This window comes from Ursus arctos, unplaced genomic scaffold (genome assembly GCF_023065955.2).
Source record: "Ursus arctos isolate Adak ecotype North America unplaced genomic scaffold, UrsArc2.0 scaffold_20, whole genome shotgun sequence".
Taxonomy (NCBI): Eukaryota; Metazoa; Chordata; class Mammalia; order Carnivora; family Ursidae; genus Ursus; species Ursus arctos.
The window spans coordinates 12,412,246-12,556,424 of record NW_026622875.1 but is presented as its reverse complement, the minus strand read 5'-3'; the positions used below and the strand labels follow the sequence as shown (position 1 = coordinate 12,556,424).

General features: G+C 36.1%; 1 long non-coding RNA gene across 2 annotated transcripts; it reads right to left on the bottom strand.

The window, feature by feature from the left end:
- Nucleotides 1–53,094: 53,094 nt before the first annotated feature.
- LOC113254074 (uncharacterized) lies at nt 53,095–142,019 on the bottom strand. Of its 2 annotated transcripts, none has more exons than XR_006409331.2 (3): nt 141,526–142,019; nt 133,869–133,950; nt 53,095–54,628 (listed from the first exon to the last, which is right to left on the bottom strand). It is a non-coding gene; the product is annotated as an uncharacterized LOC113254074 (long non-coding RNA). The 2 variants fall into 2 exon arrangements; XR_003315638.4 differs by lacking the exon at nt 53,095–54,628 and adding an exon at nt 114,056–116,216.
- Nucleotides 142,020–144,179: the final 2,160 nt, after the last annotated feature.

Sequence of the window (144,179 nt, the reverse complement as noted above, 5' to 3'; positions counted from 1 at the left end):
ACGCTTAACCGCTGTGCCACCCAGGCGCCCCAAAATGTTTGGCTTCTTATGCTTATTCATGTATTTGGGAGCTAGATGGCTTTCCTCCTGCCCTGGTTCCACGGAATTTAAAACATATCACCTGTCCTAGAGTTTTGATTTTCCTGCCATCTATCAGCAAACAATTACACCATTTTAAATCTTGAAGGAATCTTCAAGTTCCCTCTCACTCATTTTGTAGATGGAAAACTAATATCTTGGAAGAGCACATAATTTCACTCTGTGGCTAGAATCAAGAATTTTTCACATTAAAATCATAGTCGTAAAATCGCAAAACTCATAGTCATTTGTTTAGTAATTAAGGGTTCAAGAAAAATCATTGTGAGTACTGTCACAAGGATGACTGTTCAGGCGATAGGTAGGCAGAAATTGTTAGCCACCCCATTAGCCATCTGGTTGTCCTCAGGTCCCACCAATGATCAACCACATTCCCAGAGCTTGAGATATACCTTGTTTCCTGATGAAAGAGAAGCTTTGAGACTTACCATTGAGCAAATTGTGGGGAAGGGTTATGCTCATCTACCTGTACTGGAAATTCTACCCAAGTGCTTTCCAGTGAAAATATAATCTAAGTAAGGAATAGGATTTTAAATCTTCTCCTAGCTTTTGTAAAGTAAAAAGAAATAGGTGAAAGCACAATTTTTAAATGTTTTATTTAACCCAACACACCCAAAACATTATTGTTTCAACATGCAATCATAAAAATTATTATTGAAATATTTTACATTATTTTTTCCTTATTGTCTTCTAAACCTAGTGTGTGTTTTCTACTCACAGCTCATCTCGATTCAGGCTAGCAGCTAGTGTATTGGGCAGTTTGACACTATCCCCCTTTCACTTACCTGCACAGCCTCCAAAGAAAAGATATGATTAAAGTAATTATGAACAATTTAGCAGATCAAGAACAGTTTTAACATGATAAATACAAATAAGTTGATGGTCAGTTTTTAGGTCACTAGAGTACAATGGTTAAGTGTGCCTGAGTTCCAAAGCCAGACTGCTTAGGTTCAAAACCTCGCTTTGCACTCAATCATGTATCATCAGGCACACTGGTTAACCTCTTTGTGCTTTGGTTTCCTCATCTGTAAAATAGCAGAAATAGAATATTACCAACCTTATAGGGTAGTTGGAGGATTAAGTAAGTCAAGATGCCTAGCACACAAAAGAGTGCTGGGAGATGTATTGACAGTTGTTATTGTTGTTACTGATTATTGTTATTATTATTACTTCCCAAGAACAATGATTTTTAAAATGTGTTCCTTTGACTATCAACATCAGCATCACCTGCAAAGTTGTTACAAATGCAGAACTACTGACAAAGAATCTTCATTTTAATAAGATTGCCCGATGGTGGGGCACCTGGGTGGCTCAGTCCTTAAGCGGCTGCCTTCGGCTCAGGAAGTGATCCTGGCATTCCGGGATCTAGGCCCACATCAGGCTTCTCCGCTGGGAGCCTGCTTCTTCCTCTCCCACTCCCCCTGCTTGTGTTTCCTCTCTCGCTGGCTCTCTCTCTCTGTCAAATAAATAAATAAAAAATCTTAAAAAAAAAAAAGATTCCCGGATGGTTTCAAGGCACATTAAAATATGGGAAGCAATGTCCTAGAGATTAAGCAGAGGAATTATAAAAATGACAAATATGACACCTAGGAATTACAATTTATGCTATAATTTGCAAGGAGAAAAACCAGTATCTTAGGGTTCTCCAGAGGAACAGAATTGATAAGAGATATAGATTATTGATAGATAGATAGATAGATAGATAGATAATAGATAGATGATAGAATATATATATTTAGATATAGAGAGAGTGACAGAGAGAATATATCTCTATATCTATATTATATCTATGTATATATAGAGAGATTAATTATAAGGTATTGGCTTATGCAGTTGTAGAGGCTAAGAAGTCTCACAGTCTGCCTTTGCAATCTGAAGACCTTGGTAAGCCAGTGCTGCAATTTGAAAGGCTTAAAGCTGGATAGTGTAACCTCCAGTCCAGGTCTGAAGGCCTGAGAACCAGGAGTTCCATGGGCAGAAGACTGCCCCAGTTCAAACAGTCATTCAGAGAGAGACAGATACAGACAGACTCACAGAGACAGAAGACCATATCCTCCGTTCTTCCAACTTTTTGTTCTATTCAGACCCTCCCACATTGGGGAGGTCAATTCATTTTACTCAGTCTACCAATTCAAATGCTAATCTTTTCCTAAAACACCCTCACAGACACATCCAGAAATAATTAACCAATTATCTGGGTATCCCTTCATCTGGTCCAGTTGACACATAAATTAACTGTCATATTCAGAAAAATTAAAAGCAAGTAGGGAGGGGCGCCTGGGTGGCACAGCGGTTGAGCGTCTGCCTTCGGCTCAGGGCGTGATCCCGGCGTTATGGGATCGAGCCCCACATCAGGCTCCTCTGCTATGAGCCTGCTTCTTCCTCTCCCACTCCCCCTGCTTGGGTTCCCTCTCTAGCTGGCTGTCTCTCTCTCTGTCAAATAAATAAATAAAATCTTAAAAAAAAAAAAAGGCAAGTAGGGAGCTGTAAAAATAATCAAAATAACAAAAGATTTAGCATAGAGATGAAGTAAAAACCCAACGAATTCTAACTATGACCTTCAACTTTAATTAACTTTAATTTTGATGATTCATCACCACCACTAAGACTAGTTCACTGTGGCAGAAGAAATAAGAGAAACGAAAGGCAGAAAGAGAGGTCTCATGTTAGTCTTTCTATTTCTCAGAGCCCCCACTGGTTAACAGCTCATATTTGCAGAACAATCAGAGCCTCTTAAAGGCCCAGTGAAGATGTTAAAGCAGGTGATTTTCCCTCATTTGATAAACTGAGACCAGAGAAATCATGACTTTTTACATTACAGAGAATTAAATGGGAGAGCTAAAATTAGCATGACTAAAATGTTCTCACTCGAATCTTCATATCACATAAGTGCCTGTAGGATAATAATATTACTAACTGTAATAATAATAATAGCAGCTAACATTGCTAGGTTCCAGTTACTTCAGGATATGGCATGTGTTACTCACTTAATTATCATAACAACCCTATCAGGCAGGTATTACCTTATAAATGAAGAAAATGATGCACAGATAGGGTAAGTTATTTGCCCAACTTCCCAAAGCTAAGTCGCTGAGTCCAGCTCAAATTCAGGCAGTCTGGCTCCTGAAACTATTTTTAACTACTGTGCCATACTGCCTACTTGACTTACTAGTTGGAGGACTACAGAGACCTAGCTGTCCAACAAGGAGCTGAATAATAAATTTCCAAACAGTCCCTAACTCTATAAAATATGTTAGTCAGGATTTCTTTTAACCCAAAAATATTTTTAACACCTACCTCTTTCAGAAAATATCTACCAGGTAAAGCAATATTTGGTAAATTGGCTGTTGAAGTTATGTAGAAAAATGAATTTATGTTGAGATCAACAAAGTTAGTTTTTTTTTTAATATTTATTTCTTTATTTTAGAGGGGGAGGAGGAGCAGAGGGAGAGGGACAAGCAGACTTCTCACTGAGCATGGAGCTTGATGCAGGGCTCGATCCCAGGACCCCAAGATCATGACCTGAGCTGAAATCAAGAGTTAGAGGCTCAACTGACTGAGCTACCCAGGAGCCCCAAGAAAGTGAATCTTTTAAAAAATATTAGAGGATTGACTGAAAAATTTGAAGTCTATCTCCATAACTAGTGATAGTATTTTGTTGGGTCCTCATTTCCATGAATTAGATGTAGTGGGGATGGGTAGTGAGAAAAATTAACTTAGCTAACTAGTGGGTTTTCAGACTGTTCTGATATATTCAGCTCAGTAAGTTCAAGTCCAAATAGATTATCAAAATCTAAACTCCGTTTTGTGTACTTAATTATATTACTTTTTGTTCTCCGTCCCCACACTTTTGCTGGTGATAAGGCAGAGGTGATAAGGAAGAAATTTATGTTATGTCCAACACATCCCTGTTATTAGCAGGAGTTTACAGCCCTCTTTTGATGACCACAGCTGACCTTGGATGCCACAATGTGGCTAATGCCCAAATCCTAGTCCTTTTATGAGCCCTATGTATTTGCTCGTTTTTGAGAGGCTCCACTGATTCTTTTCCTGAGGTGTCTGATACTACAAGTTTCTTCCTCTCCCTCATTCCCCAGTTGATGGTCAGCCCCGTAGACTCTTACTGTCAGGTTATTCTCACTGTTTCTATGGACAGTCATTTTGTGGTACCTACAAGATGGCTAAAGCTCCAGCTGCCTTGGGCACTCTCTACCCAAAGGATCTCATAGATCCATGCCAGTTCCATCCATGGCCCTATAGATTGACTTCAGGAGGTTTGCTACCTCTTCTCTCTCCTACTTCTCTGTAACCTGTAACATTAACACTATAAAGTCCAACTCTAGGCTAAGCAGCTTTCAGATAACAAAATCATTCATCCAGATACAGCAGTAGAACAAATCCTTACCATAATTGTATAGAAAACAGAGAATCAATACATCCATTGCCCATACTCTATGAGTGAAGGACAAAAGAAGAGATAGTTATGTGTTCTGGAGCTCTGCTCACCTCCAAATTTTTTCTCTCTCTGTCTTTCTGGTATCTCTCCCTTTTAGTATAGTTGCCATAGAAGCACTGCTGTATTTTAGCAAAATTTTATCCTCGAGTCTAAAGTCTTTTGTTCTTAGCCTTGAACTATTTTCAGAGAAAACCTACAATAGAATCATGAACCCCAAGGGATCAGGACAAGGTTTTAATAATGTTCACTTTCTCCCATTATCATAGCAAATACCTGAATCATAAAGAAGTAAAAATCTAGAAATTTAAATATAAATTAAGGGAAATGATTTTTAGTCTTCAATAATATACACTGGAATAATAGTTGTAAATACCGATAAATGAAGACCGACACTATGCCAAGGGCAAAATGCTTTATTCTGCTGATTAAGAATACCAGTTATAATATTTGAGAAATAAAACTAATACTTATTCTAATCTATCTAACCTAACCTAATGTAACCTAATCTCCTGTTTCACAAAGATCTGGAAAGAGAAAATAGAAGAAGTTATAAAGCCAAGCACCTACTACCAACAACTTTAGAGATTATTATTGTTATCCCCATTTGATAGATGAGGACTCTGAGGCTTAGAAGTAATATTCTTGCTCAAAGTTGTATGAAAAGTAGAATCTTTTGAATTGTGACAGTAATTAAAAATATCTTGATATTGGCTTGTATTAAAGATATTCATGGCATTCATATGAACTCAGTTTCATGTAGAAAATATATGAACTTTTCAGTACAGTTACCATAGTTAGGTGGCTATTGTTTAAAAGTAGCGATAGACCAGCTGCTCATGTATATCCAAGGTCATATGCTGTCAAAGGTCAATACCAACAAAGATGAATTCTAAATAAAAATGGGAGGAAGCCAAATTGGATAAGTTTCACAAAAGAAACCAAGCAGATTTCCTTGGTGCCAAGATATTTGGCAACCTTTTCAGGCAGGACTCCTTCTCACTCCCATTTCTCCTTCATCCAACAACATGTAGCCTTCTAAATGCCTGAGCAAATGTCTGAGCATTAAATTGTAAATTTTAAGTCAGCTCATGAAATCTGAGCAGAGATTATATTGACATAATAGAACGGCATTCAGGCCTTTTAAGGTCTGACTGTACACTAAGTCTCTCAGAATTAGTCTCCCAGAATTAGTCTTGGCCAGTCTTGGAAGCAGAGACAAAAGAGAAGGGTAAGAGCAGAGAAGGATGGAAAAGAGGGAAGGAAACGGGAAGAGGAGAGAGAAGTTGTTGGCTTTGCCTATCCAATCATGGTCCAAGGGAGAAAATATATTCTAAGCCAACTGAACTGTAGTCCTCTGACAGCAATATCTCTTGTGAAGACTGATTCCTTAGTCAGAAAAAAAAAAGTTAATAATCTGTCATTTGTAATTAGCTCAAGTGGAGAGAAGAAGCAAGTAAGACAATATCTTGTCCTGAAATTATCCTATGTACATTATAGATATAGTTCTGATTAAATTCATTATATTCTGATTTATTATATACCTCAGACTCTAGCCAGAGTGGATAATCAGTTCTTCTGACCATGCTAAATCTGGAACAGTGATAAGAACCTTTATCACAATCAGTATCAGAGCTGAAATTAGGACCATTTCTTTTTTCTTTTCAAACTCATGCTGCTCATACACCAGTAGTCCTTTTTTTTTTTTTTAATTCAAGGACCCCTTTGAAAATCTGATGAAAACCAGAAGTGCACATATGCCTATGCATGAAAAAAATGGCTATTATTTCAAGAGTTTAAATCTGTAGTTTATCCAGACTCTCACTTAGGAACTCTCATCCTCAAGAGACTTGCCATCTGATTCAGTAAAAGGTAATCACAAGTCATCTACAGAATAATTACAGAATGCTATATTGCTTATACACATGTATATGTACAGAGAGAGAGAGAGAGAGATGGAAATTCCACTCTCAGGAAGAAACTGGAAGTCCCTTTTATTTAGATAGGCATGGTGATGGTTTTGTGTATGCAAGTTTGGAGATGGTAACCGGACTTGAGGGAAATTGCCCTGCCTGTAAAGGAAAAAGAAATGTAAGTTGGTAGAGGAGATACCTAAAAGGAAGAATCTTGGGGCTATTGGCCTCTGTGAAGAAAGAACAGAAAAACAGAATCCTGGGAGTTAGGGGGCAGAGAGGAAGGTCTGGAATAGAGAGAGGTCCTTGGCAGGATGAACTAAGTTAGACTGCGGCAGCACACAACCCTCACTGATCAGTGCCTTAGTTATCTTAACATGATGAAAGTTTCTTTTTTCCACATACCATTCCAGGGGTCTGAGCAGCTACTCAAGTCGGTTGCCTTTTAAGTGGACACTTGGCAATCTAGGCCATGTCCATCTTTTTGTCTGTCCTCAAAACCAAAGGCTTTCTCATGATTGTTATAGCTGGAGAAGAGAGAGAGTGGAAGGTCTCATATCTGCAATAAACACATCCCACTTCTATCATAACCCCTTGACTAAAACTAGTCACATAGTCTCAGTTAACATAAGGGGGTTGGGAAGTAGGAATTTCCATATATTCAGAATAAGATGTTAGTAAGTTCCAAAAATGTCTACTACAAGGCATGTCTAATAGAGGGGTCCTAATCTGTTTGCTGGGGGTGTCCATTATTAAATTTCTCATTTATCTCCCCTATGAAATCCTAATGAAATACATAAATCTTCTCATTCTTTACAGGGACTCAAAGAGGTGCTCCATATCAGTGGAGCACAAGCTAGGTACAGGGAGCCCCATTCTGTAGGTATAGTTAGAGTACAGTCAGCAGAAGACTGCATCTGATGACAGAGTACTATGAGACAGGCAACTTCCATGGTAGGAAAGAACTGCCTGGCTTCTAATCCAAGCTACCTTCTAAAATTCCGAGGACGTTAAGTGACCATGTGTAAAATGAGTAAGCTGGGTTTGATAACTCTAGTGTTAAATTGTAGAGCACTGGTAATAGATGCAAAAGCAATTAAAGAAGAGAGAAATCAATTTAAGGAGTAGAATTATTTTTGGCAGGTAACCTCATTTTTTACCCTATCTGACCAACCTATTACCACCTCTGATGATCACTTCTATTAATGAGATTTTATTAGGTAAGATAGATCAAAAAATCTAATTTTGTTCCTTAAATTATAATACTCAGCATAAAAAATACTCTTTAGTCAAATCAGGTGGGATACAATATTACTTTAAGTACATCTTATTTTCATTTTTATTTAAAGAAAATATATAGTACTACTGGTAAAATTTTACACAATGTATTCATCTCAACATTGGTAGAAGCATATAGCATAACTGCATGTATAAAGGGGATCATATATCAGGGTTTGTCTGGGACAGTCACAACAAAATTATGAATAGCCCCCAATTTCGTTCTCCACAGTGTCCCAGTTTGGATAGTGAATTATATGTCACCCGATATATATATAATATGGTTTTCGGTAACTGATTTTTGTGTACACTCAACACCAGGGCCTTACTTGCTGCTATTATAATCAGACCCCAAATTAACTTAAATCAAACACTGGGGGGACTTAGAACTCATGCAAATACCAATTTAGTTTTTATCTCTTTATTGTTCACTCCTGATAGAAGGTTTTCCATGTTCACACCACCAACTAAAGCAATCAAAATGAGTAATTGTTTTCTCCTGATTCATTTACAAAGGGAAATCCTCCATTTGAGGTGAACAATCACTTCTGATTTCTCTGGGGTAAGCAGAAGCCAGTAATAACAAGCATTATCCTGTTACATTTTGACATTGGTCTGAGTGAAGTACCTGATAGAGCACAGAAACATTAACATAATCTGTAGATTTTCAGTCTTCTGTCATGGAAGAGCTCAGACTACCCCTGAGAATAACTCTCTTCTAATTCAAAGTTAATAAAAAAAAATGATTACACTACCCTCAGCTTGAGGCCTAATATGGATCTCCCAATGACCTTCTTTATAATTGCTATAAAAAGAGTAAGTTTAACTGTTTTAGAACTAAGAGTGATTGCCTTCATTTTTGTTTAAAAATTCAATACATTTTTCATACTTCTTTAGTGTTGACTATTTTTTTTCCTACAGTGCTAATTACCTTGCGTTCCTCTAATTCACTGTGTTCCTTAAGGATCAAAACTTAGGTGAAATAAGACCACCAAATGTTGGTAATAACAATGCAAAAATGACCCCCAACTATTGCCAAGAGTAAAAAATGTATCACCTGTATATCTTGCTCTACAAAGTCTTACAGATTACCCTGAAGGACTCTACATGTAGAGAGATAATATTAATGTTCCGTCACAGAGCCTTGTTGCTGTGTTTCATAGGTATGTAGTTGGTTATGTTAGCATGAACCTGATATAATGGTCAGAAAAGGCAATGATGTTTTAAGTATACCCTTGAATCAACACTAATTTAATTCAACAAAAATTTAAGCAGGAAACTATTAGCCACTTCATAAACTCACAATATTTCAATAACAAAATTGCCCTATTTGGTTTATTTTAATATTCACATATTGGGGTTTTTTTCTTTTTTTAAATTTAAATTTTATTATTGGTTTTAAATGTAGAGTTTAATAATTCATCAGTTGCGTATACAACCAGTGCTCATCACATCACATGCCCTCCCTAAGGACCATCACCCAATTACCCCGTCCTCCATTTCCCCTCCAACAACCCTCAGTTTGTTTCCTATAGTTAAGAGTCTCTCATGGTTTATCTCCCTCTCTGATGACTTACTATTCAGTTTTCCCTCCCTTCCCCTATGATCCTCTGTGTTATTTCTTATAATATATATATATATTGTTGATAATTTTTTGTAGAATACAGAAAAGCTTCATTCATAGAACCTTGATTTAGAGTTTGATATAATTCTGTTAATATTGAGTTTTGTTCCACTTATAAACTAAAAGTTTCTAAGCTAGTTGTCACTGAATGCAGGAGAAGATACAGTGATTCAGGAGGGAAGCCACAGGTATAAAAGAACTTGGGCTTCCTCATTTACTGCCTCCCAGAGTCAATAGATACAAAAAGAAATGGACCTGAGACCTTTGTAACTAATGTAGGCAATTGGTGGTAGGTGTATTATTTTGAAACAATTCCAGATAACACATTATTTTATCTATAAACATTTCAGTTTATATTGCTAACATAATTAAGGATTCTTTAAAATCTAACCACAATTTTATAATTATACCATAAAATGACAATTTATTAACTCAATCAAAATTCTGAATTGACTCCTTAACATTTTAACTCGTAGTTTAATTTTTTGAGATCCAAATAAGGATCATACAATGCAATAAGTTAACATCATATAAATCTATTTTAAACTCTCTTTTAATCTCCTCTCTCTCTCTTTTTTCTCTCCTTGCAAATTATTTGTTGATAAAAAGCAAGTTATCCACATTCTATAGAGTATCCTACACTCCAGATTTTGTTGATTATATTTGATGATGTCATTTAACGTGCTCATCAAACCTTAACCTTTAACATTCATCAACTCTTTGGTTAATATTAGGTGCAATTTATATAGGAAAAGTAGATAACTGTTTGTTTTTGTTTTTTTATTTATTATCATGCTTTGGAAACTGGGAATTGATCCTGGAATTCCTTATTCTTAGTTCAAGGTCCTTTCCAATACATCTGCAGGTATCTATTAACTTGTACTTATTTTCTTATTTATTGTTTGGATTTCATACAGAGTGACTCTGGAAAGTATCTGGAAGAATATAACTGAAGGGACAGGATAGAACTGTAGGGTGAGCTAACACAAAATAGTTCTTCACATTGGAATGTAATGAGTTAACATTACATGAAGAACTCTTAGTGACTACCTCAATAATTTTTCAACATCATACAATATAACACTGAGGCTACACCCAATAGCAATTTGGATAACACCCCTGAAAATGGTGTGTTGTTCACAGTAATATTAGCTGTTTAACTTTGGTGCAATTTTTTCCAGACATTATTTCATAAAATATGAGCTCTTCAGTTAACGAGTTTGTGTTTTGTTCTGACAATTTCTAAAATATGGCTGCAGAAAAAGAGAGCTGAGTCTCTCAGGCTTAAGAATTTAGAAATATCGTTGTTTAAGTGTGAAAAATCTCTGATTAAAATCTATAAATTATAGTAGATGCTGATTGGGTGATTTAAAGGCAGATCTTGTTTATGCCCTAGCTACATACTTAGGAGTAAGGTAAAACTTGTCTTTGCTGTTAACTGTTTTTATTTTGTTTGCTTATTTTTAATTTTGTCAGTATATCAGCCCTGTAGAAGTTTGAAAAAGAGCTTGGAATTTATACAATTATTTTAATACTCATTACAGAATGTGAGTAACCACAGTGATAATTAGAACTTTAAAAATACATTTTAGAAAGCCCTTACTTGTCCTTAGCTATGCTAATCAATGAAACTAAACTAATCATACTAATCCTTTTCTGTTGCTGTTAAATTTGAAGAAATTGCTGGAACTTGAACCAAATAACCTGAGCTTTGGCCTTGATATTTACTAACTAAAGTAAACTAACTGAGAAGGGCACTTAAATTCATGATATTGTTGGGAGACAATTCTCATGGGTCTCCTGAGTTTCTCCATGTCTTGTGAGCACTGAAGCCCTTTGTTGAGCTTTGAAACGATTATCTTTTCAAGGATGTTTGTGTTGTGAATAGCCTTGGAAGTTAGAGGTAGAATCTTGTCCCAGAGCGGAGAGCAGGTTTGTTTACTCTCCAGTATAATAAATATGTTTTCCTCTGGGTAGAAATTGGGCAGGTTGCTTTGCAACCCATTATAAAATAGTAAGATTCTTTAAGCGTGGGGCTTCTCAACTGTGACACAAAACTTGACCCCTATGGGACAAGTAGTTTGATGTAAATGTGAAGTTGATTCTTTCTGTGTTGTGAGTAATGAATTGTTTTTTTCTGACCCCAGGAGTCTGTGACTTCTCCCAGTTTCCATAATACTGTGGCAGGTTAACTTACTAACTTGCAAGCAGAGTAAAGTCTTCACAATTTTTAACAGTTACTATAATTTGCTTATCTTTAGAATTAAGGGATTGGTCTGTGAATTGGTTTAAATTTAATTTTTAGTTCTGATTTGATGTAGAGTAGAAAAAGTCTTGTTTCATGCCTTCAAGGGATTATAATCTTCTGAGGCTGAAAATGTAAGGAAGTGTGGTAAGGCTCTATACCTGCAACCCTAGTGAAATTCAGCCATTCTCACCCTATCTGTGACCTGGTTGGAGAGCTGAATGAAATGGAAGGTGATAGTAAAGAGCAACTGTATGAAGGCATATGTTTGCCTTCATTGTTTGGGAGAAATGAAGAAACTAGAGATTACCATCTGCATAACTGTGCAGACCAGAAAATGAAGATAAGTCCCATGGAATGAATGAAATCTGATCCCAGTGGAGAAAGGAGCTACAAGAGTTATTGTCACGAAAACCATTGAGATATGGGAACAAAGCAGAACTATTCATGTCTTCAGTGACAAAGCATAAAATAGGATGACAGAGATGAGGGACACCTGGGTGACACAGTCTGCTTTTGTCTCAGGCCATGATCCCAGGGTACTGGGATTGAGCCCTGTGTTGGGCTCTTTGCTCATCGGGGAGCCTGCTTCTCCCTCTCCCTTTGCCTGCAGCTCCTCCTCCTTGTGCTCTCTCTCTCTCTCTCTCACTCTCTGTCAAATAAATAAATAAAATCTTAAAAAAGAAAAAAAAGAAAGGATGACAGAGATGAGAATTCTTCCCACTTTTACACCGTACATCCCTCTCCTTGGCACTACGAAGGCTCTGTCTGGTATATTTCAGCATTATCAAGAACAGCTTCATCAGAGCAGCAGCAGAGACCATGGTCCTCAGAAGATAGATTTTCCCAGTGGACACTACAGCACCCAGAGTCAGCCTGGTGGGAAACAGTGGATGTTACTTGTAGAACCAGTTTTTAGTGCCCACAGCCACTAGTCATTTCCAGAAGCAGCCCTGGGTACCACTAAAAATGTTTGACAGGCAGCTCCCAAGGTACTGAATTACTGCTTGAGCAGGTTGGGATGAAACCTGAAACAATTTTCATCGTTATCTTTCATGTGACCCCATTTATACTCATGGCTAGTGAAGCATGAGGAAATTCAAATTATACAATAAATACAGGAAAATATGATGACTGTAGTAACAGAGCTTAGTGTTATGGAAACGTGGAACAAAATATTTGAGCTAGACCTTGAGGGATAATTAGGCTTTTACTAAATTGCCAATAAAATAAAGAGAATCCTTTACACAGAAAACTATCACAAAGGCATAAACACTGGATTATGTATTTTAACCTCAGTTTTAAAATTTTGTTTCACAAGAGCCAAATTATCAACATTTTCAAGATTGAAATTTAAGTACCCAACTAACAATCAGAGGTAATATATTCAAAAGATACATTATAATTGCACAAACCTGAACTTGTCACATCAAAAAATTATCTACAACAATAGGGGTTCATGCTTTGCAAATTCAAATTCCATTAATAATTCTTTAGTTATATCCTTGGCACTGACTGTCTGTATAGTGCATATACATGTGTACATGCATTCCGTGCAAGTTTGCCAATAAACATAACCTGTTTTTCCCAAAAAAATATTATATGTCATCATATAATACTTTATTTTTCAATTAGTGTTTAAACAATAACTGACTTAATAAGTAGAATGTAATATATACATAACTCTTTAAGAATATAATTTCTCACCTATAATATATTCACCTCTATTTTCACCTTCTAATCATCAACCAAGTTCAGTTAGGACAGTTTGAAGGAATTCATATTTGAGGTTCCTTATATTTAGGCAGACATTTGAAAGTAATGAGAAATATCTCTAAACAGTTTATGTATCGTATTTGATAGGGAATGTAGTATGGATGAAAATGCTTTTGTGGGTCTCTGTGGTTTGGTGTCCTAAAATTTTTTGTCTCATAGGAATTAAAAAAAATCAAAGTACATTATACCCTAGATAAGTTGTCAAGTTTGAAAAGTTCCTAAAGGGTTTCCTTTTGATTCCCCATATCTTCTTTGATCTTTTATATGGTAGTTTACAGTCTCTTTTATTTGTTTACTCTAAATGTCACAGCATTATCTAGAAAGGAATATAATAAATTATACCTTAAACTACATTGTTGAAAACTATCCTATATAATATATTAAATCATCCTGTTCCATTGAAATGAAGAATTCTTTTTTAAAGAGATGTGACTTTAAAGCTAGCTGATATAAAATATCCAGCAGCATAAATATTTCTTTTGGGTAGAACTAGTGATCCCTTATACCCAGTGTTCCATCTTTGACATTGACACCTCTAGTTGTTTTGCAACCAACTGCTTCGTTGTTCTCCATGATGTCATAATTCAAGGTGAGATATGTTGGAAGATGATGACAGTATTTCCCATATCACATGCTCTTCTTCCTATGTGGCTCTGACACTCTTTCCACTAATAGGTAAGATCTATGTTTACTTCCCTTAATCTAGACAGGCTGTGAAAACAGTGAAAGCAATGCTATGTGACTTCTGAGGCTCGATTTTTAAAAGACCATATACCTTTTACTTGTTGGGGGGGGGGGGATCCTCACTTTTAGAATACAGTTATCATACTGTGAAGAAGCCTAGGCAGCCACACTGAGATGTCAGCTGACAGCCAACATCCACATACCAATCATGTAACTAAATGAGCCTTTCTAATCTACCACTCTTAAGTCATTTCCCCCACCCCTCAAGACTTCCTAGCTGAGAACTCAGACATGGAGCAAAGTCAAGTCATCCTTACTGAACCTTTTTAAAATTCCTGACCCACAGAACCCATGAGCATAATAAAATTTTTGTTTCATGCCACTAAAGTCAGGATTGTTTATTATGCAGCTATAGTAACTGGAACAATATGTTTTCCCTAAAATCCTAATTTTCCTTTAATAACTCATGACCAATCAATCTGCATTATTGTGAATTAACATATTCGATGTTTGATTTTTTGGCTTATGTGGCCATATTCTAAAAGCTATTTTCTCTGATTTGACCTAACTTCTTTTTCATGGCCATGATCAGATTTTGCAATAAACCTTAAGTAAGAATATTCTGAGCCAAGAGAACTGCACGTGTAAAAAACACTGAGGTAGAAACAAGTCTGAAGGGTTTGAGGAACCAAAAACTGGCCAATGAGGCTGGGGTGCAGTGAGAGAGAAGAGTGATACAGGTGTGTCAAACCTGTCATCGTATAGAGCAGAACAGGCCATGATGAGGAGTTTGGATTTCATTCTAAGAACCAGAAAGGTTTTACACAGGAGAGTCATGCACTTTGATTCTCATTTTTTAAAATCACTGTAACATAGAGAATGACCAGTAGACTTGAGAAGGAGCAGCAGGAAAGATACTGCAAGATAACAGGCAAAGATAGGGGGCTTGAGTAAGTGTAGTAGCAGCAGAGCTGGAGCAAAGGAAATATATTTGGGGCATATTTTGGAGATAGGAATTACAGGAATGTGACATATTTCATGATTGGGTTTGAGATAAGGAAATGAATTAAGAATTATTCCTAGATATGCAGCTAGAATAAATGAATGGATTGGAAGGGAAGTTATCAAATTGGGGAAAGGTTATGGCAGAGGAAAAGATTTGAGGCAGGTATAATCAAGAGTCAAGTTTGAGATAATTTTGGCAATTTTGCTTTTAAATTCTAATGACAACAACCAAGCAATGGGTTGATCTGATCAAAGTCTAATCCATGCAAGAAAGAAAAGAAAGAAAGAAAGAAAGAAAGAGAGAGAGAGAGAGAGAGAGAGAAAGAAAGAAAGAAAGAAAGAAAGAAAGAAAGAAAGAAAGAAAGAAAGAAAGAAAAGAAAAGAAAAGAAAGAAAAAGAAAAAGAGAAAAGAAGAAAGACTTTTTATATAATAATCTTTTAGGACCAGCCACAATTTTCCAGATAGGCTATATTTCCTGTTCAAGCTTCTTTCTGTAAAATTTGATGAATACACCAAATTAATTCAAAGTGGTATTGTTATCGTAGTACTTTTATCTGTTGCATGTCTCTATTCTCATGAGCTGGACTTCCGTTCTCTACCACACAGTGATAGAATGAAGAATAAGATGTATAAAATGTTAAATAATCTTAGAAAAAATATAAATAAGAATGTGTTGAGGCTGATTAACTACCAAAAGCCTTTGGCAGATTTGGAACACTCTTGGGAAAGAGTACTTGAAGTTGCTAAGGTCAGAAGTCCTGGCCAGTTAATAAAATTATAGACAGTAAGGAGCAACTTTTCAAAATTTGTGACTAGAATATGGGTAATTCATAAACAGGAGGCTCCTCTCTAAAGAATTTTAGTCTTGGCATCCTTTTATTGGAAAATCTAGATACTTAGGGGTGTGCCCTTCAAAATATCAAAATCTTCTATTTGTGGAAAGTTTAGTAGCACTATTTAGAAATAATTACCCTTAAGTGGAGAAAAAAAGAGAGATATAGTTCTCATTGATGTTACAAAAGTAAACAAAGCAAACAAAAGCTAATGATACTGATGGGATTCAACTGAGTGTTACTTTCTCTTTCTACAAACACAGTTGCTACACTTGGTCCGAGAGGAAGATGTTCAAAGCTACTCTTTCCTTATATGGTTAAATTGCCATGTAAGAGAAAGAATTCACTCTTAGCTACAGATATGTAAACAACACCTCAGACAGACTGTCCTATGTCATATTGTAGATTAGAACTGGCCCATGTGGCTGGCTTAAACATCCACAGTGGTTATAGTGTTGATTGCCTTTAAACAAACTAGAAGTTTCAACTCAGACTCTATGTGTTTTGTATGTGTGTATGTATGTTCTCACATACATGTGCATGCACAGGCATACAAAACATATGCTTTATAGATGTTAGACTGTTGAGGAATTAAAGCATGTTTCTGTAATTCCATCTCTTTCAGCACTTTAGATTATATTACTCAACTATAAATTGTAGTCAGAAACTATATCTATCTTAGCATTTAGCTTAATTTAGTACCTAGCATATACTAAGAACCAAATATTTGTCAAATTAAATGCAATTTCTTCTTCCACCTACTGCCTCTTTCTATCCCATTCCTTCACACATCTGGCAAGAGCAGTCTTCTCTCATTTATTATTTATCTGTTTTTAGGCAACATCCTTCTCATTCTATTGAACCTGTCTACATCTAACAAAAGAGAACAATGATCAATTTTTTTTTGCCTAATTCAATAACTTCTTCTTGACCCTTATCCTGTTTGGCCTCTTCATAACATTTAGCAGAGTTATCCACACCTCATATTTGAAATTCCTTTTTCTTTTGAAATTCCTTTGGCTTTTTTCAACCTACTTCATATTTTTCCTCTTTCTATCTGCAAAATTTCTCCCTCCTTATATTTACCATTAAATTTGGTAGTTATGAAGATTTGTCCTTAGGCCTATTCTCTTTTCACCCTACTTACTCTTTCTGGACATTTTCATCCATTCCTTGGGCCTCAGCTCCCAAATCTATGTGGATGGTGTCTAAATCCATAAGCAAGTATTAATGTTGTTTTCTGAATATTTTTCTTTGTATATTAAAGACCTCCAACCAAACATAATATAAGACTACTTTATCTTAAAGAACGAAACAACAACAACAGAAATGGACTCTGTCTAGCTTTAGGCAAAATGAAAGGAAGAAAGAGGGGCTTATTGGAGTGATTACTGGAGAACTTCAAGGAGCCTAAGGGATGGAAGGTATGGCTACCACAAGAGGCTAAAGTCCTGAGAGGAACTCAGGAAATTTCTTTCTCTATCTCTCACCTGTACCTCTCTCTGAGCATCTGTTTATGCCTTCTCTCACACTGGCAACCAACTTTTTGTATTCTTTAGCCAACATGTTGGGATGTGATAAATAATGGTCACCAAGTTTACATATCCTCAGTTTCAGACATCCAGAAAGAGACCTACTTTGCTTTCTCTGTTCCAGTTTAATAATCCGAGTCATATACTCTTAGTGGCCCGTCCTAGGAAGATTTAACCCCAACCAGTCCATTCTAGCCACAGGAAAATGTCCATTGTACAAATGATGTCTGCTTTAAAACCATGTGAAGTAAGAAGAGACATGTCTCAAAAACAGGAGATGAGTGGAGATAAGATTTGCTTGGGTAGAATAAATAATAGGTTTTTAATACAAATGCCCCCTTGGTATGTGAAACTCATGGGCCAAACTCATTATTATCCACCAACTCAGCCATATCTCCTGAAAGAAAGGGGAAGGGAGAGATCACCAGATCTCAAGGTGGAAATTGCTGAATTGTCTTTGACTTTGTCCTAAATACCTATATTCCAGCATTTTCTAGTCAATCAGTTTTAACTGTGAACTATCTCATGGCTGCATATTTTCCAGGCCCATTGCTACCACCCTCTCACAGCCTCTCATCTCTTGCCTCCTGTCTGGGATCTGTGGCTTCTACCAAGCTACACCACATCACATCTTTATTTAAAAACCATTGCAACCTATAGAAAAAATAAAAACAGCCCAGTCTTATATCTGGCCCCTCCTCATTCGCATAATCCCATCACAATCTATAGACAACCTTATTCAATCTCATAAATTGTATTTATTTACTCACTCTCCCGGACTTTTGTATACATCAATTATAACCCGGAAATTGCCTTATACTCTTGTTTATTTAGCAAAATATTTCTCATCCTTCTGTATTTACCTTAAGACCCAGTTCAAATACCATCATCTCTGAGAAGCCTGTCTTGACACTTCGTATCACCAAAGAAATTAATCTTACCTACCTGACCTTAACTCAGTATAATACTTTTAGCACCTCATAGTGTTCCTAGAGTTTTTTATTTGTTTTATGTATTAGCATTTTGACAATTTAGTGCATTTTATATTTTCCCCTATCCTTTAGAACCTCACATAGGATCTGGTACAGAGAAAGAATATATGAATATTCATGACTGAAAAATAAATATATTTTATTGTTGACTATAGATTTTAAATGGACTCCTTTTGGTATGTAAATTTTTAAATTATGAGAAATCTATTTTAAATTGGATGTCTTATACAAATTACTCAACTTAAAAAGTATTACTGTGTTTTCCTTATGCGATCTATGGCGCTGTGGAAACAGTACTGCCACCAAGCAGTTTACTCTATAGGGCTGAGAATGACATATAAACAGATAATAATACTACAGGCCAGATTATAAATGCTAGAAGTACAAGAAAGTGCCCCTACAGAAAAAAAAAAAAAGAAAGGAAAGATGAATTTTGTTTGCAAACTAGTGTCACAAATGAAAGCATATAAAGCAGAGGGGGACATAGTCTCAAATGACACCCAATGTGGTCAACAAAATGAACCCTGTGTTTTTTCAAAAATTCTTCATAAATGTAGTACATAGTGTACGAATTCTGTCCTCTAACTACTAAATTATTTTTGTTAATTTACAACCATAGTCATGATTTATAATGCCTATAAAAAACCAGCCTAAGATAAACATTCTCAAATACACAAACACTCACACATACACGACTGCCAAAGGTGGTAATTTCATTGGCTGAGGTTTCAGCTCTACATTTGAGTTAAAGGAGAAGATTAACATGTGTTAAAGTAAGGGTTTGCTAAAGCTTAACTATGGGTGTCAGATTGCCTATATAAAGCAGTAGGTCAAATACCAAGCCAAAAGTGTTTGTTCTTCCCTTAGGCTTCCAACCCCCGGCATCATGTATTTAGGATCAAGCTAAAAGGCAATCCTTTGGAGAATAGAGAATAATGTTGGCAAGCAAGTCATTCCCAATTAAGCAAACTAAATCTTAAGAACAAAACTACAATAAATGGTCAGAGAATGTGAGAGAACAAAACCCAAAGTGGATGATGTCTTGTTTTCCTCATTTCATTGCTTTCTTCCCCGTCCTTCTCATTAAGAATTGCTCTATGGGAGCAATTAAATGCTCTATGGAATCTGATAAAGTGCACAGAGGATTTGGGCTTGTTCTAAGAGCATTTGCCTTGCAGCCTTCTTGGGTTTGGTAACAGCTGTTTGAATGAGTAGTCTCTGTGATTCTAAGGAAAGACTAGTGTTTAATACAGATATCAATTCATGTAGTAAACATTACTTCAGGCAATGGAAAGAATGACATCTTGACATTTGTTCCACCAAGAGCAGGTTAGTTGGCTAGACTTTGGGAAAAATTTTAAATCTTACATTAAAAAAGAAAAAAAGTACATCTTTTCAGGCTGCCAAAATTGGCTAACAAGATAAATAATAGCATTAGATTGTTTTTGCCATCAAACATTCGATACATGATACTTCAGTTTCTTATTCAAACTCCCCATTGTTGGGCTCTGTTGTTTTCATTTGTATTATTTTGAAATTGCTGTTTTAGTTCATATGTAATGAGAGACCAATAATATGTAGATACATTCCTAACTGCTTTCATTCTCGGTTTTTCATAAAATCTATTTCTTATTCATCTAGTAGGGTAAAAAGTTCCGGAGAATGAGAAGACCTTTTCATCCATGACCAGTAAAAGATGAAAATACATTTTATATGAGTAATCTCTCTATTGATCATGATTCTATCAAGGATCATCCCAGAAGAATGATTGTTATTTGTGCAGTACACACCAGTATGGCATAGTGGTCAGCATCTGATATCGGCATCTGATAGTCAGTACCCTGATGAATAGTTATAATAATCTGGATGGATATGGATATAGATGTAGATATAGATATATACATATAGATACATGACATTTATTCTTTTTTAATAAACATATTCAAAATTGACTGCAGGAAAAATTAGAAGTAATATTCATATTACTATGTGCACTAATAGCTTTCGGTTTTTGTGCCCACTCTGCTACCCCTGCTTTCAATGACATTACCCAAACTATCATTCTGAAATCATATGCTCTTCCCCTATCATTTGTCAGAAGTAGACTTCACATGTCATTTATTTACCTAATCTGTTAAAAATCTCAGTATATTTTATCATATTTCACAGCATTTTTTAAAAATTACATATTTTCCACCTTTAAGGATGTAAGTGCCAGCAAGCTGTAGGGAAGTGGTATGTTGGTCATTTATTCAATAAACATATGTTGAACCTCTGCTTTGAGCCAGAAGAAACTAGAAGTGTGATAGCATGTTGAAAGAAACAGGTTGGGGCAGTGGGGTTATGACAGAATCTTGGGTTAGTGAGTCAACTCTTTTACTCTACTAGGGTCACTAATTGGCCCAATTTGGGAACAAGGAAAGGTTGACTATAATCCTGCAATCATGATTTTCAAGTTTAACACATTTTCCCACATCTCCTTAAGTCTGATAATAGTCTGTTGTGTCATTTCTCAGTGCAAAACTTTTTCTGATGTTGACTCTTACTGAGGTACACACCATTCTGCAACTCGTTAATAAAAGGCACCTTGAATATGAATTCTCACACACAAAAAATCAATGTCACCTCTAATTCACAGATTAAGTCACTCAAAACCCAGAGACTTGATAATCTTCCCAGAGTTTCACATCTATTAGCAGCAGAACTGATTTTGTTTTGGTTTGGTTTTATTTTAGTCATCCAGTGCTCATCACGATAAGTGCACTCCTTAATCCCTATCACTTATTTCACCCATGTACCCACCCTCCTCCCCTGTGGTAACCATCAGTTTGTTCTCTATCATTAAGAGTCTATTTCTCTCTGTCTCTCTCTGCTTATTTGTTTTGTTCCTTAAATTCTGCACATGAATGAAATTATATGGTATTTGTCTGTCTTTGACTGATTTATTTCACTTAACATTATACTCTCTAGTTCCATCCATGTGGTTGCAAATGGCAAGATTTCATTCTTTTTTATGGCTGAATAATATTCCATTGTATCTATATAGCATATTTTCTTTATCTATTCATCTATTGAGGGACACTTGGACTGCATTCATATCTTGGCTCTTGTAAATAATGCTGCTATGAGTATAGGGGTGCATGTGTCCCTTTGAACTAGTGTTTTTATATTCTTTGGGTAAATACCCAGTAGTGCAATTACTGGTGTTCTACTTCTAATTTTTTGAAGAATATCCATAGTGTTTTCCAGAGTGGTTGCATTCCCAAAAACAGTGCACAAAGTTTCCTTTTTCTCCACATCCTCACCAACACCTGTTGTTTCATGTGTTGTTGATTTTAACCATTCTCACAGGTGTGAGGCAATATCTCATTGTACTTTTGATTTGCATTTCCCTGATGATAATTGGTGATGAGCATCTTTTCATGTGTCTGTTGGCCATCTGTATGTCTTCTTTGGAGAAATGTCTGTTCATGTCTTCTGCCCATTTTTTAATTGGGTTATTTGTTTTTAGGGTGTTGTATAAATTCTTTATATATTTTGGATACTAACCCTTTATCACATATGTTATTTGCAAATATCTTCTCCCATTCCATAGGTTGCTTTTTAGTTTTGCTGATTGTTTCCTTCATTGCACAGAAGCTTTTTATTTCGATGTAGTCTCAATAGTTTATTTTTGCTTTTGCTTCCCATATCTAGAACAATGTTCCTATAGCTGATGTCAGAGAATTTACTTCATGTGTTCTGTTCTAGGATTTTGATGTTTCCTGTCTCACATTTAGGTCTTTAATCCATTTTGGATGTATTTTTGTGTATGGTGTAAGAAAGTGGTCCAGTGTCATTCTTTTCCATGTTGCTGTGCAGTTTTCCCAACATGTGTTGAATAGATTGTCTTTTTCCCCATAGGACATTATTTCCTACTTTGTCAAAGATTAACTGATCATGTAATTGTGGTGTGTTTATGAGTTTTCTTTCGGTTCCATTGATCTATGTGTCTATTTTTGTGCCAATACCATGCTGCTTTGATTATTACAGCTTTGTAATATATCTTGAGGTTTAGAATTGTGATACTTCCAGCTTTGCTTTTCTTTTTCAAGATTGCTTTGGCTATTTGGGGTCTTTTGTTGTTCCATACAAATTCTAAGATTGTTTATTCTAGTTGTGTGAAAAATGCTTTCGGTATTTTGATAGGGATTGCATTAAATGTATAGATTGGTTTGGGTAATGTAAACATTTTAACAATATTTGTTCTTCTAATCCATGAGCATGGAATGGCTTTCCATTTCTTTGTCCTTGTCTTCAATTTCTTTCATTAATGTTTTATAGTTTTCAGAGTACATGTCTTTCACCTCTTTGATTAGGTTTATTGCTAGGTATCTTATTGTTTTAGGTGCAATTGTAAACATTACTGTTCTGTTAACTTCTCTTTCTGCTGCTTTGTTATTGGTATATGGAAATGCAATGATGTCTATAGATTGATATTGTGTCCTGTGACCTTACTGAATTTATCAGTTCTAGCAATTTTTTGGTGGAGTCTTTCAGATTTTCTACAGAGTATCATGTCATCTGCAAATAGTGAAAGTTTCACTTCTTCCTTCCCAATCTGGATGACTTTTTTTTTTCTTTTTGTTGTCTGATTATATTGGCCAGGACTTCCAGTGGTATGTTGAATAAAATTGGTGAGAGTGGACATCCTTGTCTTGTTCCTGATCTTCAGGGAAAGGTTCTCAGCTTTTCCCCATTGAGGATGATATTAGCTGTGGTGTTTTCATATATGGCCTTTATTAACTGAGATATATTCCCTCTAAACCTACTTTGTGCAGGGTGTTTATCATGAGTGGATGTTGTCAAATGCTTTTTCTACATCGATTGAAAAGATCATATGGTTCTTATCCTTTATCTTATTGATGTGATGTATTACATTGATTGATTTGTGAATATTGAACCACTCTTGTGACCTAGGAATGAATCATACAGGATCATACAGAATGAATGGTTTTCTTAATGTATTTTTGGATTCCGTTTGCTAGTATTTTGTCAAGGATTTTTGCATCTATGTTCATCAGCAATATTGACCTGTAGTTCCCTTTTTTAGTGGTGTCTTTATCTGATTTTGGTATCAGGGTAATGCTGTCCTCATAAAATAAAATGGAAGTTTTCCTTATTCTATTTTTGGAATAATTTGAGAATAGGTATTATATTAACTCTTTTTAAATGTTTGGTAGAATTTGCCTGTGAAGCCATCTGGTTCTGGACTTTTGTTTGTTGAGTGTTTTTTGATTACTGATTCAATTTCCTTACTGGTATTCAGTCTGTTCAAATTTTCTATTTCTTCCTGATTCAGTTTTGGTAGATTATATGTTTCTAGGGATTTATAAATTTCTTCTAGGTTGTCCAATTTTTTGGCATATAGTTTTGCATAGTATTCTCTTAAAATTATTTGCCTTTCTGTGGCATTGGTTGTTACTCCTCTCTCATCTGGGATTTGATTTGGGTCCTTTCTATTTTTTTCTTTATAGGTCTGGCTAGAGGTTTATTAATTTCATTGATTTTTTTTTTTTAAGAAATCACTTCCTGCTTTCATTGTTATGTCCTATTGGTTTTTAGTTTCTGTATCATTTATTTCTTCTCAATCTTAATTATTTCCTTCTTTCCTTTCGCCAGTTTGAGGTTTCATTTGTTGTTCTTTTTCTAGCCCCTTTAGGCATAAGGTTAGGTTGTTTACTTGAGATTTTTTTTGCTTCTTGATAAGCCTGTATTGCTATAAATTTCCCTCTTAGAACCGCTTTTGCTGCATCCCAAAGGTTGTGAATCATTGCATTTTCATTTTCATTTGTTTCCATGTACTTTTTTATTTCTTTTATTTTCTGGTTGATCTATTCATTGTTTTGTAGCATGCTATTTAACCTCCATGTACTCGTGCTCTGTCCAGACCTTTTTCTTGTGGTTAACTTCTAGTCTCATAGCATTGCAGTGACTTCAATCTTTGAATTTGTTGAGGCTTGTTTCGTGTCCTAATATGTGATCTATTCTGGAAAATATTCCATATGTACTTGAAAAAAATATGTGTTCTGCTGTTTTAGGATGGAATGTTCTGAATATATGTATTAAATCCTTCCCGTCCAGTGTATCATCCAAAGATATTGTTTCCTTGTTATTTTCTGTTTAGATGATCTGTCTGTTGATGTAAACGGGGTGTTAAAGCCCCCAAATATTATCGTATTACTATTGATTACTTACTCTATGTTTGTTATTAACTGTTTTATGTATTTGGGTGCTCCCATGTTGGGTGCATACATATTTACAATTGTTATATTTTCTTGTTGGATTGTCCCCTTTGTTATTATGTGTGTCTTCCTTTGTCTCTTGTTACAGTCTTTGTCTTACAATCTATTTTGTCTAAGTATTGCTAGTCTGCTTTCTTTTGACATCCATATGCATGATACATGTTTCTCCACCCCCTCATTTTCACTTTCACCCTAGATAGTCTCTAGGTCTAAAATGAGTCTCTTGGTTTTGTTTTTTATCCATTCTGTCACCCTGTATCTTTTGATTGGAGCATTTAGTCCATTTAAATTCAAAGTAATTATTGATATGTATTTTTAAAAAGATTTTATTTACTTATTTGTCAGAGAGAAGAAGAGAGAGAGAGCAAGCACAAGCAGGGGGACCAGCAGGAAGAGAAGACAAAGAGAGAAACAGACTCCTCACTGAGCAGGGAGCCCTATGCAGAACTTGATCCCAGGACTCTGGGATCATGACCTGAGCCAAAGGCAGACACTTAACTGACTGAGCCACCTAGGCATCCCTATTGATACATATTTATTGCCATTAATTATTTTGTGGTTGTTTCTGAAAATTTTCTCTGATCCTTTCTTGTCTTTCTCTCTCTCATGGTTTACTGATTTTCTTTAGTGATATATTTAGATTTCTTTCTCTTTATTCTTTACATATTTATTAGTGCTTTTTGATTTGTGGTTATCTTTAGGTTTGTATATAATGTCTTTTGCGTGTAAGACCCTATATTAAGTTGGTGGTCGTTTATGTTTGAATCCATTCTTTATTCTTTTCCTTCCCATGTTTTAGTTATATGGTGTCATATTTTACATCCTTTTATTTTGTGAGTTCCTTGACTGGTTTTTATATAAATATTCATTTTTACTGCTTTTGTATTATTTTTATACTGTCATTTTGGTTTTCATTTTCACTCAAAGAGTCCCCTTTAATATTTCTTGCAGAATTGGATTGGTGGTCCTGAAATGCTTTACTTTTTGTCTGGGAAACTCTTTATCTCTCCTTCTATTCCAAATTATATCCTTGCTGGATAGAGTATTTCTGGCTGCAGGTTTTTTCCATTCGGCACTTTAAATATATCATGCCCTTCCTTTCTGGCTTGGAAAGTTTCTGCTGAAAAATCTGCTGATAGCCTTTTGGGGGCAGGGAAGAGAGGGGGGTTCCTTTTTGTGTAAGTGTCTTCTTTTGTCTTGCTGCTTTAAAATTTTTTTTCTTTACCATTATAGTTTGCCATTTTAATTACAATACCTCTTAGTGTGGATCTGTTTTTGCTGATTTTTTCGGGGGTTCTCTGTGCCTCCTGAATCTAGATATCTATTTCCTTCCCCAGATTAGGGAAGTTTTCAGTTATTATTTCATCAAGTAAGTTCTCTGCCCCTTTTTCTCTCTCTTCTTCTTCTGGGACACCTATAATACAAATGTTATTATGTTTGATGGAGTTACTGAGTTCCCTAAGTCTATTCTTATTTTGCATAATTCTTTTTTTCTCTCTTTTGTTTGGCTTGATTACTTTCCATTACTTCATCTTCTAGGTTATTAATTCATTCCTCTGGTTCCTCCAGCCTGCTGTTCATTCCATTCAGCTGTTTTTCATTTTGTTTATTGTGTCCTTTATCTCTGCTATGTTATTCCTTATCTTTGTGTTAATAGTCTCACTGATGTCCTCCACTTTTTTTCTCAAGTCTAGTAAATATCCTTATGATCATTGCTTTAAATTCTCCATCAGGCATGTTACTCGTATCTGTTTCACTTAGGTCTCCAGCCATGGCCTTGCCCTATTCATTCATTTGGGACAAATTCCTCTGTCTTCTCATTTTGTCTAAGTCTCTGTGCCTATTTCTGTGTATTAGGAAAGTCAGCAGTCTCTCCTATTTTTGAGGGTAATGGTTTTATGAAGAAGAGTTCCTATAGTGCTCTGCAGTATAGTGTCCCCTCTTCCCCAGGTCCTGGTGCTTCTGGGAGTGTCTCCAATGTGTGCAGTGTGTGCTCTGCTATTGTGTCCTACCCGCGTTATCCTTCAGGCCAGTTGTCTGCAGAGGCTTTCCTAGCCTGTTGAGGGCAGTGTTTGGTACCTGGCCTGAATGTGGTGCATTTTAACTAGATAATGCTCTGGTGTAGTTGTGAAATGGGACCTGTCTCCTCTGCCATCTGAACCAAGGCCCCATAAAACTCCCAGGTCGGGAGACACAGTGTTGGCAAGAGTTTGAGCCAGTCTTCTGGGGAAGGGGGACTGCTGCACTGGGACTAAGGCAAATGTGACTCATTTTTGAGTGGTTTCCCAAGCACATGGGAGGACCAGGGCTTGGTGGAAAAGTTAGGTAGTGAGTATTTGTGCCCACTAGTTCCCACAGGTCCTCTGTGCTTATCCTGAGGGACAGGGGAGGGAAATGGTGCCTGCCAGTTCCTTTCTTCCCAGAGGGGCCTCATCACGAATGCTGCTTCTCTGGGACATGGTCTGAGATGAGCAACTAACCTCCCAATGTGTGCCTCAGGTGCTCTTCAGATCATTGTTTCTATGCTGTATGTCCACGGGCTGTTTGCCCTGCCTTTTCTCCAAAAGCAGCCCCAGTGCCCTCTGAGCTCCCCCAGAGCCAAGCACACTTACCTTTATTTTTATTTTTGAGATTTTATGTATTTGACAGAGAGAGACACAGTGAGAGAGGGAACACAAGCAGAGGAGTGGGAGAGGGAGAAGCAAGTTTCCTGCTGAGCAAGGAGCCTGATGTGGGGCTTAATCCCAGGACCCTGGGATCATGACCTGAGCTGAAGGCAGATGCTTAACAACTGAGTCACCCAGGCACCCCTAACCACACTTACCTTTAAAACTCCAGGCTTTATACCCCACTGGTTGCAAGAACTCATTAAATTCAGGCCCTCTTGCTTTCCAAGCCAATCGCTATGCTGATTCATTTTCTCCATGTTCTCCCTTATTTGCTAGTCTGTCTCTGCCCCTTCTCCATGACCATGGCTCTCTTCCCACCACAGCAGCCACAATTCATTTCTCTCTCAAACCACGTCTCTGCACTTTCTACCTTCTTTGATGTGGACTCTTCTCTACCTTTGTTGTGGAGTTTGTTCCGCCAGTCTTCAAGTCAATTTCTAGGGTATTTAGGATGATTTGGTTGTTATTTAGTTATATTTATAGGACAAGATGAGCCTAGAGTCCTTCTACCCCACTACCTTTTTCCCCTCGCCTAGAACTAATATTCTTATCCTAAATCTATCAGAGTCAGAATTAATATTCAAAGGATCATTTTTGGTCTATTAACTTCATATTAATTAAGCTATTACTAACTGATTAAGCCAATACTGATATCCTTTTCATTATCAACATAAATTTCATTAAATTGTTTAAATGGCCCCATTCCCGAGATTGCATGGCCACTATGCTAATTTTAAAGGGAATGTTTTTTCCTAAGTGTACTTCATGCTCATAATACTTCTTATTTGGATATGAGCAAATATGCATATTTCTGTATCATGGGGTTCAGAGAAGTCAAGACAGAATGAAAACTTGCTAATTAAAAATTTTATGTCCTATTCCCAAAAAATATTGAACTTAATCATCTATCTATATTTTTAAAAAGTAAGAAGCAACATGACTGATCATTATGTAATTTTTTTTTAGAATTTATTTATTTATTTGACAGAGAGAGACAGCCAGCGAGAGAGGGAACACAAGCAGGGGGAGTGGCAGAGGAAGAAGTAGGCTCCCAGTGGAGCAGGGAGCCTGATGCAGGGCTTGATCCCAGGACTCTGGGATCGTGACCTGAGCCGAAGGCTGATGCTTAACAACTGAGCCACCCAGGTGCCCCTCAAATATGTAATTTTATTCCAGAGCTAGGATATTAAAACTCAGAGGCTATTTTAAAATGAACACTGGTTCTAATTACTTTCCAGATTACTTGAATGTATCTTGATATTATCTACATTTGTTTTATTAATGGTTTACCATCCTTTTGCCAGAAAATGCAGCATTTTGTTATTAGAATAGCAAACAGAAGAGGAACTGGTTTCAACAACCATTATTGTTTAAAACATTATGATTACCCACATTCTATTTGTTCTCATATATAAACATACTAGAATGGACAGCTAATGACCTCAAAGGAACAAATAATTCAAAACTGCACCTAATAATTTATTGGTGTATATGGTGTAACAGCAAGGAAATTGCATCTAGTGATTGCTTTAAAATATTTAGCGTCTGGATTGTAGAGGATTAACATTAAAGGAAAGAGGGCTCATGAGCATATAATATTGTAGGATTCTGGGGGTTTTCTTAGTTGACTTAATTTTTTTAGAGCAGTTTTTAGGTTTACAGCAAAATTGAGCAGAAGGTACAGAGATTTCCCATATACCTTCTGCCTCCCCACATGTATAACTGCCCCCACCCATCAACATCTCCCACAGGGTGGTACATTTGTTACAATTGACAAACCCACACTGATGCATCATAATCATCCAAAGTCTACATAGTTTTGCCCTTTCCAGAATGTCATACAGATGAAATCATACAGTATGTAACTTTTTCAGATTTATTTCTTTCACTTAGTAATTTGTATTTCAGTTTCATTCATGCTTTTTAATGACTTAATAGTGTATCTCAGTTTAACACTGAATAATATTGTCTGTATGAACCATAGTTTATTTATCCATTCACCTACTGAAGGGTATCTTGGTGCTTCCAAGTTTTGGCAATTATGAATAAAGCTGCTGTAAACATCTGTGTGCAGGTTTTTTCTGAACATAAGTTTTCAGCTCCTTTGGGAAAAAGCCAAGGAGAATGATTGCTGGATAGGACTCTGGTTTTTAATGGGTGGGATTAAGATGGCTAGTAGGAGAATCATAGTTGTAGGGAGACTTTATTCCTCATCGTTTCTATAAAATTTCTAAAAATTATATATTTTCTCTCAACACCTAAGTTATCTGCCTGAAAGTCAAAGTACCATTTGCAGCTGATTCTATCTGCCAGAGGTTTAGCACTTGCCCTTTTTCTGTAAAGCCCTGCACATGCAGTGTTTTTCTTATTCCCACTAGTCAGTACTTCTCATATGACATTCCTTGATAACTACCTGTTAAAGGCTACAGCCTGGGCTTCTTCCCTTTCCACATCAGCTAAGTATGTGTACAATGAGACCAAAATAATTTTGGGAAAATGTGTTTTTATAGTCATGAAAGCAGTAACATTTATTCTCCAATACTATTATCACCATTTTAAACAACTAAAGGAATTATTTTAATTTGTGTTTTAAAGATAGACCAATAAAACTTTTCTCTCACCAAAAAAATTAATTTCTATACCCATTTAATGTATCATGCATAGTGAATAAAATATTCAATTGTTTGCAACTGTACAATTTGTAGATGATTCAGCATATTTGATCAAATGATTAATGGGGAATAAAAATGTAAGGTTTAAGAATCAATTCTCTAGGATATTAGATGATTATATTTTTTCTTGTCTCTTACTTCAAGATATAATTTTTATCTGAATTGGAGCATATAAAATAAAAAGAGATGAAATGAAAAGAAAGTTTTTATGCAGTGAAGGCCTTTTCAAAAAAAAAAAAAACCTTCTTGGGAACTATGGTAATAAATTTCTACAGTAATCCATTGGAATTCTACAGGTTGATGTAGTTATGAAACTTTGGTATTCATAGTGAATTCATGCAAATGGCTCAATAGAATTTCAGGGCAGCTAAACTTATTCCCTTATTAATTCATTAGCCCATTATTTTAATGTATTTTATTGTGTTAGGTACAGGGATAGCAAAGCCCTGCCCTCATTAAGATATGTCAGTTTGGACTGTTATCCAGACTATTGCAACAAACCCCTAACTGGATTCTTTGCTTCTGCTCTTTCTTACTCTAATTTGTTTTTCAAATTGAAGCCAAACTGATTTTTCTAAAATATGATTATCATGCTACTCAATCTCTTAACCAGTAAATGGCATCCTGTTGAACTCAGGATAGAAGGTAAAATCTTTAACCTGGCCTTTTGGGTTCTTTATGATCTTACCCTTGTTCCCTCCAGCCTTACCACCAGGCAGTCTCCCTCTCTGCTCACAGTACCATAGCTCCTGGCCTTTTAGATTCTCATGGGCACCAAGCTCTTTCTTTTAGCCTTTGTTTTTGCTAAACATGCTCAGCTCCACATTCTTGGCTCGGCCAACTCCTGCTCAACTTTAGCTCTTAGCTAAAAGATACTTCATCAAAGTGACATTCCCTGAATTAGATCCTCCTACTAGACTCATCAAAAAGAGTCTCCTTCTGTAATTGATATATGTATCTCTGCAGATATTTAATAGAAGTATCTCTCAAGAGACCATAACTCTATGAGTGTACAAATAATAGCTATCATATCTACATATTGCATACAGCATTTAGCATAATACCTGGCATATAAAGACAACTACTGAAAAATTATTAATGTTTGATCAAATGAGTATGTGAATGCTCTAATTGTGCATGGATACATGCAAGCTCCTCCTTCAAACAAATTAAAATTAATTCACCAATCTTTTATCTGCATGTCCAGTTTCTAAATTGAGATATGTGAATATAACTAAAAGAAGGGACTTTTTAGAAAGATTATCATAAAAATCTTACAAGCTACACTAGAGAGGGTGGGTAAAAGAGCAAAAGGGAAAAAAAGCAAAGGAATTATTAGAAAAAAAGTTAAAGTGAGGGCAAGTGGAGTACTAATTTTATTTTAACAGCTGTGCTTATAAATCTTTGCATTTTTAATGGTATTTTTTTAATACCCTGGATTTTTCTAGGAAATAGACTATCTTTCCTTCTAAAACATTACACAGAAAAGACCCCATATTGTATATTCCAAGCTTCTAGGTCCAAAGCTGTGCCTTGGCTCAGTAATTAGATGCCCAAATTCACCCTTCAGACAATATCAGTATAGAATCCAAGAAACTTTTGCCCACATGAATTCATTTAATACTTGATCCTTAATCCATTTTACTTCTTCATTAAAAGCAGAGTTTTCTTTCCTACAGAGCTTTTAAGGATCAAGACACTTTCTTCTCATGTTCCATGTCACAGAAAGTTGCACTAAAAAGATTAAATTAAAAAACCAAATTATGTGGGTGTACTAAGTGTGATGTTTTTTCTAACCCTGATCTGAATTAAAAGCCCTTTAGATTTGAAGTAAATATAAAAATATGCATTCTAATTGTACAGAAAAATTTTAACTGATGATAAAATCAGTTTGAATTATTATTGTTAACATATACAATTTTACTTTTCAGATGAATGAATAAAAACTACTTTGGTTTCTCATTTATAATTATGTTAAAGTTCAGCTAGTTTTGGTACTGTGATGCCAAATCAAAGCCAAAACCATATTTTTATGAATAATGTACTTAAAGATTACCAAAATGATATTTTAATAGGAACACAATGAACATATCATAGGGAGTTAATACACATGTGTCTATTCAGTCATTATAATTCACAAAGGCTATGAATTAATACTACTCTTTATTTTTTCCTTAAAAATCTGCTTAAATGTGTATGTTTTTCATTATAACAGATGAAACCACATCATTCTTATCTCCTAAAATGTCATTCACTGCACAATAGAGGTGAAATACCAAAAAGAAAAAAAGAAAAGTAGATGAATATTGTACAATGTTTTTAAAACTATAGATATACATCTAATAAGAAAGTAATAGGGAATGGTGTTCAAGATATGATATGCAGAAAAAGTAAAAAAACTCTGACATAACAATTAAAAAGCCTTATTATTTAACTTTGAAAGAATGTTGAAGTTTTTTTTTTTTTTAAGATTTTATTTATTCATTTGACAGAGGTAGAGACAGCCAGCGAGAGAGGGAACACAAGCAGGGGGAGTGGGAGAGGAAGAAGCAGGCTCCTAGCAGAGGAGCCCGATGTGGGGCTCGATCCCAGGACTCTGGGATCATGCCCTGAGCTGAAGGCAGACGCTTAATGACTGAGCCATCCAGGCGCCCCGGTATAAATCACTTTTTAAAGATGGCCTAGCAACTTATGAGATCTGTTTATTTTGGGGGGTCCCTAATCTTCTTGACCCTTGTTTGTAATATCATTACTTGGTTATTACCTGACTTCCAAAGACCACATGAAAAGCATGTTGGCCGAGGAAAGTTAAGTTTATGGTACCTGCTACAGCAAGAGAGAATTTTACCTTGACAGAGTCTTAAAAGTATCTAAGAGGGGAACATCAAAGGAAATATAAGGTTTTGGGCCTCAGCTGGATCATTATAATTTGTATATTGAAAAGTAAGGAAAGAGCTGTAATCAGGCAAAGTTTATGATATAATGACTTTGGGTTTGTGGGCCCAGCAAAGTGAAGGTGAGAGAAGATTCTTTAAGTGAGTCTTGATGAGCAAGGTCTGAGTCTGATTAGTATACCATTTTAGTTGTTTCATACTCTTGTCTATCAGGAATAAGTTTTTCCTGAGGCAGTAGCTAAATATTTTTTGTTTATTCTTTGTATTGGTTTAAATATAACTAGGAAAGTATGCTCAATCATAGAATTTTTCAGATGTGTACAGAAAATGTTTAGTTCCAGCATTGTTCGCAAATTCGATTCTACAGATTCAATTCATAGAAAGGAAGTCTCGTAGAGTTACAAGAAGGAGCTCTACATCACCAGCAATTAAGTGTCGTTGAAAGAAAAAACAGAAACATGAGGTGATATGGGATATGTCTGATTGGCGCCAGACTAACAAAAGTCTCAGGATTCCTGGGATTTATAAATGACTTTAGAAATAGCATATCATGGCCAAAAACTATACCCTAAGCCTGAGAAACTTAACCTTTACCTTAACTTAGAGTTTATCCTTCTTACAAAAAGAGTATTTGATTGAGTCTGTTGTCTCCATTGCTTACATAAAGGGCATCTATTAGGCAGAATCCTTGCCAAGCCTTTCAGAAATAGTCGCTCTACTCTCTCTCCTACTCAGCTCACATGTAAGCATGAAAATAGTGATAAAAAAAGGAAAAAGAGATTAAGAAATAAAATAGTCCATCTAAAGCGTATGAAATTAGCTTATTAAATTATGAAAGCTAAATTACAAGTCTGTGTTTTCTGAAATAAAATAAAAACCACAAACTTTTCTTCGAAGTGGAAGGAGAAGGGCTCCTGGTGGCTCAGTCGGTTAAGCATCCGACTCTTGGTTTTGGCTCAGGTCATGATCTCAAGGTTGTGAAATCCAATCCCTCGTTGGGCTCTGTGCTCAGTGGGGAATCTGCTTGAGATCTTTCCCCCTCCCTCTCCTTCCCCTCACTCCTCCCTCTGCTCGCATGCTCTCTTTCTCAAATAAATAAATAAATAAATAAATAAATAAATAAATAAATATTTTTAAAAATGGAAGCAGAAAGCTGTTACCATTAATTCTATTATGTTAACTGCCACCTTTGACATTTTAGTCACACTGCCTATGGCACATGCCTCTCTTTCTGATCCAGGTAGCTGTAGTCAGGGGAGTCATGTTAATTTCAGCTAGGGTGACAAAGTTGACATCTGAACACCTAACAAAGAACCAGTTAGGACTACATTCTATAGAAAGTTTCTAAGACTTCAGGACTCAGTCTGCTTACTATACAAAGTTTTCAAAGGAATCTATGTATCTACTCTAGATAATAAAAAAAACTGCCATTCTGGAAATTTGCTGTGAGATGTCCAGTAGGACACTGTCTGCAAGTTCTGAATGAAGAGATACATAATTTGTGTAAGAGTCAGATGCTAAATTCTACTCAAAATTCTGCAGATTAATAATACTGAACTGTTACCCCACATTTATAACGTTAAACAATATTAATCAACATTCATTGCTAATGTTATTTAAAATGATTTAAAGGCATAATTTTAAGTGCAATTCAGTATTTATCTGAAACCATTTTTACCTTTTCCTTAATCATCTCACTCTGAATCAAAAGACATATTATGAAAACATACCTGGTATTTTGTCCATTGACCTAGCACAGGGTTTCACAATAGCAGTACTGCTGACATTTGGGCAGGGTAATTATCTGTTATGGGGGCTGTCCTGTGCATTATGGGATGTTTAGCAATGCAGTAGATGCAGTTGCAACTGCTCCCTCATACCACAACAGTTGTGACAACCAAAAATTGGTCTAGATTGCCAAATATACTGGGGTAGTTGGGTGGGGAAAACACTCCCAGTTGAGAATCACTGCAGTAGCAGAACATTAAAGCTTCTCAGTTTGCATCAGTTGCTATCTCAATCCTAGGAAGCCCATTGATTATCATTGATGATGACTAAGCTAATCATTCTTAGTTTACATTTACAACCTCTTTCATACTCAAATACACATGGAAGGAAAAAAAACAGGGCATTGAGATGCCTCCAGGACTATGCTTGTACTTGTTTTCTTCAATTAGAAGGTGTTGTTTTCCTACCAGAGGATTTGGATCAATACCCACTTCCTCCCCTTCAAATCACTTATGGGATCTACATTATAGTTCCATGTCAGTTCCCAATAGCAAGATCCTACTAACCAAGTCCTATCTGTATAAAATGCTGTTTTCAGTGACAAATTTCAGCAGGTTCATAAACTGTCTTTATGCAAAACAAACCATTTTGAATACAATAAAAGCATTATTTTTGAGCTGAAATTTATCTCAGTTTCGTGAAAGGCTGTTATTGGAAAATCATGACTGCAGCTTACTCTAGACTGAACTGTGAGTCAGGAAGAGTCACGAATTTCCCATTTCCCATTCTCTGAGTACTTCCCTCACTCCCATGGGAGTGATTTATGCAGTGGCAGAGTCAGTCTGATTTTCCTCCTGCTTCACTTTCAAATTGCAGTGTGAATAACATTATCAGATCTTTATTGGTGGTTCATGAAAATTATACTTAGTTTCTTATTTCAGGAAAATCTTCCACTGAAATGTTAGGTTTTTAAACAAATCCTGGTATGATTCATATTTTCAGCTTGTTTAGTAGTATGTGCATACATGGGGAGGGACGGGGGAACTGGAGAGGAAACAAAAAGGTGACAGCCAAAGACATAGCCCTTTAATGGTCTAGATGCCTCTGTGCCCACTACCAAAAAACAAAATCTGCAGAGTAACTCCTTTGAGATATATTTCACATAATTAAGTGCAGTGTGATGTAATGAAGAGTAATCATGGTAGGCCAGCGAGAAACTCAGCGTCACCCCTTTTTAAGACATCTAGTGTTTTCTTTATTCATAAGGAAGGGTAAATAAATTCCATTAACCTATTCAATAAGAATTTATCGATCACCTAACTGCCAAATGTTACATTTTGTGCTTAGAACACAAAGGTAAATGTGAAAGACTTCTATGTTGTCTACATTAATATTAATATATTAATATTCAAAAAGAATTCATCTGATAAGCAAAATGGTATGCAAATAAAGCTTGGACCACAAAATATAAGTCAAAACATGAGAGTTTAGCAATTAGTGACAATATTCTCTGTATATAAATTGTATAGCATTATACAAATTTATATGCTCTGTTTCTATACATAAAACTTGCCAAACAAACATCAAAGACAACCTGAATAAATGGTGAATAAGTAGGCTTAATATTATAGGCCCAGTTTATTCAATTAAAATAAATAAAATAGAAATCCCTGAGGAACAAGAAAGGGACATTTTAATGCTTTGGTTATATCCAGTGCAACATTAATTCAAGGATATTTTAGAAATATTTATTAAATCTAAAGTGATCATATCCTTGGCATAACATTTCACATTCAGATATTTATCCTCCAGAAATAAGTGCCAAAGTATGATAACATATATTCACTTCTGTATCGTTTTGATAGGTAAAAACTCAAATTTCTATCAGTAGAGAAAAACTATGATAGACCCATTTAGTGGAGTAGCACGAAGCCATTATACATAATAAGATAGACTTAAACTTAGTATCATGAAAAAAATGTTCAAAATATGTTGCTAAATGAGAAAAGTCAAATTTCAGAGCACTCTGTATTGTCTGACATCTTTCTATAAAAATAGAACAGTAACGATATTAGTAATATATATAGAAAAAAGCTGAAGGATTGTATGGTCAGAAACTAATGGAAGGATTATGGGGGACTTCTATTCATTTTATTCATTTCCTTAACATTTGAATTTTAACATTTGCTTACTTTTATAATTAGGAAAAAATAAGGCAATATGAAATTTTATGTCAATAATATTGTCTTCATGAGAATTTGACATTAAAAATATGGGTCAATTTTCTTCTTTTTTTAAAAATTAATTTATTTATTTGAGGGAGAGAGTGTGTGTGATGGCGGCAGGGTGTGTGTGTGGTGAGCGTCAGAAAGATGGGGAGAGATCCTTAAACAGACTCCCCACTGAGGGTAGAGTCTGACTCCAGGCTGCATCCCAAGACCTGAGATCATGATCCCAGCTGAAATCAAGAGTCAGACGCTTAACCAACTGAGCCACCCAGGTGCTCCTCTTCTGTTTTCATACCAGTTAGAACTTATAAGCTGAGTAGCACTAACATTGTTAAACATTGCTATCCCAAGTTGTTCCGTAAATAGTTTTTAATTAGTCTTTCTTTGGAGGAAACATCAGCTGCCGTATGGTGAATTTGTCTAAACAAAAATGATTTAAGGGGCACCTGGGTGGCTCAGTAGGTCACACACATGACTCTTGGTTTCTGCTTAGGTCATGACCTCAGAGTCATGGGCTGGAACCCTGTGCCAAGCTCTGGAGTCTGCTTCAGATTCTTTCTCCCTCTGCCTCTGCCCCTCCACCTACTAGTGCATGTTCACTGTCTCTCTCTCTCTCTCTCTCTCTTTCTCCCTCCCTCTTTCTCTGAAATAAATAAATCTTTTTAAAAAATGATTTAAGAACTCATCATAAGATTTACACTCATAGAGTATTTGACTTCTTTCCCTCCAAATTTACCAGGAGTTTTTCAGGTTCATTTTTAAATAACTGTTCCTATGTATAGCTGCATTGTGAATCACTCTGATGAATTATTGGAAATTTTTCCTTGGCTTCTTTTGTGTGGGTTCCCCCCCACCACCACTGAATTTTGATCTCTCTGAATTAATTAGGTTGGAAAAAGAAATGTAAGTTTAGTTGGGTAGTTGCTGTATCAATTACAGGATGTGTGAAGTATAATCACTTCACCTCTAAATGTGCTGAAACCAAGAGAACTGTATATACAGGCCAAACAACTGGTTCTGAAATCTTAAAAAAATCATTATATGTCTCTCAAATGTCAGCCAAGTAATATTTCCATATAGAATACATGGTAACATCAACATTTCCTTAGCCTTTATTGCAAGTGCCTTGTTTACTTCATATTAATACATGACACAGTCCTCAGGAAACTTTTGGCTAAAGTTGACTAAGGTCAACAAGCTTTCATTACAGAAAGGTACATGTAAAATTTCCTTATGAATGTAATAACCCTGTTACATTGTACTCTAGTCTAAAGACATGCAGAGGAAAAAAATGCATGAAAGGTACTTTTTGACAAAATAGAGTAAATCTGAATTATGAAAGGTAAATTGAACAAATTCAGTAGTACTTTGTGATGCTCTTACAAGCTCATTACATTATTGCCTTTAGTGTCAGTAATGTTACCTTGCCATTCTTTAGTCAATTAGGTATAGGAGAGTAGAACTTAAATATTACAGAATAAATAATAGAATATAGTATAGGCCATTAGTCATTGGAATGAAATATTTATGCACTTGTATATGTAAGGAACATCACCAATTGTACCTTTATGGTGACCCAGAGCCAAATCCAAATATATGTGCCAAAGCTATTATGTCTATTGCTAGAGTTTTAAAAAAGGCAAAGTTGAATTCTAGTACAATTCTGCTTTTTGACTAAAACAATCATACTTAAATTCTTAAATGCATTATTCTTAACATTCCATTAGCCTATGCAGTTGTCTCTTTTCAGTCCTTACATTATAGCCCAAGGGTCCCATTGGAAATCGTTGGTAGAATAAACTTAGCTTTACCAAGCCCGGTATTTGACCACATAAAACAACCAAGCCTGTAGCTGGAATTTAAAAATTATTTTTCAAAGTATGTGTTAGCTATGCAGAAGAAAAATTAAAAAAAAAACACTCCATTAGAAAGTATAGTATGCACAAAGATTTAGAATGAAGAGAAAAAAATTCAGAATGGATTGAACATAGAATTCCATGTCTTTAATTGATTACCCTATCATATCTCCATAGGGCAAAAATAAGATTACGAATTTATATTTTCATTTTTTATTTCTTGAAATCATAAAGCTCTTAGTATTATTTTCGAGTTGAGCTATTATTACAGCTCTTTTTAGGAAGTCGGTAACAAAATAACATGTTGATAATTATTAGAAAAGAAGAGAGAAAGAAAGAAAGAGAGAGAGAGAAAGGAAGGAAGGAAGGAAGGAAGAAATGCATTGCTGTATGTGCAAGTCTTTTTTCAATTAGTTTATGAGTTTATGTTTCCATTGATGAGTGTTATATAGTTCTAATATGAAACAGGGTTTAGTAATAATTATAACTTAAAATTATTGAAAAGATACAGATGTTAAAAACCCAAGTTCACATAAATAAGTAAATGGGAACTATTATAGCATTGACACACAATTGAACTAATTCATTTTGAGTTATATGGCGGAAAATACTGTCATTAATATTTATTTTTAATGTTAAGATGAATGCCAAGTAGATCCTGCTTCAATTTAATTAAGAACAATGAATAAAATACTATCTGATTTATGAAAAGATTAGTTACCTTGTTATTAAATGCCTATTTTCCCAACACCACCATCAGTCTTCCAACAGCCATTTTGTTTGGCATGGAGGAGGTTACACCTTTGGCCAAAGCCCTTTACTAAGGTCACTGTTAGAGGAGACATAGAATTTGTTTTTTGCTATTTGGGAAAGGGCAGTTATTAAAAGGAAGGCAAAACTGAGAACAAGCATATGCCAGACATATTCATTTTAGGCATAAACACTTTTTAAAATCCCAGACATTCTATAAATGATCAATTTTAGGAAGCTGAGAATTGGAAAGTAATTAGTTTAAAACCATCCACCTCCAAATATCATTAGGAAAGTCTTCATGCATTCTCCCTGAAAGCCTAAGGGTATTCTGGTTTGAAGGATATAGTCATTTTAATGTTCTGGCTCTAGGTCAAGATTTCATTTACAGTTCCCTTCTTCTAGAGCGTCCAACAGCTTGTCACCTGCTCCAGTTTCCTACCACACAGCCACAGCACCCATTCTCTTTACCATTCATGTTTCTCTTCCTTCTTTATTGGTGACACCTGAAGATCTTGCCTTCTTCCCTTTGTGTTCAACTACACATTTATAAAAAATTTGGTGATAGTTTGCTAGCATTCCAGATTGGGACAATTCTTAAGTTAATTTAGTGTGCCATTCTATCTGAATAAAAAGTTTGTTCAATCTAGAACCCAAATTATTCAGAAATCTGAATTGGTGCTTTCTGGTGCAGTCTAGCTGGAATGGAGAAAGTCATCTTGACTGTGTAGTGTGCACACTGCAATTTTTTTTCTTTAAAGTGTATTTACATATCAAAAATATAGAAAAATTTCATGATGCTATACATGCCTCCATAATATTTAGAAACTATAAGAATATCAAAGCGGGGGTGGGGAGGATGGAGGTAAATGGAGGTAAAAACACCCTAAGACACCCCTTGATACCTCCACTCACTATTACATGCCAAGAAATAAAGCTAACACTTTAATAGCTACAACAACAATTACACAGTGAACCTGTCTGTTATCTTGAGAGGCATTTAGTAAACACCATGTGATATGGATGAATTATAAATATTATGAGTTGATGGAAAAGAACATATGCAAGGTAATTGACTGATGAGTAAAAGTTTGCTCAGTACTAAATAATAGTAATGAAGTTTTTGAATTTACATAGCTTTCCAAGGTGTATCCTTTGAATGCAAGACAAAATCCTTTTTAAAATTTTGTTTATTATATACCACTTATCAAAAAACTGAGTGTATGGGGTTGCTTAATAATGTATACAGATAGCTATTTTCAAATTACCAATAAGGTATATAAAGAATACATTCAAATAAATAAATACACAAATTGGAAAAACAAAACAAAATAAAACATGGCAAACTTTTTTTTGTATAGTGTATCTTTTTCCATCCTTTTTTTCTATGTTCAGTTAGCCAACATGTAGTACATCATTAGTTTTTGATTCATTAGTTGTATTTAACACCCATTGCTCATCATGTTAAACTTTTTAACTGGAGGGAAACAAAACGTCATTAAAATTGTTCAGAATCGGGGCACCTGGGTGGCTCAGATGGTTAAGCGTCTGCCCTTGGCTCAGGTCATGATCTCTGGGTCCTGGGATCAACCCCTGCGTCAGGCTCCCTGCTCAGCGGGGAATCTCTTCTCCCTTCCCCCTCTGCCTCTCCCTGTGATGCTCTCTCTCTCTCTCAAATGATAAATAAAATCTTTTAAAAAATTGTTCAGAGTCAGAAAATCGAATCCTGCTAATCTCGCCAAGGTTTGGGACAGCATTGGGAGATGGCAGAGATAGAGGCAAGCCTGCGGGCTGCCCTTTGTAGTTACCTTTATACCACAGGGGTTCTGAGATTATCCTACTCTGTATTTGATCTGGAATGCTGGAATGCTCAAGGATAATGAAAGGATTACCTAAAACTATGTCAATGTGCAGTGAGCAGGTTTTTCAGTGCTCCCTGAAGCACTATATGATATTGTTCTAGTTTACCTAAGAAAAAGCTGTATCCCCTATTTTCAAAGATCTTTTTATGTTGAATGGTGTGGTTTTATTTATTTATTTTATTTATGGTTTTTGGTCACAAGCACTAAGATTTCAGGGATTTGTTATTACCCTTTTTAGCTTGACAGTAATTCTTCATGAAACAAACCTTCCTTATTGAACAAACTTCTTGACAATTCTTTGTGATATGCCCAGCCAGAGATCATGTACCCCCTTTTGGATCATGATCTAGACCCTCTGGATCTCAGAATTCCATGTCCAGTAGTGCTGAGTTTTCTTCCAAGCTCTATTCTCTCGAGGGCAGACTGAACCATTGTGTGTATATCCCTAGACCCAAGGAGGGAGAGTTGGATGGTGAGTCCACATGCATGCACAGTACAAGACAAAGTGGAATGGTATTTGAGGTATGATACAAAGAAAAGGGGAACAGACCACATGCTGGCTCTCTCTCTCCATGCCATGTTCTGGTATGGGACCCCCCCCAAAAAAAAAAAAATCCAAATTTCTTGAATTTAACCTGGCCTTCCAGGTCATTACGAAGATACATTTGTTAAAGTAGAAGGAAGGTACATATTTTAACAGTTTATTAGGTTGAATTGTCACCTTTAAATATTTAGATATGTAGCATTAGAGCCTGCTGTTGCTGGTTTTTTGTTAGTGTTTTTTTCTTTGCCCTGGGCCCTACATTAGATGAAGCTAGGTCACAAAACATCCCTCATAGCCACAGCAGCCGGGGCCTCACAAGATAATTGAATTTTCAGGAGATTCATATGCATATACAAATAACCAAGTACAAAGCAGAGTTTTCCATGTGGAGATTTACAGTGCAAAGGCAGTCTAAGGTGGGAAAATGTCTTAGCATGCTTACCTTCTACCCCCCAAAGCAGAATTTAAGACTAAAGCTTTTGTGACCCTGAATTATTTCAGAAAATGACCTCAAAAAGTAAAGAACTGAAAAAAAAAAAAAAAAAAGAAAGGAAAAGAAACAGAAGTGAAGTGAAAGTCAATCTAAAGCTGTATTGCTGAGCTGGTTTTCTGTGGGCTCAGTTCTGCTCAGTCCTGCAAACTACTGTGTAAAATGTGTCTCAGAACATCCAGGGAACATTACAGAGTATAAATTCACTGGCTCACAGCTGGCCAGTATTCCTATGTGCGTTAACTCCTTTGCTCTTTTAGATTTGTACACGTGTTGGTAGGGCTGAACAGTCTCCGCAGCCTGGAGATGTCCCACTTTGTGGGAGCAGGGAAGGTTAGGGTAAGAAAGCAAAGACACACACTGCAATCAAATGAGGTGCTGTCAGGTTGCATCTGTAGACAGCTGGTTACCATAGAAATGGCTAGAGTAACACCATAGGCTGAGAGGAAATGAGGTAGGCATAAGAGATTCCTGATATAGGAAGCAACAGTTCCTGTAGGGAGGAATCAGGGAAAATAGAAATTACATTTAAAGTGTTCTAGAGAATGGGCAGACAATAGCAGTTGGAGATGGAGGATATATTCATTTTCTAGGGCTGCTGTAACAGAACGCCACATGTTGGGTAGCCTAAAATACCAAAGATTTATTCTCTCATATTTCTGGAGGCTAGAAGTCCAAAATTGAAGTGTCAACAAGGTTGGTTTCTTCTGAAGCCTACGAAGGAGAATCTATGCCATGCCTCTCACCTAACATATGGTGACAGTTGACCGTCCTTGTGGATACATCCCCTCTCCCTGTGTGTTTGGATCTTCATACGGCTGTCATCTTCTGAGTAAGCACACCAGTCGTACTGCATTGGTGGCCCACCCTATTCCAGTCTTACCTCATCTTAACTAATCACAACTATATTAACCTTATTTCTAAATAAGGTAACATTCTGAGATACTGGGGGTTACAACTTTGTATCTTTTGGGGGGAACACAACTCAACCAATAACAGAGGAAGATTATTGTAGGCTAAAAGAATTTATAAAAATGATGTAGATGCTTAAAACTATTCAGGAAATTCTAGTAAAATGTTATTACTAGAACTTCAAGTGATAGGGTGGAAATGGAGAAGTTAAACTAGGAATGGTTCAGACCATTAGGGTTTGGAATGCAACAGTGAAGACTATGCGCTTGGTCCTATCCTGCAGGGAGCCATCAAAATCCTGTTTGCAAAGGGTAGTGTGGTCTGTGTCTACTTCTGCAGGCTCAGGTATTCTGAATAGGGATTGGAGAAGATTCAATTAATATATCTTCTTCTTGTTCATACTTTTTAAAAATCAAGTTCTTTCTGCAACCCTCTTTGTAACATTTTTTAAGGTCTGCAGTAGTGCTGAGTTTTCTTCCAAGCTATTTCCAATGGTGTTATTGTTTAAATATAAACTCCTGAGTACTCCTGCTTCAGAAAACTAGATCTCCTTTTATAAAAGAAGAATACAAAAGATCACTACGGCTTCCACATGTGTCTGTTTCTTAAACATCAAAGTCAGCAATGCAAAGAAAGAAAAATGATATGAAAATACTAAACCTTTTTGATAAAACTTTCTGTATCTTAACTCAAATTTCTTTGGATGCAGAGAAAATAAATGTACTTATTACTTAAAACCATACAGTATGTAAACAAATTTAAATCACAGTGCAAATGTAGCATATTATTAGTAGTAGCATATTACATTAGTCTTAAAGCATTATATTCACCTTTAGAACTATTTGTGTTTTTTAAATGTGTGCTTTATAATCTTGGAGCAAAGGCACTGGAAAGAACTAAGAAATATCCAGAGAACATATTGTTACTCCAAATTAATTCCAGTGGGTGGACATGTGGTGACGGATTCCAAGTGCCTTGAGTATCTTAGAGTGATAGTTTGTGCTCACAACTTGCTGGAAACTGAAGTCTGTGAGTTTAAAGACAGGAAAACATGATTAAACTTGGCTTCTTTGGTATCTTGAAGGGGACCTGACTCTATGTGCTCTCCTCTCAGGCTCTCCTAAGTTGGTCTACGTGGTCAGAAACTGGAGTGCCTGCTCTCTACGCAGGGTCTGGTTTACAAGTACTAACAATGAAAGCAAAGAAATGGACTTGGTGTTCAAAGGGCTAATCCACATGTGAGCTTGGCTTGCATAAGAAGGGAGCCATTTCCATATCATCACAGGACCAAGAGCAGCCAGGCTTTGACAGGGCATCGAAAATGTCCGGCCTCTTGCTGGTACCCATTCTACTCTTGTCACAGACATTGAAGCAAGTGGGCTTTGATAAATACAAAACTGGGCCTCACGTGGTGCTCCTCCATTACACACATGTCAATATGTGGAGATTTCTGCCTGAGAGGAAACCATGGAAAATGGAAATTCAACATATGGTCAATGAGGGCTGCAAAATTCACGGAGAGGAACAGTTGCACTCCCGAGGCTTTCAGTGGCACTCTTTGGTAATTGCTTAATTGAAATTTTATTCCTTTCATTGAGCCTCACAGCAGGAGTGAATCTACAATTATAAAGCAAGTTTTGATATTTCATTCCTGCCCTTTATACCAATGAGTGAAGAATGGGCATTAATTAAGGGATAGCTACAAAACAAATTGCTCTGGAAGGGAAGAAAAGGGAGAGATGTGAGAATGTGTGTGAATGTAATTAAAAAAGGGGAGAGCAGAAGCAACATCAAAAAAAATTTTTTTTCCTTTGTATTGGTAATAGCAACATAGGAAAATAATTTTACTGAAAATTTGTGGGTAGATAAAAAGGACAATAATTACAGTGAAAAAAATGTTTTTTAATCAGCCATAGTTCAAATTTTGTTATTCATAGGCCAAGTGACTTGAGCAATTCATATTATCTCTCAGAACCTCAGATATAATACAACGGGAGTATTAACTGCAAATATATACTTTATATATATATATACTTTATAGGACAATTGTGAGAATAAAGTGAGATACTACACGGGAAAGCATGTTGCAAATTGTAATACTCCTGTACTCAGGAAATTGCATGATTGATTCAGAGAAGAGTTAACCATTGATTTATTTTTTAATAGTGTGAGGGAGGAAAGTAGGAGCTGAGAAGCAATCAGTATACTCCTTACTAGTACTCTAACAGAGTTTAACTTTACAAAACTAGTATGTAAAAGAGAAACTCAGTCCTTCTGCTACCAGTAATTAACCATAGGGAAGAATTGTAACGGGACTGAAATTTTAAGGTGCTTTTGGAACTTATTTAGATACATCCTCAATATGAGTAATTGAAAATATGGTTGAGTCGGCGGTGTGTTATGCCAAATCTCTGGGTCTTAAACTATTAAGAATATAAATTTATTGCTCTTATTTGTGAATAATCTACTGAGATTAGCGTGCAGCTCTCATTAGCCTCCTAAATGTTCAAAGGCAACATCTGCAAGTAGTTCTGTGAGTCAAGTTGGAGCTTAAATAATTCTCTTAGTTCCCCAAAAAAGTATGCTTTTAGGGAATGGAACAAAATAAAAGTGGATTTAGTTGAACAATAACTGATAGGGCCAACTAGGAGAAAATAGACTCTCTCAGCCAACATAAGTCTCTTTATTTTTTCTTATCATTATAAATATATCCATGGTTTGAAGACCATAAGAAGCAAACAAATATAAAATAATAACCAGAGACCACATAGAGCTACTTATAATTCTGCCAACATATGATATTGAGTAATATATTATTAAAATAACCATGTTCACATGTTTTTATCCATGACAGAGCCAACTGGATCCCTACATAATATCCATTCTCCCTTTCTGCTTTAAGAGCAAACAATCCAGTAGTATTTGGAGCAGTGATATGCCTGACAACAATATTTTATTTCCCACTCTTCCTTACAAGGTGTCAGTGATGTGAGGAAATGTTTGGAGTTTGGAGCCGATGGCCAAGAAAGAATTCTTGAGACATCTTTGGTGCAAAAAGGTGGTTTTATTAAAGCATGGGGACAGGACCTGTGAATAGAAAGAACTGCACTGGGGTCATGAGGAATGGCTGATTATATACTTTCAAGTTGGGAGGGGTTAGGGATAGTGTAAGTTTCTAAGGAAATTTTGGAAGCAAAGTTTCTAGGACTCTGAAGGGACTAGCTATTGTTAGGAAAAGATCATTTATTACTGTCTAATTAAACCCTAGTCATGAGACTCTTCAGATATATATTAGTGAGCCATATGCTTGGGGGATGGTTGCTAACATATATCTTGGGGAGTAGAGATAAAGGAAGTTTCCAAAGGAATTTTTATATGTTAAAATAGACTTATAGGATCCTGGGGAGTTGTGATCCTGTTAAGCTAAGATTGCCTTTTACCCTTAGCAAAGTATTAACATTGAGACAGCTGAGCTCCCAGAGGAAGGTCACTCTACCTATTTCAAGGACTTGTTGATGGGCTGTAAAGAGTAAGGAAATGAAATTTTTTTTCTTTTGCCTTTGTTTCCCACATCATCAACATGACTGTGTCCTGACTAATGAGTTAAAAGTTAGAAGTTTGGGGAAGAGCCTCTAGTATGGTTAGTTCTTTAAGGGATAATACTTCCCTTTTGTTTTTTTTCCTCTTCTCCCTTCTTGCTGTCTGCTAATGGATGTGAAGGCTGGTGCCACAGCAGCTCTTTTGAACAGTGAATTGCCTTGAGGGTGGAATTTAACCAGTACTGAGTTAAATTCAGCTTTATTTTGCGTTAGAGAAAAACAATGTGATTTTAAAAATCTTATTAAATACATTTTTAATGCAGACAACTAATCTTAACTGATATATGACAACTACAATGTAAGTTCCTTGAAAGCAGAAGCCTTTTTTGTTTTTGTTCAGAGCCCAGTACACAGGCAAGCCCATAGAGGTTCAAAACTATTTGTTGGATCTGAATGCCTACTACTGACTCTTTCCCTTTTATATTGTACTTGAATAACTCCCTTCTACTTCTCCTCTTTTCTACTTTTCCTACCATAATTTCCTAAATTATTTCCTCAATTGCCTTTTTGTTTACTCTTCCACCAATCTTTGTTCCTCATATTGACCATTGTCTTGTTCCTTCTTATTTAAATGGAAGTCTGTCTCAACGAAAAATTAGCAAAATACAAATCCAGAAGAAATGACAATTTTTCTTTCAAATTTGATTTAAATAGAAACCATAATGATGGGTGACTGTATAATTCTTTAAGAATATTCTTACTTAAGAGTCACCTGGCTGGCACAGTTGGTTAAGTGCCTGACCCTTGGTTTTGACTCAGGTCTTGGTATTGAACCCCACATTGGGCTCCAGCACTCAGCACAGAGACTGCTTGGGATTCTCTCTCCATCTCCCTTTGTCCTTCCCACTCATGCTCTCTCTCTCTCTCTCTCCCCCTCCCAAATAAATAAATAAATAAATAAATCTTTAAAAAAAAGAATATTCCTACTTTAAAAATATAGTTTTATCTTCCTAAGTGTAAAATAAAAATAAGAATAAAATCTTTATATATATTTTATAATGGTATTATGACCTAAAACAAAGATTCAAGTTTCATGGTCACTGTGAATTTAGGAACTTCAAAGCTTGTATATTGAGTGAAGCAGTGGGGGATATATTTGCAAGAAGGTCTAAAAAGTCATGGGACAATGACAATCAAGTTGAAGAATTGGTGTCAAAGTTTAAAATTCCCAATGAATTAAGAAACAAAAGTCACCTCCTAATTTTCAAAGTAAAATTATAAATGGGAGAAGAATTCATGCTAGGAAAGGGGAAATGATTAAGTGTCCTCAAGCTGATTTTTAAAAAATGTAATTATTTATCATTCAAATTACCCAGCCATACACATTTTTTATTTAAGGTCAATTAGCCAACATATAGTACATCATTAGTTTCAGATGTAGAGTTCAATAATTCATCAGTTGCATATGTATAACACCCAGTGGTCATCACTTCACATGCCTTCCTTAAGGCCCATCATGAAATTACCCCATCTCCCCACCCACCACCCCTCCAGCAACCCTTAGTTTGTTTCCCAGAGTTAAGAGTCTCTCGTGGTTTGTTTCCCTCTCTGATGACTTCCCACTCCGTTACTTACTTTTATATTTTTTACAAGTTTCTCAGATAAGGGATGATAGGATAAATTGTTAGAGAAGCATATCATTCTAAGGATGAAAGAAAATGAAAAAATGAAAGTCTTTTACTGCTAGTCTAAAAAAGTCAAATAATGTGGGATTTTTTTCTTTATTCTGGCTGTTTCTAAGATTTTCTCTTCCTTTTATTTTTTATCAGTCTTACTGAAGTATGCCTAGATGTGATATTTTTAGTAATTATAATATTGGAGAGCAGTAGTTCTTTGTAAAACTGCATCTTGATATCTTTCTACGGCTTTGGAAAATGCTTTGCCAATGTCTCTTCAACCACTGCTTCAGTCCCATGTTCCCTCTTCTCTCTTTCTCTTCTACACATGCATTTTCTCTTTGTTTTTCATTCTGGTTATTTTCTACTGACCTATTTTGTTGTTTTCTTATATCTAATCTGCTGGTAATTTACCCACTAAAAACTGAATTTCAGTTATTGTATCCTTTAGTTCTGGAACTACCATTTGATTATTTTATATATTCCCATATTTTCTGAAACTCTTTATCTTGTCATCTATTTTATCAAACATATTAATTAAAATTATTTTTAAGTTTCTGTTTTATCACTTCACTACTTAGATCATCTGTGGGTCTGTTTCTAGCACTTATTCCTTCTCTTGTTTTTTGAACATTTGGTACTCTTCTCTCGTAGATTTTTTTAAAATTCTAAACATTGTATATAAAAGACTACCAAGATAAGAAGCTCTATATGACATTATCTTCCTCAAAGAATATTTAATTATTCTAGCAAGTAGTGTAAGGGGAGATTTTATCCGTCTAAGCAGGGACTTTGAGAATAGGTTTCAAGCTTTTTAAGAGCTGTAATATTTTTATTTTTCCCTTCCTGAAAATTTTGAGTGTTACCATTGCCTCTCTTGCTCAGCAAATTCTAGTTTCTAATTTGTGTTCTTCTGGTGTTGTGAGACTGCTAAAAGTTTTCCTTACCTTTTTGCTTACTTTCTTCTTAGTTCTTCAGTCTCTTACACCTTGGAAGATTAATGCTTGACAGATGCCTCAAGGAAAAGAATGTTTCCCTCACTTCTTTACAAATGCATTTTCTCTAGATCTTGTTGCTTTGGGTCTGACCTGCCTTGATAGCCATTATATTTTTACCTTTTCATCCCATGTTTGACAGACATTGTAGGCAGACACTTTCTACTTAAACTCTGAGCCTCACTATGAAATGGCAAATAGTAGCAAGTGCTTCACTGGGGAAAAGCAGCTAAACAAGTATAGCTCCCTTCAGTGTGTTTTCCTTCTCTTTTTGATCTGTGCCTCTAATTCTGGCAGGCTTAATTGCTTTGTAATGCCAAAATAAGTTTAAAAAAATCTAAAATGAGAGTTTATGGTAGCTTTGACTGGAGAACTTGTGTAATACCAGCTATTCCATTAGAGTTGGAAGTTTTTTAGAACCAATTTTTTGACCTTTTGTTTTCCCTCTAGGCCTGACTTTTTGTTATGTGGATTATGTTGTACCAAGTTGGAATTTTTCTTAATATACTAGTGAAAAATTTCTTATGTAACACTTTAGAAATATTGCAAATTTATATGAAAACTGTGCTACTTAGTTGTCTGTCCCTAATCAAAGAGGAAAAAGAAGTTGGGGAAGGGACATGGATTTATCCCTGTGGGATTAGTTGTTTTTATTATTTATGTGCCCAGAGAAGAGTATAGAAGAAAATTGGTTCAAGTTAAGCATTTTTGTTTTTTTTCCTTAAATAGCAATCCCAGTGGGATTAAATTATATTTTGGCCAGCTTCTTACATATATTTGCCAATGAACCAGTCCAAATATGAAGGAATTTTGTTTCTATTTGGACTGATATAATTAGCCTGTCTACAAATAGATTATTTTTATCTGTATATTTTAACAGATGACTTGTCTTATAGAAGATAAATCCTTATTTTAAAATGTCCAGAGTGTTGAAGAAAAGATCCAAAGGAAGGAATATTTATTTCTGCTAATGTAGTGCGCATACTATATCAAAAGAAACAGTGGGGCAGTGGGATAGGGAATGTGTACGCATTTATTGGAATCTCAAAAATGACATGTAATACAAAATAAATAATTATGAAACACAGATTGCAAGGAAAACCATTTAAAGATGTAGAAGAACTATGGGTGAAGAATATAAAACAAGATAAATTCTTTACCAGAATTTTAGGAGTACAAGTTGTAGATGTCCTTGCATTATTTTAACTCAGATATGAGAATATAGTTTCATAATGTTACCTAGTGTATTTAATGCTTTACTTGTTTGCAATCCAACTGAAATGGCATATCTGGTATTGTGTGGCTTAATCTAAGAACAAAATGCCTATTGTAGTTCGTGTTGCAGATATCTTAAATATTTCATGTTGTGCTGACAATACTGAGGTACTTATCTCAAAGAACTGTATTTTGATGTGGTTATTGACCTTTCTCCTCAATAATTCTAAATGGAGAAATACAGAAATGAAATTTCTTTGTTCTTTGTTCTTATGTGGTAACTGTTAAGGTGAGTCACTAAAGAGTAGATTCAAAATATATGGTCTTAGTGACACATGAAAAAAATAATGTTCATCTTCATGTTAACAATCAAATTCCAATTAGACATAGCTTAATTAAACAATGTCACTAACTATGTAGTAGCTTGAAATAAGGCATTATGTCTAGCAGCATATCAATTTTATGTTCTTTTGACTTAAAAAAAACTATTGGAGGGATCGTTATTGCTTTTAAGCTTCAGAAAATTCTAGAGGCTTATTATTTCCTCATAACTCACCTGAGGATAACTGAGAGTTGACTTTTTCATGGTCATATACAAAGTCAGGAATGTGGCTCAATCGTTAACTTATTGTCCACTATCTTTTTAAATTCCATTGTTTATTAATTAGCAACTGAAAATAATCAAACAAAACAGATTTTATTTTCAGTATGACTATGAGTTTAGTCAAACTTGCTTTGAAATGGAAAGATTATAATATTTACCATTTACATTGACGTGGATGGAACTGGAGGGTATTATGCTGAATGAAATAAGTCAATCAGAGAAAGACAATATCATATGGTTTCACTCATATGTGGAATATAAGAAACAGCACAGAGGATCATGGGGAGGGGAGGGAAAACTGAATGGGAAATCATCAGAGAGGGAGACAAAGCATGAGAGACTCTTTACTCTGGGAAAAAAAACTAAGGGTTGTTGGAGGGGAGGTGGGTGTGGGGATGGGGTAATTTCATGATGGGCATTAAGAGGGCATGTGAAGTGATGACCATGGGTGTTATACATATGCAACTGATGAATTATTGAACTCTACATCTGAAACTAATGATGTACTATATATTGGCTAATAGAATTTAAATTTAAAAAAGAAAGAAGAAAGAAATGGAAAGATTAATAAAAATTATATGATTTCACCTTTGCTCATCTTCTATTGATGAACTATTAGTGTAATTTTTGATCAATAAGAATATCTGTCTTCTTTTCACTTTTATGAACTCTTAAGGAAAATAGTGAAGCAGAGTGGTGATTACCTACTGTAATAGCAGTTTTCAGTCTACTACAATAACGTATATATATTCTTCAAAGACTGTCACAGGACATATACATCTAAATGGATAAGGAACTGATTATTAAAAGAGAGAATATGAGAAACGATAAAATGCAAAATGAAGAGATATATGACTGAGGCCATTGTGAAAAAAACACACAGAATTTTCAATTTCATTTTCAACCAGTCAGGAAAACTGTTTAGAACAGGTGACATACTTACAGAAGAAAAATAGGTACTTTGATCATCTAGTAAAAAAAAAGCATTTTAAAAGCAATTTTGGTTCACTTGTAGATTTATTCCAATTTTAGATTCTCTTTATATTTTTTAATTTGCTGCTAAAATATAATTAGAATCTAATGTAAATTTTCTCCTCTGCTTTAAGAATCTTGACATTTAGCACTTCATTTTAACAATACCTTTCATACAGTGTCATTTCCTTTTATAGTCGTTATACTTAAAAAAAAAATTCTGCTTTCATGGAAAAAGAAAGAGATAAAAACAGTATTAGAATAACTGACAATTCAAAGGCAACAATGGGGCCCCAAGTCACAGATAGCTAAATAAACATAAAATAAAAGTTATATATTGCTCCTAAGTAAAATTAAATCATAGCAGTAAAGATACAAATGGCTCAATCTGTATTATCTTTTGTTGATCCAGCAGCTTGTTGGTATAAAAATACTGACAATTATAAATATAGTCCTTTCCCTTCTGCCATTGGAGCCATCATATCTTCCTATGAAAGTCAGAAGTGAGAGATGAATTTGACATCTTGGGTAGGAAATTGAATAGAAGCAAGAAATCAAGTAGAAATTCAAATCTCTGCCCTCTCACAGGAACATATGAAAGTGACTTCCATAAGGCAAAATTTTCTGAGAACATTAAATTAGAATTTTAAAACATGTTTATTCCAAATCAATATGACTCAAGAGATTGAAAAAATTCATGCCTTTTGAGAATAATGCATAGTGTCATTCTGAATAGTCAAGACATACTTATGAAATGTCCTAAATAACAAAGAATAGAACAGGGAGAAATATTAAATTTACTTTTATTACAAAATCTTCCCAGAATTTAACTTAAAATTAAAATAACTTCATCTTCATTATTTTTATAATCATTGCCGAATGTTTATTGAGGGCCTACCAAGTAGAACAGAGAATTAAGTGTTACCGCCCCAAAAAGAAATGATAGTCTCTACCTACAGGGGTACACTACTGGTTAGAAAAGAAAAGTAAGTTTCTACTGATATATGTTCCCATTGCTTATATTACTCTCTGACCATTTGGAACCATATAATACTAATAATTCTTTGGGCTTTTATTTAATAAAACGTTTTTTTTTTTTCTTCTTGGAGTAAGGTGACCCAATGAAAGTTGTGGGAAAATCTACCAAATCTCAGATCACCAAACCCTACTGTATCTTCAGCAGGGACTTCAGATATCAGCAACTCCCTACTGAAATCAGAGTTTAATGGTCACTGTGTTTAGTTTGTCCTGTAGTATTAGAAGTCCCCAGCCTAGCTAGCATCATTAGAGATTTGAGAAAATACTTTAAAGAAAACTTAACTTTTAATTTTTTACAGTGATATCAGTTGCAGAATATGAATCACACTGTGTAGTCACCTAGCAACTATTTATTTGATATGAAATTTTAGCCTAAAACAGACATTTTTCCCACAACTAAATTCTATTTCAAGTCCATCACATCTATTTTCACATGGATGTCCTGATAGAAACCATAATAACTTAAACTAGAACAGGCAAGTGGCAGATCTGCTCCAGTGAAAGCTACAGTGGGACTAAAGCATAGATGCTGAGTGCTACTCACTGACTCTGGACATATTCAGGATGTTATTTCATGAACCATGTTCAGAATGAGAGGAAAACCAATGGGAAACGTTGCTGGATTAAACATCACAATAAGAGGAAAACTTGATGTGTCTTTTTGTCCTTTCCTTTTCTGGGCTTCTCTGTGATACAGCACTCTTCACATTTTATCGTAATGGTCTCTTTGTGTTTCTTTCTACCCAGACGAACTGTAGACTTTTTAAATGAGTAGAGCCTATCTTACATCAGGAGGTAGGCACAGTGCAAACATCATTGTAAATTTCAAAAAAAAATGCATAAATGGATTAATAAGGTTCTAAAATGGTGTGGTATCTAGAGAAATAAGGAACAAGTTGTAAATAATGTCATAGGATCTTGAGGTCCATGATTTTATACAACCTGGCAGAATTATAGAACAAGAAGTATAGAGGCTTGGTATTCATTACTAGCCCTGATCTTATAATTTGTTGAAAAAATATTTTGCAAATGCTGAAAGACAGAATGAACAATTCCCCATGAACCCTGACATTCATAATTCATAAGTTATTTGAAGTTTTGCTCGGTCACAAATTTGAATCTCATGTATTCTGCATGAGCTGGTGAGTCAGTCAGCTGGTAATGGAGCCTAGCCTTGAACATCCCAGGCAATGTTTTGTTACAGCTGTGAGCCCTGAGAGTTTGGCCCTCTCAACTCTGAGGCTGTAAAGTTCGATATGTCCTGAGACCTGAAAAAAGGGAGAAAGCACCAATTCAGTCAACTGTTCACCATCTACTTCTCAGGGCAATTTTGATTTTTTTTTTGCTCATCATCACTTACACAGTAACCCTCACAAGAGATTAAAAATTTCCTTTCAGTGTGAACATCGCATTGCATGAAAACTTTCATATAAGTTAAAAAGGTAAGATGAGGGGCACCTGGGTAGCTCAGTTGATTAAGTGTCCAACTCTTGGTTTCAGCTCAGGTCATGATCTTCCAGTTGTGAGATTCAGCCTCATGTCAGGCTTTGAGCTCAGCACCGAGTCTGCTACAAATTCTCTCTCCCTTTCCCTCCTACTCACTCTCTCTTTCTCTCTCTCTCAAATAAATGAATAAATAAAATCTTTTTTAAAAATGTGAGATGATAAGAAGAGAAACCATATTGGCTTTTAGGTGAGAACCAGGGGCCTGTGAAAACATTGTGATATACATAAATTTGAACTTTCAAGACAATTTTGAGGTTTTTATCATTCATGAATCTCACAAGTTTCCTATGCATGAAAGAATAAAGGGATAAAGGGAAAGATCTGGGAAATGGAAGAAATGCATTTATTGAACATTCACATTAAGGTCTCCTGTGAAGCACTTGTCTTGCAAAAGAAGTGGTAATTCAGTGAAGCTCAGAAAATCTGATTCTTGACACGCCTCAGTGGCTCAATCTGTTAAACGTCTACCTTCAGCTCAGGTCAAGATCCCAGGGTCCTGGGATTGAGTCCCGTGTTGGGCTCCTTGCTGAGCAGGGAGCCTGCTTCTCCCTCTGCCTGCCACTCCCCCTGGTTGTGCTCTCTCTCTCTCTGTGACAAATAAATAAATTTTTTAAAAAAGATTTTAAAAAGAAAGAAAATCTGATTCTTTTCGAAAGTTACAATAATATATTAAACAAAGGTTTATTTTTGCTGAGATGAAATCAGTCAAAGAAAATATTGAATAGACTGACATCATGACTTCTAAAAATAGAAAAGTGATAAAAGGTAGAAATTAAATCAATTTACTAGAGAAAGAAGACACAAATTCAGAGATAAAACCAAAGCAATGAAAGTGTAAATGGGAAACAGTGCCATACTCATTAAAATTATCTATTAGAATTGTCTAGTACAAATTATATCAGAAATTATCATTGGAATTGGAGGCACATACAGATCCAATCAAGTAATAGAATTATATGCATTTTCTTCATGAATATGAACATTATCCTTGTACTGATCATCAATAATATTTATAGCTCTCTTTCTGTACACTTGTCATAATTGTGCTTTATTATTTGGATGTTTATCTGTATAATGACAATTTTCCCAATGGACAGAAATCTCCAAGAGGTAAAGACCATGCCTGACTTGCTCACCACTGAATCCCCAGTGCTTAAAACAGTGTGACACAGAGTAGGTACTTAAATAGTTTGTTGAACTTGTAAGTGAACAATGATCTGCATTGGTTCCTCAAGGATTCAACTGTGAACAGTGCTATCTTTGACAATCATTAAACATTTTAAATTTGAAAAGCAGACGGAGTTGTGACTCCTACATCCACAAAAACAAGTTTGCTTTGAGCTGAATATATCCAGGAAACAGGAAGCGAGAGATGAGGACCTGGCAGGGGTATTCCCACTGGGATGCTCAGATGCTAGCTTGCTCTCTGCTACCTGGACATATTTAAATCTAAACCTAAATGAATAATTAAATTTAACTGCACAAAGGACTTCTTTCTCTTTCAGTCTAGGACCTTTATCTTGGTGGTTCTCAGAGTGTGGTCACTCAAACAACAGCATCAACATCATCTGTCTATTTGGTAGAGATGTAAATTTTTTGGCTCCATACCAGATCTACTCCGTCAGAAACTGGGAATGGGGCCCAGCAATCTGTGTTTAGCAAGCCTGCAGGTGATTCTAAGGCAAGGTAAAGTGTGAGAAACTCCAAATACTAAGTGAAGTGAAGATTACTGTAAATAAACTATTTAATGAATTGTCATCCCACATCCTTTGTTGTTAGGAAGTCCCAGTAAGCAATAGTGTAACCACAGTTATGGTGGTTCTCAGTATTTGGACTCCAAGCCTTTCAAGGTCCACATGAGTAACAGTTGCAGTTGTGCTGCTTTGATTTTGGAAGAAGTAAGACAAAACTGTGAATTATTATAGACTGCACTTACACATAACACTACATCTAATAATAGATGCTATTTTAAAATACTTTTTAAGAATAAGGAAATGCATTATAGAAAAAAGAAAATATGACTTTATCTGTTCTACCTATAACTCCCTGTGAGACTTTTTTCTCCAGGTTCTTCCTTTTTATTAACAATGTACAATATACTGTACATATTTGAAGTACACAGTTTGATTCATTTTCACGTTTGTGCACACCACAAACCATCAACACAATCAAGATTATGAGTATATCAATAATCCTCAGGGGTCCTTGGAATCATTCCCACTCAACTTTCTCTGTCCCTCATCTATCTCCAGACAACCACTGGTGTATTTTCTGTCACTATGGATTAGTTTTTATGTTCTAGAATTTTATACAGCTGGAATCATACAGTATATATGCTTTCTTGTCTTGATTCTACTGTTAGCATAGTGATGTTGAGATTCATCCATTCTGTAGCATTTATCAATAGTTCATTCCTTTTTATTGCTCACAAGTATCCATTTTATGGACATATCACAGTTTGCTAATCCATTCACCTGTTAGACATTTTGGTCATTTCTAGTTTGGGATATTATAAATAAAGCTGTTATGTGAATTTGTGTACAATTCTTTGCAGGGACATAGGCTTTCATTTTCCTTGGGAAATGCTAAGGAGTGGAATGACTGGATTATATTATAGGTGTATGTTAAACACATCGAGAAACTGTTAAATTCTCAAAGTAGTTGATTTATTTTACATTCCCACAAGCAGTTTATGAGATTTCCAGTTTCTCTATTTCATTGTCAACATTTGGTATGCTCAATCTTTTCAATTTTAGCCATTCTAAAATATTTCCTTCTTAATATTTCCTAACTTGCTTAATTTCATTCAGTAATTTCATCAGTATTTTTCATCTCACACATCAAAGTTTTTATATTTAGAAGTTCTAATTGGGTGGTTATATATTTTTCATGTCTCTCCTTAACCCTTTGAGCATATGTAATATAGTTGTAATAGCAGCATCAATGTCCTTGTTTGTGATTTTAACATTTTATCAGTTCTAGACCAGTTTTAACTTGTTTTTTCTCCTCAATATGGCTCATATTTTCTTATTACTTTGCAAGCCTATAATGTTTTTGGTTTTGTTTTTAGCCAGTTGTGAATTTTACTCAATTGAGTTTTGGACAGTTTTGCTTTTATATAAATATTCCTGAGGTTTGTTCTAGGATGCATCTAAGTTACTTGTAAACAGTTTGTTCTTTTGGGGTCTTGATTTTATATTTGTTAGAATCAGAGCATTTTTACTCAAGACGAAAAATTCCCACTATTCAGGCAAGTTTCTTGTTTTCTCTAGCCAGTGACCTTTGAGTCATGAGGTTTTCCAATTCCACTGGTGGTAACAGCATTACTCCAAATCCTGAGTGAGTGCTAGGCACTCTTATTTCTAATACTGTCAGGTGGTTCTTTCCTCAGCCCGAGGCAGTCTCCTTGTATGCATGTGTTAGTACCCAGCTGTATACTCAAGGGGTGTCTTTGCCAGGTTTCTGGGGCTCTCTCTCTCTGTTGCTCTCTTCTTCCTGATACTCTTTACTGCTCTAGCTATCTCAGTCTACACCCACTAACAGTTCCATCTTCTCCATCTACTGGGCTCCTACCGAATCTCTCTTTCTTGGCCTAGAAACTCTTAAGGAAGTAAGGGGCAACATTCATTAGGCTCACCTTTTTATTTCCTATTTTTCAGGTCTCACTCTCCTTCATCATCTGACATCTAGTGTCTTGAAAACTGTTGTTTTAAATACTTTGCCTTTGGGGGGAATTGTTTCAAATAGGAAGGTAAATCCAGTCTTTATTACTCCATTGTAACTGAAAACGGAAGTATCTCCTCATATTTTTAAAGTCACATTTGGAACAAATGATCTTTAAAGATCAACCCAGCTGTAAAAATTAGCAATTCTTTCATAGGTCAGAATATTCATATCTGTGTTGGATCATCAGACCCAGTTATGTACTGCCCAGTAGGCTCCTCTGACTTGGACTCTCTAGACCTCAACTTCCTGACTTTGTTCTTGGCCTGAGCAGCCCTGGCTTTGACTCACACAATTCTGAGGATGATAAAGACCAACTACTTCTATGATCACTATAGATCTAGAAACCCCTAACTGGTAGAGACCACTGTCTCTAAACCACAGGCTGGGTCAAAGCTGCAAAGGCTGTGGCTTCTCTGTCGGCTGTGTGGAAGAGCTAGGTCATACAACCCAGGAGTATGGGGATGTCATAGCCCCTGGAGTGGATTTGACCAGTGAGAAACAGTAGAACTGTCAGATGAATTACTCTTCTACCTGAACCCCATGCCCACTCCCAGATGGAGTGATTTCATGAAGCCTGTCCAGAGATATCCCATGCGATTAAATAACTGAATATATTTTCTTGTGAAATCACAGACCGCTGGATTCATTTCCGGTCCTCTTTCCTGATTCATTTTCCTTTTTCCTTCACTCTCACTGCCCTTGCACATACTATTTCACCCCTACCAAAGAGCATTAGTGTGTCCATTTTGGTTCAGACTGTTTTCTAGAGTACTCAGGCTAAGAGAGTGGGGAAATAAGAGAATATAAGAAAGACAATAATTGTTCCATTATGTAATATCTACTTGTTCCACTTTTATACAAAAAATGTAAAATTTTCTCTGGATATCTTAAATGAAAAAACAAAAATACTTTAATTTAACATGTGAAAAATTTAACCCAAATTTACGGAGCTGGGAGAAATATTATCTGAAACTGTTGGTCTTGCTGAAGGAAAAATAACAAAACATGAACCCTCAGTTCTAGAACAGCTGCCAAATCAGGGCAGGCTGAGAATTCCATATGCAGGTGCAATGTCACTGTGAATGCTGGAATTTCAGAGCTCTTATCTAGAACATGATTTGGAAGGTCTGTGGAAGAATGATGATCTAAACACTTGAAGCAACCTGTAGTTTGCCTGCATCTGTAAATACCAGGATGACTTTAAACAGAAGGAGCTAAAAATGTTTTGCCTCGGCGCTCTGTCCTGTGTCACAGCTTTGTGATTTGTTTAAACAGATTTCCTCAGCATAGTGGAGTGATATTAAGCATGTAACTCCTAACCCAAAGTTACAGACTGCATTAATTGAAGAAAAGATCATTTGGTGATTATGAGTTGGAAAGTGAATAAGTAAGTTTTAACAGTTTATGTAGACAGCACATTTTTCATCAGAAACCCATTATAATGTGAGATTTATTCATGAAATACTAGATTAGTACAGTGGGAGTCCTAACCAAAGTATGATTTTTAACCTTCCTTTTATAAATTATTCTTGTTTAATCATAGAAACCAATAAAGTGAAATAAGGGGAGCTAAAATTCTTTCCATTTTTAGTGCAATTTATGTAAAACAATCCTAAAACCTAGTGTTGTAGGTGGAATTCTATTTCCCAATAAGATATGTTGAAGTCCTACCTCAGTACCTATGCCTGTGACCTTATTTGGAAATACGGTGTTTGTAGATTAACCAAGTTAAAATAAACTAATGCTGGATTTGGGTGGACCCTAGATCCAGTGACTGGTGTCCCTATAAGATGAGGGGGATTTAGATACTGAAACATAGAGACAACATGTGATGACAAAGGCACAGACAGGTGCATCTACAAGCCAAGAATCACCAGTAAGCCCTAGCAGCTAGGAAGAGGCAAAGAAAAACTCTCCCCTAGACCGTTCAGAGAGAAGACAGACCTGCTGACACCTGGATTTCAGACTTCAAGTCTCCAGAACCGTGAAAGAATAAATTTCCACTGTCTTAAAGCACCTAGTTTGTGGCAATTTGTTACAGTAGCCCTAGAAAACTAATATACTTAGTTATAAATTTTAGAAGACTTTTTTTATTTTTATGTGATAGGTTTTATAAAAATTCAGTGACATTAATGAAGATTTGTTTTCTGATATTATTACAAATTACACTAAGTTAAAGAAACTTTAAGGCTTACATTTGAACTTTATGTAGAACATGTTGTTGAAAAAAAAATAGTTCCTTTCCCTTAAGGAATTTCCTATAATTCCTATTCAGTCCAATTTAACAGGTTGCTTGTAATTACCTATATATGAGTAGTGCTCTAGAAGGTACCTTGACTTCAGACTTCTGGCCTCCTAAATTGTAGGAGAATAAATTTTTGTCATTTTTAAGTCACCCAGTTTGTTGTTATGGGAGCCCCAGGAAACAAATACAATGCTGACAACTTCAGGATCTTATGTAGATGGTAAGGGGATTTGAGCTCCACCTTTATGATCTCATTTAACATTAATTACCTCTGGGACACCTGGGTGTGAAGTTGTTTGAGCATCCAACTGACTCCTGGTTTCAGCTCAGGTTGTGATCTCAGGGTGGTCATCTTAGGGCCATGTGATCAGCCCATCAGGCTTTTTGTGGAGTCTGCATAAGACTCTCTCTCCCTCTCCCAATGCCCCTCCCCCCAATAAATAAATAAATCTTAAAGATTAACTACCTTCAGAAAGGCCCTATCTTCAAATGCAGTCATTGGGCGTTGGGATTTCAACATATAAATTTCGGGGGGCTCACAATTCAGTTTATAACATTGTGATCGTTTTTATTTCTTTAAATATTTTTAAAAATTTTTGTCTTCCCATAATATGACCTCTTATTCCTGTAACCTTTTCCTTTTTAGAACCAAATTCCCCTAAAACACTTTGTTCATATGATTCATACAGGGGTAACCACAACCCCAAGATGGCACATGCCATATTCCCAATTATTCAGAGAACTTTATCTTTCTATTCAGAAATGAGCATGGAACTCAAATAAAAACTTCATTGGGCCTCTGCAAAAAGATAGTGGCCACTATAGATCATGTTTCCCTGGGGGTCACCAGAATTAATCTTTACACAATGTGGAGTGAGCCTGCCAGAAAATAAAGACACTCAGAAGAAAGTAAGGCCAGAGAGAGGAGAGACAGAATCCGCTAATATTCAAACACTCAATGCAGTCTGTCAGACTGGACCCATACATAGACTTTTGAGTTACCTGCGTCAATAAATTTCCTATTTTTTGTTTAAGCCAGATTAAGTTGGCTTTCTGTTACTGATATTAGAGTCCTGACTACAACAATTCTAGAGTTGTAGAAAACTTGTAAGTATATATCATAATCTTCTTTTGCCAGAGCAATACTCTTAGATCATGTTATAGGTTTTTAATGTAGACCCCGGTGATCCTCATCTTCTGGTATAAGATGCAACTTCTTCCCCTTAAGTAGAAGCTAAACTTACTGATTCACTTTTAATGAAAAGAAGGCAGCAGAAGAGATGGGATCTCTCTTCTTGGATTAAATTATGAAAGATTGCATTTTTGGTCTTTGGTGCTTTGTCTTGCTCTCCTTGGATCACTTACCCTGGATGGAGCCAGCAACATGACATGAGGCCCACCTGGTGAGGGACCACATGAGTGAGACTGAAAGCAAATCTTCCCTTCATTCCCCAAACCAATTAGGCCTTCAAATAAGACCACAGCCTCAAGCTGACAGCTTGATGCAGTGTCATGAAGGACTTTCAGCCAGAAGCAGCCAGCTAAGCCATGCTTGGGTTTCTGATGCCCTGACATTATGAGAGTATAAATGTTGTTGTTTTAAGCTGCTATGTTTTAGAGTAACTTGTTATTTGGCAATAGATAACTAATATAAACCACTTAAAAATAATAAATCTTTAAAGCTATTGGAAAACAGTATTATATAGCATAATACACTATCATATATTGTCTACAAACAGAGATAAAGCTATTGACCATCTATGAATTGTTTTCTAGATAAGATACTGATTAATTTCATTAATACTGTGAGTCTCAACCCTTATATTCTCAGGAACAGGAAGGAAGCATCAAAGTACAAAGAGAACAATTTGTGTTTCAAACCCTTGAATTTGAATGTTGAGTCAACCCCAATGAACTGAATGACCCTGGGCAAATTACTTAAAATCTATGTGTTTCTGTTTCCTCTTTTGTATATTGGAGATAAGAACACCTACTTAAAGAGTTTTCTAGGAATAAGAAATAATACATGTCAAACACTAAAACCATGAATGAGCATGCAGGGCTGGAGCTCAATAATACATGGTTATTATTTCTTTCACTAGTAGCATTCATCTTCAAGATATAAGAGCAGATTAGCAGTAGGAATAGATACCTTTGATATTGTCATGATGCTTGGGTATGAACCCAGGTTGTGACCGCTTGCTTGTTCTAATTGATTGGTTGGCCCCACATAGTTCAGGTTCTCATACAAAGGTTGCTTGTGGTCCTTCTTTGAAACTCACTGGGAAATTATATTGCGCTAAGTAGAAGATACATGTATTCAATGTGTAGCTAAGTCAGTTTTTCCCCATAATGGGATTTTCTATTGTCAATATTTAACCAATTGTCTCCAGACCTCTTTAATATGCCCCTTTCTGTAAGGGTGTTAAAGCATTTCACAGATTTGTTTACCTGTTTATGCCACAGTTGAGTCTAATATTTTCTATTAGTCTAAATTACACCAATCTTTATCATATCCCCAGAGGCCATTTAGGCAGACTTATATAGCATCAGTTTGCAAATGGGAAAACCAGTACATCTAGAAGTCAAATCCATTTATAGTGTGGAAAAATCAAAGCTTATTATTGATTTGGAATATCCCTGGAGAATTCTGTCTTTTCTATAGTTTAGGAATTTGCAAAATAAAATTATATGCTGTCAACAGAATCATTGCCTGCAATAAACGTGAAGTTGTTTCTCGGTATATTCAAGTCTGGTTAGATCCTTATTAGAGAATAGTATCCAGTCTGACAATCCATAAATAAAGCAGATATCTCAGACAGTATTGAATAATAAAAGAAAAATTAATAGTTGAGTGATAATGTGAAGCATAGTCATAGAATTGCCATGAAGATGATGCCTGAGTACATTAGGTGTGGGATATAATAGACTTTGTTGTTTATAAATCCAGTATTTGATGTTTAGTTTAACAGACCAATAGATAGTAGCATAAAAATTGTAATTATCATTTTTTTCAGATTCCAACAATATGTGCTCATTATAGAAAAGAAAAAAGAAAATGCCAGAGATTGTTTTAAATCATTCATAATTCCAACATCCAGAGATAATTTATTATAATTTGACATACATCTCCATAATCTCTCTCTCTCTCTCTCTTCATTTAAATCTATAAATTGCATATTTAGGATTATACCAAAGGCATAGTTTTGTGTGAATGCTACTTTTTTTATTTAACAGTAACATAATGTCAAACCTGGCTTAATGTTTAATATATCACGAAAATGTCATGTATTGTATATACAAGTATAGGCTGGACACTACACAAGTCTAAAGGACATCATTTACCTAGACTATGCCACACCTCCTGGAGTGGTATAATGTGATAGCCTATATTAAGCATTCCTAAAAAAACATTTGAAATGGCTACACAATTGCTCATTACATGACTATGCCATTCTTTATTAACTGTTAGCCTACTATTGCATATTTACCTTGTTTCCATTTTTGATGTTATAAATAATGCTATGTGAAATTATCTGTGCAAAAATATTTGTATTCTCTGTTCATTCAAGTATAATATATAAAAATCAAAACATAAGCAATTTAAAGCTTAATTATATATGCTAAAATATATGACAAATTCTTTAGACTAATTACTATGGGCTCTTGTCTCTCATTTAAGCCTGTATTTAAGCCATCACAGTTCTCTTGGTTTTAAGTAAAATAAATTTATTTGAATAAGAAGAAATATCTATATATGTGTGTGTACCTGTTTGAAACATATAAGAAAATATCACAGAGTCCTAGGCACTCAAGACTATAAAGAAATGGAACAAGGAACTCAAACGTCATTAGGAAATTAATTAGTAATAAAATTTTACCTGTCTCTGAATTTGCATATTATTCTCCCCTCTCTCTCTCCCTCTCCCTCTCTCACTCACCCTCTGCCTCCCCTTCTTTCCATCACTCCTTCCCTCCCTCTGTCCTTCTGTTTCTCTCCCTCTCTCCTTTTCTCCCTCTTCCTTCTTTCTCTTCAGGTTTTGGAATTTCCATGGTCTAAAATATCCACAACACAGATTATTTTATATCTCCACTCAAGTGATGAGTCTAAATCAACATAACATCTTTGATTCATATAACACATTCCTAGGAGTTAAACCTTATTGACCTTTCTTAGGCCACTTGTCTTTTCATTTAATTGATAAGAACAAACCTTTAAGAGCCATTTGATCAAATATGACTATTATGGCCCACCACAGGAAGGAATTTCTAAGACAAAGACAAGCCCTATGATATGGACAAACACTGTAAAATATGACCACACAGTGCCATGATCAATAATTTGTTTGATAGAATTGTGGATTCTAAACTGATATAACCCTGAAGATAGTCCAGTGGCTTACATTATCTTTAGTTTAACTCTTAGGGAATCATGGAAGAACCATAGATACCAACACAGTAAGAGGGTAAGTGGAGGCTGGATAAATTGACTCTGGGTCTGGGACCCCTGTTTCGCCTACAGTTGTCCACTTGTATATGTTCATATATTCCCCTTTCCTGTAAGCTTCAGAGGAAGAGAGTTTAAGAAAGAGAGAATGTGGGAGAAGAGAAGGGAGGAAGGGAAGAAAAGGGAGAAGAGTTCTGTGGCCAAAAATCATTTGAAATCACTTATGTATTTTTATCCTCTCTGTTTTATCTAAGCAGGATCTTTTCCTTAAAATAGAAGTGGATCTAGAATATGGGTGTATGGATACCCAGTATCAGATTTGTTTGATTATAGAATGCTACCTCTCATAGCTTCCCAAATTCCCATTAATCTTATATTAAGATCTCTCTATAAAGGGTTCTTTTAGGGAACATCTTTTGGATACTCTCCCTTAAGACTACAATACTTTATGGAACACCCAAGAATAGTTCTGAAGCTACCCAGGAGTTCTGAAGAGGAATAATCTTGCTGTGCAGCCAATGTAGGAATTATTCTGCTTCTCCAGGAACTACCACAGCCCCTATTCTAGTAACCTCCCATCTGATGGCCCTATGCTCTCTCTTCCTCTCTCCCTGAAGCAACAACCTTGTAACCAATCACCATCAATTCCTTTCACAGCACAAGGATTAAATAGCACTAGTTTATCTCCTCCACCCAGGACAGGGGTGGGACTCTGTCTCATAGTCTGATGTTTGTTTTTTTCTCAGAAAATGATGAACTAACTGCTGGTTGCCTGGATGAATGAAAGGAGAATAGAAAGACAGTGGGGTTTTCCATTCTGTGCTGTATTTAATATTCTCTTAAAATATCTAAAATCAAATACAGAATTTCCTTTAAACACATCCTTTCCTTAAAGAAATTGATATTTTCCATTATCATAATGTTGATTATTTCATGTAAACTAATACCTGAGCTTATTATATTAAAGTCTATTTACCCATAGCTTGTGAGCTCTGAGTTACTTAAGAATGTATCTTCCATTAACTGACAATGAAAACCATTATCAAATAAATTATTTCTCACTGATCTGGGAGGGTAATTATTGTTTTACTTCCTCATCTGGGGATAATTAATATGTTTAATATAGGGAGAAAAGGCACTTAAAATGAATCAGCGTTAAATTGGCACTGCAATTTCATTTGTAAAAATAGAGGAAAAGACTTTGATTGGAACTTTATCTTGAAAAATAAAACCAAAATTGTAAAAATGTGATAAAATGTAATCTAATATTAACTAAATTTAATTTACAGTTGCAAACATGGCCCAATTTTTAGAAAAGACAAAGAACATTGCTTTCTTCTTGGTGTAATTTACTATTGCATGATACCGTATGGGCACAAAATGTGGTTTTTATAGTATGATAATGAGGAGGATTATTTTTGTAAATATACAGGTGCTTAATCAATTTTGTAAAGATCTCTCTTAAGTCTTTGATTTTTTAAAATCATTCTCTTTTGAAACCTCTATCCCGTCCTCATTTGTGTTAACTTTTTCTCCTCCTATTGTTTACTGCTTACTTTCCAATGGCTTCAAATGAGATCTAAGTATTTTTCTAATATCCTTTTCGTTATCTCCTTGGAATTCTGTTACCTTTTGCAAAGCTTAAAGTTTCATTTGGCAATAAATTTGCAACATATTGTCTTTCCAAATATCCAAGAATAGAAGCAGGCCAAGCCGCAAAGAGAAGGGAAGCTGCAGAAGAAGACTAAATAGATTCTACTGTTAAAAAAAGAAGGAGGTAGGGACACCTGGGTGGCTCAGTCAGTTAAGCATCCAACTCTTGGTTCTGGCTCAGGTCATAATCTCAGGGTCCTGGGATCGAGCCCCGCATTGGGCTCTCTGCTTGAGACTCTCTCTCCCTCTGCCCCTCCCACTCATTCTCGCTCTTTCTCTTTCTCAATCTCTGTCAAATAAATAAATCTTAAAAAAATAAAATAAGACGGAGGTTAAAGGATGACTGAAGGAAAACTAAATTTCCATGTGGCTTGTTCATTCATGATTTTTTTAAATTATCTGTGTAATCTTATAGTGTAGCCTCTCAGGAGGCAAATACACAGATAAAAAGGGACCCTGTATATAAGAAAAATGAGGTAAAATTCAATTGGCCTTTCAAGATTCCTTAGAGAATTAAGAAGACAAAACTAGCTCTGATTTCTTAATTTAATCTATCTTTACAAAACTTGATTTGTGTAGATCATGCAGCCAAAACTCCTATGAAATCATTTGTTGAAGTGATACTTCAAGCAGTTGAATGTTGTCTGTATTGTCCTCTAAGTAGTATTAGGGCTACTACTAGGCAAAGCTGCAATGTAAAATGAAAAGATATTGGTGTTTACCCTCCTCCAATCTCTGTTAAGTAATTTTCTTAGGTGCTTTCTTGCTCTCTTCCTTTCCTATCCTTCCAATCCCACTTTTTTGATTGTCTATGGTTGCACAAGAAACCACACCACAACCTAGTGGCTTCAAACAATAATGTATTACTATCTCTCATGATTCTGTGGGTTTATTCGGTCCACCTGGGTGGTTCTCACTTGCAGCCTTATATTTAGTTTTAGGCAGATGTCAGCTGGGGCTGTAGTCATCTGAAGTACGTACCTGCTGGACATCCAGGTTGGGTGTGGCAGGGGCAGTACTGGGAGATTGGTCATAAGGGTAATTGATCTAATAAAATATATTGAAGATAGTAAGAGTTTCTCAGTGTCTAGTTTCTCAATGTCTAGTTTCTCAATGTCAGACTAAGGAGTTACAAATAGGGAAAGGGCAAAAATTAGAATGAATTCTATGGTGTTGTATTTGAAGTGGAGATATTAATATGAACTCTTCATATTCTAGATAGGTAAACTACATATGGATGTAAGTATGAATCTAAATGTAAATATATATCTCTACCTACTTAAATAAATATAGAGAAATATACAGAAATATATAGAAATATCTCTCTCCACTGAGAAGCTTGAAATCAGTGATTTAATAGTAGTAAGAATACCTAACACTCAGATCTTGGTTTTTAAATACCACTATCCATTTATGAGAAGCCGAACTCCTTAGACAAATAATTTATGATTGGGCAGGCATATTAGAAGATGAGCCTGGACAATCTTGTTGTATTAGAAAGACATTCTCAAAAAAGGATGGAGAAATGTCAAAAGGACAAAAAAGGTAACTTCAAAGGGGACCCAATGACCAAATCTGGGACAATTTTAACATTAAAGTAAATAATGGGGATATTCGACTGCAACTTATTAAATAAAACAGGAATCTAGCAGTCCATACTGATATAAATAAATGAATAAATTGAAATTGCAATGAGAAATGAGATATTTATCTAACCTTAAAGTATTTCCCTCACAAAATAATTATTAATTATAAAGAGGAAAAAGGTGACTTTATGCTAAGAAGCCTATCAGATACCACCTAAAACAAGTGATCAAAGTTAACATCACCAGTAATGGAACAAATCAAACCCAAGTGTCACCTAATAGGATGAAAGAAAAATAATGCAGAGTCACTTTTGTGATATACCTACTCAAGTTGAAAAACCTAAATTTAATCATGGAGAAACATGAGAAAATCCAGCTGAGGGACTTCTACCAAATACTGGCTATAATCTTCAAAAATGTCATGGTTATGAAAGTCTCAGAAAGTCCAGACTGAAGGTATTTAAAGGAATATGACAACTAAATATCATGCATGATTCTGGACTGGATCCTTTTCTTAAAAGGACCTTATTGAGACTATTTGAAAAACTTGAATAGAATCTCAGGATTATATGGTAGTAATGGGTCAGTGTCAATTTCCTGGGTGGTCGTATTGGGTTCCATAAGAGTAGGTCTTTGTTTTATCCTAAAGTGTTCCGGGGTGATGGAGCATCACATTAGTTTCTCACACTCAAACAGCCCAGGAAAATGTTATTTGGATTATTCTTGAAATTTGTATAAGTTTGAGATTGTTCTGAAATAAAAACATTCTAAAAAATTAAGTGACAGCTGCAGAATCATTCAATAACACCCAATGATAATAAGAGTGAGAATTATGAATAGTAATTAGAGCTATGCAGCATCAAGAAGCTATCTCAGCACAAACCATGGAAGTGTCATGAAATGAATATCGGGGACCCAAAGCTGAAAACCTTACTCTGATACCATTCTGTTATCAATACTGGTAAAGGTGGTCCCCAAGCGAGCCCTTAATCCACAGTGTGAAGGAATTGGAAATTAATATTGGATCCCACCATATAGATTTTGGAGTTTATTGTAAATTCTGTGGTCTCCTAAAACATGTGGTGCAGTGATTCTAAGCCATATTATTGCCTAAAAAGTCCTGATCCCTCCACAAAACCTCCAGGTGAACATATTACCAGATTACATGGAAACATATATTTCGATATAAATTCCTGGACCAGAGGGTCATACATAAGCCCCAAGTGGGCAAAATTAGGAAAGTGGTTTCCCCATACAGAATTCTGTCTTACACATTAATTCTAAGTTTGCTATCTATGATATTATACTGAAAAATACTTGGCTAAATTGAATGGCCTGTACATATTTATGTAATAAAATTCCCAAATTAAGTCTACGAAACTTAATTATAAATGAAGATCTAATATAAACATTCTTTGGATTTTAGTACAGGAGTAATGCTTTGATGTATACTTAAGGATAAGAGGAAAGTAATTAATAATAAATCACTCCACCCTCAAGAGTCATAAAACTATTTGCATTTTAAAATCTCCATTCTTCTAAACTACATCTTAATGTTACTTTGGAAAGTGATGAAATTTACACAGAATCAAAAGATTAAGTTTCCTTGACTCATTTTGCTTTTCTGGAGAATGGAAGTTTTAATTGAAGGACAGAATAATTAAGGGATTAATTTCTATTTGTTTCGTCCTTTGAAGATTAAGTATTGCCCAAATACAATATTATTAAGACTTATTTATCACTCTCAAAAGCTAAACCCATCACAAACATAAACTCCCCTTAATCAACCTTTCATTTACAAGTGGGATCAGTTTAATTCTATTAACAAAAATAGAAATAAAATGTAAGGGCGCCTGGGTAGCGCAGTCGTTAAAGCGTCTGCCTTCGGCTCAGGGCGTGATCCCGGCGTGCCGGGATCGAGTCCCACATCGGGCTCCTCTGCTGTGAGCCTGCTTCTTCCTCTCCCACTCCCCCTGCTGTGTTCCCTCTCTCGCTGGCTGTCTCTCTGTCACATAAATAAATAAAATCTTTAAAAAAAAAAAAAGAAATAAAATGTAAGAGTCCAATAATCCCTCCAAAGTTGCAGCAGTTAAAATCAAAGATTATGACAAATACATACAATGCTTAATACTTAGTAAATTGTTTTAACTAGAGATATTACAGTGTGACAGAATATACCAAAAACTATAAGACTTGCTGCATCCTTATTTTACAATACTGTGCTATTTTTCTTAACTATTCCATAAATATAGATTGATATTTACTCTGAACTCAACTTCTTGAATCGTCCAAAGCTTATATCAATTAATGAAACTTTTCTTCCCAATTGAATTTTTGCTTTCATTTAATTTTTCTAAATTTATTTGGAGAACATTGGGGGGAATTATATGTATATATGTTATAACTTCCAAAAATAATCTCTACGTTTTGCCTTTAGATAGCATTTTTCTTGGTTAACCATGACAGTGAATAAAATTCCAAATTGAATCATGGACCATGATGTTCTCTTATAATAGTACTAAACTAATTTATCAAAGAAGCAGGCCAACATTATTTAAAGCGCCATGTGATACCTCTTATTTTATTTTAGATGTTCATAGGACTGTGTAAACTAAATGACAATTTATTTTATCTAAGACCAAAGTAAATTCTTGGCTCCTTTCAGTGGAATTTCATATGATATCTGAATATATCTGCTGTCTAACAAACCAGTCATACAAATGTTTATTGAACGTCTTTCATAATCTCAACTCACTGATAGATGTTGAGCAGGATAGAAGAGAATTTTAAGCACACCATTGCATTCCAAAAAGGATTCAAAATGCCTTTTCACAGATTAAAAAAAAAAAGAAACAAGTTATTATAAATTAAAAATAAATCTTAAAAACTATTAAAAAGGATAGGGACAAAGGGACATAAGGTGTTATATAATCAAGTACAAAAATGTAAACTTCCTCCTCAACATCATTCCACACATTCATTCTCTTATTCACTCACTCCAGTCACACCAGCCTCATTTCAGATTTGTCAACCTGCCAGCTCTTGGAACTTCGCTCTTCTCTCTGCTATGTTCCTCTCGCTTGGAATGCTGACCCTCTCAACTACAACAGTACTCTACATTTACTCTATTTATTCTCCTCCTCTACTGTCTTCAAAGCACTTATCACTTCGGGAAATTATTATTGATTTGATAGTTTGTGTGTTTATTGTCTCTTAAACCCATTAGGATGTTAACTCCATAATGACAGGGACTCCCTTTTATACAATTCTATCCCCAGTACTTAGCAAAATGTCTAGCACATCTTAGGTGCTTTGTAAATATTTGTTGAATGAATGCACTAGGTATAAAAAACTTATCATGTCACTCCCTTATTCAACAGCTCTTTATGTAAATATCAACAAATTCAAATCTCTTTAAAACTGCCACCAATAATGCTTCCATAGCCATAAGTTCCATTCCACCTTCTGTATTTACCTGTTGGCCTGCCTGTCTTAGCCATAATTTGTCATGTTTAATTAAGCACTCTTTTTTCAGGAATTTCCCATGTATACCCTGTATTTTCCTACAATATGACCTTTGCTCCTTGTTTCCTCTTTCCAGCTCTACCCACTAAGATCACATTCATTCTTCCAGGCAGGATGACAATGTGACTTTCATGAGCCTAAGTTACTTTGTCTTCAGGCACTCCTTCCTCCATCAAAATAATAAAAATTATTGTATTGGCATAAAAACAGTATAATCCTGTTGAGTTCATTCTTCTATATCCAGTACTGTATATTAAATTTTTATGATATTAAAATAAGTTAAAATTAAAGCATTTTACCTGTGGGCCCCTAAAAGTATCATGGGTCCTAGACACTATGTTTATTGTGCCTTTGGGTTCATTGATTCTTCTTTCAAGCACAGCTTAAATATCAACTTATTCGGGAAACTTTTTATGAGCACACGCCCCACAACACACACATGTGCAAGTGCGTGCACACACACACACACACACACACCATGTGCTTACTTTTTCTCTCCTCTATTTTCATAGCACATTCTATGGGTTTCATTAAACGTATTAATAGACTGAAGTCAAGACTCTAATTAATTCATCTTTATGCCCCTCAAAGTTTCTGTTGTAGATCTTGACACTTTCTAAGCAACAATGAGTGTATTTTGATTTGAGATATAATTCAGGTACTAGTAATATGTTAACAGGTACTAATAATAGTTAAGGAAGTTTTCAATAAAGAAGTCTTTATTTAGATGACCCTAGAGGCATTGATAAATATCAGATCCCAAGTCATAAACTACTGACTCTGTATGATAGAAAGATTTTATGGATCACATCTGCCAGAATAATAGGTGATGAAGTTGGGTAGATAAATTGGGGCAAGATTAGGTAGAACCTTGAATTTCAGGCAGAGAATTAGGGTCTTGATGCAGTAAGCCATGGGAGACCTTGCAAGTTCCTAAATAGGAAAGCAACACGATGAGAATGGTATTTTTAGAAGATTTATCTCCAAGTTGGACATTGAAGGGATCAAAGAGGGGAAAGTCTGGAGGCAAAGGAACCAGAGAGATTATAGAAATGGGCCAATATGGCTGGACTATATGCCAAGTTTAGTCTCTATATGCTAGTTTAGTCTCTTCTTGCTTGGTTTTACCCTTAATTTCATTTCCACAGTAAATAGAGGCATTTTATTCAGGGTATTCATTTTCTAAACTATTTCTAAGTTTAAAAAAAATCATGATCCTAAATATGACTTCATGTATCCTTCATCAGAAATATTAAATATTTCTTCTTTAGATGAAGCAAATAAAGGTATTTTTAAATTTCAAATCCAGTCAGTCAATAAACATGCAATTTTTGAACAATGCAGGTAACTTCTTTTGGCTTAGGCCATAGCAGATTCAAATTGAAAAATATAATAAAAGTAACGATTATGTATGTGCCAATTTTCAATAAAAGAATTCTGTTACATTATTTTATTTAATTATATCAATGACTTCTTAGTATTACATTAACTCCATTTTATAGAAAAGGAAACTGATAAGTTATGGCACTTCTTGGGAATCTAGGGCATCTGACACAGAGCTTGTCTGCCTTCCATTGATCTCCTCAAGGAGGGCAAAGCATATATGTGATGCAGTTATATCAGAAAGTAAGGGAGCTGATGGCACAAAGTCCAAATGCCTTGCCAAGATATAAGACCTCAAGGAAAAATTGACATTGTAGATGAGCTTTGAAATGGTAGTTTGTTCAGAGAACATTTTAATATAGAAAACAGCATGAATGCAAATGTGGAGGAAAGAATCATCTTGTCATATGGCTGGAAAAGTGTGTAAATGGCAATATCAGAGAAAAGCTGTGTGTTGAGCAGTGTAGAGAATTGAACTGGATCGGTAAGATATGGTAAGATAAAAAAATGGGACATTGAGAAGGCCTCCAAGATGTATAATAAGAAAACCTAGTGTCTGGTCAAGCCATCCCCCAGGAGTAGGAATATGAAAGGAAGAATGCAAGGGAAGGAGGACTGATGAGGGAAAGAACAATGAATTTAGTGTTGAATATGCAGTATTCACATTCAGTTATTCTTCAGATGGAGTTGTGCAGTAGACACCTGGTGACAGCAAAACACAGCAAAATGGAGAGACAAGATGCCCCGGAGTAATCCATTACCAAAGAGGATGCAGGTATTTATCAGGAAAGGCTAGAAAAATTAGTCACATCTTCAGAAAAGGGACATTTAGAGAAAGAAATGAGTTTTACTGAAGGCATATATATTCAAGTATAGAAGGCCAAGGAAAAGGAGCTGGCTAAAACAGAAATATATTTCAATGTGTAAAGGTATGATGTTCTGGTTCTTCATCCATCTTCCATAGAAGAAACAAAAGGACAAGATTTTATTTTATTAATTTATTTTTATTATTATGTTCAGTTAGCCAGCATATAGTAAATCATTAGTTTTTGATGTAATGTTCAACAATTCATTGGTTACATGTAACACCCAGTGCTCATCACCACACATGCCCTCCCAAATACCCATCACCTGGACAAGATTTTAAATGTTACTCTCAGTAGTATTTACAATAGTAATGACTACCCATGACATCGGAAGCTCTTTGTATGAATGGGGCCAATGGTGATTGGTCAAGCCTACTATATGCCAGGGGTAGAAACAGGTGTTTGCCATGTACTATTGAATTTTATCCTCTCAAAAACTTATGAGGTGGTTTTAATTATCGTCAAGTTGGAGAGGCAGAAATAGAGTCCATGCTACTCATCCACTGGATGGGAGAGCCAGTGTTCAACCTCAGATTTTCCTGATTCTAGAACATGCAGTCTTACCTACTGTACTGTAAACTTCACTAAAATCAATGGGCTCTAGAGAAGTCTTACTGCTGGAGTACAAAATGGTAATTGAATGTGTTCCAAATTATAATTCACATTTCACTACAATGCAACTTTAATCACCATTGCTCAGTAACAAGGAATTAAAGATATTTAGCATATATTACAGTAATTAAATAAACCCACCCTAAATCCATTTCTCTTTTTCTTTCTAAACCTTTTTAAGTGTCTACAGTGTGCAAGACTGTATGTCTTATCTTCAGTTCTTTTCATTAGCAAGTGGAAGTGAGATATAAGTTGCAAACAAATAAATAAGAAAGAAGAGAGTTTCTTTTTCTCTGGTTTTCCTCAGATTCTGGGCAAATCTCATTTAAATATTTTGCAGTACAGCCATTCCTTTTCTAGCTTTCAGATGGTGAGCTTTTTAGTCATCATTTTACAAGGCCAACACGTTTGTTGACTAGAACAGTCATAGAGAGGCCAAGAGCAATAATTCTTATCATTTTATTCTGAGGGAGTGAATCTATTTTATACCATCTTTGGATGCAATGTAAATCTCAGAATCAGAAGCTAGTCTGTGTTTAAATAAATTAACTTCACACTGAAGTAACCATGATACTTTGGGCCATAAATTAGGCTGATTTAAAAGAATTCAGCAGAACATTCCAAAAGTGGTTACAGAGCCAAAGAGACTGAGATCTTTTACTTTTAAAGGAAGTTATTCTTCATAGCATTCGCCAATAAAGTTCATGGTTTTTGTTATTGGTCTAACATTATTGGTATGGTGTACTTTAGAGTCCCAGCATGAAAGAAAGCAATATGACCATTATTAGCACACTGTAGTTATCCTCCTTATTAAGAGTACATTAAAATTTTTTTCCCCTCAAAATTTTTGTCAGAAGAACTGAGTATATTTTCTCCTGAAATAATGAAATATGGGGAAAGAATACTTTTACATTAGAAAAAACTAGAATAACACATATTTTGACTTTAGGTGTTTTATCAGAGAACTTCCTCTTATAATTGGGATTGCATTATTCAGGTCTATTAATAAAAATGTTTTTATTAGCTCTCACTTGGCTATAGAAGTATAGGTAAAGATATGCATTCGTGGACATCTTCCTATCTGCTTCTTCTTTTCCTATGTTCTTTACATATATTACCACATTTTCTTAATACAGACCCTAGGGAATAGATATTACTGTTACTCTTACTTGATAAGGAAATTGAGGTTTGGAGGGGTAATCACTTACCCCAAGTCACTTAGCTTATGAGGGGCCCAGCAGGCACACTTCCTTAATGCTTGGCAAAATTACTATGCTTACTATATATTTTTAATTAACTTTATTGAAGTATAATTTACATATGATGAGCTCTGCACACTTTAAGTGTACAGTTCAATGAGTTTTGACAAATGGATGCACCATTACAGGAAAGATACAGAACATTTCCACCATCCCTGAGGAGTTCCATTTTGTGCCAATATCCCACCTCTTCTTCTTCCTTGAAACCACTGATATGTTTTCTATCACTAGATATAATTTTTTATTTTATTACATGCATGTTCTGTTTAACAACACAATATTACACAAAATGCCAGATGCACTTTTCTTCATCTTTTATGGTACCTTGAAGTGATGTGCTACTTTGTTAATATCAGTTAATATTACCAAATCTAATTCTTTACCAGATAATATGGCAATTAGTTTAGGGACTAAAGGATCAATGGATATAAGGAGGAGAGGAAAAAAGCATATAAATTTATTTTGTAAAATCGACTAAATGAAAAATTAATCCAAGAAAGAATACGTAGATTTAATATGGTCTTATATGCACCAAAGTTGATAGTACCTGATTTGAAGGGATAATCACTAGGTCCAGATAATCTAGACTGCAGATCCATGGAATCATAAGGCTTCTGTCTGCCAGACATGATACTTTTAGCTTCCTCTACTGTTCTGACTATCAGCTTCTCAGCTACCTTCCTCGTGGGGGGGATATAAGACTCTCCAAGACACCTTTCATCTTGGGTCATGAGCCGTTTGTTCTGACCTGTGATTCAGCCAGCAAGTGAGAGAACCAAGTTGCTGTAAGTCTTGACAAAACAGTGTGAAATATTTTTAGTTCTTTATTATATGATTGTTGTGGTTTAATTAAAAGAAATAAATAATGATTTGTAAATGGATGAAACACTTTGAGTGGTAAATAGAAAAATTACAATAACATTCAGATACTTAAAGTGAATGTAGTTTTGTTTTCTGTGACTGATCTGATTTTCCTTTGAGACCTTCATCTCTTTGAGTGGTGAATGGGAAAACAAAATACTCTGTTAACTTATTTCTTATTTCTTCCCTATTAAACTGTGTCTTCTCGTTGACTCTGTCCTTCTCAGGTAAATCCTGCAGATGCCCTTTCTTCCTCTATGCTTTTTGGAGACATGCTATGTGAGCATAAATGAGCTTTCTTAGGCAGACAGAGGTAACAGAGAAGGGTACTCAAGGGCACAATGCCTTCAGGAAAATATTTCTCTGCCATAGATGTCCTTTTCTCTTCTGATCAGGTTTTGTCATCTCTTTCCACAATCTGATGAAGCATATGGTTGGGCTCTCCACTTCCTCCTCTTTTCTTCATCATATCTTGCTTCCTCTTAAGGGACTTAACCTCAAGACAGAGTCCATTCCACACACCAGGGAAGAAGCAATAAGATCTAGTCAGACCTCTGGCTCCAGATCCCTCAGTGGAAGCTATAGAAATTTGGAAATGCCCTTTATATTGCAGCAGTACTAAAATTTTAAGCTATTGTCTTGCTAAGAACAAAAAATATAATTTTGCAATTCAAAACTTAGTACTGATGTTTTCTCACTCTTTTGTTGTTTTACTCTCTGATGTAGCAATGCTAATCTTCCTCCAGGCAGAGTAAAGCAATATGAAGAATTATATATTAAAAAAGAGAAAATCATGTGAATAGACATATTGAAATGTATTACCGTTATTTCATTTATAAATACCGTGGAGAAAAGTAAAAAAAAAAATAATACATCTTTGCTTAATATTGTTCTATAGTGTCCCTTTCTAACAGGATCAAAACTTAACAGCCAGGCATTTGAATTTTCCACAAAATTATTAATCTCCTCTTGAACTATTCTTTAGACATATGTTAAACACATGTTTAAAACACAACAGATTAATCATTATTTCTCTAAACAATGTTTACTTTTCTGTTTCCATATCTTTGCTCAAGCCTTTCTCACTGCCTAGGAGGTCCTTCTTTTTTCATTCATTTGGGCCTACTAAAATCTCATCTCTGCCATGACGTCAGGCAATTTTGGTAACTCTCTATCACGTACTCTTGCATGCTCTATCATATATTTTGTCTCCATAATAACAATTTCTTTTTCTGATGAATTAGAGATTCTTCTTAATGGGTCTCTCTCCCACACTCAAGTGAGTGGCTATAGGGCATGAACTGTGAACATTCACCCTGCTCTCACCCACAATACTTAGCAACGTGCCTTATTCATAATACATGATAGGTGGTGTGCAATCATACATATCTGTGATGTTGGTTGAATGCAAATGAAAGAAATAAAATGTCTTCTAATTAGTTATTTCCTGTAAAATTCAAAAGAAATATACCTGGCCGTTTGGAACTAAAAAGAACCTAGTATAGTAGAAGTCGCACCCACAGTCCATATAACACAGAGGATTTCACAAAAGACAGAGAAGTTCTTCAACAAGAAAAATACTTTTCTAGCAAGTAACATATTAAGAGAGTCTATTCAGAAATTTTGCTTTAAAATCTCTACAATTTTTGCAAATAGTAATGCATTTTCTTATACCACTTGGAAAATTACATGAAATTAGGTATGCAGATCTTAATATCCAAATATCGAAACAAGATAGATTACTTATTGTAATTTCAGAAGAGCAACAACAGTAAGTAAAGTGTTAAGGATAGTAATTGAAGGGAAATTAAAAGTAAAAAAGTTAACACAGAGTAATGGATGACTAAAGCTTATAGCTTAAAGTATATTATCATATTTAAAGAGTGAGAAGGCAGGAGTACCTGGGTGGCTCAGTTGGTTAAGCATCTGACTCTTGATTTCAGCTCAGGTCATGCTCTCGGGGTCTGTAGGATCAAGCTCCATGGGATCCCCACTCAGTGGGCTTAGTTTCATAGAGATGAAACAAGATTATAAATGAGTTGCTAATAGCTGAAGCTTGGTGATGTGCACATGGGGGGTTATTACACTATCCTCTCCATATGGGTGTGTGTTTGCTATTTTCCAGAATAGAAGTTCTTTTTTAAAAGTATACTATTATATATAATAGATTTATACTTTATACTTCAGTGCTTAAAGATGCACATTACTTTTATTAGGTTCAGATGAAATATTGGCATGCATATAGGAATCTCATCACTGAAAAGTATATATATTTGGCCAGAATCATCCTATGTAAAATGAGATGCTCACACTTTGAAAGGTATGAGGGAACTGAGATGATTAAGGGAATAACTGATTCAGGACTCCAATCTCATGGTCACTTCAAGTACATGTGCCTTTATTTGCTCTGGCTGGCAGGTGTACCCAGAGTATTTACATTTTTTTGTCTCTCTTCCTCAATGAGCATAAACTATTGAATTCACGTAACATGAATGCATGTGTGATATAACACCAGCGTATATGGCTTTAGATAACAGAATTGTATTGTTTTCTTGTTATATTTGTAGCTGCTCTACATTTTTACATTGTGGACCCTTAAACAATTAATGGAGAATTCATGTTCATTTTATAATAACTAAAGAGCAATTTTTCCATTTACAATAAATACATGCACAGCACTATATTAAAGGAAAAATAATTTAAGTAGGTATCAGGAGACTGGGGTGTTCAACTTGCTTTCAAATTCTCCTGCCTATCTGGTCATGAGCATGTCGCTTAAATTCTCTGAACCTTAGTTTCTTCATTTGTCAGTGGGTGCTCTAAAGTTTCTTTTGCCGTTTTGCTTTAAAGAGTAAATGAAAGAGGTTAAGAAAAAATAATGTTTTGTGCATCTACCATGTGCTGGGCACTGTGCTGTTCTTTAACATAAAAAAAAAAAATCCTTCGGTGGTATATTTTTTTTTTTTCTTTTTTAGATTGGGTTCAAGGAGAGTAAACAATGAGATAACACGGGTAAACCCACCCACTAAAGATTTGCCCTAGTTCTTTGTTTACGGTGCATATTCAAAACTGCTTTGGAATGAATGACTTTTAATAGTCAAACCTAAAGAATTTGATGACAGTTCTTTTATCAGATTTGAGATAACATAGTCTTCTGATACTTTTAGTTCCTTGTAGATCCTCTTCTTTCTGTGGTTTTTAATATTACGGTGTGACAAATCCATGAATTGACTACATTAACATCTCAGAGAAGAGTGTAGATATATATTTTACAATTAAATATAATTAAAATGTATCTGAAAACTTGAGATAAGTGTGAGAATTAATATATATGACCTGCATTCACATGTGGAATATAAGGAATAGTGCAGAGGACCATAGGGGAAGGGAGGGATAACTGAATGTGGGAAGAAATCAGAGAGGGAGACAAACCATGAGAGACTCTGGACTCCAGGAAACAAACTGAGGGTTACAGAAGGGAGGGGGTGGGGGATGGGGTAACTGGGTGATGGGTATTAAGGAGCACACGTGATCTGATGAGAACTGAGTGTTACACAACTAATGAATCATTGAACAGTACATCAAAAACTAACGATGTACTATATGTGGGCTAATTGAACTTATATATACATATATATGCATATATATATACAAATATATAAATATATATGTATGTATATGATCTGCATTTTATCTGTAAAATAAATAAATGAATAAATGTACAAATAGTCTATGATGCTTCTGAATTTTAACTGTATATACCTTTGTTATTACAAATAAACATTTTATTTTCTAGAGTCAAAGTTACTTTTAAAGAAAAACTTTATGTTCCATGTAGTTAGCCTTTGAGAAACTTAGATCTGCATGGTTGGGAATTTTAGTTGAAATGGGACATGAAATTTTTTTAGTATTGAAGTGCCCACTGGAATGTGACAATTCCCACTTAATATCTCTATTTATTTACACTTGATGCCTCAATTTACATACAGAGTGGTATTCTGTGGGTGTTCTGTAGCTTTTGGCTTTAAGAATTTATTACTTTTTTCGAAAACCGGAATTCATACTTTGGAGGACAAAATAAGTGAGATTACTCCCTAGGACTTTTAGAATTTGTTAAAAATAATTTAATGATGCATTTCATTGTGTTTATGAAACCATTAATATTAAAATGATAAAAGTAAAATCTTACATCATTTAAATTTTTCAGAGGGGCGCCTGGGTGGCACAGCGGTTAAGCATCTGCCTTCGGCTCAGGGCTTGATCCCGGCGTTATGGGATCGAGCCCCACATCAGGCTCTTCCACTATGAGCCTGCTTCTTCCTCTCCTACTCCCCGTGCTTGTGTTCCCTCTCTCGCTGGCTGTCTCTATCTCTGTCAAATAAATAAATAAAATAAAATTTAAAAAATCTTTAAATTTTTCAGAAAGTTTTCCTGCTTTGGTTTGCTCAGACCTGGAGCTTAGAACCTTTTTAGAACTTATACATATACGCCAAAATAATGAATGCAATTTAATTTCATAGAGCTTTGTGTTAACATTAACCTCCATAGCTCATTTCTGACTGCTGATGTTTTCTTCTACTGACTGTGTGTATGGTTTCATCTGTATACAAGTTCCCCCTACTTGCTCAGTTATCAGTCCCCTCACACTAGTCTGTCCTCTCCAACTACTAACCTTCTCTATGTCCCTTGACCAAGCACTGAAGCGACTCATCTTATTTATTGAGCAAATCATCTCAAAAGGCTGGATTTTGTTAAAGATTCAAGAAAAAATACAACTTAAAAGTGAATATCAGATATCACTTCTTAATTTCCTCGACTATTACTCGTGTTGGAGTTTAAAAAATATAATCACAATAATGAATGCGTTATTTGTCTTTCCCTAGCAGGAGAGGGGAGAGGATGTGAAATGACAACTGTAGCAGTCTTGACTTCCACAAAGTTAAATTTAAAGGTACAATGTAAATAAGAGTACAAATTATCAATATATTATTTACATGTAATTTATATGTCTCTGAGGCCTCTTGTGTCTTAAGCTACTCTTTCCTGCAATAGCAATAGTAGAGCTGCACTATCACTCACTTAAAGACAAAATGTAATTACTTTTTTTTTAAAGATTTTATTTATTCACTTAGAGAGAGAGAGCAGCAGAAGGTACAGAGGGAGAGAGAGAATCCCAAGAAGACTCCCCACTGAACAGGGAGCCTGACGAGGGATTGGATCCCATGACTCTGAGATCATGACCTGAGCCAAAATCAAGAGCCAGATGCTTAACTGATTGCGCCACCCAGGCACCCCAAAATGTAGTTACTTTTTATCAATCCCACTATTCTTCTTTTTCTTTTTCTTCCTCCTCTTCTTCTTCTCTTCTTTTCTTTCCAAAACAGTTCAATCGTAAGGCTATTCAATATAGCTAATTTAGGTAAATATCTGCACAGGTTTCAGGGGTGGGGAGGAAGGGGAATTCCCTGAAGAAGAGTATTCTAGTTTGGGGTACCCAAGTCTAAGCAGGGTAGGGAAGGCATTCTTCCATGAAAACAGTCAAGCAAAAGGTATCATAACCCAAGAATGTGAAACAGGATTTCACATAGGGAGAGTCCAGCATGAGAGGTCTAGCAAGGTAAGGAGGATATTTATGCAGAAGAAGGGTGGCAGTGGTGATAGCAGAGTAATCACATAAAGGGAGGTTGACCAAATAAATAATATATTTAAAATACTAGAAGCCAACTTTCTCATTGTCACAGAAGGCAGTTCAAATACAGAAGGAAAAAAAATTAGAATTAACCTCTTTTTGGAATTGGTGGTGTTGATGTGAAATAGTGGTTTTTAATAAGTAGGCAAAGATGGAGAAATAAGATAGATGTAAATGTATGTATCCTGTGTCTATGTGTCTATTATGTGTGTGTATATACACACATATATGCTCTAGCTGGTCCACTGAGTGGTATGGGGTAGTAGTACTCTACCAGTCATGAGTGCTCATGACCAGCGCTCAGATTTTGGCTTCTAAATACCATTCTTTACTGATAGGAAGTAGAGCTTATTGGAGAAAAGCCTGACTTTAGGTCTTAAGGCAATATAAGATGAACATAGACTATCCCTTTGTGCCAGAGACTAAAGAATTACTCAAAAAGTGATGGCAGCATATCCAAAGAACACAGTCGTAATTTAAAGGATATTTATTAAACCAACTGGGAAAAAGTGCTTCTGGCATAAAAATGGCTGTACAGGTCAATGGAACAAATAAAGAGCCCAGAAACCAATATACACATACATGGTTGGTTGTTTTTCAACAATATTGCAAGATAACTCAGTGTGGAAAGGTAGAAAGTATAACTTCTCCAACCAAGATGCTAAAACAGTTTTGCTACATGGAAGAAAAAAAAAAACTCAACTCTTACATCTTCACATCATATTTTTAAAAATCAGTGCAAAATGGACCATACACTTAAATGTAGGAACAAAACCTGTCAAACTCCTAGAAAAAAACATAGGGTAAAGTCTTAGTGAACTTTGGTTTAGTGAAGATTTTTTTTTAAATACAAAGCAAAGCAAATAATCATTTAACATTTTGGGCTTTATAAGCAATTTTCTTCAAAATTTTGAAGAGAACTTGCATCTACAATATATAGAGCATTCTTACAACTTAAGAAGAAGAAGACAACCCAAATGGGAAAAAAAAATGTGAACAGACACTTCACCAGTGAGGATAATGGATGGTAAATGAGTACATGCAAAGATGATCAACATGATTAGTCATCATTAAGGAGATGTCAATAAAAATCACAGAAGGATAACACTACACACTCACTAGAATGGCTAAAACTTTAAATACTGACCATACTCAGTGGAACAGAGCGATCAGAATTCTTACACATTTCTGGTGGAAATGCAAATGGCACAGTTACTTTGGAAATGAGTTTAACACATTTTTAGAAATTAATAGGGCCAATCTATTTTACTCCAAGGTATTTACCCAAGAAAAATGAAAGCATATGTCCATACAAATATGTGTACACAAATTTTCACATCAGTTTATTTGTAATAGCCTAAAGCTGGAAACAACCCAAATGTTCTCCAGCAGGTGAATAGATAAACAAATTGTGGTATAACTGTATAATGGAGTAAGCTCAACAGTAAAAGGAGAATGAATTACCAAAATATCTACTCAAGTTCTTTCATTTGTACCATGTCTTCAAATAAAGTAATTTAGTAACCCCCCCCCCAAAAATAATGAATTACAGAAGTGGTTAAATCTCAAAATTGTTGTGGTGAGTGAAAGAAAACAGGCCAAAAAAAAAAAAAAAAAGAAAGAAAGAATACATAATGTATTATTCTATTCACATAAAATTCTAGAAAATACAAACCAATATCAAAGGATCTATCTATATCTATTCTATAAAATAATGGCCTGTAATCTATAAAAGTGCCATGAAAGGCAAAGAAAGAACAAGGAACTCTTCCAGGAATCTGAAGAAACATGGCAACTAAATATGAAGAAAGACACTGAACTGGGTATGTTTGCTACAAAGGTGTCATTGGGACAGTTGGCAAGTTTGAGTGTGGTGTGAGGATTAGATTAGACTCAAGGACCTTATTGGAACTGCTGAAAATACTTGAATGGAATCTGATTAGATGTAGTAATATGTCAAAATCCACTTCCTGGTTTTGTTTATATTGTAGTTACCTTGAAAAATGTCCTGGTTTATAGGAAATGTTAAAATATTAGGGGTGATGGGGGCCACCAGTTTGGCCACTTACTCTGAAGTGCTTCAGGAAAAACGAAATTGTTCTTTGCACCATACTTTCAATTTTTCTATAAATTTCATTAGATAGATGGGTAAATAAATATAAATAGGTAGATAGCTAGATCTAGATAAAAGGGTTAAAATGATCAGAATGGGCTGAAATAATAAATAAACAATATTTTTCCATATATCTATTTAAATTTATAGAAAAATTATAGGACTTATTTTCAATAACTCCATCTTTTTCCTTGAAATCTCTCAATCAGGCTCTTGAGTCTTACTTTCCCTAACAAAATGTCTCATTATGATCTCCTCCCCATCACTGTCAAATGTATATACATTTCTAAGAACTCCACAGTCCGCCTCTAGCAAAGGTCTACAACCAGGTGGCCCAAGGATTTAATCTGATGCAGAGACATACTTTCTTGTTCTGCAGAATCTGTGTTTGTTTGTTTTCCCCTATGCCAGTTTCATCATTGTGTTTTAGAAGCCGTTTACTTTCTAGTTTTACAGGTCCAGATGGAAGAGAAATTTTGCTCTAGGTGGATCATACCCAGACTCTAATTCATATCTGATTTAGATAATGATATTTGGGATTAGGGGTTGATGAGACTTAGATGAGATTTTGCACTTGAGTTAATGCTGTAATACATTGAGATTTGGGGGGATGTCAGGATGGAGTGAGTATATTTTCCATGTGAGATGGATGTGAGCATTTGGGGTCAGAGAAGGGATGGTGGCAGGCAGAGAAACATACCATCACCCCACCCCAGTTCAAAAAGAAAATATTTACAGAAAAACTCTGGAAACCTTTTTCAGAAAAAGGGCCTTTTCAGCTGTGATTCAATTAAGGATCTTGAGGTGAGATAATTGTGAGTTATCTGGGTGGGCCCAAATCGAATGACATGTTTCCTGTAAGGAGAAAGGCAGAGGGATATTTGAGGCAGACAGAAAAAGAGATGATATAAACACAAAGAAGTGTTGTGATGTGAAGATAGTGTTGGAGACTGGAGTGATGTGGTCACAAGCCGAGGAATGCCAGGTCAGCTACTAGGAGCTGGAGGACAAAAAACAAGTTGTCCCCTTGATCCCCCAGAGGGAGTATAGCCCTAGGGATTTCAGACTTCTGGCACCATTCTAGGCACTGGATTTATTGGTGAGCAAAACTAACAAAGTCTCCACCTCAAGGCATTTACATATTAGTGGGGGAGACAGATGAGAAACTAATACCTATCATCAAATAGTGAGATGTGAAATGGGAAAAAGGCAGGAGGAAGAATGCATAGATGCCATTTGGGGGATGCTGTTTTTGGTTAAGACTCTTAATTATCCTCAATATCCGTTTTCCTGAATGACAGAAGGAAACGGCTCCCTGAGTAGAAACTGTATTTCTCAGGCTCCTTTGTAGCTAGGCCATCTGACAATGTTTTGGCCAATAGAATGTGAAGAGAAATGATGTGTGCAGATTCTAAGACACATACTTAGTAAAGGATACCTTTTTTCTTTTTCCTCTCTTGGCAGGAATGTGAACCAGCTTGAACATGGATTCTAGGGAGTAGAGCCTCCAAATAGAAGCGATCTGTATTCCTGAAAGATGTTCAGAAGAGGAGGTACCTCCCTGTCTATCTATTTCTGGAATGTTATACAAGAGGTAAGTACAATTCATTTTTTTAAATCTCAATATTGGGTCTCTTTGTTTTGGCAGCTAAGCCTGTAACCTAACAAATAAGTATTTTAAGTTACATGGACAAGGCAGGCCTTTCTGAGCAGAAACCAAATGGACTAAGGAAGCAAAGACTGCAGAGGCAGTATGGTATGTTGAGAGTTTTATATGCCCTAGTTTGGATTGCTTCAAAAGCAAACTTTGAGCTAAAATTTGGGGGTAGGTACTTATTTTGAGAGGCAATCCCAGGAAGCACAGATGAAGGAGTAGGGAAAGAAAGGGGAAAAAAGAGATAAAAGCATGCCAGTGAGCAGGTTACCCCTAAGAGCAGCAGGAGCTCCAACCCTTTCAAGAACCCCTGAGGAACTTTATGGAGCATGTGTCAGAATACTCCCCCTTCCTCCAAGAGATGAGGGACAAGGTGATTACCCACCATATCCATCTCCCACAGAGAGTTTTTCTGGAGGCCTTAAAAACCTGGCACCTTTAAGCTTCACCCTGCAAAAGCTGAGCAAGCCCCCAAACAAGAGTCAGAGAAAGGTCTCAGGCTGACAAGTATAAATACCAGGTGCCTGTGGTGGGAAGCTATAAGTATGTGGAAACTGACTACTTCCCTGCAGATGAACTCAGAAATAGGCCAAGGGACTATGTGGTGGGACATTAAGAGCTCTAGTAGCCAAGTTTTGAATCCTGGGTCTTCCCCCTACCAGTTGTGTCACCTAGAATAAGGTGCGTAGCCTCTCTGTGTCTCAGATTCCTCACCTGTAGAATGGAGATAATTATAGTACCTACCTACTTCATAGGCTTGTTGTATCATATATTATCAGAGATATTATGTATAATAATTAGAATTACTCCTTTTCATATGGTGAAAATTATTTGTTTATTGTTATCTGAGATAAGATAATAAATTTATTAATCTAAACCATAATCTGTTTCTTGTTGGAACTTCAGTGCTTGTCACTGAGCCGAACAATAGTAGTAGGTGCTGTGTGTTTATTTAATGAGTAGAGCAAAAAAAATTTTTGAGTCTGTTGCTAGACTTCTTGGAGGTATACAAGTGTGTATCACAGGGAGAAGCAGACTAGTCCCTTCTAACCAGTGTCCTCTAGGACTACCCAGAAGAAATATATCACCCTGAGATGGAGTTTACTGTGGGGCCAGTGATTAAGCTTGCTTCTTGAAGGATCTGAAATATAATTTAATAGAGTTTCTACAAGCCTATTTTTTTTGGTAATTTCCACATTCTCTTGGGTAATTTTCACATCTCATAGGAGGCTCAGTTATGAATAAAATTAATGAAGTTTCTTGGCAAAACAGAAGAAAATCAAAGTCTAGGCAGCTGGCTTTTGAAGAAACCCTAAGTGCCAGGAGATCATGCCAGTGGTTAAGAATGGTACCACTTGAAACCAAGCTATACTTGAAGATTTCCAGAAGACTCCCCAAGGAACAGAAAGCTAAAGGAAGGCCAGTGAATTTTCGTTATGCCTGTGGAACAGACACAACACAGAATCATAGAGGTGGGTACTGAGAGAAGAAACTGAGTATTCCACGCAACAGGCAATTAGAGCTAGCGATGGACCATCGCGGAGGGTAGACTACACTGAATGAAGGAGATGAGGAAGAAAATGAATGCTTACTGAATGTCTCATGTGGGCCTCAAAACTTTGCATTTAAAAGTTGCAAAAGCAGGGGCGCCTGGGTGGCACAGCGGTTAAGCGTCTGCCTTTGGCTCAGGGCGTGATCCCGGGGTTATGGGATCGAGCCCCACATCAGGCTCCTCCGCTATGAGCCTGCTTCTTCCTCTCCCGCTCCCCCAGCTTGTGTTCCCTCTCTCGCTGACTGTCTCTATCTCTTTCAAATAAATAAATAAAAATCTTTAAAAAAAAAAAAGTTGCAAAAGCACCTTCATTTAATCCTCACAATACTGTTTTGAATAATATTATCCATTAAATCATGCTAATCTATCTCACTCCCAAATCCATGCTCTTTGCAGGCAGTTTAAAAGGAGGGAGGGTCATACAATCCCTAAGCATGAGCTGTGAACTACACCCAGATGTTATGAATAAACTGCTGAAAAATTTGCAGAAGTGCGCAAGGATGAGAAAGGCCTTCTAACTCTATGGCTACCAGGTCTTGGTCATTTCATTTATTTGAAAGCAGGAGAGGAAATATCAATTGCCTTCACCCATCTAAAAGTATCTTCACTATTAAGATAAAACTTCATAGCATTCCACAAAACAGAGAAAATAATAATAATAATGTCCCACACCAGATGTCCAAGTCAATTTCAGATTCCAGAAACTCTGCATGAGAGGTTCTCTGAAGTGACATTAGAATTCAGATTCTCAAGAAAAGTGAGGTGGTAAAAGCTTTGAAGCCAGCAGTAACTTCAGAGGAAATAATGATCATGAAAATATATTCACTTTGGTTTGGTTCAACTTTGCATTGAAACTACTTCAACAAAGAATCTAGTATGGACCACAAAAGAAAGAATTTTTGAATTTAGGTAGACTTCATGATATAGATGAGCATCTCAGTTTTGATTTGTTTTGCTTTCCAGTCAAAGGGTTTGAGTTTGTTTGGGATTTTTGTTATTACTGTAGTTGGAGAAGGTTGTTTGTGTATTTGTTTTTACTATTTTCCATCATTGGGAAATACAAATAGGTTAAGTGAGTGGGATCAAGGTTTAAAGATCCTCTGTTAAAATTTCTTCTGAGGTGCTGGAGAAGAGAGAAGCCCCCGTGTTGGGAGTGTGCAACTGTATCCAATAACAGTATCTCGATTGTCTCGGCAAGCACAAAGGAGCAAGGGGAAGTGGTTTCCTTTCAGATACTTTGTCTGTAAAATTTCTTTGGCGGGTTTTCTTTGTATTTTAATCTGGCAATAAATTTCCTGTTGACATAAATGTTGTCCTCTTGTTTCACTTTGTAGAAATCCCAGGCCAGCTTCACATGTTGTTGAATTTAGGGGAAAAAAATGATTATTTGGATTTTTACTAACAAAAAAACATTTTTATTGAGTTGAACTATATAAAATTACTGACATTGAGCTATTTTTTCCTTCAAAATTATAATTTTATATGATTCAACCTAATGTATTCCTGATACTTCTCCTGGGAATAAGTGATTCCCTCACTAATATTTCTACAGCTCAGTAAGATTCTAGAGTATATTCTTGATTATAAAAGATAAAATACAATTACAGTATGAAAGATTATCATCTAAATTTTTGGAAGTGGTAGTATTTGTAAAGCATAGCGGAGTATTCTACCACCCACATACTTTATTAATTTTTGTTGTTTATTCGACAAGTATTATTGACCAGCTACTGTAATATGGTGTTTTTAAAATATAGGACCTAAAGTCAAAATTCATGGATTCCAACAGGGAACAGGGAAGACAACTGACTCATAGAATAGTATGAATGGAGTAAACTGATAACTTCGCCTTACAGAACCTAGCTCATAGCAACCACTCAGCAAAGGTGGGCAAAACAGGCACCCCCGTTATCACGGAGCTTACAGTCTAAAAAGGGAGACAGACACAAATTGTCACAACTGTCACAAATGTTGTAAAGGAGAAGTTACATGTTCTTATACAAGTGTGAGTAAGAATACTCTGTGGCCAGCAAGAAAAGCTTCCTTTGGAAATTGAGAATTAAGCTGAGGGCTGAAGGATAAACAGTAGTAAGTCAGGTGAAGGTTTGATGGAAAGTATTCAGGGCAAGAGAAAATCCATGCCCTATATTTTGAGAGACCATGACATCTTAGGGAACTCATATAAGGCCTGCAAGGCAGCAGTGCCAGACCTCTGCAGGTGAGGCGGAAGTGGAGGCCCAGCCACAGGGGTCTATTAAACCATGTAAATTCCTTTCAATAGAGGAGTGAAGTCATTGCCTAAATATGCTGCATAACAGAAACCTTATTCTTTTTAAAGTACTTGGTGTGACTTATTTGTTTTGTGGCATTTATTAAAAATAATATGATGTGTCTTGGTTTCCTGCAATAGTTACAGTTATTTCTAAATGAGGTATATGTGGACAGAGTATTTTCTTTAGTCCAGTTTCTCCACTTTAAATACATATACAATTTCCGAAGTTAGCTAAAATGTGAGGTGTGAGGGCACTGTCCTCTGAACTGCCAAGTGTTTCCAGGACTTCTGACACCAACTACAAGTTTGGGGGGATTCCTAAAATCACTGTCAGTTTTGATAATTCACTAGAGGGACTCATAGGACTCACTGAGAGCTAATGTACACATGGTTATGGCTTATTACAGGGAAAAAATAAATTAAAATTAGCCAATGATGCACAGAACAGAATCTGGGAAAATTTCAAATGTGAAGTTTTTGTTGTCTTCAGAATGCATTATGCTTCCAGCATTGATGTGTGACAATATGCATTCACTAGTGCCAACCAGAAAGCTCACCCAAGCTTTGGTGTCCACAGCTTTATAGGGACTTCATTAAGTGAACATGATGGATTTACTGCCCATGTGGTTGCACTCGGTTCTTAGTCCCCTACTTCCCAGAGGTTGGGTTGATACCATGTGGCCCAAGGGGACTACTATGTGTCACCTCAATAAAGCATAAAGTATCAGATGTGGTCCAGAAGAACAAAGATACTCCTATCATCTAAGAAATTCAAGGAGTTTAAAAGTTACCTCCCAGTGGCTGGGGATAAAGGCCAGATCTTTCCTTTGGCCAAATCACATGATTTGGCTACCCTCTGGCTTTGGCCAAGTCTGTCTTATAGCAAAACAATCATATTCATCTAGGCAACTATATTTAGTATAGCTTTTATATAGTAGACACAGCAATAGTGTCATATGAATGTGCTTCACATCTGGAGGAGCCACTGTGGGGGAAGGGATAGTTCTAAAGAAAAAACTAATCTATCCTATAAAGTCATCATATATATTACATTTATATTTTCGTTCCTTGATTTACCATTATATGTACCTTATGATAAACTCATGCAATGTTATTTAGCATAGAAATTAGTTGATGACTGGCTAAATTCAGTTCTTCCTTAGGCCAGTCATTTTCTATCAGTATTACACTTTGAGGAGGCTTTAACTCATTTTCCCAATTTGACTATCAATATCAACATTATAACCTTAACAAGGCCAGTGTATATCCTATCACACTCTGGCAGTAAATGTGACTAAAATATAAGAATCGAAACATACTGGCACACTACCAGAGTCCCACTCAGTCGTTAACAGTACAATCCATCATCAGATCGTATAACCAAAATGTCGTCCAGAGTGATGCCACTCAGGTTTGCAGGTTTCCCTTCAACCTTGTCAGGGTGCAAAAGCAGATGTGGTCTTCACCCTTTCAAGCATCTGGTATAAAATTGAGCTGTAGGACAATATCATCTCTTGTTCTGAGCCTTTCTCAAAGTAGTAACATAATATTTAATTTCCCCCACTATATGACCCATTTATTCCCTCCCACAGTCATCTACTGTTTTCCCCAGCAACATGAAATGCCTAGTATTACCCAAACGTTTTCACCTTTGGAAAAGACATGGGGTCTGCCCCCTGAGGAGGTCCAGATTGCCAGTAGTAATACTAGTCCAACAAGTATTTCCCTTCAGCATACTCCCATTATACAGGGTAGGATTACATGGCACATAGCTAGTGGGCTCTCAAACACTAAGCAACTCGTATGTTACATTTCCCACCAACCCCAATTATGCCAGACGGGGTGAAGGCACAATTCAACCTACCAGGCCCTTAGGAATTCTGACATGAAGATTTAAAGATATAGGTGTTTTGTTTAGGGATCATCCCTGTTTTTCTGGCACTAATAGTCACGGGCTTGGTCCTAGGCAACTGCATTAGGTAAGAAAAAATGTTGAGGTAATAGAAAAAAAGAAAACAGGGTAGTCATACCAGGTCCTCCCCCTGTGGGAAGAATTGCATAGTCATACCAGAATACTTCCCCGCTTCCTTATTCTCCATCCGATTACTCAGAAAACTGGGGGAATCTATCTAGTAGAGACCCCTCCTTGGCCTCTCTTATGTTGAATGTGAGAACACACTTATGAAGGTGCATAAGCTGATCCTTCTTGCTTTTATCTACCGCATTTTAAACAACAAATGTTCTAATTTCCCATTCTAATTCTCTGTCAAACCACTGCTCTGTGGATACTAGCTCTCTGCTCATTGTTAGACATAACATGCTACAAAGTGTGTTCCTTGGTCTGACAGAATGTGTTTGTCCAAATTGATGTCTCCCAAAATCACCCTCAGTTTCCATAATTTGCTAAAAGGACTCATAGAAATCTCTGGGAACTACTATACACACAGTTATGGTTTATTACAAGGAAATGATACATTAAAATCAGTCAAGTAAAAACACAGAGCAGAATCTGGGAAGGTTTCAAACACAAGACTTCCCTTGTCCTTAGGACACATTTTCCTCCTGGCATCAATATGTGACAGTATGTGTAGAGTACTGACAACCCAGGAAGCTCATCTGAACTTCAGTGCCCAGACTTTTTATTGGGGTTTCATTACTTGGGTCTGACTGGTTGAGTGCCCACATGGCTGCACTCAATCTCCAGCCCCGACTCATGAGTCACCATGATTAGCACAGACTCTCAGGTGTGGTCAGAGGGCTCCCCCAGTCATCTCACTGGCATAAACTGGAGGATGTGGCTCACAAGGCCTACCATGAATAACAAAGACACTCCTATCTCTGGGGGATTGTCCCAAGAATTTAGAGATTACCTCCCTGGAGCCAGGGATAAGGCTAGTCCCCTCTTTCCACAAGCCCAAATTCTTTACAACAAAATATATCATTTTGAAGCATAGAATTTCATTTTTAAAGTTGTACTTATATGAAATTTACAATTTTTTTAGCCCTCTGTGGAACATACGGGCAGTTTTCAAGTGGGTATATGACCTGCTGTGAGCTGACCATGAATTATCCGTTCTACCCTTCGCCCTTATTAACGGATAAGGAAATGGTGAAAATAAAATAGAAAACAAAGACACATAAAAAGAATCAATGAAGCTAAAATAAATTATTTCTTTGAGAAAACTATGGCAAGGTTGAAGAAGGAGAGGAAGACAGAGTGGGTGGTGAGGAGAGATGGGGGAGCTTAAAGAATTGCCATTTGAAATAGATGAAGGGCATAACAGACGCAAACATTTAAACAGAAAATACAGGGATATTATACACAATGTCTTGCCAATAAATTTGAATATTTACATGGTTGGTCAAATTCCTGGAAACCGAATCAAAAAGATAAACATCATAGTCCCATTACTATTAAAGTGTTTTGAGTTACTAGTGAAAAAACTTCTCACAAACCAAAAAAAAAAAGAGTGAAAGAAGTCCAGATATGGCTTTTCCAGTAAGCTCTATCACTCAAGAAAAATAACGACAACAACAAAAAAATTTCCATCTTACACACACTGCTCCAAAGTCTATATATAAAAAGAAGAAACATGTCACTAAAGGCAGCCCAGATTCAAAGAGATGGGGAATTAGACCCCACTTTACATGGAAGGAATAGCAAGGAATTTGTAGCTCATCTTGAATCTGCTGCAACGTGGTTTTCTAAAATATTGTAAAAAGGAGGAGTGTGTCAGAAACAACAAAGTAGAAGTGTACTTACATACGTTAGTAGTAATTTAAACCTATGGTAGAACTTAAAGCAGAGTATTCAAACAACTTAAGTAGAACTTAAAAGAGAGTATTCAAACAAACAAAATGGCTAGTGCTCTATGGATCATGGAGGATAAGGGGCCAAATGACATGTATAATAGAGGGATTAACTCTATCATAATACAGGTCTGACCTGCTTTGTATTCACATAAATTGATTCTTTCTGTGCTTTGTAAATGTAGCAATTTCTTTTTATGAAAAATGTATGTATTTCCACTTGAGTATGCTTTCTATATATGTCTTCTATACAGTGACAGATTTTTATCATCTGTTATAGACACTGTCTTGCAAATAGTAGGCATTTGGTATTTGCTGAAATTCATGAAAGCAAAGACAAGCATAAAAAAAGGTCTGAGAAGACGATGATCTGCTCTCTAATTTATAGGAAACAATTATGTCAAACAATTATAATGTTGAGGAATAACAATACCTGAGCTCCCCCAAGACCTCATTAAGGCTCTCTGCCAGCTTCTTTTGCTATTTCTGTAGCACTTGATCTCAGTGAATTTTTCCATAGCCTCTGTCTAATACACAAGTTTCATCTGCTATATTTAAATCAACATTGTAAAAAATTAGAAGAACCTTTTTGCCTCAAATTCTGTTTTTAGTTCATACTATGGTGTGTATGTGATTTTTGTTACCTCCGATATACGGGGACTCGATGGGTCGAAGCTCAGAGGGACAGAATTCTAATATGACATTTTTATCAATAACTGTAAAAGTCTTTTATCTATGAGCTTGACACATTCTTCCTTATCTTTGAAATATTACTTCAAGAGAATTTGGGGGGGTGGATTACAAGTATATATCTCAAATTTTATGGTACTTTTTTCCTTCCTACAAATTAAACTCTTACAATGTTCCTAACACTATGGTAGGCATTGAAGGTCCAACTGTAACTAGAAAATGTTGTCAGATAAAATACAGGATTTCCAGTTAAATTTGAATTTTAGATCAACAAGATACTTATAGTAAAAATTATTGTTTATCTTAGGTTTAAATATAACCAGGTATCCTGTAATCATTTTATTTTATGTTATTTATTTTGCATGCATGTTAAATATGACAGCCCTAGTAAAAATAAATATTGTTCCTGATCTGTTATCATTTGAAGTCCGGTGGGCAAGGCAGATCCTAATCAAACAATCTGGTAGATGAATGAAAAAATTAAATTGCGATAAGTTACCAAGGACAAGTACAGAGCTACAGAAGGAGAAAATAAACGTAGAGAAACCTGGCCAGGAAGGGGACATCAGGGAAGACTTGCAGTTAAAACTCGTTAAGTGGAAGTGACAATGGGCCTGACGTACTATGTGGAAGGAAACAGAGATATTCCCACAGTGTTACATTTAAATGGCAATTTTATATACAGGGGCATGTGTCTAACTTTAATGGTACAAGCAGTAGAAAGCCTGACTGCTCACCATGATGCAGAACACTTCAGAAACAAAGCCTTGTTTCAGGGGCTACCTAGCATGTCTGTCTTTTCCATTTGGCATCTGACTGATAATGAAGCCAGAGGCTGCGTGTTTTAGCGCTAGAGGTGCTAAGATGCTACAGGAGATTCCATTTCAATATTCAATTCCAAACACTATGGACATCTTCTGGGAACATGGAAGAAAAATTGCTTGTTCCACCAGGCCTCTGACCCTTGCTCCTACCAGAAGTGAGAGGGAACATGACTGGTGGGAAAGAGTCAAATCCATGATGCACTCACCAGAGAGTTGCCAGACAAGAGTGTTGCAAGTGAACACACCCTACAGCGCCTCTGGCAGGATTCAGGCTCTCAGACGTTCCCAGCTGCCCAGCTTGTGATTCCTCCCCCGTTTCCAGTTTCTCTATGCATGCGATGTAACAAATGGTCTTGTATAGTTTGTATTAATTATTCAGGTTTGAATATAATCTTTGTTCATCATCATCATCATAGTGAGAGTTGTCCTGTCTCAGGTTTATATATTTATTCCCATATGTTCAGGCTCCTTTAATTATCTTCTTTATGACATCTGCTAAATAAAAGGAGGAGTGACTTATACCAATTTTTATGGATGCGGAAACCTGAGCACACGCTCTCCAGATGAGTTGCCGGCGTCCTTTTTCTGACACAGCCCACAGCAGGATGGAGCACTGACCTAGTCTCCTAGGCTTGCCTGGCACTGTATCAAACTGGTTAGAAGTGCAAAGCAAAAAAATTGACTGAAAAAATAATTATGTTGAAAGATATTAATTTAAATAATATGAAATCACAAAATTTATGGAATATTAGTTAAAACTTATAAAAAATAAACTGACATATTTAACTGTCAGAAATGCCACCTGTTAAATTATAAAATGATTTGATTCCATGATTTTATTATTATGGCAAATAGCATTATTATTGATTATAGCATTTTAGATATCCAAAGTAGCATATGCTCTAAATTTCACTAATAAATTATGTATATTAGAAATCTGCAAATCTGGGAATATTTAAGCTTTTCTCTAAAAATATGAAGTATTTTTTAATTATAATATAGTGTATTCCTTCACAAAAACCTGTGCCTGTGGGAGAAAATTGAAGAAATCTGTGATTTTAATATCCCAACCTCTTTATATAGCACTTTGTTTTCTGAATAACAATATTTTTCATAATGATGTCTATATTTTACTTTATAAAATTTAATGTACATTGGACTCTAGGTGGATATAAATATCAAATGTATAAAAGATGTATGGGCTTTGTAGTCATATAATGCTAGATGTTTTTAAAAAGCAAAGGCTTTATTTACTAGGAAAATTTTAGAAACCAGAATACATATGTTTTTTTGAAAAGCCAGCTTTTGTTTATTCAACTAAAAGCTAGAGAATTCCTTTCTTATAACTAGAAGCTCGACTATTGAGATCCTGCCCTCATATACAGGTTTCTATCTTATTTCTGTAAAAAATGGACAGGCAAATTTCAGAAAAGAATGATTATTTCCAGATCAACATCAAAAATGATTTTACTTTTTTGGTTTTTTTTTTTTTCAAGTTGCATGTGTTCTTTGGTGCTGCCTTGGGTACTATAGAGCAGAAGGGACTCCAGATCCTCCTCAATCTCTCTGTGGTCAAGGCCACCCTACTTTTATCTGTACCAGGGAAGTTTTCAAATATAAAGTGTTCCCCTAAAAGCAGTGACATAGGGATTGCAGGGCAGGGCAAAGATTTATCTCCCAGATACATCATACCACCTATAAGGCTTTTTCTATCTGCTTATGAAATATGCCCACCAGATTTTGAAATTAATTACCTCAACCTTGAGGAGTCTTTTTATAGTGAACATACCTGTGACTAATAAGTGTTATAGGGGCACCTGAGTATCTCTGTTAGTTAAGCTTCCGGCTCTTGATTTCAGCTCAGGTCATGATCTCAAGGTCCCAATATCAAGAGCCCTGTGGCAGGCTCCCCACTAGGCATGGAGCCTACTTGGGATTCTCTCTCTCCCCCTCTGCCTCTGCCCTTCTCCCCCTCCTTCTGCTCACACTCTCCTGCTCACATGCTCTCTCTCTCTAAAAAAAAATAATAAAAATAAATAAATAAATAAATAAAAGAATATAGTGTTATATTTCAGATGGACTGGGATTTTAAAAAGAAAGAAAAATAATATTTTAGAATTACTACACACCATTTTTGCAGATTGTACCGAATGCTGTCGATATTAGCATGATGTGGAAGGTGAAGTGTATTTGAGCCCAAACTTTATGCCAGACTCCTGGGTGCCAGCTACTAAAGACGCAATTCCATTGAATCCTTACCACAGCCCTATAATGTTGGTATATTGGCTCCATTTTACTGATGAGAAATCTGAAAGAAGGATCTTCCGGAGCACCTGGGGGGCTCAGTTGGTTAAGCTTCTGCCTTCGGCTCGGGTTATGATCCCAGGGTCCTGAGATCGAGCCCTGCTGAGCCTGCTTCTCCCTCTCCCTCTGCCTGCTGCTCCCCCTGCTTGTGCTCTCTCCCTCTCTCTCCTCTGTCAAGTAAGTAAATAAAATCTTTGAAAGGAAGGAAGGAAGGAAGGAAGGAAGGAAGGAAGGAAGGAAGGAAGGAAGGAAAGTGATCTTCCAGCTAAGCCACAAAGAAGCCTTTATAGTGTTTTCCTATTACTCATAGGGCCTATCAGACAGAAATATGGAGGAGTATTAGTTGAGAAGAACAGTGAAAAGTCTTTGGAAGTAAAAGCGGACCTGATGGTAGCGTTTTGGGTTGAGGCATATAGAATGGATACTCAGATGATGGTGGTGGTCAAGAAAGGTACCCAAAGAGGCACCTGGGTGGTTCAGTCAGTTAAGTGTCTACGTCTGCCTTTGGTTCAGGTCATGATCCTGGTGTCCTGGCCATGTCACACTCCCTGCTCAATGGGGAGCCTGCTTCTCCCTCTGGCCCCTCCCCCCAGCTCCACCTCTCTCTCTCTAGCTCTCTCTTTCTCAAATAAATAAAATCTTCAAAAAAAATTTTTTATAAAGGTGCCCAAAGCAGAAAATTTTAAAGGAATTTGAGAAAACACACCCTACTCTCCTTCTCCCTTTACTCAATCCAAACCTACAATACATCCCAACCATTTTTGGATTAAAAAATCATTGGATGGTACCAAAGCCAAAATCCACCTACTTCCCAATTTTCTGTAGAGCCGGTGCTATTAGTGCTATTGAACTCTGACTTATGTGGACTTCATCACTGCTGGATTTCCCAAACCCTGCTAACGTTGTTGTTTTCATATGCTTTCTATTCCCATGTGTCTAAGGACTTGAAAAAATCCTCTTGTGGCTTGTCCTGTTGTTATTTGGTTTCTCACTGCTGTTGTTGCTTCATTTGAATATTTTCTCAAAGAGCCTTAGCAAAGTTGATTTTTTATTATGCTTCTTTTTGTGTTACTAAGAAGGAAAGATCACCTAAATCACATTTTAGTGCAGACTCACTGTTGACTCTTTATAATAATTACATTCTCAGCAATCAGCAGTAGTATCACATTTCAAGCACCTTGGAATTATTTCTCTTGTCATGATTCGGATACATTTTTCAGACTCTTATCTAAAATTAAACCACATTATGGCCTTGGAATTTGTCATAGCTAGCTCTACCTTTTCTCTTTCTATCATTTAAACCTACTGCAAAGAACTTACAGAGAGTGACTAGATTCTGAATAATTAGTTCTTTATAAGATTTACTGTCATGTGGGAAGAATAATATTTTAGATGTTCTTACTAATCCACAAGATGTTATTTCTAAATGGGATCACTGGAGTAGTAACGCTTACTGAGCTCCAATTTTGTTTTACCTGAAGGGAGTAAATTGTTCTTGCAATGTTTTAATCATCCATGACTTATGTCTCAGTTTTTCCTAAAGGTTATCATTATTAGCAATTACATTCAGAGGACCTAGGGGAGAAAATGGCTCTTAGCAGAACATCAGCTAACATTCAATAAGGATATTTTGAAATATTAATTCCTGCAATGGGGCAGAACCTATTGCAGCACTGCCCTGGTATCTGGAATAATTCTTTCCGCCAGTCCTGTTGGTCGCCAACAGTAGAGGCCTTCTCATACACAAACATCTGCTCAACTAGCTTAGTTTTGTTCTCCTTACTTCAACTCAAATGGATTTTGTAGGAATTTGCTGTGGTACACATCACCTCATAAACAGAGTATATCAACACCAAAGAATCTATGAGACATCTGAAATAGAATCTGTCAAGAAAGGTGCTTTGTAATTATGAAATATTATGATGTGCTGTATGCTATAAACATTTGAACACATTCTAAGGTTGTAAGATGTGCATTTCTTCTCTGTGTACAATACTACCATTCACACTGTAACAATAATCCTATAAATACTGATGTTTTATTCTATTGTATTGACTATTACCTTCCTCATGGGTATCTTCTCAGTCTGAGATAAAACCAAACTAACAAAATAGATATTTTCATTTCACATAAAATCATGGTTTTAAAGTGAATCAATCATAGAAAGGTATTATTTATAAGCCATCTGATATGTTCAGATTCATGGATCCCAAATTATAAAACTATCCATGAAAATAACACTCAGTAAATATTCTGTGGCTCAGTAAGAACTGACTTGAGTGTTTAAAGAATTAAAATAAAACAGTGCTCCATGTTATGTTTCTGTATCTGTTGGATTTAGTTTTTGCCAAAATTATCTGTCAGAGGCCATTCTTGTGTTTTCTTAGTTTAGTGACTCAGAGAAAGAAGGAGGTGAAAGTGCTGGGGGATGAAGACAGCATTATTGAGAAAGTTCAAAATCTAATGGATAGAAACCTAATGGTTTTTGTAAAATCAGGGTCACGGCCAATTTTTTTTTTCATTGTGAGAGAAAGAAATAACTTCAGTCAAGCTTTTTTGTATTGTATTCAAAATATTTCCATGATGTAGTTGGTTTTGGAGGAATTTTTTATTGTTTATTTTAATTTTTCATAGTTAATATGTTTGTTTGAACCTAGAATTACATGCTGAATCTCCACAATTGTAAAGCATGAGATTTGGAGAGCCATGTCAAGAGCAATCTGGTTCAGCAAATTTGCCTATTTGCTAATAGACTACCTAGATACTGTTCCAAGTGTGCAAATAGAAATCATTCTTAGCCTAAAAATTCCATCTTTATGTCATGTCATGCCAGAGGTGAACAAACTGCCAATTGTTAAAGAGATTGAAAACTTTTAGCTAAAAATAAGTATTACTCATTCCAGTGTAGAAAGATAAGCTTAGATATTGAAATTATAATGGGGGAACCTCAAAAACGCTCTAGTCAGCCCACTAAAACAGATCATCATTCCCAATTTCTCCATTCCTGTCATTGCTGTCGATATTTCCCTGGTTAGCCAGCCTCACAACAAAAAGGGTAAACTCTATACATTGCTCAGCTTTGGAAACAATCAGACACTTTTTTTTCCAGCTGTTTCCAAACTAACCCGATCTTTGTCACCTTTCTCATGGCATTTTAATAGGCTAATTGTATTCCCTGCATATATTCTTTTTCACCAAAGGGGAAAATACTGCTTGCTGATGCTACATCGATCTTTCCAAAAAAAAAAAAAAAAGATAGCCAATAGGTACGTACAGAAAGTACATGGTTCGAAATCCTAATAGAGTCCTCAGTCTAGTGTCTAATCCATGTTCTCTCTCCTAGCGTATCTGTCCGAGAGCCCTATGGTTGTGGTCACAACTGCTCAGGTTATAGCTGCTTACTCCTAGCTGCTTTTTCCTGCTCGTGTTCTTACCTGCTATGCCTTAGAATGTTCAGCTTCTCTCTATACACCTAAATTCCAAAATGCTAAGGCTCAATGCGGTTAAACTGCTCTGAGGCCTTCTTCGGAAATTTACCCTCAGTATCTTTTCTGTACCATCAGCATTTCCAGAACATTTTATGAAATGCCCAACCTCTATATACCTGTTTTCTATTAGCTTCCTGTATGTAAGTTAAATTAAGGATAGATTGATTCTTACATTTCTTTTCTTTCCCCACAAATCAGCTTTTTTTTTTTAAACTGCAGGTCATGACTCACTCGGTTTATAAAATCAATTTAGTTCATTGACAAGTCTCTTTAAAAAATGAAATAGATTAGAATAGAAAATACCAGGGAATGGTGCCCAAAGTAAGGAGGAGTATTGATTTGCAACTCTTGTTTCAGATAGATAGGCAGAGAGAGATAGCAATATAGACATTTGTTTTGCATCCTGATGTGAAATGTATTTTTTATTATGGATCATAGTCATAAAAGTTTTTTAAAATTTACCAAAATCGTGTTTATACTCAGTCATAGGTAGAGTTATTAATGCATTCAACATGTTGAGTATACCGGAAGTATTAAGAAAAATAACAAAATTGTCTCTCTTTGAGGATGTAGCATTCTCTTAAGAGAAACTGGTATGTACACAAACAATTTTAGTACGATGTACATGATTTCTAGATGCAGAGTACAGATAATTCCCTGGGAACATAGAGGAGGAGGTAATAGCACTTCCTTGAGAGCCTCTTGCTAACTCACATTCTTCATTCTTCCAGCAAGAAATCAGCATGCTAAATTTTAATTAAAATATTTGTAAAATGTTAGTCCATTTTCTTCTCTTCTTTTAATGCTATATGGTTATTAGCAAGTAATGGAGTTATACTATAAAATTCTGTGTGGTGAGGTTGTAAAAATAATAAATTTCTCTTCAACAGTCTTGAACTATTTTCAAGAATTGATACTTGGGTGCATACTGCAGAAAAGCTATTACCTATTTAGAGGAAGAAATTGTTGGAAAAGCTTGACCTCCATAAAGTTTTCCTTTATATGAAATGAGAAAACTTGCTCACAGTAAATCACCTGTCTTAATCTTTTCTCATGTTCTTAAAATATTATGCAAACATATTGCAACATAATATAAAAATTTTAAGAGTAGTGTATACATAAAACTTCATATTGGTAAATACTGATGACTAAAAACATATTAAGGAGTCAGAAATATTTGGTAAATACAGTAGATTTAAAATAATAGATCCTGGTACTATTAATTTCTCTTTTCCTGAAATGCAAGGTACTTTGGGTTGATTAGATATACAGTTGACCCTTGAGTAATGTGGGGGTTACAGGCATCAACCACGCACACTGTTAAAAATCTGAGTATAACTTTTGATTCCCCAAACACTTTACTCAAAGCCTATTGTTGACTGGGAGTATTACCAAAAACATAAAAAGTTGATTAACACATACTTTGTATGCTAAATGTATTGTACACTGTAGTCTTACAGTAAAGTAGGCTAGAGGAAAATATTATTAAGAAAATCATAAGGAAAATACATTGATTGTGGCATACTTAATAAAAAAAAAACACACAAAAATCGGCATTTATGTGGACCTGTACTGTTTGAACCCCTGTTGTTCAAGGGTCAACTGTACATTTACAACCAAATGAAGAAATATTTTTATAAGAGGACTTAAAAAACACTTGGGGGTCTCTTTGACATAGCAAAAATTAGACTTGCAGTTGGATTAAAAAGGAAAACAGCAGTTACATTCTGCATATGTAACCAAAATATGCTACCAATTTTTAGAGTGCTTTCTTGAAACCTCATTAAACAAACCCTGAATGTATAACCTATCTGTTCCCTTGGATTCTTAGCACATGCTTTTTGAGTAAGTGGTATTATTCTTTCTCCAGGTCTAATTAATTTCTGTCAACATTTTTCATCTGGGGTCCATTAGAAGTTTTTAAATGTTCTGATTCCTGTGCCTAATTTTAAAATTAAGGAGCTTCTCTGGACAGTTAAATATATATGTGCACTGTCCTTCCTTATATTATTGCATTAACTAGAGCTTGTTTTCTATGTTGTACAACACAAAGCTTTTTGTGCAACACATTTCCTACGGCTAAATCATACGGTCATGTTGTAGGGAACTGTTTGCTTTGTTTTGAGGAATCAAGGTCCAGAATTCAAACCTCTGAAATTTATTTCCGTATTAGGAGGTTGATTGAATGACTTTATAAAAAGAATTATCTATTTAAATTTCTGAAACAGCTTAAAATTTATCAAATTTTTAATATATTACTTTGTATTAATAATAAGTACAAAATCTAGTAATGAAATCTCTAAGTCACTAGTTTTTCTAGTGAAACAGTTTAGTTTTATTTGCTAAGAAGTCCTGAGTTTTTCATAATGAATATTATGTGTGTGTGTGTAATGTGCTACAAATCTATGAGAATTTTTATCTGATCTACATAAACTGGTATTATATATGGAAAATATCTACTTATTTCCTTGAGAATTTTCCCTTGGAGTTCATGTAGCATTTTTAAATATAATCAATTTGCCTTAATTTTTCACCCTTTCTGATATATGTTATATGTAGATATAGATACAGATATAGATGTTGATATATAGATATATGTTGTATATATACAACTGTTTGGGCTTTACACTTTCAAAGCCTTATCCCCTACACTAATACATCTGATTCTTCTAATAATCAGATAAAAGAACTCAAAATAGTGTGAACAATTTTTGTTGCCAATTTACAGACGGGAAAACTGAGGTCTAAATAGGTGAAGATATTTCTTTAAGAACTAGGTAGTGAGAGGTGGAAGTAGGATATAAAACCATATCTTCTTACTCCAAATTTCATGTTTTGAATATAATCTGAAAATATAAAACAGCAGAAACTAAGTTGTATTAGTCAGGGGTCTCCAGAGAAACAGAACCAATGGGGGATACATAGATCTATACAAAAGGAGATTTATTCTAGGTTTTTGTTCATGTGGCTATAGAGACCTAGGAGTTCCATGATCTGCCATTTGCAAACTGGAAAACCGGTGGTATAATTTAGTTCTTGTCTGAAGGCCTGAGAATAGAGGAGGCCGATGATATAAGACCCAGTAGAAGACTGAAGACCCAAGAACCAGGAACGCCAATGTTCAAAGGCAGAAGATGGATGTTTCAGCTCAGAAAGAGAAACTTTACCCTTCCTCAGCCTTTTTGTTCTATTCAGGCCCTGAAAGATTGGATGATGCCCACCCACATTGGTGACAGTGATCTTCTTTACTCAGTCTACTGATTTAAATGCTTATCTTTTCATGAGACGCCCTCCCAGACACACCCAGAAATAATGTTAACCAGGTATATTGGCATCGCTTAGCCCAGACAAGTTGACACATAAAATTAACCATCACACCAGTATTCTTAGAATTGTTCATGATTGCTAACAATATGCTGAAATTCACTTTTTGAAAACTCCATAAAGCTCTGTTTCTGCCCCAGATAGCTAAACCCTCCCTACTCTCCCTACCTAGGCTGTGTTTCTCTTTCCTGAATCCTATTTCAGTAGAGTTTGGGAACTTAGTGTTCCTCTATCCTGAATCCTATTTCAGTAGAGTTTGGGAACTCGCAGTATTAAAAACTGCAAAACTCAGTGTTAAGTTAAAACCTAGGGAGGGAAATCTTGTTAGGGAATGGATTTTCTAGAATTGGAAGGTCTTCTATTGCTAGGTAATAGGCCTGGTGCTTTCTATATGGTAAATCCCCTACTACATATAACAATCTATGCCTTGGGCATTTGCAGTTGCCATTCAGGATGAAGAAACTGAGATACAGAAAAGTTAAACCCATTGCTGCCAAAATTCCCTTAACATGCAGGTGGGAACCTGGAATTCAACCCAACATCTATGGAGCCTGAAGGATGTTTCCACTATGCCATTTTCTAGAAAAATGTTTGCAAGAGTGCTTGTTCAGAGACGTGGGTTTTCTGAAGAAAGTTGTATTGTTAAGTTGTTGTTTTGTTGACCTTCATTCAAAAGTATAGGAACATGTAGTGTTTTTTAAGCAGAGAGTTTATAATAGCTATTATCTTCACTTACCTAAATAGAAGACCTGACAATTACAATGAGCTTAAAACTTCCTTACTCAGATCATAGGAAAGGATTTGCTCCAAGAAGCTGTGCAGACTGTGGTTATCAGAGAGGACTTCATTGAAATCAAAAGCAATTTTTATGACAACTGTCAAAGAAAATCAAAGTAAAGCTGCATTACATGATGTTGGCTTATAGATTAGCTATACTCCATAGATGACATATTTAATTCATGACAGTTTTTGCAACCCCAGCAATAAAAAGAGAGCTTGCAAAGTATGAACTGCTAGGTAAAGAAAATCAAGGAAATCAAAAGGCAGAGTGGGAAATGCTAGCTAAAAATTTAAATAGTTATCTGTCCCTATTCAGAATTTCACGTAAATTCACCTAAATAATATAATTTCTAATGCCCACACTAATAGTTCATAATTCATTTCTTAAATATGTGACTACTAGGGTGCCTGGGTATCCCAGTCCATTAAGCGTCTGCCTTCGGCTCAGGTCAAAATCTCAGGTCATGATCTTAGGATCCTGGAATCGAGCCCCAAGTCAGGCTCCCTGCTCAGTGGCGAGTCTGCTTCTCCCTCTCCCTCTTGCCCCTCACTGCCACTCACCCCTGCTGCTCATGCTTTCTCTCTCTATCTCCATCTCTCTCAAGTAAATAAATAAAATCTTTAAAAAAAATAAATAATGTGATTGCTTCATCAATCTAATAACATTCTTTGATTCATATTTATTTGTTTGTTTTAACACACGATATTTCAGTCAGATACCTTGATTCTAAAACAATGCAGATACTTTAGAAATAGACTAGTGTGAGGTCTGTAACCAGTAGTGTTAACAGCATAAATCAATTTTCCCAAGTTTACAGAAAAATATATACAAGTAAATATCATCTTAAGAAAATCAAATATATACATGTTCAATTTACAAAATGGACAAATTATGCTTTATTTTCATTGTATAAACATCTGTTGCATTCCTTCTGATATAGCTAAAACAGATTTCAGGTTATCAAGAAAGCAGGAATATTTGCAGTCAAATTTCCAAGGTCCTAGTGAGTGTTAAATTTGAAGAACATTTATACTTGACTATTCATTTTTCAAATTGCTTTAAAAGAATTCCCCTTAATCCCCCTCTCCCAAAAAGTCATCCCCCAGCCTAAATTTCTAAGTAAACTTGAAAGGTATTTTTGTATATGCAGCATTAAAATGTATACTGATTCTTCCAACTTAAAGTATCAGAGAAAATATTTTCTTCCACAGAGTGACTGGCTGGAAAAACAAGTTAGAGGAAAAGGAAAGAAAGAAAGAAAAGAAAGAAAGAAAGAAAGAAAGAAAGAAAGAAAGAAAGAAAGAAAGAAAGAAAGAAAGAAAGAAGGAAAGAAAGAAAGAAAGAAAGAAAGAAAGAAAGAAAGAAAGAAAGAGAAAGAAAGAAGGAAAGAAAAAGAAGGAAGGAAGGAAGGAAGGAAGGAAGGAAGGAAGGAAGGAAGGAAGGAAGGAAGGGGAAAAAAGAAAACAGGCAGATTGAGTACCAATTTTCAGAATGCTTGGAACTTTTTTACAGGACCCTAGAGGAATTTCTCTGGGTCGGGCTGCTCCTCTCTTTCAGTTAATTCCCTGGGAATGATGAGTCTTCTTTTTTCTGTAATGTGGAAATATTAACCCTTCTAACAGTATGCTCTTAAGTAATAAACCTATACTGACTCTTTGTGTTTTGTGATTAACCTTTATTTTTCAAATGGCTAAAGGGTTTGAATAAATCTTTGAAATAAAGTAGTTTCAATCAAACATTTTAATCTGCTGACAGATGGGAACTAAAAATAACTCTAGCATAAAAGTTTCAGTGGAAAAGCCAAATAAAGAGTCAAATTCACCAACCACTTGAGAATCCCCCAAAAGGCAATGCATATCTTATAAAGGGTATAATCATAATGTTAAAACAACTGCCATAAACTGAGGAAAGAGTACAAATATTTTAGTGATAAAACTACCAAAACATGTTTCCCATCTTCAGGTTTACATGTAAATGAAATATGATTATGATGTTTTAGTGTAAAATATCAAAAGGAGTGTGCTATGTAGACAAAAAAATTATCTTTATATTTTTGTAAAAAATTATGGGATTAACAATTTCAAAAATAATACTAGGACAATCAGCCCAAAGTTTGTAATAAAAAAAAAATTAGATTTCTGCCCCACACAATCCATATAAAAAAATTCCAAGTAGATAAAAGAGCTAAATGTTAAACTCAAATAAAAACCACAAACTAGGGGTGCCTGGGTGGCGCAGTCGTTAAGCGTCCACCTTTGGCTCAGGGCATGATCCCGGGGTTCTGGGATCGAGCCCCACATCAGGCTCTTCCACTATGAGCCTGCTTCTTCCTCTCCCACTCCCCCTGCTTGTGTTCCTTCTCTCACTGGCTGTCTCTATCTCTTCAAATAAATAAAAATAAAAGCTTTAAAAAAAACCCCACAAACTAACAACTATAAAGGTAAAATGAACTATAAGCATATATATATCTATAACTATGACTTTCGGAAAAGATCTTCCTACGAAAAACGTAAATGTCAAAAATCATTGTAAAAATATTCAATATTTGTTTTGAAAAAGATTCCTTAAGCACAGTTAAGACAAATGATAAATTGAGCAGCAACGTATAAAGCAAATATAAAAATGATTAATATCCAGAATATATAAAGAGCCCCTACAGATAAATACGAAAGGATAACCAAATAGAAAAATGAATAAAAGAAAAAAATACAAATGACCAATAAATGTATAAAAAGATGTTTTACCTCCCTGATAATAAGGGAGATTTAAAAATAATGTTAGGGCCACCTGGGTGGCTCAGTCAGTTGGGCATCTGCTTTTGGCTCAGGTCATGATCCCAGAGCTCTGGAATCGAGCTCCAGGTTGGGCTCCCTGCTCAACGGGGAGTCTGCTTCTCCCTCTCCCTCTGCCCCTCTTCCAGTTGTGCTCTCTCACTCTCTCTCTCACACTCTTTCTCTCTCAAATAAATAAATAAAATCTTTAATAAAAAATAATGTTATATTTTTTTTGTCCCATTAGATTAGCAAAATACTTATGAGATTGTTAATTCCCAGCACTGGTGAGAAAATGGACACATATAAATTGTTGGTGGGAGTGTCATTTGATAATGCCTTTTAGAAGGCAATTTAACTAGCACATTCTCATTTAAACTATTAATAACAGCAGGACTTCCAGTAGCTATGATCCTAGGAATCCTAAAAATCTAGTTTCTAAAGATATTATCTCTCAAATGCAAAAAAGTATATGTGTTAGGAGCTTAAGTATGGTATTACTTATAATAGGGAGCAAAATATTGAGATAACTTAGATTGTGGGTTCTAGAGTCAGATAGCTTATGGTCCAGTCAGGTTGCTTTATGTACTAACTAGGTAACTTTTTATTTGACTTCTTAATTTATATATTTGTAAAATATTTCAAACTTATTATAAGGATTAAATAAGATTATACAAGTAAAGAGCTTAGAACTCAGAAGGGAGGATATCCATTATTTACTAGGCTCTCTGCCCTTAGTATCAGAATCTTGGTTTTGATAGGGGCAGCAATGTACTCAATTAAAAAAAAAAAAACATATTTCTTAGATGCAAGCCTTCCTTGCATCTAAGGATAACCAAGTGACACACTTCTAATTAATGCAATGTAAGAAAAAAAAAAATCACTGAGTATGTGATCCTAGGGTGCCATAACAAAATATTACAGAGTTGGTGGCTTAAACAACAGAAATTTATTTTTTCACAATTATGGAGGCTAGAAGTCTGAGACCAAAATGTCTGCTGAGTTAGTCTCTTCCAAAGCCTGTTTCATTGGCTTGTAGATTGCTACCTTCTCCTTCTATCAATCACATGGTCTTCCCTCTGTGTGTGTCTATCTTAGTCTCCTCTTCATAAAAGGACATGACTCATATAAAAATAAATAAAATGACCTCATTTTAACTTAATTACCTTTTTAAGACCCTATCTCCAAATACAGTCACATTCTGAGATACTGGGAGTTAGGAATCCAAAATATGAATTTGTAGGGGAAAGCACAGTTCAGCCAACAACAGCAGGGTTTTCAGGAAAGCACCTTACAGGGGCACAGGCCCTATTTTCATGTTATATTTCTTCTTTGTTCAGGCAGGGATGCGGATGAGAGGTCTGAAGCTGGAACAGCCTTTTTGTGACCCCAAAGGAAAAGGTAAGAGATCTCAGAATCTTTGACCCTGACATATTCAAACTACAAGAACATCATCAACTTACCCTCCCTCTAAGCATCTTGGTAAGTGTATACTGGAGGTAAAGCAGGGGGAGGGATTTAGAACTTAACTTGTTATTCAAAGTTTCTGTTACATGTAGCTGAACCCAAATATACAGTGAGGTGAGTAGTGTTTAATAAATTCTAATTCCCAATAATTATAATTAAAAGGCTTTTTATTTTTTTAAGAAACCTGAATGTTCATCAATAGAGAGTGTTTTAAAAAATAAGGTAATCACAAACTGATGCAGCCACTCTGGAAAACAGTATTCCCCAAAAAGTTAAAAATGGAACTACCCTACAACCCAGCAAATTGCATTACTAGGAATTTACCCAAAGGATACAAAAATACAGATTCAAAGGGGTACATGCACCCTGATGCTTAGGGCAGCATTATCAACATTAGCCAAACTATGAAAAGAGCCGAAATGTCCATCGACTGATGAATGGATAAAGAAGATGTTGTATATCTATAGTGGAATATTATTCAGCCATCAAAAAGAATGAAATCTTGCCATTTGCAATGACGTGGATATAACTACTGGGTATTATGCTAAGCGAGTCAGTCAGAGAAAGACAAATACCATATGATTTCACTCATATGTGGAATTTAAGAAACAAAACAGATGAACATATGGGAAGGGAAAAAAGAGAGAGAGAGGGAGGGAAACAAACCATAAGAGACTCTTAACATTAGAGAACAGACTGAGGGTTGATGGAGGGAGGTTGGTGGGGAATGGCCTGAAAGGGGGCTGGGTATTAAGGAGGGTACTTGTTATTATGAGCACTGGGTGTTATATGTAAGTGATGAATCACTAAATTCTACTGCTAAAACTGATGTTACACTATATACTAACAAAAATTTAAATAAAAATTGAAAAAATAAAAAATAAAAATAAGGTAATCCACATTAAAGAAAAATATGAGGAAGATCTATAGTAAATAACGAAGTTTTCTAAGATCTATTATGAAGTGAAAAAGTGAAGTTGCAGAAAAAAAGATGCATTTATTTTAAAATGACACATTGAGTAAATAGATATAAATGCATTGAAGTTTTGTAGGGATATAGGACTGACTGTTTAAACCTTTAATAACAAATATATGTTAATGCTTTATAAATATAATAAACAGGGAAATTATTTTCTAAAAATAATCAAATTACTACTTTTTCTGTGCAATTCTGTACTTGCAGAAAGTGCTTCAATTAAAATTTTTGAATTACAAAACTCAAACCATATCTTAAATCACAGATTTTACTACAAACACCTAAAGCTTCGATTTTGTTGGGGAAGATGGTACAGACCACTTTATAATTATTTTAGGAGCTATGTGTATTATTCTTTTAAGAACAGATTCATAACTTAAACTGGATTTCTGTGAAGGGACATGTCGACTTTCTAGAGAGCTCAATAAATTATAAATGTTGCATTAAAATTATATTTAAAGAGAATTCCACTTGCATCACAATAGTTTGAGGGGCATTGTGGACCCACTCTCCAGTAAATGGAAAATTGGAAAACTGGAAAAAAATATTTTAAAAGAAATAACCATTTAATATCTATGGAAATGGTCCTGAGGGCATAGAGCAAATGAAGAAACACTTATTCAAGAAAATCTACTAAAACTCATTAAGAACAGTGAAAATCTGAGCTATTTGAACCAAGATGAGTTCCCTTCTCCCTCCCCCAGATCAGTGAAACAGAAATGCCACTCCAGACTAGTGCATCTGAGTACAGACACCCTTCCTTCTCCCCGGATTCCAGTTATAATGCCCTCTAAGTAACAGCAGCAAGATTTCAGCATTTTACATACTATTTTCAAAACCCCAATGATGTTTGTTTTTCGTTTTTTTTTGTTTTGTTTTGTTTTTTTTGCAAAATGGACAAGCCCATGCTAAAATTCATATGGAATTTCAAGAGACCCAAGATAGTAATTATATTTTTTTAAAGAGAACCAATTTGAAGGACTCACACTTCCTGATTTCAAAATTTACTACAAAGCTACAGTAATCAAAGCTGAGTCGTTTTGGCATAAGAATATACAAATAAGCCAATAGAATAGAATTAAGAACAGAAAATAAACTCAGTGGTCTATAAATCTATGGTCAATTGATTTTTGACAAGAATGAAAAGACCATTCAATGGGGGAAAGAACAGTCTCTTGAACAAAGTGTTCTGCAAAACTGTATATCAACATGCCAAAGAATGACATTGGACCTTTATCATGTACCATATACAAAAATTAACTGGAAATGAATCAAAGACCTGGATTTAAAATCTGTAGCTATAGAACTCTTCAAAGAACATATAGAAGCACATACGCATGACCTTGGATTTGGCAATGGAATCTTAAATATGACATCAAAAGCATAGGCAACAAAAGAAAAAACAGGCTGGACTTGATTAAAATTTACAACTTTGGTTCATTGAAGGACGCTATGGAGAGAATGAAAAGACAGTTCATTCAACAAATGGTGCAAAACCAGCCGGGCATGGACATGAAAACAAAGTCTGTATACAGACTTTACACCCTTCACAAAAATTAACTCAAAACAACACAGATCTAAATATAAAATGCAAAACTATAAAACTCTGAAAAGATAACATAAGAGAAAATCCATATGACCTTGGGTATGTCAATGACATTTTAGATATACACCAAAGTACTATTCATGAGAGAAATAATTGACAAGCCGGACTTCATTAAAATGAAAACCTTCTGCTCTGTGAATGACAATGTCAAGTGAATGTGAAGATAAGCCACAGACTGGGAGAGAATATTTACAACAGATACATCTGATAGAGGACCCTTATCCAAACTACACAAATAAAACTTTAAACTCAAACAAAAGAAAACAAATAACCCAATTTAAAAATAGGCAAAAAAATCTGAACACACATATGACCAAAGAAGATATACAGATGGAAATAAGCATATGAAAATATGCTCAGCATTATTTATCATTAAGGAATTAAAAATTAAAACAACAATTAGACATCATTACAAACTTACTAGACTGGCAAAAATTCAAAACACCAACAACAGTTTGTGAGGATGTGGAGCACCAGGAATTCTCATTCACTGCTGGTGAGAATGCAAAATGGTACTGCTACTTCAGAAACTACTTTGGCAGTTTTTTGCAAAGCTAAACATAGGCTTGCCATAAGATCCAGCAATTGCACTCCTACGTATTTACCCAAATGAATTGAAAACTTATGATCATACAAAAACATACATACAAATGTTTAGAAGGCCTTTATTTATGCTCATCAAAGACAGAGCACAACCACGATTTCCTTCAATAGGTGACAGGATAAACAAACTTGGTATACAATTAAATGGAATAGTATTCAGCAACGAAAAGAAATGAGCTGTCAAGTCATGAAAAGACATGGAGGAAACTTCAATGCATATTGCAAAATAAAAGAAGCCAGTCTGAAAAGGCTACTTATTGTATGCTTCCACAAGTGTATGACAGTTTGGAAAAGGTAAAACCGTAGTGCTGGTTAACAGATCAGTGGTTACCAGTGGTTACCAGGGGTTTGGTGGGTGGCAAAGGAGGGCTGGTTGATAGGTAAAACACAGGGGGATTTTTAGGGCAGTAAAGCTACTTTGTATGATACCATAATGGTGAGTACAAGATGTTAAGCATTTGCCAAAATCCACTGACTTTTATAGCACAAAGAATAAATCTTAATGCATGCAATTTTTAAGGAATCATTTCGGAGTTTGGAGGATCCCAGAATGGAATGCAGAAAGTGGCAAAAGAATTTAAATGTATTACAAATCCCACTTGGGGGAGATTATATAAAATATCTGACCAATAATCTGCAAAACTGTCAAGGTCATCTAAAACAAGAGAAGTCTAAGAAACTGTTAAAACCAAGAGCTGTCTAAGGAGACATGACTATTAAATTTAATGTGGTATCCTGGATGGGATCCTAGAACAGAAAAAGGAAATTAGGACACAGTTATGAAAAGAAAAGACAAACCACAAACTGGGAGAAAATATTTGCAAAACACATCTCTGAAAAAGAATTTGTATCCAGGGGCGCCTGGCTGGCTCAGTCAGTGGAGCATGCAACTCTTGATCTCAGGGTCATGAGTTCAAGCCCCATGTTGGGTGTAGAGGTTACTTATTAAAAAAAAAAAAAAGAAGAACTTATATCTAAAACGTACAAATAACTCCTAAAACTTAACAACAACTACAAACAAGAGCCAAATTTAAAAATTGGGTGTGGGGAACATTAAAACCCTTTATACTATCCTTGAAATAATTCTATAAATCTCAAACAATTTTAAAATAATAGTTTATTTTTACAAAATCCTTCATAGTTTCATATCCACTTAAAAACAATCCAAATATAAGATTTTATCTCATCTTTGCATAGACAAGTTGGGACAAAGCAGTGAAGTTCATTTATGCTGCATTATTCCTGAAGAATGAGTGATAGGCTCTTGCTTGTTTTATTTTTCCCTAAAGCCAAGGTGTGTGTGTATGCTTTGGGGGCAGGGAGGGGACAGCGGAGGGGATAATGTGAAACATTTCTTCCATTTTATGATGCTCTTTTTTTTTCACTTTTTAAATTTCTAAAGCCAGGATGTAGTCTACAATTGATGGGAACATTTAATATGGTAGAGTTTTGTTTAGTTTGCTTAGGTTTCTTTCCTGTATGGCTATTATTAAATCAGTTGTGCATCTTACAATCTATGGTATTTTATAATTGAAGAAAGATGGCATACGAACTCCATACAATGTAGAGAACAATAATGTCCTTCCCAAAAGAATCTTTCAGTTCCCGTTTCAGTTCATGTGACAAGCTAACTCTTCCCCGAGGAGGAAGTTTCATTTGTTTATTTTTATATTCACAATTGTACTTTGTGAGTTCATAGGTCAAGCTTTACTGAACAGTAAAGTAAAACAGTTAAAAAGCTGAAATGCTATTTTACATATATACAGTCAAGGTCTTCTAACTGTCACCAGCCAAGTTAAAAAATACCCCCAAGCTGGTGGTAGCTGAATGTTATGTACTTTTTTGCTTCATCTCATGCCTCTAGAGAATAGAGTGTGATAGTTGGGTAATACCAATACTGAAACCTGTCCCAAACCTCAGCAAAAGTGCAAAATAGATTAAATTTGCATTTGTTGCTAGGCATACTCTCTTACAGATGGATGTTATCATCCATCCTCTCCTCTTTAAAGCCCTCAGCTGTCCAGAGTGGCTCCTTGAAGTGGGGAGCCATCTACTCTCTTCACAGAGAGATTATAATCTTCAAATTCTTTTCCTGACTTTTCCCATCTGTAGTTCTCTTTTTTTTTAGAGACTCCTCTGTACTTTCAGATATTCCAGATATGATCATTGACAATATGTTAGTACTAATATATTAATACAGGGGTCAGCAAACTCCTGCCTTGGGCCAAATAAACTCCTGCTTGTTTTTGTAAAGTTTCATTGGATTGCAGCCACACCCATTTGTTTAGTATTTAGTCCTGTCTTTGGCTGCTTTTGCTCTATGATAAGAGAGTGACAGAGACCACGTAGTCCACAAAGTCTAAAATATTGACTATCTGGCCCTTTACATAAAAAGTTTGCTGACCTGTGTTTTGATCTGTCCTTTGTGTTGGGACATAGGCATAATTTAGGTGGTAATTGATTTGAAAGGGTCCTACTGTGTGACAGGTATATATTCCTCCTCACTTTTATTTTACAAAGGCATTTTAGAAACAACGCATGAAGCAAAAGTTGTGATAATAGTTTTGAGAGCAAACTTATAAAATGCAGAATGCTGAAAGCACAGGTATTTCAGCAAGCTATCTGACAAATAGATCATGTTATACCTATAATTGAGTGTGACAAATATTGGCTAACATACAGCAAAATTAGGTGAATTGCATAAACATTATTTTCTAAATAGTTCATGTGAACCCAGCCAATGATCTGGTGGTGTACTTTAGAACCCCATCTTATTAATTAAATAGTTTTACTAAAGACTACTACTGTAATGACTTTTTCAGATGCTGATCAAACCTGTAAATGAAAAATTAGAGAGTAGTAGATAGTACATTGGCTGAAAAAATAGCGATCTTAAAAGCTTGAAACAAGGGGCTAACTATGCCTAGATGTCATCCAACAGGAATTTAATCAAAAGTCCTAACTGTGGTATACAAAACCCATTTGTACAGCTATAAAGTAGGAGTTTCACGGCTTGGTAGCCTGGGTAGGAAATGTGTTAGGATTTAGCGGACAGTAAATTCAGTATGATTCTGCTTTGCATAGCAATCGCCAAGAAAATTTAATTATATTATTATGTATTAATCAGAAAACATGTCTAGAAGGTGGGTGGATATAGGCATACAATTTCCAGATAGTGTGCTGTGTTGTGTTAAACGTTGAACTTTCAGAGAAAACTTTCACAAATTGGAGCCTGTCGAAAGGAGACCAGCCAGGTGAGGAGCCTGAAATTAAGTAAAAAAATAAAAGCAGTAAGAAAGGGACCATAGATAGTCCCTGACTTAAGGTGGTTAGACTTAACAATTTTTTTTTAACTGTGTGATGGTGCAAAAGCAATACACATTCAGTAGAAACTGTGCTTAGATTTTTTGAATTTGGATCTTTTCCTGGGCTAGTGATGTTCAGTAGGATTCTCTCTCATGATACTGGGCAGTGAGCCACAGGTCCCAGTCAGCCCCACCGTCAGGAGGGTGGTAACTTACAACAATTCTCTACCCATATGACCATCCTGTTTTTCACTTCAGTGCAGTATTCAATAAATTACATAAGACATTCAACACTTAATTATAAAATAGGCTTTGTATTAGATGATTTTGCCTGGCTGTAGGCTAATGTAAGTGTTCTGAACTCATTTAAGTTTGGTGAGGCTAGATATCGATAGATATGGTATATTAAGTGCATTTTTGACAGGATATTTTCCATTTACACGGGTTTATCAGACATAACCCCATCATAAATTGAGGAAGATCTGTATTTAATCTGGTGTATTCAAATGTTTTAAGGGATGACCTGAAGTTTTAACCTTGGCTGTAGCACTAATCTTCGGTTCAACATTAAATAAACATAAACACACACACACACACACACACACACACACACACACACACACAGGAATAAAGAAACAAATAAACCATTAGAATTGTCTCAAAAGAGAATTAACTGAATTAGGTGTACATTCATTGTCGGTGGATGATAAAAGCAGACAATGAAGGGTCATTCAGGGTTTGGAAGTTAAACTAAATATTTCCTGGGATCCTTCCGTAGAAAATTCTAAAATTCATAATTCTTTAGATATTAGGTGCTGTGTTGTTGATGAGGCTTAAAGGAGATTGGGACATTCCCAATTCCTGATTCCTGGCTCCTACCCACATATCCACATTTGTCTTCCAGTAGGCCAGGTTTATGTCTTACAAAACTGGGGGTACTTGATCATTTCTTACCTACAAAAACAATTTCATGCTGCTATATCTAATAATATAAATGTTCTCCAAGCATGTTTTAAATCTTCCAACCTCTGGACATATATGGTTCCATTTCCCCAACATGAGTTAACTCTCCAGGACACCCTCTCTCCACCTCTGCTTATCTAAAGACTACCTTTCTTTTAAGGTTCTACTCATCTATGAAGCCTTCTTTAATGATTCCAACAGACTGACCGTATCTACCTCTGTGTATCTTTAAGATTTCTCACCCAGGACAAACGATATTGCTTTGTATGGTTATTTGTCCTTTCTTTTATCAGCCCTGATTCTGAAGAGGGTCATAACCCAGCTTACATCTAGCTATCACGTGCCTTCCCACAGACCAGGGGCTCAATATATAGCTTCTGATAAGGCCAGAAAGTCCAGAAGTGACCAACCACTCTGCCTCTGAATAGAACAAATCCTGAATGAAATGATATAATGAGATAATTCCTCACCGATTCTCTGACCCATGACTCACTACAAAATGTGATTATTATACAGTTCTCATACTCTGCAGTTACCAGAGACAAAGCTGAGCTTTGGTAGGTACATGCATATTAGGAAGGCTTTTGGCAGTGCTGTTACCAGGATTGTTTGTGCAGAATTATGAATTAAGCAGTTCTGCCAAGGCAGATCTAATATTCTTTTCTGCACAATGAAGTAAATCTTCAATTTCTACATTCACTTCCTTTTTCATCTTTTTCTCTCCCTGAAATTTGTTTTGCAAGAACATTTTAATGCATTTATCTCTTTCCCTCAGCTTGTGAAATTACTCATCCCTGGGATGCATAATTGAGAGGTGTCCTATTACACCCATGGGATTAGAAGCTTTATGAATCACTCCAACGTGAGAAAAATGTTTGTATAAGAAGCACTAGATTTATACGAAAAGGTACAAAGACTTTTGAATAATCCTGGCTCTTGGTTTGGGCAGGCCTACAAGGAAAAATTTCTATACATGCAGGCTGCAAATTATGTATCGTTGGCAACATTTAAATGTGAAAATGCCCTCATGCAGGCAGGCGCTTTTTAACTGGGAATTTACAGTGTACATTTTCATTGGTTTCTCCTCCTCAGAAACCTAAGACTTTGAAACATTGGAAGGGAATGTCTTTAAAACTGCCATCAGTGCATGGCAGACCTTTAAAATTGGAATTGCAATTTCCCCAAGCATAGGGACATATGTGGTGGGGGGAAAGGAATAATTACCTTTAAAGAAATGCTACTAGGATGAGTTGCCTGAGAGTGAATATGGAATGCTCTGCACACCTTGCACATGCCACGGCAACTTTTTAAAACTTGGATAGTTAGCTGTATTTTACTTGAAATCAGGAGTTTTGTTTATTAACCAGATGTTCTGGAGTTCTAGATTCATTGTGATCATTGTGTGTGTGTGTGTGTGTGTGTGTGCACATGCATTCATTGTAATTTAATTTACATTCACTAAAATTAGTTTTAGGCTCTCAAGAAAATTTTTTGAGAACACTAAGTGGCTCCTTGTTAGTCAGGCATCATTGGAATGTCACTAAACGACATTCATTCTAGTAAGGTCCTTTTAAATGAAATGGCTATACCAGCGACAGTGTCGGGCCTCAGAGAAGTGTGGTTTGTGGTTGGAAACCTTAAGACTTCTAGTTCTCTAAAAGGTACTCCTTTTCTCTCCATTTTCCTTCTGAAGTTTCTGAACTTATTTACTTTTTAGAAACTGCTTTCAGGAAACTATCTGAAGCTCTTTCACATAAATGGAAATGAATCATTGAATGTAATGTAGCTGAGTTCATTCGGGACTTGAATCCCATCTAATCCAACTCCTTTACAATTCCAAAGAAATGAAACATAGTCCAAAGAAGTTAAGTATGCAACCGAATTATTAAAAAGCTAGATTCATGGAAATTGTGTCCATTCCTTCTCATTGCTGCCCTTTGAAGTCTATTATAGCAAATATTCTTCCCTGTTCTGGGATGAAATCTTAGGCTGAAGGTATTGCTTTTCTGGTCGTTATTAGATATTAATGAATAGTGTAATGGAGTGTCTAAGTTTTCAGGCATTGTGAAGCTTAAAATCTGTATTAGTCAAGTTGGACTACAAGATGGATTGGGTGGCTTAAGCAACAGAAATTGTTTTCTTACAGTTCCAGAAGCTAGAAAGTCTAAGATCAGGGTGCTGGTCCGTTTTGTTTCTGCTTAGGGCTCTCATCTTGGTTTGCAGATGGCCGCCTTCTTGAAGTGTCCTGCTATGGCATGGAGAGAGATACCTTTTCTCTCTTCCTCTTCTTATAAAATCATCAGTCCTGTCAGATTAGGGCCCCAAACTTATGACCTTATTTAGTCTTAAGTACCTCCTAAAAGGCCTCTCTTCAACTACAGTCATCTTGGGGGAGGGGGGTAATACTTCAACATATGAATTTGGGGGGCAGGGGAACACAATTCAGTCCATAGCAATATCAAAGGTTCACTCTCTTATCTACTTCGGGAGCTAGAGGTTTTGGAAGGGATCAGCTTTGTTTGGCTTTACTCTATTATTCTTCCTGGTTTTTACATTCCTCCTCCACTCACAAAGCTGTTGCTCTTGTCTGTGGTGTGGAGGAAGGATGGGAAAAAAAAGAAGTGGTACCGTGTAGTTCTCTTAGCTGTCCATGCTTATGGGCAGATCTGTAAAAGTTACTGACTTCGGGGTATCTTTGGGGTTCTTTCAAGATATCTGCTATTATCAGAGATCCTGCTAAAGACTCCATACTGTATGATGTCTCCTCCAGTTGACTGTGTATGACATCTCCCTCTGTCCCTGCTTCCAAATGTCCCACAAAGACTCTCCCTGCTGTGTCACCTCTAGTGACCTTATTTGGGCTCCCCTTCCAGATAACTCAAATCCCATTTCCTTCTTTGGGGCCTCAGAAATATGTACCTCAGCCTGTGAGTCAGAAGTAATAATCAAAGCTAACTCTTACTATGTGCCAAATCCTCTTCCAAGCACTTAATGTATTTTAATTCATCTCATTCTCACAATACTCCTTTGAATTACTTCCACAAAGCCACGGAAAAATTAGTTGCACAACCACAAACACTCAGTTAATACCTGGTGGAGCTGAGATTTGAACTACAGCAGGAGTGCTTCAGAGCCCACGTGCTTAATCACTACAGCACACTGGAACAACCTAGGATGCCTCTTTCCCTCTCAGTCTGTCTCCTCACCCTTCAGCTGAGGCAGTTCCAGTCCTTTCCAAGCATAAGTGGGGAAACCCAACCAAGGAGCACATGCTAGGATCTGCAATGACCTCATGGGGGCCTGCCTCACCCATTTGTGTGGAAGTGGAGAGTACCACTTGTTCTCCCCCACGAGGAGGAGGAGAATAACCAGGACCCTAATGCCTCTAAAGAAATTCTCATTAATAAACTCGAACAGAGTCCACATGGTTTCCTGGGCTAAAGATCAAAGAACCGATGTTGGAATCCCCTTATTTGTAACTCCTATTCAGATGGCCTAGAACCTCTAATTAGACCATAGGGGTACTTGGTACCTGGTACTTTCAGCTTGAAGGTCTCAACTGAAAATTGCCAAGAGAGGAAATATCCCACTTTAACATTCTATTTAGTGAATTGTGCAGTATCACAAAAATAGCTAGTTGCAAAGCCAGAAAGAAAACTGTCACCTAGCTGGAAACAAATTAAGTTAATAAATCTCCAGAGAAACTTGCATTTTTTCAGAGATCAAAGATAAAGGGTAAAATGGCAATGGATATGGATATCTGTGGTGTGTGTAGTAGTAGTAGTAGTAGTAGTAGTAGTAGTAGTAGTAGTGTGTATAATCTGTCTGCAACCCATTTTCCCTTCTTCTAATAACAACCTGATTTTCTTTTAAGGAGCTACTCCATCCATACCTCCTGCTATGTGATGAAAGCAAGGTGTAACCTGTTCCCATAGTTCTAGGGATGGTTATATGAATTCAGTCCAGCCAATCATCAAATCTCATTTCTCTGCCCATACATAATAACTGGTAAAGAGATGTACAAGTGATGTGGTTTAGTATAGCGAATGCCTCCTTAGATGTATTCTGGAGCTTTCAGAAAATATGTGATTTATTTATTCTGGGCTTGCTAATCAGGTTGAATCTAATTGGTAGTCCATTTTGCCACTAATGAAGATAACCTACCTAAGTATTAAGCCAAAACATAGGAAAATAGTCCAAAAAGGGAGAATAAATCATGATGGCATAACTAGAAAGCCTGGATCCAGTCATGTCTGAAACTAAAGACTTGAAATTTTCTATTATATTGAACTAGTAAATTCATTTATGTATTAATTTATCAATCAGTTTGCAACTAAAAGATCATAATTGAGTATTGTTTTCAACATTAAGGAAAGATAAAAAGTTTTCACAGGAGCTATCATTCAGTGTTGATTGATTTTCCTGATACTTCTGAAGTCATATTTCATATGTAGTTGATTTCCCTGTGACTATGCCCCAGACACTGTCAATGCCCTATCTACATTTGGTAGTAACATTTGTGCAGAACCATTGGCTTACATATTTAATCACCTGAGATTCTTTGAGGACTTCAGGCTGTTAAAGACTATTCTGCTCATGTGCTGGTAGGCCAGACTATCTGGGCACTTTATGCCCCCTGGGAGCAGCTCTCAATTAAGGACTGTCAGAAGTTGGTAAATAAATACCCTAGTTCCCTCATACCTTATTTGAGATGACACACAGCCTACCAGAGATCCCTAGCAAGACTGAGCTACTATATCCACAAAGGTAGCCTGCTCAATAATAAACATGTATTGGCTTCCTTCCCTATCCTGATTCACCATTTTCCACTTCTTTATTCACTTCTTGAGATCATCTCCCAAATAAACGACTTGTACTCAGGGTCTGCTGTTGGGGAAACCCAGTTTAAGACACTTTTCATTAACTATTATGCCCTCCAACATACTTATATGTGCAGTGGTGATTATTCATACTATGACCGTACATGGACAGACCTCACTGTTCCTGGGCTTTTGAAACCACCTCAAGTATCTCTTCCCGCGTACCATCTTGAGAGCTTGTTTGGAGGTTCTAGCAGGGGAGCGCAGCTACTCGTATACCCTTGACCAAAGAACGGTCCTCCTCTATCAGGGAAGGTCGTCCTCTTCAACCGAGTGCGCAGCTTCGGGAGGGACGCATATGGAGCGGTGAGGGAGAAAGAGAACACCCGCCTAGCCAGCCAGATCAGCCCAATCAACCCTGGCGATCAATGGGGTGACAGATGTCGCAGCCAGATCGCCCTCACATCGCCCCCTGTACCATCTTGCTGGGACAGGTTGAAAGCGAGAGAGGACTTCCTTAGTTGTATTCTTTTTCAGTTCTGAGGCTCTTAACCACTCAATACATGGGAGGACAGTGTCCTAAGACAACACCTTGTCCTCTCTCCCACAACCTTGCTAACTTGGCAGAGACACCAGGAAAGAAGAATGAAACAGGTAGCTCTCCTAGAGAAAGAAATCACAGAATTACCATGTATCTCTGAATATTAGAGGCTTTTCTCCTCGTATCTAAAGGAGGAAAAATGGGACAAGAATGGAATTTCCATAAGATTTATCATCATTCTGGACAATTTTGAAAATAAAATTTCTCCATAAAAATGAAGAAAAAAGAAAGTAAAATAATTACTACAAAACAACTGGTATAAACTGGGCCTGCCACATGCAACTATATTTTGCATATATCTTACCCTAGGTAAGATCCAAGGTAAAAAACAAAGAAACAGACTTCTTTAGCACAAAGGTTAGAAGTTGCCCCAAATACCTCTCCTAAGGAGGACTTTAATGGTTCTTAAGTGAACTGCCTACCCTTCCAGGTCTTATATTCTTAAAATTACCTTTCCACTTGCCAACATGCCTCCCATTTTACCATCTATTTTCTATTTCCTCAAAGAAGATTTATGTTCCCCAAGAATATAGCCACTTTAGCTGTCCCCAGGAACATTTGCATTTTAAAAGAGAAGTTTGTGTGATTATGGATTGTACTGTTTAAAAGAAATAGAGATAATGGGGCAAGTAAAACTTTTTAAATAATATGGAATAGATATTTGGGATAGGAAAACTTTCATATATTCTGCTAAAAGAAAGAAATTGAGCTCCGGGTATAGAGGTTTTCAGTGGAGTCTCAAAATAGCTTCCTGACTGCTGTAGCTCTCTTATTCCATTCCCTGCTTTGTGAAGGGTGCCCCCTGGAGCTTCACAGGATAAGGCCCTGTCCTGGGGCCTTGTCCTCAGTACTTAGAGGGTGGACATGAATAGAGTCTATCTACAGAGACAGTTTATGTGCTAGGATTTGGGTACCCACCCTCTCCAAACATTATCTCATATTCTAATATGATCAGGTTTCAGAGTCATAGAGTAACTTTCTTTTTCCCTTGATGAGAATACCACTGCCTAAACATTTTTTATAAGTACATGCAGTGATTTTATCTGTGAACTCATAATATTGCCATAATCTCCCCCAGTTGTTGTTATTTTTTTCCATTTCATTGAACCAAGAAAACAGAAGCACATATCTGTGTGCACACATACACCTATCTCTATGCCCTTTAGACATAAAAATTTTCAAAACAAGCAAACGAATAAAGACAATTAATTTTGACTCTCAGTCTTACACATTGGCTGCTCAGGTAATGTTTCAAAATTTTCAAATATGTTCTTTTTTATCTCAGAAAAAGTAATAACCTTTGCCCTGAGTATATAACATGTTGGGGGGGGGGGGCAGATATAAATTCTTACCAGAAGAAATTCAATGAGAAAAAACAAGTTAATTGTTTCAGTTAGGAATTGTTTCGCTGCCAGGAACAAGGAAATGACTCTAGTGACTTAAATGTGGAGGTTTTATTCTTTCACTAAAAGAAGTCCAGAAGCAGACCCTCTAGGATGGGTATGATGGTTCCATGCAGTCATCAGGAGCCCAGGCTCCTATATTTTTTGGTCTACCATCTTTAATGTAAGTCTTCAATTTTCAAGGTCAAAAGATGGCTCATGAAAGAAGTAAAAAGTAGGGCCCTTTCTGGGTTTGAAGTTCCTCTGATAAGCAGAGTATGACATAACAGTAAATGACCAATCTCTCTTAAACCTTTGTCTAATGTGGCTGTTTGCTAAACAATCACTTTTGTTAATGCTCAATCTTCTCTTGGGAAAAAAAAATGCTCAGTTTCTTCTACAGTTGATTTCTCCCTCTGCTTCTATCTCTAAGGTGATATGCAATCTGGTGGAAAAAATATGTGGCTTGGGTGAATTGGTGTCTCTGTCAGGGGAGTGCAATCCCCTAACTTCATTGTGGGTCTTTGCCGAGATCCATAGGTCTCCCATGCCCAGTTCCTGACATCCTGTCATCTAGATATCTTGCTGGCTCTCAAGGCCAAAGCTTGTAGCTATTGAACTCATAGCAATTTTTTTGGCTACAGTGAAGCATTGTATATCTCTACCTTCTTGATTCGGTTGCCTCTTAGCTCCTCAAATGCACCATCTTCCTATTCCAAATATAGCCTCCTAATTGGCAACCCACCAATGTCTCTGCTCTCAACTCAATGTCCACACTACACAGGAAATGAAAGAGGTTCTGGAGTCACCCTAGAAATTCTCTGTGTCTGACCATGACCCTCTGCCTTCTTAAATGAACCAGGCTGCCCAATGGTAGTATGAGATATCCCACACAGCAATCTCCTCCTTAGGTACCAAGAAGGGAAGTAGGGTAATACCTTGATATTACCATCATTTATCAAACATACTGCTTCTCTCTGGGTCAAAGCTGAGAGAGAGAGGTCTGGATATAGCATCTGACCTCTTGGAAACATTAATGTATTTTCCACTTTTGCCTTTCTAAATACGTGAACTCATAAGCTTGGCACTAATAGACCTAAAGTATCCATCTGCTGAAGGAAGATTAGAATTTATTACAAAAGGAAACCATTTATTACAGTGAGAATGAAAAAAGGAAGGAGATATTCTGCTTCTGATATGCAAATAGGATAATGCAGTAGAAAAGTGCCTTGCAAGCCAGGATATTGTCTTGAAAAATGACCTCCTAAACTTTTTTCATCTGTTTTCCTCATCCTTTTGCATTTCAATAACCAAGCTTGGAGAATCAGCTTCATCTGGAGGATCAGTTTTCACCCATTGTAGAGAATATGCCCCTGTATTACTAAGGCTTGAAAGGAGGTCAGAATTATAAGAGAGGGTGCATTTAGAGGGGAAAGTTCCCAGGAAATGGCAGGAAGAGGGACAGGCGAAAGATAACAGAAGAGGAGAGAAAAGAGATAGGGATTGGCTTGAAAGCAAGACTATCAGACATGTTTCTAAGCCCTGAGCCTTGATCATCCATAGCTACTGGAATCTTGGCATGCAGAGTGAGGTCCTGAGATGTAGCTTTCCTCATCACCTCTGATTTCTATATGACATAAAAAGGACATTGACGTGGTTGAGAATCTGATGCGGAGTTTGGCAAACGGGATGGCTTTTGCAGAACAGGTGACTTTATAGAAAGAACTACAGAATAGATCACCATTTGGAGTCTAACTAAGCACCACAGCATGACATTAGAGGTGTCTGTGGCACTATCAGAGACTGGGTGGGGCTGACTCATCCATTTCTTTATTCCGTCCACTAGACTCTTACTAAACTGTCAGGAAGACTAGGGTGTGCACCACCTCACCCCAACCTCAAATTGGTACGGATGCTAAGTGGATAAGCAACAACAGGTAGAAAGAGGACATCGCCCAGAGATTGAGGGTGGGGGCATGGGGGCAGTGCAAGCTGTCCCCAAGGATAGCAATGCCTTCCTGTCTCACCCTTCACCCCAGACACTTGGTTGTCACTTAAGAAGAAAAGCAAAGGAAAAGGGGTGACTCAAACGGAGCTATTCCTTTTTCCAGAGAAACTGAATGTTAATTACCTAAAGGAATTATATATATCTAATTGGGTTAAATTTTAAATTGGATTGGGTATTTAGTAATCTCTTTTCCCAATCCTTGGTGGGTGGAGGTTATCTTTGCTCTTCTGAGTTATAGTAGGAATTAGGTTTTGACTCCCATTATATTAGGATTTCTCTGTCATATATTGGATTCAAAATCCCATCCAATCACTTGCTCCTCCATTTCACCATCCTGGAAAAAGAAATAAAACAGGACATATTCTACAATAAAACTACTTTGGACTAGTATTTAAGAATAACCAAATCTGCCTCCAAATCCTCATTAGCTATACTGATGAACTGAGCCCAAGCAATGAAGAAATTTTCACAGCTATATTTAAATATTTAGCCTGAGGCCCACTAGGCCAAGGCTTTCTTGGGTTTTTTGTCCTTACGGCCTCCTCACCCCTTGCCCTATTTGTATCTCCTAAGAGATGGACTGCATAAGCCTGAATGGACACATATGGAACAACCCGAACTCCGGGTTAGAGAAAGAAAAGAAAGGTACTCATATAAGTTTACCTATATTATCTTTATTCCTCCAATTAAGGACTCAATGTATTTTGGTCCCCAAGTCCTTAAAAGGGCCTGAAGGCATTATCTTGTAGGAGAGATAACAATGGCCCCACTTTGTCTCTGAGACCTAGCCAAGAGCGCTCCCTGAAGATTTTGGTTATTAGAGCAGTGTGGCGACATGGTCCTCTGCTTACTACCTAAGAACTTGGAGGAAAATTGCATAAGAGTTGAATCCTGCATATGACTTTACTTCAGATTCATAAAAAATTTTCCATCAAGTAAATATTTTTCCCACTTTTTTCAATGCTTCTCAATTGGGATATGACATGAGTTTTTACATATGTGGGAGTGGGACAACAAGTGTGAGAAATCTCCCACTAACATTTTCCCCCAAAAATAAAACACTTAAAAAGACTTGACTAAAAATCGCTATTAAATTCATATGAATTTATGCTAAAGCAGGACTTCAAAGTAATTTTATACATAAAGCAGGCAACTTCAAGCTATGGTCCCAAACCACCCCACACTCTCCACCCTGCCACTGCTCTCTCCATTCCTCAGAGACACATGCTGTCTCCAGCCACTGCCAAACTTCCTTGTTTCTTAGAGATTGGAAGCTTTGGAGTTCTTTGAATAGGTCCAAACTCAAGAGTGATCCTATTTAAGAATAGAATTCCTCTAGGGAAATTTTCTACAACAATAGTACAGTAATGAAGTAAGTCAGAATTTGAAGCAGTGTATGATCGTAGTGTACATTCAAGGCAATCTGACCTGCAGATTCATGATTCAAATTCTCAGAGGCAATCAGAGTTCTTTAATATTTAGATATGAATTATCCATATTTAACGCACTAAGCAGTACCAATTAGATTTTGAGAGAAGATTAAGAAATTGTACTCATATAAATTAATGTTATTATTTGGGCCTGATTTTGCGTGTGTGTGTGTGTGTGTGCGCGCGCACACCCGTACCCATTTTATCTACTCCAGAGTGAAGTTTGTTCTACGAGCTACCAGCTTGGTTAAAAAGCTTTGAAAACATGAGAGCAGTTCCAGTCATAACATTTGGACCTTCATTTCAATCCCATAATAGTTAGCTTAAGTAATGTCTAAATATTTCTTTAAGCCACAATATCCTATTTTCAGCAACAGACTCTAAATCATAATAGACTGTATCTGCTTCTTTCTGACTTGGAACAAGTCTCTGTGTGGAATGATTGTGAGCTCCTTTGAGATTTGTCATCTGTACCAAGGTAAAAAGTAAGACTGGCAAAAGGAAATATGTTTGAATCCCTTCTCTGATGGAATAGTTTAGAAAAATATCATCTATATGTTCTGTACCTGACCTTGGCATTTGCTTCACATAGAGCAGAAGCACCTCTGTGACTATTAAAAGGCCAGGAGCTGTCTTTGAATTTACAATGGTGTACAATTAAGGAGAAGCTATTTCAGTTATCAACATACAATAACTCAACTGGCCATAGTTAAGAAAGTGTATAAATTCCAAAGACATGCAAAACATCTGGCTTTGGATGCTTCTCCCTCTCCATAATTGATGTGTTAACTGTTCGTGGGTAACAGTACATACAGCACATTTTAGTGACATCTGTTTCAAGTTAGGGTTAATTGATTTCCATTTGTGTGTGTGTCTCTCCCGCCTTTTTTTTTTTTTTTGGCTCAAAATATATTAGAAAATACAGATCAGGGGATGAGGGGGAATGCATTTGCAGATAAGACTTTGTATTTCAATACATGTTATTAAGAGAGAAATAAACAGTTAATATGAAACTTTCTGGAATCTTGTACTATACAATGACTCAGTTGTGATAACTGTCCCTAAAAGCATAAATAAGACCTATTGAGTAATTAGGATGTCCTAGTCATTAAGCAATTACATTCATTATCTTTACTAATCACAAAAACAACTGTATAGGGCCAGCCTTTTCATTGACACAGTTTTCTGAGGTAAAAATTACTTGCCCAAGGACACAACTCTGGCAAAAGTAATAGCCAGGATTCTCACTTAAGTGGTCTGATACCAGAGCCAGCATTGTATAATTGTGCTAATGGACTATAAAATGCCATTGTAACCAAGCCATCATGTGGCATTGATAGTGCAGAGAAAAAAAATTAGAAAAAACTTACAAAACTGGCTGCCCTGCAGTCCAGAGGCCATCTCACAACATTTGACAAGTAACTGGGATTGAATTTTTATCCTGGTAATCTATGTGACTTTTCACAAGTCTCTAAATCTCTCTGAATCTGGGTTTCCCAAGGCAAATTAGCTATACCTGGCTGACAAATCCAGTAGGATTGCTATGAAGGTTCAGGGAGTTCATCTGTATTGAAATGTTTTGCATGCTCTAAAGAATAATTTTTCAAAGTGTTAAATCAAAAATTTACTTCCCAGAAATGGTAACAGATGTTCTGAGTGGAAAGAGTTTCCAGGCAAATTAGTTTGGGAAACTCTGCATACTGCCGTAAATATCCCCCGTGTAGAGGACATGTGTTGTCTTATTCACTCTCTGCCATCCTTTTCTGGTAAGGGATCCACACTGTGGGGCATTACTCCTCCTCCCACTCCACATGCAGCTGGTAAAGCTGCTATTCACCCAGGGATGACAGCAGGGCACACTACCTTCTGCTCTGGAATGTTTTAGTCACTGTAAGATTTGTGGCTTACCAATGTCTAAGGATGTGAACCCAGACCTGTTGGCGGCCATGGCCTGCCCCATAGTAAAATCAACCTGAGTAGAGACAACACAATTAAACTCCTTTTTAGGCTACTTCAATTTGGAGTTCTATTTAATATACTCTTCGTAAAGATTCACTATGAAAAACACTAGAAAATGCTAGCAGATTTCAATGAAGCATGGTTTGAAAATCAAACATATGAAGTTAATTTTTCTATTTTTATTAATTTAAGCCATAGTCACCAGATACTCAGTAGGAGAATTCCTGGGCTAGAATTACTTATAATGGTGTTGAAGAGAGAAATTAAGCATTAACAAAGAAGTTGAGGGGCACCTGGGTGGTTCAGTCAGTTAAGCGTCCGACTCTTGTTTTCGGCTCAGGTCATGATCTCAGGGTCGTGAGACTGAGCCCCATGTCAGGCTCCACACTCAGCAGGGAGTCTGCTTGAGATTCTTTTCCTCTACCTCTCCCTCTGCCTCTCCCTCACTATCTCTCTCTCAAATAAAAATAAATAACTCTTTTTAAAAAGAAATTGAAAAACTAGTTTATAGTATTTTTAAAATTTTTTGATATTCTGAGGATTTTTTTCCCCAGATGTTCTACGTAATAGTCCTTTTGTTGATTCTCATGACAATATTCTCAGCAGATCATTGATATGTGACTATCAATTGCATTTTCTGTATAAGCAGGGCCTGACAAAATGTTCAGGATTGTGTGAAGTCCCCCCAAAACCTATATCTTGCTGATCAATTTGTCAGCCATCGCATCATGATGATTTTGTGGTCTCAATATGATAATTGATTAAAACGTTTCAGATTCACTTACAATAATCTACTGGGGAGAAAAAGAGAGACAGAGAAAGGAAGTTTTCAAAATGAAAATGATGTTCTAAAGGCAAGGCCATAACAGCTTAACCTTATGACTATGTAATTTTAAACACTGAAATATTTTCAGAAATATAGATATTTGGAATGGTAAAGTTTCAGCCTCAGCCTAACATGGCCTTCCTCTTAATTGGCTGAGTCTGCACATTCAATACAAGATACTGAATTAAATAGGACCTTCTGCTCCTGACTTGGCCTCACTCTCAACAGAAGCCATGAGCCTCCCAAGATGGTGATGGATCTGTTAGCATGCTTTCCACAAAAGTAACCGAGGATGCTACTGAAAGTGGCTTAAACAAATTAAGATAATACAGTGACTCACAAAGATTTTATCATTGACCCAGGATCTGTCCATCTTTTCTTTCTAATTCCTCAGCTCTGTCCTCAGGCTTATCTCTTCCACCTAGATGTAAATTGGCTACACCAGCCCCAAATATTGCATCCGCACTCAAAAAGGACTACAAAAACCCATATCTTTTCCTGGTGCCTCTTATTCACGGTAATAACAATTTTCCCAGGGGCCTCATGGCAGGCCTTCCTTTGGCTAGAATCACATCACATGTCCATCTCCTTTTCTATTATGAGAAAGATGAATAGATGTCTTAAATTAACCAGTAATAACCTTCCTTTAGTGGATAGAGTAAACTTTTGCTCTTTCAATAAAACCATGCTTCTGTGTGGACATGGAAGGAGTGGGAGTAGGGAACAGCAGTGTTTACCACAATTCCCTTGAAAATAAAATTTTCCGCTACACAATTACAGAAAGAAAAGAATGATTTAAAATAAATTTAAAATAATCTGAGGAAAATTAAAATAGAAATTACTTTAAAAATTGTCAATAAATAAATAATATTGCATTTTATGTTGTTACCAGAAATTATGTTGAGGGAAAACGTATACAACTAAAAATCAAAAGGAAATGCTTGAAAAAAAATCTCTTTCTGCAGCCAAATTAGGGGGAAAGCGAGCTATATAAATTATCACAATTTTGTTGACATTCTTCTATCCTGCCTTTTGAAATGGGTCCCCAATTGGCATGTAGACAATATACTTGATTAGATTCACAGATTAAAGTTTTCTACAGTTAATTTGGCTACTTTATGAGTAGATTATGCACACACACACATATACATAATATATGTGTATATAAAAACTTTTTTGAAAGAACTGATACTGATTCTTAAAGAATCGGGAGAGAAGCAGAGCCCAATCTAGATTGATCTTGTTTATAAAAAACATTCTTTACAAGATGCCTTTTATACACACCTGTGAAATATTTATCTCTCTGTAAATGAATGTGTTGGCGCTCTGCCCCACAGAATGTAGTAAATTTGAAATGTAAGTGTGGAAATGAATCCTTCCTAATCCCTTTCATTAAATCAGATGTTTCTATCATCTGACAAAGAAATGTTTGATAGGGGCTCTAATTGGGCTCCCCCATTCCCCCTCCAGGCCCAGTGTTTGAGGAGCAGAAGTTAAAAATGAGTGCCTCCTTTCAGATCTTAAAGCACAAGCCAGGCACTTCAGAGAGCAACTCACCCCAAGGGGGAGGATGTGGTTCACAGGGAGCAAAGGCATCAAAGCAGGCCCTGTGCTGTGTGCTCTCCTGAAACTCTGCCTCCCCCTGCCACATGAGCCGGATAGTCTTGCCTCCAGGACAGAAATCACTCTGCTTTTCAGAGCTCTCTCCACCATCACACATGGGCACATTCTCATATGTCTTTACAACTTCTAGGCCTGGTACAAATTTCCCATCAGTTCAGACTGCCTCTCATAGGCTTGCTGGTTAGGTGTCAGGGCTAAGGAGGTACAGAGAACCATAGTGTAATTTAAAAGAAGAATGATCCTTGGGGCGCCTGGGTGGCTCAGTTGTTAAGCATCTGCCTTCGGCTCAGGGCATGATCCCGGGGTTCTGGGATCGAGCCCCACGTCAGGCTCTTCTGCTGGGAGCCTGCTTCTTTCTCTCCCACTCCCCCTGCTTGTGTTCCCTCTCTCACTGGCTGTCTCTCTCTCTCTCTCAAATAAATAAAATCTTTAAAAAGAAAAGAAAAGAAAAGAAAAGAAAAGAAAAGAAAAGAAAAGAAAAGAAGAATGATCCATGCATTCTTTCATTATTCATTTAGTAAGCATTTATTATCTACCAGGAACTGTGGTTAAAAATATCAAGAACATGTCTACACTTGCAAAGTGGTCCCTGCACTTGAGTACTTTCAGCTAGAGAGAAAAAAATAAAATGGTAAAAAGAAGTACAAGAAGGTTAAGAGGTGCCATGAAAGATCTACAATGTATGAATAGGCTACCAAGGAGGAATTCTCCCTGAGGGGTTTAGAAAATAGAAGGTTGAGGGATGATATTTTGTTCATAAATAATATAGGTACATTGGGACACATGGGTGGCTCAATCAGTTCAGCATCCAACTCTTGGTTTTGGCTCAGGTTGTAATCTCAGGGTCATGGGATCAAGCCCCAAGTCCAGCTTCACACTTAACGTGTGGAGTCTGCTTGGGATTCTTTCCCTCTTCCTCTCCTCCCCCTCCCTCACTCTCTCACTCTTTCTCTCTTTCAAATAAATAAATAAATAAAATCTTTAAAAAGTAATAATAATATAGGTTTGCTATTCCACCATTACAGCGTGAACGCACTTTCTTCACCAGTGGATAACTCCTATCTCTAAATAATCAACCAGTAGACATGATACTGGATTTATTCAGTCTTGCTTGGTTGCATAGGTTTAAATTTCACCTTCTCTCAAAACATTATTTTTAGTCACTAATTTTACAGTCTGTTCTTAGCTCTTCTGAAAGATGATAAAGTACTGCAATAATTATTAATGAAGAGTTTTCTTTTATTATTCATTTAACAGAGAGAAAGAACCTAAGCCCACACTCAGTGCATGCATGAGATCGTCCACCAAGGCCTTTAAAAGGCTTATGTAAAATAAACTTGGAGTCTGTACACTGAATCATCTGGTGGTGAATTGAAGTGTATGTTGTTTAAGTCCTATTTACTCTGCAGGCACCTTTTTGACTCACTGCTGTAAGTATATATAAAACTCTAGAGCTAAGATAGTTTTAAGTTGTCATCTGCACGAAGGAGGCCATAATCTATGGATCATTGCCCAGACAGATAGTGAGAACTCAGCCTGTCCTATGGAAGCTCAGTAAAGGTGTTAACTGTAGCTTGGTGAGCCAGTAGATGAGCTAAAAATCCTTCTGAATTCTCAAAGGGGCTTCTCAGTGGGGAAGAGTAAGTCAGTAAATAACTCAATATTTATCCCAGGTTCTCACAAATACTTGACAGCACTGTATTGTCTAGACTAAGAACTTAGCTAGTCTTTCAGGTCCCCAAAGTCACAAGTCTTCAGCTCTAGAAGGTCCAGTTTCACTCATTGCCACTCAGTGATAATCCTTAATAACTGAAGGTCTTTTGCTGCTACAGCTTTTTCTGCAAACTTCTATAGACTCATCAGCAGAGACCTGAATGACATGTATTTCTTCACACTGATATCTCTCAGCATACTTGTGGTATGCAGCAGGATGCAAAGAATTCAAAAAATGCAAAGAAATGAATGGCCTAGAAAACAATGCCTTGGGCTTTGACTTACCCATTTCTTAATGTTGGGGATGGAGACTGAAAAGTGACGATCATGAAAGAATCCGCTTCAGTGGAGAGGGTTCTAGGAATATCTAAATAAGTCAATATGAAGTTCAATTTAGTATTTAAGAAACTACACTAGAAGACTAAACTTCTCTTAAAGGAAAACTTTGCCCGTTCCTTAACCATCCATCACATAACTGAGAATCATACGGTGTTCCTGAAATAAGGTAGACTCTAGAAGAGAAAAATGCCCTACAGTACTATTCCAATTAGATCTCTTTAATCCTTGAATCACTCATTCACTCAGGAAGTTTCTATTCATTCAACACTGACTACCTAATTTGGCAGTTCCAGTGAAAAATGAAAGTCTGGGCCTTGTCTTCAAAAAGTATTAAGAAACTGAAGATGGTGACAGCAAAGCATTAAATCAAGAGTGAGTCTTTTTAAGCGCAGGTCCCTGTATGGTTGCACATGTTCCGCACTCAGGAAGCTCAGGCCTTGTGCTCATTACCTGCTGGGCATTGTACCAAATAATACAGAAGACAAAATTTGAATAGGAAGTAGTTCTTGCCTTCAAAGAGCTTAAAATCTAGTAGGGGAGATGAGACATGTCCAAATCCATAAGTCAAGGATATCAAGGGTGGCTAATTACCTAAAATGTGTCCGCTGCTTAGATTAGAAGAGGGAATGGAGTTGCATATCTGTGTTTGCTCCTCAGGAAGAGTGACTCTCTAAGTGCAATTCCCTCTCTCACATTATGCAATGGTCACACTTGTCGTTTTCAGAATGTTCTTCAGTGCAGGTGAAAGCACTGTTCCTTCTGACTGAACTGATTTCCACCTAATCTTTGCTTGGCTAATCCTGCCTCTTACTTTAGATCTCACAGTATTACGAGTTGAGAAATCCCCAAATTTAAATTAGGTCCCCCTGTTTTGCTCTCGTGGCTTTCTGGATCTTTCCTTCTAAGCATTTGTCACAAATTTTTAATTTTATGTTTACTTTGGTGAGTTTGCTTATATTTACTGTAAGCTCTTCTTCAGTTGTTCACTGGCATCGCCCTCCTTCCTAGCGTGAGGCCAGGGACATGGTCATGCCTAATAGGTATTTGTTAAATAAATGCCTGTTAACTATCAATCCTGACAGAGGTAGAGGTAGGGGATAATTAGCTGAGAGGGAGAAAATGTAAATAAAAGGGCTGAACAAACCTACAAGTTATAATTGGAAAACAACAAAGAGCCCACGTTGGCTGTAGAGTGGGCTTGATTGATGGCAGGAAATAAAGGGATTGAAGCCCTTGGGGAGGTGGGTGGGGCCATATTTTGGAAAAGTCTGAGACCCTAATGGACGAGTTTGGGTGTAAGTATAGGTAATGGGGATGGTTGTCGGATTTTTTTTAACCCAATAACTTTTTTTTAGTAGAATATAAGAAAATAGAAAAGAGAGTAGCATTTGAAGCACAAGTGCTTCTAAGCAACTTATGGGCTTATTGGAGTGGGTTTTTTGGAAGAGGTGATTGTCTAAAGAGCAGATTTAAAGAAAGTTAAGGCATGAATCCAGATAGAGAGGATTTGGGGAGGACATATGGAAACAAATATGAAGACAAGAAAAACACTTGACATTTTTTTAATAGAGTGAAGTTAGTCATCTAACATGTTGATCTTGAGAAGCACTTTTTAAAACAAGCGTTCTCCTTTCTTGTAACCCCTTGTTGAATTAATAGAGAAACTATTAGCTGTAGTACATTTGCCTAAAATAAGGAACTTAAGTTGAGAAACATGTGTAAGCTCAGTCTACAATAACCACATACAAAGTTTCATTTTCAGTCATTTTAACTTACAGAACTGCAAAGGGAGGCTGAATCCTCAATACTGTCACTTTTGGGGGTAACTTTTAAGGTATTATGAAGAAAATCACCATCTACTAGAATTCATATCACTCAGAAGCAGCTAAAGAGGTTCTGACATGGAAGTTTAAGCAGAAAAAAAAAAAAAAATCCCACCCCCCCCCCCAAAATTCAAGACCCAACAATAAATTATAAAAATAAAATATGTCTGTTCTTGGAAAAGTCTTTTTATTTAAATTAGATGTATGAAACAGAAACCAAATAAGCCATTTTTAAAATACACAAAAAAATGTTGTGTATTCAATCAGCATCTATCAAACATATTTATTATAGTGCTTTCGAGTGTTGATGTAAGGCAAATGCGTAGCCACTACCTCTGCTAAAAGGAAACAAAATTCTAGATTAATGTGGAAGAGGAGTTATATCTCTGTACTATCCACGACAGGCTAGCATTTCACATCGTGACATATTGCTACTGAACATGGCATGTGAAGTTGAATGATAGTAAAAAGATTGTTGAAACTTAATGATTACAACACATGCTTTAAAACTCAAGGCTTCTATTACCGGGTTTATGACTCAGATGTCATTCCTAATAGGGTTATTTTTTTGTTGCTGTTCAGTTTTTAAACTCCTACTAGTTAATCTATGAAGATGAATCATAGCCTGCTTCAGATCCTTCATCCATTTTGAGACTTTCTTTCAAACTACCCAAATTATTAATCAAGGCAATGTATATTGGTGATTATTCACTCATGATTTCAACATCCATTAATTGTCTATAGTGTGACTAGAACTGTGCCAAGTGCAGATGATACAAAGAATAATAAGACAATGTAGCCCAAAAATAATTTTCAGTGCTCTGTCTTCTGCTTTGATAATTATTTGGAAGAATATTAAACATTTGGTTCGTCTCACCTTGTAAAGTAACAGTAAATATTTTCCTTCTCACACTAAGCAGCTAATACATTCTATTTCTGTGGTTTGAATAAAGCAAAATAGGCACCACAAATAATGTAAACAATATTCCTAGATATCTTTTCATAGCTCTGGAGGGAAAAGATTGGTTTTGCTACAAGCTAGTGAGGAGAGAGATGAAGAAGAGATAGCCTTCTGCAAAGAAATTCTCTAAATGGTAGTAATTGCATTGAGTTCACTTTTTTGCACTTAATATTTGTTCATTTAGACATAAAAATTTTGCAAAATGTTTCTAAATTCCCCCTTGGTTTCTGGTAAAAACAATGGGTGCAGAAGGCATAAGGTCTGTTTGACCTTAGAAGAAATATTCGTGGTCCAATAAAGGAGAAAATTTGTTGAAAAGGAATTTTATTACGTGGGATGTGTAAACACTCAGAAATTTTAACGAGCACCAGCATCAACGACAGGACCATCAATCTTTAGAGAAAGGTGGAGCAATTTGGTTTCTGAGTGCTTAGTGTACAGTTTGACTACTGTTTCCCACATCTTAAAGGAGCATATAGGATTTTTGAGCAGGAATGTTAACAGCTTCCCCGACTTGGAAAAAAAAATTGTGAAAGAGAAACAAAACCCAGTGAAACAAAGCAACATTTACAAATATTAATCTAAATGAAACATCCCCCTCTTCTCCTTTTCTATTGTTTTAGGAGCATATTCATACTTATTTCACACTGACAAGTCATGTTAGCAGTTGAAGAAGGCTGGCTGCACTTGGTGTTTGTGTTGGTGTTATAAATAGGTATAGAGGAGACAAAACTCTGCTCTGTAAACCAAAAAGTGGTCGACATCAAATATGCCTGTGTGATATAGGCATAACCCTCAGTGGTCTTAAGCGTTTACATACTGCTTAAATTCTCGGTTACTTTAAGGACTTGGTTTTAGGGGTTTCTGTTTGTTTTGATTGTTTCGGTTAGGTTTGGCTTTTGTTTTTGTTTTGTTTTTATTTTTTAATCTTTAAAGTGAGTCACCGCTTCCTAACAAAAGAGAAGATTAAACTGTTAATGTTTAAACATTATTATGCGCTCTGCTCACCTCCCTGGAAATCTTGAGGGTGCGGTAAACAGGGAACGGATTAAGGAGAAGCTTGTAAAGGCATAAAGACATGCTTTGCGCGTCAACTTTCCGAGATTATTGCAAAAATGAACTCTCCCCCCATAGGCTAACCTGAAACATTACAAGGTTGTTGAAGAGCCCTGAACAAAGCAATGATGTCAAACATCACTGTAAACAAAAGCTGGATCTGTGGGGGTTTGGGAGTAGGGTTATTATCAAGAAAGCTGAGTGCTAGCATTGGTTCAGCTACTGTCTATAATACAGATTCTCAAAATGTGGCAAGTAATCCTGAATGACCCATTCAAACATAGATTGCTGGGTGCCCCATCTGCAAATTTTCTGTTTCAGTAGGTCTGGGGTGGGACCCAAGAATTAATAACAAGTCTTCAAGTGACCCCCCCGCCCCGCCCCGCCCCGCCGTTTCTGATGAGACCATCGAAAGAGGGGTTTGAAGGACATCAGGACTACCGAAGGAAAGTAAATGTAGGAAGTGGCCACAATAGAAAGCAATGGAGCCTGCAGTAGAGAGAAAGAACGCCCTGCCCCAACAGCATTCAGGTTGGAAAGAAAGTAATGAGTGCTGTTCTAGCTAAACTACAAGGATATGAGCCTGATTCATCCTGTTTGCTTCTGGCACTCAAAGATCGTTTAGGGTCCTTCTATATCCTACTGAGATTCTAAGTACTCTCAATACAAACTTGATGATGACTTCATTAAATTTGGTCTCTGTGTTTTGGAGGCAGACAACTGAAGTTCGTGGAGAAAATGAGAAAATGGTAAAAGGAAAACCATAGTGAAACATCTCAGTAAGAGGGAGATTTCAAAAATAATTACACAGACTTAGGAATCTAGGGATAGGCAGCCACCTGCTAATGGAAGCTCAGGAACAACTCGTCTAAGTCCGGGGCAATGAGTAGCACATTGTAATATGTGGTCCATGGCTTGGCCACAAGGAACAGGGAACCAACATTTACTGGGAGCCTACCGTGTGCTATGATCTCTTCTAGGTACCCTTTGAATGTTTTTCTCATTTATCCTACAACTACTGTAAGGTGGTATTATTAAAACATTTTAGCGATGAAGAATCTGAAACTCAGAAAGGTTAGGAAACATGACAGATGTCACATATTTAGTAAATGTGGGATCTGGGAACTGTGGTCTGTTTTCCTCTGATGGCCATTTTGTTTTTTATTCTATCACTGCCTTTCCCTCAGCTGGAGAATTGAGAACTCTGAGAGGTCTGTCTCTGTATCAAACCCCTCCTCGGTTCTACTTTTCTGAGAATAAATGACCAAATTCCCCTTTCTCGTACAAATAACACAGCTACTACCATCCTCGAAGACAGACTATCCTAGAAGAGAGACTATATGTCAGTTATGTCATGTAAATTACTGTGGAGAAAGTGGAGTGAAATGCAAAGCAGAAGTTTTGAGGGCCAGCTAACCTCGATGAACAGCCTAGTTTCATTACTTGCTATCACTCTGTTTTTCTGGGTGGCATACCCAGGGTGAGGTAAATCATATCTAATTTATATGAGGATAATCAGACCAATGTGACACAGCTGAGAACCAAGTGACAGAAGCATAATTTCTGCCATCTTGCAGAGTTTACAGAAATACTGGTTTCTTCTGCTTTTCTCTGACTAATATTATAAGCCCAAACACTCAGAAACTGTTTTTGCTACTCGTTAGCAGCTCTCTCTTGTTTTTCTCAGCAGTCCCTTATCTTAACTCTTTTACTTTTGTTTCCTGTTCTGCTGGTCTCTTCCGCTTTGCAGTGCTTCTAATCTTTCAGGGAGCAAAAATGTCTTTTGTCTCATTACCTCCTTAGAAAATACACACTAGCCAGATCGTAACATTCTCTGGAGAAAAGATGCTGTCTGAATGCAAAGTTTAAGCAGCCTGAAATTGCACATGCATACTCATATTCCCCAATTTAGTTTTATGTGTATATTCTACAAAATTAGTTTTAATCTTTCCTGAGTATAAAAGTAAATATGCTAATTGTAGAAAATACTAAAAAAAACAGATATTTATTTTAAAAAGGAAAAATCCTCCAAAATCCTGCAACCCAGGAAAAAGCCTACATTGTTAATATTCTCAAATATTTTCTTACAGGTTTGTATTCATCCTGTGTGTCTGTATGTCTATGTGTTTATAATTGAGTTCCTGTGGCTTATTTCACTTGAAATTATACCATATTCTTTTCCCCTGGTCATTATGACTTACTAGCAGTTTTTAATGGTTGAATAATGTTTATCATATGGCTAGCCCTGCCTTCTATATCTGTTTGTTTATAGTCTCCCCATGAAAGAAGCCACAATATAAATATCTACTTAAGTCACCATTGCTTGAAAAATAGGACTAATGAGAATGCATGTCCAATCTCATAATTGTTTACTTAATAATTTGGAAAAAGTGTGGAGTGTACAGCTATAGCTTTGGCAACAGAAGAATTAAAGTATCAAAAATTCAGTTATCACACAGTGATTCAGGAATGGTTTTATAAATTCATGTTATATTTTATTATTATGAAAATGTTCACTGACATACCATTTTTGTTATTCTTTGGAAGGCAATCAGCTTCTATAAATACCTGTTGTGGCAACTAAGAATAAAGATGACTTTTGTGTCTTTATATTTCTATGATATAAAAAGTATTTTTCAAGAAGGGAAATACCAGTTCCTAATCTTATACAAAATAATACAAATGATAGATGGATAGGGGTTTATATACTCACTGAAAGAAAATTTGAGATTTTAGATTGTAATTCTTTTATTATTTCACATTCCAATTGCTCTATGCAGTCTTTATTCACCCCCGCTGTATGAATCCAGGCAATTTTTCATTCAGTGACTCTCAGTTTTCTAATCCACAAGGGCAGTTGGACTAGATTTCTTAGGCCCATAATAGCCCTAATACCATGAATTTCTGTGTTCTGAAATGTTAATTGATACGATTTCTAATGTCAAAGCATAATAAAATTATAGTAAGCACCTTGTTTTTGAGAATGGAAAAGAATATGCTTAAAAAGATTTATTAGGTTTTTTTCAGATATGTTGTTACATATTATATTAAAATTTAAGAAATTAAAAAAAATACATAAGGTATCATGGTTAACTAGCCACTGATTACATAGAACCATATTATTGGTGTTTCCATAATTCATTATAGCAATCATTATTAAATATTTATTGAGTTCTAACAAAAAACTCTAGGAAGAGTATAAATCCAACTGGCCAGTGACCAGAGTCTAATTAAATAGCTCTAATCTAATACACAATCGGGAATAGGCACAAAACATGCATTTTCTTAAAAAAACTTGTTTAGTTAAAAAAAGAATCCTATTATCAGAGCACCACTAGCTTTAATAAGACAGCCATTTCAGTAAAGGACAGCCAATGGAAATATTCCTTTATCTGGTAAGATAAAGGGTTGCATAGGAAAGTATGCATTACCAGAATTTTAATTGTTTTGAGTATTTGATAGCATAAAATTTTTTGTGTTGGCTCAATAAACAGATTCCATACAAAGTTATTCTTGAGGAGTACTCTAAGAGTTGCAATCTTACCATACAAAGGCAAATTATAAAGTGCGTACTTGTTCCCAGTGCCTCTCTGGCTTCTTTTTGACTCTCACCCAAATCAATTAAAAAAATAAATAAATAAATATCAATCAATTTTCATTTTCTTTGGTTATATCTAAATAATGCCAATATATTTGACCAAAACATAGGAGAATCAGAGCTTTTGTTGGAATTCTGTAGAGGAATGCCTCCTTTGTCACTTACCTTCGTCACGTGAACGCAGCAGGGACCGGAGGCGTGGTCAGAGTGGTGACGGAGATGACCAGAGAATCAGAGAATCACTTCAAGCATGACTGACCAGAATGGCTTCTACTCTTCACTCCTGTGTTAACGATTGCTCAGACTTTTTCAAGAAATGTGTAGAAACATGTGTGAGGCTCAGCATGCTTCTCTTATTTTGCTGATAAAGACTCTCTGGCATTAGCCAAACAGGCTTCTTGGAACAGTGACCATTTTTAATGGCAAGCAACCGTGTCCTCCAACAAAAACCACCCTTTCACATTTTTTTTCTAAGCAGTTTGCTGATTTCCATGTAAGTGTTTACTCTTTTTTTTCGTAAGAGCCTAAAATGCCTTGCATTTTGGCAAAGGGAGCTAATTTTATCTTTTGGCTTCTAAATTATTTAAAATAAACATAAATGTTGACTGCTTGAACTTCCATTTTCACATCAATTGATATTCCTGACCTTTTCATAGGAACTAATGTTTCTGAAGGTATAAAGAAGCTGCTTATTTCAATAAATAAAAAAGCATGGTCATTTACTATTTCCAACTACTAAAATTTGTGGCAAGGAATCAAAACATGGGTATATCCAACCTGCGAAATAGCTGTAGTTAAAATATAAGCTGTTTAACATTAACTTTAATGTTAAGCAACCTCGCAAATGCCTTCTCTACAAGCCAGGGCCTTGCAGAAAGCCATAAAAGGGAAGGAATATAATTTTGTTTGCTGGCACTTACTGAAAAGCTAAAATAGAATAGTAACAGAAATCATATTTGCCAGCTCTAACCGAAGGAGTTGTGAAACATCATCTCAGAAGATTGTAAGTTATTGTAAAAATGTTGTAGTTACTGTGTTATTAACTATGTTTTATAGGAGTTGAAACTTTAGTTTAGCTGAAGATTATTTAGAGCAAAAAACAACAATTAAGTAGCATCGTAAGATCTAAATATGTTTCTCAAAATGTATTCCACACAGTGATATGGAGCATTTTAAAATTTAGCTTTAAGTTGAAATATGGTAATTCATTTTTTACTCCCTGATGAGAATTAGATTTTTTGCAATGATAGTTTTCAAGTATGATATTATAGTTTTCAAGTAATACTTTTGAAATAATTCACTTATTTTTCCGGTTGATGGATGAGAAGGGCAGTAAAACTATATGTTGATGATTTCATAAATTCTGAATTTTTTAAAGTAAATTTTAGCATGAACAAGTTAGCTAAAGCACACTTATAGTAAAAAATGGCTTGATTCATGCAGTGAATTCTTCTTTTTTAAAGTGGCTCATTGACTGTGGCTTTAGTAATGTAACCCTTTCAAATACAGATATGCGTTTGTACAGATTGCACATAGTCTGCAAAATTAATAAGCTTTGAATTCAGATCTGTATATAGAATTGTGAGGCACACAGGGAAAGTTTGAATAAAATGCCACTTCACTAGAACTCTAAAAAAATTAGTGCCAGCTATGGGTTTTATTTCCTAATGTTGCATTAATGCACACTTCAGTTCACCTTAAAAAATGGCTCCCAGTTTTGACCTATTAAATTATGTCATTACATTTCTGTGGATTTCCAAATGTAAATGTGAAAGATTTATGGAATTATTTTTCATTGCTTTTCTAATTATAATTTTTCAATCTTTGTAATATCCGAGGGAACATAACAAGAATATGAATCAATTTATATCTCCGTGGGTTTTGTTTTAATATAAAGAAAATGAAAATTTTCTGACTTTTTCCTCTGAGATTGCTTGCTTACACAATCTGAAAAACAAATTTGTCTTAAAATTTAAATTCAAATATAAAATCTTTTGCCAAGATATGCATTTAGCACTTTTTTTTTTCTTTCAGAGAACTTTGTTCCCTGTAAGAACAATTTCTACTATTAAGGCTCTATGTCCCAAAATAGTTTTAAAGTGGGAAAAGTAGTTTTAAAGAATCCCTGTCTTAACTGGATTTACTAATACCACTCTTCTCCTCTCCACTGCCTTCACTCGCATACACTTCCACAGGGCCCCTCGTCAACAAACCCACACACTATTTCCTCCCTAGATCAAGTGCCTTGCAGATGCCTTATGGGTTGCTCATGGACAAGGCAATAGAGATGTTATGCAAATGAGTTTCTGGGGTACATATTAATAAAAGGTACAGATGCAATGCTATGAACCAGCTGGCTTCTTTGTCCTCAAATACTGAGTTACTACATGTTTGCGGAATAGGTAAGCAACGGGTGGATTTACACACAGCTCCATGTTCTGCAGGGAAATACAGTTGCTTCAGAATTAGAACAGCAAAACTTGGCTCTTCTGAACCTAGAAGAGAAAATCTTTACCCTGCCTACTTCCTTATTTTGTGGTTTGGCTAACCAAAGGCAAACACCCTTTAACTATTTGGGGAAGTAGGTTCTTTTATGGGTTTGAGGACTTCTCTAGACTTCTTTTTGACAGGCTGTCCAGTCTAGGCTGTGATGTTTCCTGGTGTCTTCAAACACCTGAAAAGGCAAGACCTCTGTTTTCAGTTCTATATTAGCTTCTCCTCACACTAAGAATTTTCTCTCAGTCTTAGTTGCTCATGAACTTTTTTATTCCCTTGGCTTTCCACCAATGATATTCCTTAATTTATTGCTTTGAATTTCT